Source organism: Ranitomeya imitator, chromosome 6 (genome assembly GCF_032444005.1).
Source record: "Ranitomeya imitator isolate aRanImi1 chromosome 6, aRanImi1.pri, whole genome shotgun sequence".
NCBI lineage: Eukaryota > Metazoa > Chordata > Amphibia > Anura > Dendrobatidae > Ranitomeya > Ranitomeya imitator.
Genome location: NC_091287.1, coordinates 501,727,145 through 501,871,323, shown reverse-complemented (window position 1 = coordinate 501,871,323; position 144,179 = coordinate 501,727,145). Strand labels below are relative to the sequence as shown.

The 144,179-nt window shown below is 42.7% G+C and overlaps 1 protein-coding gene across 2 annotated transcripts; it reads left to right on the top strand.

Annotated features, from left to right (window-relative positions):
- The first annotated feature begins 24,841 nt into the window (after positions 1 to 24,841).
- NCALD (neurocalcin delta) lies at positions 24,842 to 133,561 on the top strand. Of its 2 annotated transcripts, none has more exons than XM_069731716.1 (4): positions 24,842 to 25,508; positions 118,995 to 119,391; positions 126,743 to 126,848; positions 131,721 to 133,561. In XM_069731716.1, exons 2-4 carry the CDS (start codon positions 119,014 to 119,016, stop codon positions 131,816 to 131,818), a joined length of 582 nt encoding a protein of 193 aa, XP_069587817.1. In that variant the 5' UTR covers positions 24,842 to 25,508; positions 118,995 to 119,013; the 3' UTR covers positions 131,819 to 133,561. The 2 variants fall into 2 exon arrangements, with proteins under 2 accessions (XP_069587817.1, XP_069587818.1); XM_069731717.1 differs by lacking the exon at positions 24,842 to 25,508 and adding an exon at positions 38,582 to 38,691.
- Positions 133,562 to 144,179: the final 10,618 nt, after the last annotated feature.

Sequence of the window (144,179 nt, the reverse complement as noted above, 5' to 3'; positions counted from 1 at the left end):
ACGCACACAGGAGTCAGGAGTGGCACACAAGCCCAGAGGCCAATATTTATCTCCCACTGATTGATGTAGTGATTTTTTCAGGTAGATTTTGGAACCCAAATCAAGCTAAAAAAATAATAGGCTTTCTATGGCCCACAATTGGAGAGAGAGAGAGAGATGGCACACCCAGGAGTCAAGACTGGCACACAAGCAGAAAGGGCAATATTAATCTCCCACTGATTTGTTTTTTTTGTTTTTTTTTTCAGGGAGACTTTAGGAAAAAAAAATAGAATAAAATGATTTTTTCAGGAAGAATTTAGAAACCAAAGAAAATAAAATGATTTTTTCAGGGAGAATTTAGAAAACAAATAAAACAAAAAAAGGCTTTCTATGGCCCACTGAGTGAGAGATGATGCACACAGGAGTCAGGAGTGGCACACAAGCCCAGAGGCCAATATTTATCTCCCACTGATTGATGTAGTGATTTTTTCAGGTAGATTTTGGAACCCAAATCAAGCTAAAAAAATAATAGGCTTTCTATGGCCCACAATTGGAGAGAGAGAGATGGCACACCCAGGAGTCAAGACTGGCACACAAGCAGAAAGGGCAATATTAATCTCCCACTGATTTGTTTTTGTTTGTTTTTTTTCAGGGAGACTTTAGGAAAAAAAAAAAAATAGAATAAAATGATTTTTTCAGGAAGAATTTAGAAACCAAATAAAATAAAATGATTTTTTCAGGGAGAATTTAGAAAACAAATAAAACAAAAAAAGGCTTTCTATGGCCCACTGAGTGAGAGATGACGCACACAGGAGTCAGGAGTGGCACACAAGCCCAGAGGCCAATATTTATCTCCCACTGATTGATGTAGTGATTTTTTCAGGTAGATTTTGGAACCCAAATCAAGCTAAAAAAATAATAGGCTTTCTATGGCCCACAATTGGAGAGAGAGAGAGAGATGGCACACCCAGGAGTCAAGACTGGCACACAAGCAGAAAGGGCAATATTAATCTCCCACTGATTTGTTTTTTTTTTTTTTTTTTTCAGGGAGACTTTAGGAAAAAAAAAAAATAGAATAAAATGATTTTTTCAGGAAGAATTTAGAAACCAAAGAAAATAAAATGATTTTTTCAGGGAGAATTTAGAAAACAAATAAAACAAAAAAAGGCTTTCTATGGCCCACTGAGTGAGAGATGACGCACACAGGAGTCAGGAGTGGCACACAAGCCCAGAGGCCAATATTTATCTCCCACTGATTGATGTAGTGATTTTTTCAGGTAGATTTTGGAACCCAAATCAAGCTAAAAAAAATAATAGGCTTTCTATGGCCCACAATTGGAGAGAGAGAGAGAGATGGCACACCCAGGAGTCAAGACTGGCACACAAGCAGAAAGGGCAATATTAATCTCCCACTGATTTTTTTTTTTTTTTTCAGGGAGACTTTAGGAAAAAAAAAATAGAATAAAATGATTTTTTCAGGAAGAATTTAGAAACCAAATAAAATAAAATGATTTTTTCAGGGAGAATTTAGAAAACAAATAAAACAAAAAAAGGCTTTCTATGGCTCACTGAGTGAGAGATGACGCACACAGGAGTCAGGAGTGGCACACAAGCCCAGAGGCCAATATTTATCTCCCACTGATTGATGTAGTGATTTTTTCAGGTAGATTTTGGAACCCAAATCAAGCTAAAAAAATAATAGGCTTTCTATGGCCCACAATTGGAGAGAGAGAGAGATGGCACACCCAGGAGTCAAGACTGGCACACAAGCAGAAAGGGCAATATTAATCTCCCACTGATTTGTTTTTGTTTTGTTTTTTTCAGGGAGACTTTAGGAAAAAAAAAAAATAGAATAAAATGATTTTTTCAGGAAGAATTTAGAAACCAAATAAAATAAAATGATTTTTTCAGGGAGAATTTAGAAAACAAATAAAACAAAAAAAGGCTTTCTATGGCCCACTGAGTGAGAGATGACGCACACAGGAGTCAGGGGTGGCACACAAGCCCAGAGGCCAATATTTATCTCCCACTGATTGATGTAGTGATTTTTTCAGGTAGATTTTGGAACCCAAATCAAGCTAAAAAAATAATAGGCTTTCTATGGCCCACAATTGGAGAGAGAGAGAGAGATGGCACACCCAGGAGTCAAGACTGGCACACAAGCAGAAAGGGCAATATTAATCTCCCACTGATTTGTTTTTTTTTTTTTTTTTTCAGGGAGACTTTAGGAAAAAAAAAATAGAATAAAATGATTTTTTCAGGAAGAATTTAGAAACCAAAGAAAATAAAATGATTTTTTCAGGGAGAATTTAGAAAACAAATAAAACAAAAAAAGGCTTTCTATGGCCCACTGAGTGAGAGATGACGCACACAGGAGTCAGGAGTGGCACACAAGCCCAGAGGCCAATATTTATCTCCCACTGATTGATGTAGTGATTTTTTCAGGTAGATTTTGGAACCCAAATCAAGCTAAAAAAATAATAGGCTTTCTATGGCCCACAATTGGAGAGAGAGAGAGAGATGGCACACCCAGGAGTCAAGACTGGCACACAAGCAGAAAGGGCAATATTAATCTCCCACTGATTTGTTTTTTTTTTTTTTTTTTCAGGGAGACTTTAGGAAAAAAAAATAGAATAAAATGATTTTTTCAGGAAGAATTTAGAAACCAAAGAAAATAAAATGATTTTTTCAGGGAGAATTTAGAAAACAAATAAAACAAAAAAAGGCTTTCTATGGCCCACTGAGTGAGAGATGACGCACACAGGAGTCAGGAGTGGCACACAAGCCCAGAGGCCAATATTTATCTCCCACTGATTGATGTAGTGATTTTTTCAGGTAGATTTTGGAACCCAAATCAAGCTAAAAAAATAATAGGCTTTCTATGGCCCACAATTGGAGAGAGAGAGATGGCACACCCAGGAGTCAAGACTGGCACACAAGCAGAAAGGGCAATATTAATCTCCCACTGATTTGTTTTTGTTTGTTTTTTTTCAGGGAGACTTTAGGAAAAAAAAAAATAGAATAAAATGATTTTTTCAGGAAGAATTTAGAAACCAAATAAAATAAAATGATTTTTTCAGGGAGAATTTAGAAAACAAATAAAACAAAAAAAGGCTTTCTATGGCCCACTGAGTGAGAGATGACGCACACAGGAGTCAGGAGTGGCACACAAGCCCAGAGGCCAATATTTATCTCCCACTGATTGATGTAGTGATTTTTTCAGGTAGATTTTGGAACCCAAATCAAGCTAAAAAAATATTAGGCTTTCTATGGCCCACAATTGGAGAGAGAGAGAGAGAGATGGCACACCCAGGAGTCAAGACTGGCACACAAGCAGAAAGGGCAATATTAATCTCCCACTGATTTGTTTTTTTTTTGTTTTTTTTTCAGGGAGACTTTAGGAAAAAAAAAAAATAGAATAAAATGATTTTTTCAGGAAGAATTTAGAAACCAAAGAAAATAAAATGATTTTTTCAGGGAGAATTTAGAAAACAAATAAAACAAAAAAAGGCTTTCTATGGCCCACTGAGTGAGAGATGACGCACACAGGAGTCAGGAGTGGCACACAAGCCCAGAGGCCAATATTTATCTCCCACTGATTGATGTAGTGATTTTTTCAGGTAGATTTTGGAACCCAAATCAAGCTAAAAAAAATAATAGGCTTTCTATGGCCCACAATTGGAGAGAGAGAGAGAGATGGCATACCCAGGAGTCAAGACTGGCACACAAGCAGAAAGGGCAATATTAATCTCCCACTGATTTTTTTTTTTTTTTTTCAGGGAGACTTTAGGAAAAAAAAATAGAATAAAATGATTTTTTCAGGAAGAATTTAGAAACCAAATAAAATAAAATGATTTTTTCAGGGAGAATTTAGAAAACAAATAAAACAAAAAAAGGCTTTCTATGGCCCACTGAGTGAGAGATGACGCACACAGGAGTCAGGAGTGGCACACAAGCCCAGAGGCCAATATTTATCTCCCACTGATTGATGTAGTGATTTTTTCAGGTAGATTTTGGAACCCAAATCAAGCTAAAAAAATAATAGGCTTTCTATGGCCCACAATTGGAGAGAGAGAGAGAGATGGCACACCCAGGAGTCAAGACTGGCACACAAGCAGAAAGGGCAATATTAATCTCCCACTGATTTGTTTTTGTTTGTTTTTTTTTCAGGGAGACTTTAGGAAAAAAAAAATAGAATAAAATGATTTTTTCTGGAAGAATTTAGAAACCAAAGAAAATAAAATGATTTTTTCAGGGAGAATTTAGAAAACAAATAAAACAAAAAAAGGCTTTCTATGGCCCACTGAGTGAGAGATGACGCACACAGGAGTCAGGAGTGGCACACAAGCCCAGAGGCCAATATTTATCTCCCACTGATTGATGTAGTGATTTTTTCAGGTAGATTTTGGAACCCAAATCAAGCTAAAAAAAATAATAGGCTTTCTATGGCCCACAATTGGAGAGAGAGAGAGATGTAAACCAGGGATTCAAGCTTCAGGAGGCTAATTTGCATATTCCAGGTGCCTTCTGGGAGAAGCGAAGTCTCCCTAAGCTAGAAGATCGTTGGGTACAGCCGGGACCAGCTGCTTCGAAAGCATCACCAAACCAGGGATTCAAGCTTCAGGAGGCTAATTTGCATATTCCAGGTGCCTTCTGGGAGAAGCGAAGTCTCCCTAAGCTAGAAGATCGTTGGGTACAGCCGGGACCAGCTGCTTCGAAAGCATCACCAAACCGCGCGCCGTAATTTTTGCCTGTAGGACATTATTGCAAGAGAGCTTGGCTGAGTAGAATAGGAAAACACACAGCAAGTCAGCAGGATCTAGGAGCAACATGGCAGATGTGACAACCTACATGGTGAGCTGCAGCATGTGCTACATGTTCACAGATCGACCAGAAGAAGAATCCAATTTCACCTGTCAGAAGTGTAGACTAGTGGCCCTTTTAGAAGAAAAGGTGCGGGGTCTGGAAGAAAGAATAGCAACTTTGAAACTCATCAAAGAGAATGAAGACTTTCTAGACAGAACAGAAGCATCTCTACTGGTCACAGAAGGTGCAAAAAGTGTCAGAGAACCTCCAAAAGCAGATGAGTGGAAGCATGTGACCAAAAGAAGCAAGAAGACCATGGAGAAATCACCAACCACACAACTGAAGAACCGATATCAAATCTTTGTAGAGGATGAAGATGGCACACCTAAGAATGAAGCAATACCAGCAAGCAAAAAAGAAAAGGGCACACAGCAACAAGTGACACCAAAAAGTACAGCCAAGAAGCAACGAAGAGTGGTGGTGGTGGGAGACTCACTACTGAGAGGCACCGAAGCAGCCATCTGCAGACCGGACATAACTGCAAGAGAAGTATGCTGCCTTCCAGGTGCGATGATCAAGGATGTGACCGATAGGATACCAAAGCTCTTCAGCTCCAAGGACGTCCACCCATTTCTTCTGATACATGTTGGCACCAATGACACGGCAAGGAAGGACCTACCGACAATCTGCAAGGACTTTGAAGAGTTGGGGAAGAAAGTAAAGGAACTGGATGCACAGGTAGTTTTTTCTTCTATCCTTCCAGTAGACGGGCATGGCACCAGGAGATGGAACAGGATCCTTGATGCAAACAACTGGCTAAGACGATGGTGCAGACAACAAGGATTTGGATTCCTGGACCACGGTGTGAATTACTGGTATGATGGACTCCTCGCCAGAGACGGACTACACCTCAACAAACCTGGGAAACACACATTCGCCAGAAGACTCGCTACACTCATCAGGAGGGCGTTAAACTAGAAGAAGAGGGGACAGGAAGAAAAACATTAGACTCGAACAAAGACGACCCAGGAAAACATACTCAGAAGGGAGGTAAGAACATTTCTAAAACAATCCACAGTGAGGAGATTGGAACAAAACAAAATCCTCTAAACTGCATGCTCGCAAACGCCAGAAGCCTGACAAACAAGATGGAAGAAGTAGAAGCAGAAATATCTACAGGTAACTTTGACATAGTGGGAATAACCGAGACATGGTTAGATGAAAGCTATGACTGGGCAGTTAACTTACAGGGTTACAGTCTGTTTAGAAAGGATCGTAAAAATCGGAGAGGAGGAGGGGTTTGTCTCTATGTAAAGTCTTGTCTAAAGTCCACTTTAAGGGAGGATATTAGCGAAGGGAATGAGGATGTCGAGTCCATATGGGTTGAAATTCATGGAGGGAAAAATGGTAACAAAATTCTCATTGGGGTCTGTTACAAACCCCCAAATATAACAGAAAGCATGGAAAGTCTACTTCTAAAGCAGATAGATGAAGCTGCAACCCATAATGAGGTCCTGGTTATGGGGGACTTTAACTACCCGGATATTAACTGGGAAACAGAAACCTGTGAAACCCATAAAGGCAACAGGTTTCTGCTAATAACCAAGAAAAATTATCTTTCACAATTGGTGCAGAATCCAACCAGAGGAGCAGCACTTTTAGACCTAATACTATCTAATAGACCTGACAGAATAACAAATCTGCAGGTGGTTGGGCATTTAGGAAATAGCGACCACAATATTGTGCAGTTTCACCTGTCTTTCACTAGGGGGACTTGTCAGGGAGTCACAAAAACATTGAACTTTAGGAAGGCAAAGATTGAACAGCTTAGAGATGCCCTTAATCTGGTAGACTGGGACAATATCCTCAGAAATGAGAATACAGATAATAAATGGGAAATGTTTAAGAACATCCTAAATAGGCAGTGTAAGCGGTTTATACCTTGTGGGAATAAAAGGACTAGAAATAGGAAAAACCCAATGTGGCTAAACAAAGAAGTAAGACAGGCAATTAACAGTAAAAAGAAAGCATTTGCACTACTAAAGCAGGATGGCACCATTGAAGCTCTAAAAAACTATAGGGAGAAAAATACTTTATCTAAAAAACTAATTAAAGCTGCCAAAAAGGAAACAGAGAAGCACATTGCTAAGGAGAGTAAAACTAATCCCAAACTGTTCTTCAACTATATCAATAGTAAAAGAATAAAAACTGAAAATGTAGGCCCCTTAAAAAATAGTGAGGAAAGAATGGTTGTAGATGACGAGGAAAAAGCTAACATATTAAACACCTTCTTCTCCACGGTATTCACGGTGGAAAATGAAATGCTAGGTGAAATCCCAAGAAACAATGAAAACCCTATATTAAGGGTCACCAATCTAACCCAAGAAGAGGTGCGAAACCGGCTAAATAAGATTAAAATAGATAAATCTCCGGGTCCGGATGGCATACACCCACGAGTACTAAGAGAACTAAGTAATGTAATAGATAAACCATTATTTCTTATTTTTAGTGACTCTATAGCGACAGGGTCTGTTCCGCAGGACTGGCGCATAGCAAATGTGGTGCCAATATTCAAAAAGGGCTCTAAAAGTGAACCTGGAAATTATAGGCCAGTAAGTCTAACCTCTATTGTTGGTAAAATATTTGAAGGGTTTCTGAGGGATGTTATTCTGGATTATCTCAATGAGAATAACTGTTTAACTCCATATCAGCATGGGTTTATGAGAAATCGCTCCTGTCAAACCAATCTAATCAGTTTTTATGAAGAGGTAAGCTATAGGCTGGACCACGGTGAGTCATTGGACGTGGTATATCTCGATTTTTCCAAAGCGTTTGATACCGTGCCGCACAAGAGGTTGGTACACAAAATGAGAATGCTTGGTCTGGGGGAAAATGTGTGTAAATGGGTTAGTAACTGGCTTAGTGATAGAAAGCAGAGGGTGGTTATAAATGGTATAGTCTCTAACTGGGTCGCTGTGACCAGTGGGGTACCGCAGGGGTCAGTATTGGGACCTGTTCTCTTCAACATATTCATTAATGATCTGGTAGAAGGTTTACACAGTAAAATATCGATATTTGCAGATGATACAAAACTATGTAAAGCAGTTAATACATGAGAAGATAGTATTCTGCTACAGATGGATCTGGATAAGTTGGAAACTTGGGCTGAAAGGTGGCAGATGAGGTTTAACAATGATAAATGTAAGGTTATACACATGGGAAGAGGGAATCAATATCACCATTACACACTGAACGGGAAACCACTGGGTAAATCTGACAGGGAGAAGGACTTGGGGATCCTAGTTAATGATAAACTTACCTGGAGCAGCCAGTGCCAGGCAGCAGCTGCCAAGGCAAACAGGATCATGGGGTGCATTAAAAGAGGTCTGGATACACATGATGAGAGCATTATACTGCCTCTGTACAAATCCCTAGTTAGACCGCACATGGAGTACTGTGTCCAGTTTTGGGCACCGGTGCTCAGGAAGGATATAATGGAACTAGAGAGAGTACAAAGGAGGGCAACAAAATTAATAAAGGGGATGGGAGAACTACAATACCCAGATAGATTAGCGAAATTAGGATTATTTAGTCTAGAAAAAAGACGACTGAGGGGCGATCTAATAACCATGTATAAGTATATAAGGGGACAATACAAATATCTCGCTGAGGATCTGTTTATACCAAGGAAGGTGACGGGCACAAGGGGGCATTCTTTGCGTCTGGAGGAGAGAAGGTTTTTCCACCAACATAGAAGAGGATTCTTTACTGTTAGGGCAGTGAGAATCTGGAATTGCTTGCATGAGGAGGTGGTGATGGCGAACTCAGTCGAGGGGTTCAAGAGAGGCCTGGATGTCTTCCTGGAGCAGAACAATATTGTATCATACAATTATTAGGTTCTGTAGAAGGACGTAGATCTGGGTATTTATTATGATGGAATATAGGCTGAACTGGATGGACAAATGTCTTTTTTCGGCCTTACTAACTATGTTACTATGGCACACCCAGGAGTCAAGACTGGCACACAAGCAGAAAGGGCAATATTAATCTCCCACTGATTTGTTTTTTTTTGTTTTTTTTCAGGGAGACTTTAGGAAAAAAAAAATAGAATAAAATGATTTTTTCAGGAAGAATTTAGAAACCAAATAAAATAAAATGATTTTTTCAGGGAGAATTTAGAAAACAAATAAAACAAAAAAAGGCTTTCTATGGCCCACTGAGTGAGAGATGACGCACACAGGAGTCAGGAGTGGCACACAAGCCCAGAGGCCAATATTTATCTCCCACTGATTGATGTAGTGATTTTTTCAGGTAGATTTTGGAACCCAAATCAAGCTAAAAAAATAATAGGCTTTCTATGGCCCACAATTGGAGAGAGAGAGAGAGATGGCACACCCAGGAGTCAAGACTGGCACACAAGCAGAAAGGGCAATATTAATCTCCCACTGATTTGTTTTTGTTTTTGTTTTTTTCAGGGAGACTTTAGGAAAAAAAAAAATAGAATAAAATGATTTTTTCAGGAAGAATTTAGAAACCAAAGAAAATAAAATGATTTTTTCAGGGAGAATTTAGAAAACAAATAAAACAAAAAAAGGCTTTCTATGGCCCACTGAGTGAGAGATGACGCACACAGGAGTCAGGAGTGGCACACAAGCCCAGAGGCCAATATTTATCTCCCACTTTTTTTTTTTTGTTCCAGGGAAAATTTATAAACCCAATAAAAAAAATAATAAATAGGCTTTCTATGGCCCACTATCTGAGAGACAGAGAGAGATGGCACGCTTAGGACTGGCACACAAGCCCAAAGGCCAATATTAATCTCCCTTTTTTTTTTAAGGGAGAATTTATAAAACCAAAGAAAAATAAATAAATAGGCTTTCTATGGCCCACTATTTGTGAGAGAGATGGCACGCTCAGGACTGGCACACAAGCCCAGAGGCCAATATTAATCTCCCACTTTTTTTTTTTTTTCCAGGGAAAATTTATAAACCCAATAAAAAAAAAAATAAATAAATAGGCTTTCTATGGCCCACTATCTGAGAGAGAGAGATGGCACGCTTAGGACTGGCACACAAGCCCAAAGGCCAATATTAATCTCCCACTGATTGATTTATTGATTTTTTCAGGTAGAATTTAGAACCCAAATAAAGCAAAAAAAAAAAAAAAAAATGGGCTTTCTATGGCCCACTGAGTGAGAGATGATGCACACAGGAGTCAGGAGTGGCACACAAGCCCTGAGGCCAATATTTTTCTCCCACTGATTGATGTAGTGATTTTTTCAGGTAGATTTTAGAACCAAAATCAAGCAAAAAAATAGATAGGCTTTCTATGGCCCACTGAGTGAGAGATGACACAGACAGGGATGGCACTCTAGCAGAAATGTCAATCTTAATCTCCCACAAAAAAAACAAAAAAAACAGGGAGTGTCCTTCAATTACTATCTCCCTGCAGTAATCTCAGCCAGGTATGGCAGGCAGCAATAAGGAGTGGACTGATGCACAAATTAAATAAAAAGTGTGTACAAACCAAAAAGATAGCTGTGCAGAAAGGAAGGAACAAGAGGATTTGTGCTTTGAAAAAAGCAGTTGGTTTGCACAGCGGCGTACACACAGCAATGCAGCTATCAGGGAGCCTTCTAGGGCAGCCCAATGAGCTACAGCGCTGAGGGGGAAAAAAAAAAAATGTAGCTTCCACTGTCCCTGCACACCGAAGGTGGTGTTGGGCAGTGGAAATCGCTACAGCACAAGCGGTTTGGTGGTTAATGGACCCTGCCTAACGCTATCCCTGCTTCTGACGAAGCGGCAGCAACCTCTCCCTAAGCTCAGATCAGCAGCAGTAACATGGCGGTCGGCGGGAACTCCCCTTTATAGCCCCTGTGACGCCGCAGACAGCAAGCCAATCACTGCAATGCCCTTCTCTAAGATGGTGGGGACCAGGACCTATGTCATCACGCTGCCCACACTCTGCGTTTACCTTCATTGGCTGAGAAATGGCGCTTTTCGCGTCATTGAAACGCGACTTTGGCGCAAAAGTCGCGTACCGCATGGCCGACCCCGCACAGGGGTCGGATCGGGTTTCATGAAACCCGACTTTGCCAAAAGTCGGCGACTTTTGAAAATGAACGACCCGTTTCGCTCAACCCTAGTGAAGACTAATCCTCTCATTAGGGCTCGTGCACACGATGACTAAAATCGTCACTCGTACCAGTGTCGTTGTATGGGGCTCCGCACATGTCCAGTTTTTTCCTTGGGCCAAGTAGTCCAATGAACAAAATGGAGACATGTTCGATTTTGAATCTGAGTGTCGGATCATAAACAGCAATGCAAGTCTATGGGTCCGCGTGTCCGATTTTCGCGTACTGCCATAATGAAGAATGTTGAGAAACTTCTTTTTTTTCTCTCCACCTCTGAGAAAAACGAATCCCACTCTGACTGTTTTTCTCGAATGGAAAGTGGTCATGTGACCTAAGTATCCCTATGAGAGGAGATGGCAGTTGGTGCTTTTAAGAGTCTATGGAGGAGGAAGGAGAGAGGAGAAGCTAGAGACAGATACAGACATTCCTCTGCAAGTTCTCCTGATGTGATACTTACACTTCAAACATCTCTGGTAAAATAAAAACTGCTAAACTGCTACATGATTGGTCGCTATGGACAATAAGACCAACTTTTCCATTAGAAAAGGCAGTTTTAATATATCTTCTCCAAAACTTCTGATAGATACCTATTGTTTTTTTTGTTGGGTTTAATAATTGACTAATGTCTTACCTTGTTCTAACATTCCTTGTCCTTGGCTGTTAAGACACTTTCCCCTCCAGCATTTTTTTTACCTTTTATTTCCTAAGCTCTTTCATTCCTCTTCAACGGAAATAGTCCTTTCTTAAACGTCTAACCTCTTTTTTTTTTTTTCCAAAGCTAAAAGATCTTTGTCTCATTGTTCGACAGGATAATGTTCTTCAGAATAAGTGCGCGGGGCACAGATCTTTTCAATGCACGACGTCTCCAAAGGAATTTAGGAACAAACACAGGAAAACAAAGCGCTTGCAAAAATGTTCCTTCAGTTTAAATATGTTTTCAGGATTAATTAGAAGCTACCACTGCCATAACAGCAATCAACGGATAAATATCAATTGGGTCCAACTATGTAAGAGAAAGTGTATTCAGTCCATTTGTCAAATACTCTATCATGTATGCAAAGCATCACGCCGCTTTTTGGGCACGGTACATTAGTTCACTTTTTTTAGGGCATTGCACATTTATTAAAGAGGCGGTCCCCTAAAATATATAATTCACCCACTGATTTAAACCCATTAAATAAGTATTTTTGTAAATACCTTCTACTGCCTTATGTGCCTGTGAATGGCGCTATCGCTGCTCGCTCAGTCTGCATCACGTGACCCCCTGGGTTGGTAACTGGGCAGTGTTTCACCGCATATGACAGCCCAGTGTCCAGCGCGCATTTGCAGCCAATGAAAGCAAAGGAGAGTGGCAAAGCGTGTGTTGAATATTGGGCTGCGACGTGCAGTGAAACACTGCCCAGTCATTCAGGGTGGGGGGTGCATGTGACTGGGTCCCGCCTGGGTAAATGAAGGAAGTCCGGAAGTTGACGTGACATTAGCGTAGCTCAGCGGTGGCTGCAGTCGGGGGTCACATTATGCAAACTGAGCGAGCAGCGATAGTGCTGCTCGCAGGCACACTGTCACAGGGCTACCGCGACAGAGAGGTTCCAGAGAACCGCAGCGCTCTGGGCCTCGTTCACACACAGTGAACAGAAGCTCTTCACCAATATTCTGACCTGGCTGCTTTGTGCCACCAGTGCAGGAGTTAACCTTATTGCTGAGTTGCTGACAGCTGGGTCTCTCTCAGCTGAAGTGGATTTTGTAATCTGATCCTCTATATAGACCCAGCCCTGACTTCAGCTATTGTCAGTGATCAGTTTTACTGCCTGGCTTGGAGGTTGAAGGAGCGTAGTGTTGGTGGTGGAGGTTTATTTACAGAGATTGGTGTCTGCGGTTTTGGTTGCATGTTTAACCTGTTTTCCTTCCTAGTTTATTCCTTCTCTTCCCTTCTCTGTTTCCTCTGTGGTTGTGTGAGCATTTGGTGAGTTTGAGACTTTTAGTTACCTTGCCTGTATACCCTGTTATTTGTTGTATTATTACACTGGTGCAGTCCACCTCCTTTGGGGGGGAGAGGGGGCCACTGATAGGGCCTGCACAGGAGACAGGGATACGCTGGCGGATCGGGCCTCCTAACCATCATAGGTACCCCCGAGATAAGGGAAAGCCAGGGCCCCATTAAAGTGGTAGGGACAGGTGCGGGTCCCAGTACGCCGTCCTGCCCCTTTAACGCCGCTTACAGCGTGACACACACATGGCAAAAGAAGATATTTACAAAAATACGTATTTAAAGGGTTTAAATTGATAGGGGCATTATGCATTGTATAATTGTACGTTGGACCACCTCTTTATCTACTTTAAAATTATTTATTGTATTATTAAAGAAGTAACACTAATACTGAGAAATAGACCAATATATTGTACAGCATTGCATTGTTATGTAAAAGACTGGTAGCAAGATTTCAAATGGGTTGTTTCTATGCCCTTTGCAACCAGCAGTAAACATTTTCTTTGGTCTGGATCTTGAAAGCTGGTCCTAATTCACGTTAAAACTGCAACACCAAGCAAGAAAAGTCATAGAATTATAGAAATCACAGAATGGATAAGACATGTTAATGATCTGCAAATGATGAAAAACAAATTTTTCAAAACATCTTGATTTATTTAGTATTTAGTATGAGCACTATGTGCAGAAATCCTCACACGAACATGCCTTGGCTGCTATCAGTGAGGTTATTAATGGATGTCTGAGGATTGGTCTGCCGCCTTGAATGCACTTGGGCAAATCATCAAGATCCGCTGCTGGCGGTATCTACATTATAATTGGCAACCCATTACTTCCCAGATGTGCTCGATGTGAAAAAAGTTCAAAGATGCTACAGGTCATGGTAGCACATTTAGGCCATGCTGACTACTCATAGTAGCACGAACAATATGATGTCTGGCGTCATCATGCTGAAAAACACCTTGTGTGACACTTCAGAGAAATGGCCATACCACTGGTTCCCTGACCAAACATTGCTGAGCTACAGGGGTCCAAGTACTGTACATTATGTCACTCCACAGCATAGTCCCAGGAGTAGGAACAGTGTGATTCTGCCACTTAGTCTCTGCTCTGAGATGAGTTCTTTTACACAGACAAAAACAAGAGGTACCAGAGGGCAGCCTTGTCTAACCCCAGAGAGGACACGAAAGGAGTCAGTCAACAAGCCATTCACGGTACATCATTTAGACATAGGCGCAAAACATGTTACCTAGACTCAACTGGTGCAGTGCGTTGCCCATGAAGTTATAAAGTCATAGGAAACCCGGTTCAAAGGCTTTTTCCTGACCCTGAGACTGTGTAGGACTGTCCCGATCAGAGTTACCTTGTCGCGGTGGGATGGCTTTTATGCTAGTTTTGATCAAAAACAATATTTCTAAAAACTCTGTGTTATTTAGAAGCACTTTTTGCTTTTTACTTATTTACAGCAGGGTTTTTGCTCATTTTTTCTCTTGTAGGTTTTATATGATTTATGACCAGTGTTAACATGTGTTTATGTGTTGCATGTATACCAACTTAAGTCAAGATCAATTTTTGTGTTTTTTCTTTGAATTATTGAATTCTGTGCAAGCTGGGGTGCGACTTCCCTTTTCTGAGCTGGAGATTGTATATAAAGCTCCTCCAGACTGGTGTTCTACTGGTTGGGCCCAGTCCTGTTGTCTGCTCTTATTCACACTGAGGTCAACATTGACAAATGGTAAGGTTTTTAATATTAGACAATGTAGGACCTCCCGATCAGAGTCACTTTGTCTGGGTGGGATGGCTTGTATGCTATTTTTTTTTTTTTTATCAAAAACAGTATTACTAAAAACTCTGTGTTATTTAGATGCACTTTTTGCTTTTTACTTATTTACAGCAGGGTTTAATATTTAAAATTATTTTCTGTATTTTCAAAGAAGTAACGCTAATACTGAGAATTAGACCAATATATTGTAAAGTATTGCATTGCTATGTAAAAGACTGGTGGCAAGATTTCAAATGGGTTGTTTCTACTTTGCAACCAGCAGTAAACATCTTCTTTAGTCTGGATCTTGAAAGCTGGTCCATACTGTACATTATGTCACTCCACAGCATAGTCCCAGGCAGTGGCGGATTATAATGAGGTCAATCTGGGCGGTAGCCCAGGGCCCAGTGGTGTGTGGGGGGGGCCCCCTGGGCAATCGCTCAGATTGACCACCGCCATCAGGGCATTACTGCCCTGACTGGCGAATTGGCCCAGTGGGCAGAGGGGGCCTGCATCGGGCCCCTTCTCATCTGCTCACCAGGGCCCTACCGGCGCTGCGGCAGTTTAATGCGTGCGGGCATGCTGGGGCAATATGCTAGAGACACTGGGGCAGATTGCTGGAAACAATGGGGGCAATATGCTGGACACACTGGGGAAATATGCTGGACACACTGGGGGCAGAATGCTGGACAAACTGGGGGCAATATGCTGGACACACTGGGGCAATATGCTGGACACACTGTGGGCAAAATGCTGGACACACTGGGGGCAATATGCTGGACACACTGGGGCAATATGCTGGAGACACTGTGGGCAATATGCTGAAGACACTGCGGGCAATATGCTGGACACACTGGGGGCAGGATTCTAGACACACTGGGGCAATATGCTGGAGAAACAGTGGGCAATATGCTGGACACACTGGGGGCAGGATGTTGGACACACTGGGGCAATATACTGGAGGCACTGTGGGCAATATGCTGGAGACACTGTGGGCAATATGCTGGAGACACTGTGGGCAATATGCTGGACACACTGGGGCAGAATGCTGGACACACTGGGGGCAATATGCTGGACACACTGGGGCAGAGATGCTGGACACACTGGGGCAGAGATGCTGGACACTGGAGGCAGAGATGCTGGACACTGGGGGCCGAGATGCTGGACACTGAGGGCAGAGATGCTGGACACTGGGGGCAGAGATGCTGGACACTGGGGGCAGAGATGCTGGACACTGGAGGCAGAGATGCTGGACACTGGGGCAGAGATGGTGGACACTGGAGGCAGAGATGCTGGACTCTGGGGGCAGAGATGCTGGACACTGGAGGCAGAGATGCTGGACACTGGGGGCAGAGATGCTGGACACTGGGGGCAGAGATGCTGGACACACTGGGGGCAGGACTGGAAACATGGGCAGAATGTAGATACGGGGCATGATTGGAGACACGGGGCAGAATGAAAGACATGGGACAGGACTGGAGATAGATCGTGCAGGATCATGGGGCAGGATGGATATGATGGAGACTGAAGGGGCAGGATGGGGAGATCATATGGGGCAGGATGGATTCTCATGAGGGTAGGATGGGAGAACATATGGCTGGAGCCAGGAATGAGATACACGGGGCCAGGATGGGGGATATTATTATTACCATAGAGGCTAATTAAGTGATATTATTACTGCAGTGATGTATTTATTTTATTTTTTGAGGACACTGTTTTAAATGGGGGGGCGGTCCTGTTACTGTGTAGAGTGACACTATGTCGCCTCTTTTTCTTCATGTGGTGTAATGTAGAAGTTGGGAAAAATTAAGTAATGTGTTCTACAAGCGGAGCGCAAGATAACTGTGTTATTTCCTGCAGAGACGAGTCCTGGCTGAATCAAGTGATGGCGGTCTGTGCTGGATGAAAGATGAAGGACTTCACCTAGAGACGTCACTGGTGAGTCAGTGTGTTACCTATACACTGACACTATACACTGTATACTATATACTGAACTGAAGGGTAAATTGACTAGATCAATGGATGTTTGACAGGTTATAGTTTCACACAGCAACAATTTTTCTGGAATAATCTGGTTCAGGTATATGATGACTCCGTCGCATGACCCCGTCACATGACCCCGTCACATGACCGTGGGCCCACAGTGTCTGAACAACCCGGGGCTCTGGCTACCATTAATCCATCCCTGGTCCCAGAAGTAGGAACAGTGTGATTCTGCCAGTTAGTCCCTGAAAAGAGTTCTATAACATAGACAAAAACAAGAGGTGCAAGAGGGCAGCCTTTTTATAAACCTCAGAGAGGACACGAAAGGGATCACTCAACAAGCCATTCACTGTACTATGGATATTAAGGTACATCATTTAGACATGTAATACATGTTACCCAGACTCAACTTGTGCAGTATGTTGCCCATGAAGTCATAGGAAACTCGGTCAAAGGCTTTTTCCTGATCCAATCTGACCAGAACCGCGTGTGCATGATAGGCCTAGCTTCATGTTCCTGTTACTACAGTTACACATACTATTCAAAAATTTAAGGTCCATGGGACTGTAGCCAAACGCCGCTGTATGTGGCCACAAGAGGAAAATTTATGACAAAATGAATAAATGGATAATACAAATGATAAACGAAGAGCCCAGAACAACTTCAAAAGAGATTAGAGGTGAACTCCAAGGTCAAGGTACATTAGGTTCAGATCGCACCATATTGCACCATATGTCTTGACCAAAGTGGACTTCATGGAAGACTAACGAGGAGGTATGTATTATTGTTATTATTGTTATTATTATTAATAATAATTATAATAATGACGTTCAGCTCGATCTGGAGCCATGGCAACTTGATGGATGATCGCTCTATAGAAAGATCGAACTTGTGCAAGCCTAGATAGGTCCATCAGGGTCTTCGCCGTCGTTATTTTGATAGTATCAAGCCATCAGGTTACTGGTCTTTCTCTTCACCTTTTTTCTTCTCCCTTCGACCATAATGTCTCCAGTGATTGCTCTCTTCATATGATGTGTCCAAAGTCGGTAAGACATAGCTTGGTGTTCTTTGCTACCTGTGTGGCTTGATTTGCTCCAAAATTTCTTTGTTTGTTCTTCTCTTCTCCAGCACCACATTTCGAAGGCATCGATTCTTCTTATTCTTCTTTTTTCATACAGAGGAAACCACTGTTGAAAGCAAATAATAAAAAAGTGACACTGGAATTAGCCAAAATACATATTGACATGACAGAAAGCATTTGTGAGAATGTCCTCTGGACAAATGAGACACAACTGGTGCTTTTTGGCAAATCACAATAGATCTATGTTCACTGACACAAAAATTAAACATAGCCAGAAATTGCATTGGTTATGTTTTGGTGCTGCTTTCTTTCCTGTATCTGGCACAGGGTGTATTGAATCTGTGCAGGGTACAATGAATTCTCAAGACTTTCAAGGCATTTTGGATCAAAATGTGCTGCCCGGTGTCAGAAAGCTTGTTCTGAGCTGCAGATCATGGGTTCTCCAACAGCATAATGACCCAAAACACACAGCTAGAAACATAAAAAGAAGAGTAAAGCATTGGACTAACCTGAAGTGGCTTCTATCAGCCCTAATCTAAATTCTACTGAACCTCTGTGGCAGGAGCTGAAAAGAGGAGACGCCTTCCCACTTGAGACAGCTGGAGTAGTTTGCTCACGAGGAGAGGGCCAAAATACCTTTGGACAGGTGCAAAAGTCTCTAATTTAAAGTTACAGAAATTGTTTGTTTGCTGTGATTGCCTCAAAAAGTTGTGCAACAAAATATTGAGTTAATTTACATCATTTTTGTCCAGGTCAGTTTCATTAGGTTTTTTTTTTTTTTAATAATTTTTCTGTTGAACCAGAACTCAAAAGCATTGTCTAATCTTCATAAGATGATATTCAGTAAATTTAAATTGGAAATTACTTTTGTCTGTTTCAAGTCATTTCAGTGACCATTGTGGATTCTTCTTGCTTTAACAGAAAGGTATCAAAAACTTTTTCCACGTGTGTATAAACTGCATATACATATGCTTAATCACCAGCCCCTTATCCTTATTTCACACATTGACGCTATTTTTCTTACTTACCGTATTTGTTTTCCACTTTTTCTGAACATGTCCTCGTGAAGCTATTCTACTGATAAGCGAGTGTATAAGACTATATTATTAATCATCCAATGTAAATTCGTCTTTGACTGGATTGTTTCAGGCTGAACAATTTTACCAAAATGATCATACATGCTCAAGTGTTTGGTCTTCTCTTAGGGTACCGTCACACTATACGATTTACCTACGATCACGACCAGCGATATGACCTGGCCGTGATCGTAGGTAAATCGTAGTGTGGTCGCTGGGGAGCTGTCACACAGACAGCTCTCCAGCGACCAACGATGCCGAGGTCCCTGGGTAACCAGGGTAAACATCGGGTAACTAAGCGCAGGACCGCGCTTAGTAACCCGATGTTTACCCTGGTTACAAGCGTAAAACTAAAAAAAATAGTTTTTTTGAGAATCTGTAGGAAAACTGGAAAATTGCTGCACAGATGTCTCCTTCCAATCTCACTGAACAAGTGTGCAAGGAAGAATGGGCGAAGCTGTCACCTCTATATGTGCAAAGCTGGTAGAGACAGACCTGAAAAGACTTGAAGCAGTAATTGCAGCAAAATGAGATTCTACACAAAGTATTGACTCAGGGTAGTGAATACAAATGCACGTCATAATTCTCGGATTTATATTTTAAAACATTTTAAAAAACCATGTATCATTTCCTTTACACTTCACAAATACTTGCTACTTTGTGTAGGTATATCACATAAAATTCCAATAAAACACAAAAAAAGTTTGCGGATGTGACAGCAAAACATATGGAAAAGTTCACTGGGCAAGAATACTTTATCAAGGCACTGTAAATGTAATAAAGGATCACAATGTAACCAGTGCATTATAAAACATATCAACATTATGCGCGAAGAATAAAACAAACAAGATAGAAGAAAGTTTCTGCATGTTAACATTGTGACAAATCCTATTGCTTCTCTGTTATAGAAGAACCTAAAATTTGAGGACGGATTAACCCTTTCACGACATGCGCCGTATATATACGGCGTATGTCAGAAGCAGGTTTATGGAGGGGACTCACACAGAGTATCACAGCCAGGACCTGACGCTAACAATCGCGGGTGGAGCAGAGCTCCGCCCGCCATTGCTAACCTGTTAAATACCGCGTCAATCTCTGACAGCGGCATTTAACTTGCACTGACGAGCATGCGTGTCTTTACGTCGGCTCATCGGCGCACCCGTGACGTGATCGAGGGACGCCGAAAGGTTGTCATGACAGCTTGGGATCAGCTGATGACCCCCATGACTGTCATTGCAGAGCTCCTTTGAAACTTTGCCTGTGGCCAGGCATCAAAGGAGAGACTGTGATTTCTGCAATATGTAGCGATGCTGTGGCATCGTTGTATATAGCAGAAACAATCAGATGATCGCATCTTCAAGTCCCCTCAGGAGGCTAACAAAATCAGTGGAAAATAAAAAAAAGTTTTAAAAATATGAAGATGTACAATAACAAATTGTATTGTGGTACCGTGTTAGCCAGAAAAATCGATGTGAATATTTTTCTGCCCAATGATGGCAGAAATATTCTAGGAGTGATACCTTTATTGGCTAACCAGAAAATAATATGTTTGCAAGCTTTCAGAGCACAGTGGCTCCTTCTTCAGGCAAGATTACAAATCTTTTGTAATCTTGCCTGAAGAAGGAGCCACTGTGCTCTGAAAGCATGCAAACATATTATTTTCTGGTTAGCCAGTAAAGGTATCACTCTTCGAATACTTCTGTCATCATTGGGCAGAAAAATATTCACAAAAATATGAAAAAATACTGTAGATAAATAAATGGTTAAATCACCCCCTGCGAAAATAACGATATTAAAAAACACATATGTAGTATCGCCACGTTCAGAAAAGTCTGATCTATCAAAATATAATAACAATTAAACACCGTAAACTTAAAAATTTCAAGAACGCCAAAATTATGTTTTTTTTTTATTAGCCTCAATTCCCCAAAAAAGTGCTGTAAAAAGCAATCAAAAAGTTGCATCTATTCCAAAATAGTAGAATTAAAACCGCTGTCTCGCCCTGCAAAGAATAAGCTATCACACAGTTCCATCGGATGATGAAAACTAAAAATGTTACTGGTCTCTGGAAATGGAGACACCACTTCAACTTTTTTTGCAAACTTCAGATTTTTTTCACCACTAAAATAATTTTTATAAATGGACATGTTTGATATCGCCGTAGTTGTATTATTTTATTATTATTATTATACATTTTTATAGCGCCATTTATTCCATGGCGCTTTACATGTGAATACGGGGCAAATATAGACAAATACATTAAACATGAGCAAATAACAAGGCACACGGGTACATAAGGAGGGAGGACCCTGCCCGCGAGGACTCACAGTCTGCAGGGGATGGGTGAGGATACACTAGGAGAGGGTAGGGCAGATTGTGTGGCGGTTCAGTAAGTTCAGGATCACTGCAGGCTGTAGGCTTGTCGGAAGAGGTGAGTCTTCAGGTTCTTTTTGAAGGTTTCTATGGTAGGCGAGAGTGATGTGTTGGGGTAGAGAGTTCCAGAGTATGGGGGAAGAACGGGAGAAGTCATGGATGCGGTTGTGGGAAGAAGAGATGAGAGGGGACTAGAGAAGGAGATCTTGAGAGGATCGGAGGTTGCGTGTAGGTAGGTACCGGGAGACCATGTCACAGATGCATGGAGGAGACAGGTTGTGGATGGCTTTGTATGTCATTGTGAGGGTTTTGAACTGGAGTCTCTGGGCGATAGGAAGCCAGTGAAGGGCTTGACATAGGGGAGAGGCTGGGGAATAGCAGGGAGACAGGTAGATTAGTCGGGCAGCAGAGTGTAGGATGGATTGGAGTGGTGCCAGAGTGCTAGAGGGGAGGCCAGAGAGTAGGAGGTTGCAGTAGTCGAGGCGTGAGATGATAAGAGCATGCAATAGCGTTTTTGTGGTGACGCGGTCAAGGAAAACACGGATCTGGGAAATATTTTTGAGTTTGAGACGGCAGGAGGAGGCAAGGGCTTGGATATGTGGCTTGAAAGAGAGGGCAGAGTCGAGGATCACCCCAAGGCACCGGGCGTGTGGGACTGGGGAAAGTGAACAGCCATTGACATTGATGGATAGGTCTGGTGGAGGGGTAGAGTGAGATGGGGGAAAGATGACGAATTCTGTTTTGTCCATGTTCAGTTGTAGAAAGCAAGCAGAAAAGAAGGACGAGATAGCAGACAGACAGTGTGGGATTTTGGTAAGGAGGAGAGGTCAGGTCCGGAGAGGTAGATCTGTGTGTCATCAGCGTAGAGATGGTACTGCATACCGTGGGATTCTATGAGCTGTCCCAGGCCGAAAGTGTAGATGGAGAAGAGTAGGGGTCCTAGAACAGAGCCTTGAGGAACACCGACTGACAAGGGGCGAGGTGAGGAGGTGGTGTGGGGGAGGGGGACACTGAATGTTCGGTCTGTCAGATATGACGAGATCCAGGAAAGGGCCAAGACTGTGATGCCAAGAGATGAGAGGATTTGTAGCAGAAGGGAGTGGTCCACAGTGTCGAAGGCAGAAGACAGGTCCAGGAGAAGGAGGACAGAGTAGTGTCGCTTGCTCCTGGCAGTTAGTAGGTCATTGGTGACTTTAGTTAGGGCAGTTTCAGTTGAGTGATGGGAACGGAAGCCTGATTGTAACCGATCAAAGAGGGAGCAGGTAGAGAGGTGGGAGGACAGTTCAAGATGGACGTGTTGCTCCAGCAATTTGGAGGCATAAGGGAGAAGAGATATCGGGCGATAGCTAGACACAGAGGATGGGTCGAGGGAGGGTTTTTTGAGGATGGGTGAGATCTTGGCATGCTTGAAGGATGAGGGGAAGACACCTGTTGTGAGAGGTTGAAGAGGTGCGTTAGGGTTGGGATGAAGACTGTGGAAAGGTTAGGGATGAGGTGGGACGGGAGCGTGCAGGTGGAGAGGTGTGATCTTGACAGGAGGGTGGAGAGCTGATCTTCTGTCATGGTGGAGAAGCTGGTTTTTGAGGAGCAGGGTTGAGCAGCTAAGAGGGGCAGTGGGTGCTGTGGGCCAAAGCTTTTTCTGATCCTATCGATCTTCTGTTTAAAGAAAGAGGTGAAGTCATCAGCAGAAATGAGTGGGGAGGGGGAGGTGCTGGGGGACGGAGTAGAGAATTGAAAGTGTTGAAAAGCTGTTTAGGGTTGTGAGACAGGGAGGATATGAGAGATGAGAAGTAAGTTTGTTTTGCAGCAGTGAGCGCAGACTTGAAGCTGGCGAGGGACTGCTTGTATGTAGTAAAGTGGTCGGCACAGCGGGAACGCTTCCATCTCCGCTCAGCAATCCTGGAAGCCCGTCTCAATTCTTTGGTCAGGCTGGTCAGCCAGGGCTGCCCGTTGAGTGTACGAGTTTTGCTATGCATGAGCGGGGCGGCCGAATCGAGTGTTGCTGTTATTGTGGTGTTATAAAAAGTGGCAGCAGCATCTGTGTCATGAAGGGAAGCTATGTCTGTAAGAAGGAGAAGGGACTCGAGAGTGATTGTAAGTTGAGATGTTTGAGATTTCTGTGAGGGAGTTTGTGGAGTGGGGGTTGCACATTAGGAGAGGAGAATGTCAGTAGGTTGTGGTCAGACAGGGGGAGGGGTGTGTTAATGAGATTAGTAAGGGAGCAGAGGCGGGTGAAGATGAGGTCCAGCGTGTGGCCATCTTTGTGAGTGGCCTCAGAGGACCATTGAGTGAGGCCAAAGGAGGCAGTCAGTGATTAAAGTTTAGAGGCAGCTGAGGTGGAAGTGTCAATGAGGATATTGAAATCACCCATGATGATAGTGGGGATGTCAACAGAGAGGAATTGAAGTAGCCAGGTGGTGAAGTGGTCAAGAAAGGTGGAGATGGCTAGTCCTGGGGGGCGGTAGAAGACAGCCAGCTGGAGGTTGGAGGGGGAATAGATGCAGACAGAGTGCACCTCAAACGAAGGAAGAGGTGGTAGCGGGATTGTAGTGAAGGAGCAAGTGTCAGACAGGAGCAAGCCAACTCCTCCACCACGTTTGTTTCTGGGGTGAGGGGTGTGAGAGAGGTGGAATCCGCCATAGAAGAGCGCAGCTGGAGAGGCAGAGTCAGAGGGGGTGAGCCAGGATTCAGTGAGGCCGAGGAAGGAGAGTTTGTTGGTGATGAAGAGGTCATGGGTAAATGGCAGACGGAGCGCGCGTTCCATAGGGCTCCAGGTAAGTGGACCGGGGGAGTGGGGGCTGGATGAATGGGTATGAGGTTGTCATGGTTGGGAAAACGTGTTCAGGATCTTGGCAGGGGGTTAGAAATGAGTGTGGGGATGTGTTGGGGAGGGCCGGGATTTGGGGATATGTCGCCATCAATGAGGAGTAGCAGAGAGAGCGTTAGAAGGTGGGAGCAGGATAGGACATGATGTGGCCGTGTGTGTCTGGATAAAAAGGCTTGTATGTGGGGGAATAGTTCTGAGGGGAAGGTGAGATGGCTGGGGAGGATGGAGGGAGAAATGACTAGTTCCTTACTAGGTGGAGGGATTGCAGGAGATTGTAAGCAGGAAAGTAGTATGGGGGTGAAAGAGAAAAGAAACATTGTAGTGGTTGGTATTCTGTTACCTTCCAGTCAAGTCCAGTCCAATTCAGTCTAATTCAAATTCATAATTAAAAAAATGTAATAAAAGCTGGAAGTTAAAAGATGAATGTAGCAGACTGCGTCTGTAGCAGACTCCTGCATGTGAATATATCCCCAGTTAGGGGCAATCAGGGTATTAATGAGGATAATCGTACTGCAAGGTCATTTTTACCCCAAAATGTACACTGTAAAAATAATTCCCGAAAAACAATGTCAGAATTGTGTTTTTTTTTTCAGAATTTCACCATTTGTTTCCTAAATGAATGGCTTCATTCAAAAGTACAAAAAAAAAAGCCCTCACGTGTCTATGTGGACAGAAAAATAAGAGTTGTGACTATAGGAAGAAGAGATGGGAAAAAACGGAAATGAAAAAGGGCTGCGGCGAGAAGGAGTTAATAAAACTTATTTGTGTCTATCCTCCTCCTATCCATTCTATCCTCCTCCCATCCTACACGCTGCTAGCAGCCACATTCCTCCACTTCCCCCAGTTCTTACTTTAGATGCTTTTTTCCAGTGATGCTGGACCAGTTGCCTAGCAGAGACCCCATTGTCATCCCTCTGGCCACACTGCAGCCCCCTCCCTGCTGTCATATAACCTCTGCAGCAGCCCCCTGCTTCCTCCATTCCCACAGAACTGATAATAATAGGCGACATAGGAGAAGCTGTGCAGCAGCAGCGGCGGCCGGAATGTGCGCACCCTGTGAAGGAGGATGACCCCACTGAAGGCAGCGCAGAGCAGCCTGGCGTTGCTAAGACAACCAGCGCTCTCCTGGCTTCTATGACGTCACTGGAGGCAGAGCCCGAGCAGTGAGCAGTGAGCCCGCCGCCGCTGTACGGTGCAGGAGCTGTGTGCCGCTGTACGGTGCAGGAGCTGTGTGCCGCTGTACGGTGCAGGAGCTGTGTGCCGCTGTACGGTGCAGGAGCTGTGTGCCGCTGTACGGTGCAGGAGCTGTGTGCCGCTGTACGGTGCAGGAGCTGTGTGCCGCTGTACGGTGCAGGAGCTGTGTGCCGCTGTACGGTGCAGGAGCTGTGTGCCGCTGTACGGTGCAGGAGCTGTGTGCCGCCGGTGCAGGAGCTGTGTGCTGCCGCCGAGGTCTCACTGTCTGCGGGAGCATGGACTACTGACCCTCCGACCACCACCGCATCTGGTAAGGAGCCTGCCGCCCCTCTCACACCCCTCCTGGCACCACTGCCCGGAGCTCAGCACAACTTTCTGCACTTTCTGTACATTGTCACATTGCGACACCAGGCAGAAGGAAGTGACTCCAGTGCTGAGCTCGTGCACAGGGCTATGCACAGCCCATGCTGCAGGCTCAGCCCCAGGAAGGAGGCTTGTATGTGTGGCGAGTTACTTCTGCATTGTACTGATACAATCATCATGAAGGACTCTGGAGACTTGTGTTCCCTCCGCTCCTCTGCCCCCTGTGTGTCCTGCTGCCCGAGATCGGGGACTTCCATCTAGTTACAGGCTCTTCACTGGAGCAAAACCAGTGTATCCCACAGTCACACCATGCTGCATCTGCCCTGCACAGACCCCGCATGTATCTGCCCTGCACAGACCCCGCATGTATCTGCCCTGCACAGACCCCGCATGTATCTGCCCTGCACAGACCCCGCATGTATCTGCCCTGCACAGACCCCGCATGCATCTGCCCTGCACAGACCCCGCATGCATCTGCCCTGCACAGACCCCGCATGTATCTGCCCTGCACAGACCCCGCATGTATCTGCCCTGCACAGACCCCGCATGTATCTGCCCTGCACAGACCCCGCATGTATCTGCCCTGCACAGACCCCGCATGCATCTGCCCTGCACAGACCCCGCATGTATCTGCCCTGCACAGACCCCGCATGTATCTGCCCTGCACAGACCCCGCATGTATCTGCCCTGCACAGACCCCGCATGTATCTGCCCTGCACAGACCCCGCATGTATCTGCCCTGCACAGACCCCGCATGTATCTGCCCTGCACAGACCCCGCATGCATCTGCCCTGCACAGACCCCGCATGTATCTGCCCTGCACAGACCCCGCATGAATCTGCCCTGCACAGACCCCGCATGTATCTGCCCTGCACAGACCCCGCATGTATCTGCCCTGCACAGACCCCGCATGTATCTGCCCTGCACAGACCCCGCATGTATCTGCCCTGCACAGACCCCGCATGCATCTGCCCTGCACAGACCCCCACATGCATCTGCCCTGCACAGACCCCGCATGCATCTGCCCTGCACAGACCCCGCATGCATCTGCCCTGCACAGACCCCGCATGTATCTGCCCTGCACAGACCCCGCATGTATCTGCCCTGCACAGACCCCGCATGTATCTGCCCTGCACAGACCCCGCATGTATCTGCCCTGCACAGACCCCGCATGCATCTGCCCTGCACAGACCCCGCATGTATCTGCCCTGCACAGACCCCGCATGTATCTGCCCTGCACAGACCCCGCATGTATCTGCCCTGCACAGACCCCGCATGAATCTGCCCTGCACAGACCCCGCATGTATCTGCCCTGCACAGACCCCGCATGCATCTGCCCTGCACAGACCCCGCATGCATCTGCCCTGCACAGACCCCGCATGCATCTGCCCTGCACAGACCCCGCATGAATCTGCCCTGCACAGACCCCGCATGAATCTGCCCTGCACAGACCCCGCATGAATCTGCCCTGCACAGACCCCGCATGTATCTGCCCTGCACAGACCCCGCATGCATCTGCCCTGCACAGACCCCGCATGCATCTGCCCTGCACAGACCCCGCATGAATCTGCCCTGCACAGACCCCGCAAGTATCTGCCCTGCACAGACCCCGCATGCATCTGCCCTGCACAGACCCCGCATGCATCTGCCCTGCACAGACCCCGCATGCATCTGCCCTGCACAGACCCCGCATGTATCTGCCCTGCACAGACCTCGCATTTATCTGCCCTGCACAGACCCCGCATGCATCTGCCCTGCACAGACCCCACATGTATCTGCCCTGCACAGACCCGGCATGGTACCGTGCATCTCACTTACACTAGTTATATAGAACTACAATTCTTCCATAGAACACTTTTACTCTATATATTACAGTATTGCACCCATGTAGCATTTTATTCTATACATCATATATAGTTCTACTTTACAGCCATGTAGGGTCTGTACTCTATATATCATATATAGCTCTACATTGCAGCCATGTAGGGTCTGTACTCTATATATCATATATAGCTCTACATTACAGCCATGTAGGGTCTGTACTCTATATATCATATATAGCTCTACATTGCACCCATGTAGGGTCTGTACTCTATACATCATATATAGCTCTACATTGCAGCCATGTAGGGTCTGTACTCTATATATCATATATAGCTCTACATTGCAGCCATGTAGGGTCTGTACTCTATATATCATATATAGTTCTACATTGCACCCATGTAGGGTCTGTACTCTATATATCATATATAGCTCTACATTGCACCCATGTAGGGTCTGTACTCTATATATCATATATAGTTCTACATTGCAGCCATGTAGGGTCTGTACTCTATACATCATATATAGCTCTACATTGCAGCCATGTAGGGTCTGTACTCTATATATCATATATAGCTCTACATTGCACCCATGTAGGGTCTGTACTCTATGCATCATATATAGTTCTACATTGCAGCCATGTAGGGTCTGTACTCTATACATCATATATAGCTCTACATTGCAGCCATGTAGGGTCTGTACTCTATATATCATATATAGTTCTACATTGCACCCATGTAGGGTCTGTACTCTATATATCATATATAGCTCTACATTGCAGCCATGTAGGGTCTGTACTCTATATATCATATATAGTTCTACATTGCAGCCATGTAGGGTCTGTACTCTATATATCATATATAGTTCTACATTGCACCCATGTAGGGTCTGTACTCTATATATCATATATAGTTCTACATTGCACCCATGTAGGGTCTGTACTCTATATATCATATATAGTTCTACATTGCACCCATGTAGGGTCTGTACTCTATATATCATATATAGTTCTACATTGCACCCATGTAGGGTCTGTACTCTATATATCATATATAGTTCTACATTACAGCCATGTAGGGTCTGTACTCTATATATCATATATAGTTCTACATTGCACCCATGTAGGGTCTGTACTCTATATATCATATATAGCTCTACATTACAGCCATGTAGGGTCTGTACTCTATATATCATATATAGCTCTACATTGCAGCCATGTAGGGTCTGTACTCTATATATCATATATAGTTCTACATTGCAGCCATGTAGGGTCTGTACTCTATATATCATATATAGTTCTACATTGCAGCCATGTAGGGTCTGTACTCTATACATCATATATAGCTCTACATTGCAGCCATGTAGGGTCTGTACTCTATATATCATATATAGCTCTACATTGCAGCCATGTAGGGTCTGTACTCTATATATCATATATAGCTCTACATTGCAGCCATGTAGGGTCTGTACTCTATACATCATATATAGCTCTACATTGCAGCCATGTAGGGTCTGTACTCTATACATCATATATAGCTCTACATTGCAGCCATGTAGGGTCTGTACTCTATATATCATATATAGTTCTACATTGCACCCATGTAGGGTCTGTACTCTATATATCATATATAGCTCTACATTGCACCCATGTAGGGTCTGTACTCTATATATCATATATAGCTCTACATTGCACCCATGTAGGGTCTGTACTCTATATATCATATATAGCTCTACATTGCACCCATGTAGGGTCTGTACTCTATATATCATATATAGCTCTACATTGCAGCCATGTAGGGTCTGTATTCTATACATCATATATAGTTCTACATTGCACCCATGTAGGGTCTGTACTCTATACATCATATATAGTTCTACATTGCACCCATGTAGGGTCTGTACTCTATATATCATATATAGTTCTACATTGCAGCCATGTAGGGTCTGTACTCTATGCATCATATATAGTTCTACATTGCACCCATGTAGGGTCTGTACTCTATATATCATATATAGTTCTACATTACAGCCATGTAGGGTCTGTACTCTATACATTATATATAGTTCTACATTGCAGCCATGTAGGGTCTGTACTCTATATATCATATATAGTTCTACATTGCAGCCATGTAGGGTCTGTACTCTATACATCATATATAGCTCTACATTGCACCCATGTAGGGTCTGTACTCTATACATCATATATAGTTCTACATTGCACCCATGTAGGGTCTGTACTCTATATATCATATATAGTTCTACATTGCAGCCATGTAGGGTCTGTACTCTATACATCATATATAGTTCTACATTGCAGCCATGTAGGGTCTGTACTCTATACATCATATATAGCTCTACATTGCAGCCATGTAGGGTCTGTACTCTATATATCATATATAGCTCTACATTACAGCCATGTAGGGTCTGTACTCTATATATCATATATAGTTCTACATTGCAGCCATGTAGGGTCTGTACTCTATATATCATATATAGTTCTACATTACAGCCATGTAGGGTCTGTACTCTATACATTATATATAGTTCTACATTGCACCCATGTAGGGTCTGTACTCTATATATCATATATAGTTCTACATTGCAGCCATGTAGGGTCTGTACTCTATATATCATATATAGTTCTACATTGCAGCCATGTAGGGTCTGTACTCTATATATCATATATAGTTCTACATTGCAGCCATGTAGGGTCTGTACTCTATATATCATATATAGTTCTACATTGCAGCCATGTAGGGTCTGTACTCTATATATCATATATAGTTCTACATTGCAGCCATGTAGGGTCTGTACTCTATATATCATATATCGCTCTACATTGCAGCCATGTAGGGTCTGTACTCTATACATCATATATCGCTCTACATTGCAGCCATGTAGGGTCTGTACTCTATATATCATATATAGCTCTACATTGCACCCATGTAGGGTCTGTACTCTATATATCATATATAGCTCTACATTGCAGCCATGTAGGGTCTGTACTCTATATATCATATATAGTTCTACATTGCACCCATGTAGGGTCTGTACTCTATATATCATATATAGCTCTACATTGCAGCCATGTAGGGTCTGTACTCTATATATCATATATAGTTCTACATTGCACCCATGTAGGGTCTGTACTCTATATATCATATATAGCTCTGCATTGCACCCATGTAGGGTCTGTACTCTATATATCATATATAGTTCTACATTGCACCCATGTAGGGTCTGTACTCTATATATCATATATAGTTCTACATTGCACCCATGTAGGGTCTGTACTCTATATATCATATATAGCTCTACATTGCAGCCATGTAGGGTCTGTACTCTATATATCATATATAGCTCTACATTGCAGCCATGTAGGGTCTGTACTCTATATATCATATATAGCTCTACATTGCACCCATGTAGGGTCTGTACTCTATATATCATATATAGCTCTACATTGCACCCATGTAGGGTCTGTACTCTATATATCATATATAGTTCTACATTGCAGCCATGTAGGGTCTGTACTCTATATATCATATATAGCTCTACATTGCAGCCATGTAGGGTCTGTACTCTATATATCATATATAGCTCTACATTGCACCCATGTAGGGTCTGTACTCTATATATCATATATAGCTCTACATTGCACCCATGTAGGGTCTGTACTCTATATATCATATATAGCTCTACATTGCACCCATGTAGGGTCTGTACTCTATATATCATATATAGCTCTACATTGCACCCATGTAGGGTCTGTACTCTGTACATCATATATAGTTCTACATTGCACCCATGTAGGGTCTGTACTCTATATATCATATATAGTTCTACATTGCACCCATGTAGGGTCTGTACTCTATGCATCATATATAGCTCTACATTGCACCCATGTAGGGTCTGTACTCTATATATCATATATAGTTCTACATTGCACCCATGTAGGGTCTGTACTCTATGCATCATATATAGTTCTACATTGCAGCCATGTAGGGTCTGTACTCTATATATCATATATAGTTCTACATTGCAGCCATGTAGGGTCTGTACTCTATATATCATATATAGTTCTACATTGCACCCATGTAGGGTCTGTACTCTATGCATCATATATAGTTCTACATTGCAGCCATGTAGGGTCTGTACTCTATATATCATATATAGTTCTACATTGCACCCATGTAGGGTCTGTACTCTATATATCATATATAGCTCTACATTGCAGCCATGTAGGGTCTGTACTCTATATATCATATATAGCTCTACATTGCACCCATGTAGGGTCTGTACTCTGTACATCATATATAGTTCTACATTGCACCCATGTAGGGTCTGTACTCTATATATCATATATAGTTCTACATTGCACCCATGTAGGGTCTGTACTCTATGCATCATATATAGCTCTACATTGCACCCATGTAGGGTCTGTACTCTATATATCATATATAGTTCTACATTGCACCCATGTAGGGTCTGTACTCTATGCATCATATATAGTTCTACATTGCAGCCATGTAGGGTCTGTACTCTATATATCATATATAGCTCTACATTGCAGCCATGTAGGGTCTGTACTCTATATATCATATATAGTTCTACATTGCACCCATGTAGGGTCTGTACTCTATGCATCATATATAGTTCTACATTGCAGCCATGTAGGGTCTGTACTCTATATATCATATATAGTTCTACATTGCACCCATGTAGGGTCTGTACTCTATATATCATATATAGTTCTACATTGCACCCATGTAGGGTCTGTACTCTATATATCATATATAGCTCTACATTGCAGCCATGTAGGGTCTGTACTCTATATATCATATATAGCTCTACATTGCACCCATGTAGGGTCTGTACTCTATATATCATATATAGCTCTACATTGCACCCATGTAGGGTCTGTACTCTATATATCATATATAGCTCTACATTGCACCCATGTAGGGTCTGTACTCTATATATCATATATAGCTCTACATTGCACCCATGTAGGGTCTGTACTCTGTACATCATATATAGTTCTACATTGCACCCATGTAGGGTCTGTACTCTATATATCATATATAGTTCTACATTGCACCCATGTAGGGTCTGTACTCTATGCATCATATATAGCTCTACATTGCACCCATGTAGGGTCTGTACTCTATATATCATATATAGTTCTACATTGCACCCATGTAGGGTCTGTACTCTATGCATCATATATAGTTCTACATTGCAGCCATGTAGGGTCTGTACTCTATACATCATATATAGCTCTACATTGCAGCCATGTAGGGTCTGTACTCTATATATCATATATAGTTCTACATTGCAGCCATGTAGGGTCTGTACTCTATATATCATATATAGCTCTACATTGCACCCATGTAGGGTCTGTACTCTATACATCATATATAGTTCTACATTGCACCCATGTAGGGTCTGTACTCTATATATCATATATAGCTCTACATTGCAGCCATGTAGGGTCTGTACTCTATATATCATATATAGTTCTACATTGCAGCCGTGTAGCATTTTTACTCTATACTACTCTTGTCTCCACATATAGTCACCCATGACTCCAACATTCTACCATATTGAGCATCATCCATGTACCACTGTTTTTGTGCTGATACATTGATACATTACTAGTTTGCATCAAAATAAACCTAAATAAGATGAATATTGCACTTATAGAACATTGCACTAATATAAAGTAACACGTCTATTATGTCATCATATTTGCAGTTCTACGTTGCATCCTTTTAGCATTTCCCCTCTGTATGTTATATGCCTGTAGCACTGAGTGGCCCCTACTGTATTCATATAATACTATTTTTTACTGATATTTTGCACCAAAACGAACCCAAATAAAACGTTTATTGTCTTTACATAGCAGTGCCTTGCATGCACTAATATTCAGCGTATTGTCAGTAAATTGCATGCAGTTATATACATGGCGCCATACAGGAGTATATTGCACTCCTATGCTAATACACTCAGGCTATGTAATATTAGATGGCAGACACAAAATTAAAATAAAGTGTATTTGCCTCCTGTGATGTGGGTGGTATGTGATCGATGCAATGTTGGGGCAGGGGCTGTGCTGCTGCCTTGATTGCTTGGGCTTTTCTGTGGCCTTTCAGCTGTTGTTTGTCACGTAGAGCCAGAAAAATAAATGTTAACCACAGGAACTTTCCTTATGACTGTAGATAGCACTGTGCCAGCTGGCAAGGCTTGGCACCACAGCAGCCAGGACTGCCTTATGTACATTACAATCTAATATTTACTCAGGAGACGCAGTAACTCCCTTTTTCAGCATGGATGTGATTTGCGCCTGGGAGAATAGGATTTATCTTTGCTAAGTATCCTAATCCCGGCCTATGTCAGAGGTAGATAAATATAGATGGGTCATTTTCAGCATCATGATAGCACTCTGAGTGAAGATAATGAAGCGTCGCTGTAATCCGCAGTAATGCATGAGTGTATAGCAAACACCTCTGCCAGATCTGACAAACTGGTTTCCAAAAAATCACAGTGAGAATCCGAATGGCCCCTAGTAATGTCCCCACATGGATTGTGCCCCGGCGTCTCCCTCCGCCGGCGTCTCCCTCCGCCGGCGTCTCCCTCCGCCGGCGTCTCCCTCCGCCGGCGTCTCCCTCCGCCGGCGTCTCCTGTGAGTTCTGCTCTTTGTTGGCTCCATATGGAATTGATGTGTATGATAGATAGAAATAAGAGGAAATGAAGTGAAGGGTTTGGGCTGTGGATGAGCACAAATTAGTCATTAAGGAGAGTGGAAGTGGGAGATTTCTCCTGTGGGAGCATTAATGACATCTTTATTGGGTGTTACCTGATTTTTACAAAATGAAGAGTTCTTTGCTGTTGTTTTTTTTCCTTTTTTTCGGCTCTTTCATCTTATCTAGATTTTAAAGGGTATAGTATCATTCAGCCATGTTACCAGCACAGCATCAACGTGACCGAGTTACAATCCCTCATTATATGGCCTGAAAGATTGATCCACTCATCGATTTTCCTTTTTGTGATGTTCTGCATCGATGTGGACAGTATTGGTTATTTTACCTCAGGATTTGTGATCAAAACACACAGGGTTGTATCCACAGCTGGAATATCACAGATAGTAAATCAAAGCCCGCAAAATTACCTGGATTTATACTCTAACAATAAACCTATGTAAATATCTATCTATCTATCTATCTATCTATCTATCTATCTATCTATCTATCTATCTATCTATCTATCTATCTATCTATTATCTATCTATCTATCTATCTATTATCTACCTATCTATCTATTATCTATCTATATCTATCTATATATTATCTTTCTATCTATTATCTATATATCTATCTATTATCTATCTATATAGTATCTATTACCTATCTATCTATTATCTATCTATAATTATCTATTATCTATCTATCTATCTATCTATCTATCTATCTATCTATCCTTTATTATTATTTATATAGCACCATTGATTCCATGGTGCTGTACATGAGAAGGGGTTACATACAAATTACAGATATCACTTACAGTAAACAAACTAAAGGTACCGTCACACTGAACGATATCGCTAGCGATCCGTGACGTTGCAGCGTCCTGGATAGCGATATCGTTGAGTTTCACAGGCAGCAGCGATCAGGATCCTGCGGTGCCATCGTTGGTCGGAGCAGAAAGTCCAGAACTTTATTTCGTCGCTGGACTCCCGCAGACATCGCTGAATCGGTGTGTGTGACGCCGATCCAGCAATGTCTTCACTGGTAACCAGGGTAAACATCGGGTTACTAAGCGCAGGGCCGCGCTTAGTAACCCGATGTTTACCCTGGTTACCAGCGTAAACGTAAAAAAACCAAACACTACATACTTACATTCCGGTGTCTATCCCCCGGCGCTGTGCTTATCTGCACTGACTGTGAGCGCCGGCCGGCCGGAAAGCAGAGCACAGCGGTGACGTCACCGCTGTGCTTTCCGGCTGGCGCTCACAGTCAGTGCAGAGAAGCACAGCGCCGGGGGACAGACACCGGAATGTAAGTATGTAGTGTTTGTTTTTTTTACGTTTACGCTGGTAACCAGGGTAAACATCGGGTTACTAAGCGCGGCCCTGCGCTTAGTAACCCGATGTTTACCCTGGTTACCAGGGGACTTCGCATAGTTGGTCGCTGGTCTCCAGCGACCACACAGCGACGCTGCAGTGATCGGGATCGTTGTCTAGATCGCTGCAGCGTCGCTAAATGTGACGGTACCTTAACAATGACAGACTCGTACAGAGGGAAGAGGACCCTGCCCTTGCAGACTTACATTCTACAGGATGGTGGGAAAGGAGACAGTAGGTTGAGGGTTGTAGGAGCTCCGGTGTTGGTGAGGCGGTAGCTTCAGTAGTGGTGAGGAGGCAGCGGGGTCAGTGCAGGCTGTAGGCTTTCCTGAAGAGATGGGCTTTCAGATTCCGTCTGAAGGATCCGAATGTAGTTAATAGTCAGACGTGTTGGGGCAAAGAATTCCAGAGGATGGGGGATATTCGGGAGAAGTTTTGGAGGCAGTTAGTTGAGGAGCGAATAAGTGTGGAGGACAGAAGGCGGTCGTGGGAGGACCGGAGATTGTGTGAGGGAAGATTAGTTCAGAGATATATGGAGGAGACAGGTTATGGATGGCTTTGTAGGTCAGTATTATTAATTTGAACTGGATACGCTGAGGGAATGGGAGCAATTGAATAGATTTGCAGAGGGGGTAAGCGGAGGAGTAGAGAGGAGAGAGATGAATTAGTTTGGCAGCAAAGTTAAGGATGGACTGGAGAGGTGCAAGGGTGTTAGCAAGGAGGCCACAGAAAAGGATGTTGCAGTAGTCGAGGCGGGAGATGATGAGGGCATGCACAAGCATTTTAGTTGATTGACGGTTGAGGAAAGGACGGATTCTGGAGATATTTTTGAGCTGGAGGCGACAGGAGGTGGAAAGAGTTTGGATGTGTGGTTTGAAGGACAGGGCAGAGTCAAGGGTTACTCCGAGGCAGCGGACTTCTGGTACCGAGGAAAGCGTGATGTCGTTAATTGCGATAGATAGGTCAGGTAAGGAAGATCTATGAGATGGAGGAAAGATTATGAGTTCAGATTTCTCCACATTGAGTTTGAGGAAGCGAAAGGAGAAGAAGGAGGATATGGCTGATACACACTTCGGGATTCTGGACAGCAGAGAGGTGATGTCATGGCCAGAGAGGTAGATGTGAGTGTCATCAGCATAAAGGTGGTACTGGAATCTATGTGACTTTATGAGTTGTCCCAGACCAAGTGTATAGATTGAGAAGAGTAGGGGTCCTAGAACAGAGCCTTGGGGGACTCCAGCAGAGAGAGGGTGGGATGAGGAGGTAGTGTGGGAGTGGGAGACGCTGAATGTGCAGTTGGAAAGATAAGAGGAGATCAGGATAGGGCGAGGTCTTTGATGCCAAAGTAGGAGAGGATCTGTAGTAGGAGGCAGTGGTCAACTGTGTCAAAAGCAGAGGACAGGTCTAGGAGTAGGAGTATAGAGTATTGTCCGTTAGCTTTGGCTGTAAGTAGGTTGTTAGTAATTTTGGTCAGGGCTGTCTCAGTTGAGTGATGGGGGCGGACACCAGATTGTAGATTGTCAAAGAGAAAGTTCAGCGTGGACGTGCTGCTCCAGGAGTTTTGAAGTGAATGGAAGCAGCAATATTGGGCGTTAGCTGGACATAGCAGTTGGATCGAGAGTTGGCTTTTTAAGGATAGGCGTGATTGTGGCATGTTTGAAAGCAGAAGGGAAGGTGCCAGAAGTTAGTGATAGGTTGAAGAGGTGGGTTAGGGATGGGATAAGAGTGGTGGTGAGGTTGGGGAGGAGGTGGGATGGGATGGGGTCAAGCACACAGGTGGTGAGGTATGATTTGGAGAGGAGACAATGAATCCCCCCTTCAGTGATGTTGGATAGGGAGGTTATGGGGTTTGGGCATTGGTCTGGTACGCAAAGGGATTGTGGTGGTTGAACAATGAAGAAGACTTGCCTTGTTTGGTCGATCTTATTTTTAAAGTGTGTGGCAAAGTCCTCAGCAGAGATGAGGGAGGTTGGAGGGGGCAGTGGGGGGCGGAGGAGGGAGTTAAAAGTTTTTAATAACTGTTTGGGGTTGTAGGATAAGGAAGATACAAGGGTTGTGAACTAGGCCTGTTTAGCAGGCAGTGGCCGGGTCACTTGGAGGTTGGAGGGCGAGTAGATGCGGACAGAGTGGACTTCAAAGGAGGGGAGGATAAGGGAGGGTAGAGGTGAGGTTGGGTTAAAGAAAGGAGAAGACCCACTCCTCCACAATGTCTGTTGCCGGGGTGAGGGGTGTGGGTGAAATGGAGGCCGCCGTAACACAGCGCAGCAAGGGAAGCGGTGTCAGAGGTTGTTAGCCGTGTTTCTGTGAGGCTGAAGAAGGCAAGCTTGTGAGAGAGAAAAAGGTCATGAATCACATGAAGCTTATTGCAGATTGAGCGGGCATTCCAGAGTGCTCCAGAGAGAGGTAGCAGGGGGGTGAGCGTCAGGGGCACGGGTTTTATGTTGGAAAGATTGCAGTAGTTCATATTAGATAGGGAGTGGTAGGAGGGGGTAGGAATGGGAGGTATGAGCTGTGGGGTTCCAGGGTTGGGAGATATGTCGCCAGCAGTAAGGAGAAGCAGAGAAAGGGAGAGCAGGTGGGAGAAGAAGAGTGGGCGGCTTGTTTTATGTTTTATTAGGACAGATTTGAGGTTGAGGAGCAGCTCAGCAGAGGAGGTCAGGTGGGGAGGTAAGAGGGAAGGGGAGATGATTATTTGGTTAGAGGGTGCTGGGGTTTGTGGATAGCGAAGGAGAGTGAGAATTAGTGGAGCAAACACTGTAAGGGCATATGTAAACATGATGAAGGAGTAAGATGGGTTAATAGAAAAGCTAGATCCAAGTAAAAAGAAGTGCTTACTCAGCAGACATACCCAAAAGAGACAGACACATAGAGTGGGGTCCTGACTCATGCCGTGACTAACTGCCGTTGAAATAACTGCACTTCATGATACTTTTGCTGCCGGGAGACGCGTGCCTGACCCCGAACGCGTGCCCCCTAGAATGCTACTAAATTTATAGGGCTAAGTAGAGGATCAGGTGAAAGGGATTGTGGGAGCTGATGTTGGATAAATTTGCAATTGGCCAACACACTGGGGGAGGTTATTTGATCAAAGGCATTGGACTGGGCTACATCCTTATGCTGTAACACCTTGCACCAGATAACATCTCCTGTGGCCTCAGCATGGATACAAAGCCATGATCACAAAGCAGTGAGTACAATGCAACAAATGAATATCTATCTATCTATCTACTGTATCTATCTATCATTAGCTGCACTTTTACTAATGTTTCATTATATACTATTTTATATACTCTTTTAAAAATCTAATTTGATTTTCTAAGAGCAAGTCTCTTGGATGCCTTAGTTATTGGAATCTTTTCATGTATAAAATACTGGAGCAAATAAAAGAAAGGCTGAGCACCCTATGGGGCAGTATGTCTGGGCAGTATAGTGGGTTCAGCATATGGAAATGTGCTCTTTTTTTGCTTGGGTAGTGGAAACATATGTGCATATGATATGATTAATCTGGGTACAGCTACCTTGGTTTGGGTCCTTGTATTGGTCTTGGAATATTCAGGAAGTCACAAATTATAGGTTTGATGCAATTCCACTTCATCTGCTAGAATAGGATGACATCTATTAAAGTTTTGCACCGTTTGTCTAAGGCTATACGTCTCCCAGCACATACCTGGACACATCATCCTTGGCCAACATTTCAGAATAAAACATACGGTACATACGGAGACTGATTCATGCTGCCTGAAATATGCATAACATGAATCTGATGGCAGGTTTCCCTTTAACCTGTTCTCCGTATTTCTTGATTAGATCCTGAGCTCCTTGGACGTATGTTCACATGTTGCAGTTTTGCAGTGTTTTTTTTCTGCAGGCAAATCCTACACCCTTGGCTGTAAAGAAGCTGCTTACAAAAAGTGGGTTTTGCTGGGTTATTTTTCTGTTTTTTGGTGCATTTTTGCAGGGTTTTTTTGGTGCTTTTTTGCTGCGCTTTGCTTTTTTTTGCGCATTTTTGCTTTTTTTGGTGCTTTTTTTGCTGCACTCTGCTTTTTTTTTCTTAATAGTACATTTGAAATAAAGTTAGCTTTATTCTTTAAAAACGTTGCAAAAATGCAGCAAAAACGCACTTTCTCTTTGCTTTCCATAGGAGTAAAAAAAAACACTGCAAAAATGCTGAAAGAATTGACATGCTGCAGATTTAAAAAACGCTGCTGTCAGGAAAGAAAAAAAATGTACATCACATTTCTGAAATCTAGCTTTTCCAGATACTGTAAAAATCAGTTTTAAATTTGCATAAAATAGCTTTTTAAAAAAAAGACCTGCTGCAAAAATGCAGTGTGTGAACATAGCCTTAGTGGGTGTAATCTCATATATTTGGAAGTTCTTGTGATTGAATGGACACAACGTTACATGTGATCCTGTGCAGGAATCATAGCCAGCAATCAATGTTTAGCTTCTATCGCTGTAACTTTCGCTCATCCAATGAAAGTAAATATTTGTGGTTATTAAATATGTAATGTTACACCATATTCTATGAACCATCCTTTGTGTACAGCACGTTCCCCGCTGAAGTTCCCGAGGTGATGTGTCCTTATGAACGAATCCGTTCCGCATTTACACGATGTCGCGTCGCTCAACTTGACATTTGCTCTGTGGTTTTTTTTGCCGCTCGAGACGAAATATCTGTTTAGATTTTCTAGTTATAAAATGTCGCAATTGTTTAATTTTTCTTTTCAAACAATTAGAAGTTTCTGGTTTGTACATGTACTTAGTGTTTCGATTTGTCACTATTTCCAACATCCCTTCTTGCTGCCATTGAATGGGAGGATGCTGGTTTACATTTGTCTGCAACAATAGACATATAATGTAGGTGTAATAAACCAAAGATAAAGAGGGTGCTGCAATGTGAAGCCCTAATGGTGTTTTAACCTGGCGCACGTTTCGCCCAGCTTCATCAGGGGGTGGACACATTCTTTGCGTTTAGAATACAGGCTGCCACAAAACAGCAGTGAAACATCAACATTTTAATTCCTTCTTATATTCTAAAGGTGTATTTTTTAAATATCTTCTGTAGTACCTTACATAAGTGCTTCTCAAACTTCGAGGCTAGCTGCTCCGGTGAGGCACCCCCTTAGGTATTTTCGAGGGTCAGAGAGGGACTGTGTATTTACATAAGAGATTATAGGCCGCACAGTACATTCTCTGTCTGTAGAAATCTCTGGTTTAGTGACGTAGGTGACTCGTTTTGTACTTATTTTTATGTTCTATAGAGTTTAGGAAACAAAAATGGGGAAGTTATCCCCTAACTATGTGAATAAGGAATAACTTGTTTTTTTTTAATGCTGTTGTCCAGATTTAGCACAAAAGTCTGTAACCACAGAGTGTGCTGTCAGGATTCTCTGTCGCTGGCGGCGAGATTGGGCAGTCACATTCAGACTAGACCTGACTGGCCTCGCTCAGTTTACTTGAGGCTGGAGACGTCTAGTCGGAATGTGGCCGGAACGATGCAAATCTCATACTTGCGGTCACATGACCGCCCGCTCCCAGCGCTGGCATTGGAGAATCCTGACAGCGCGCCTCGTGACTAGTTGCATAGAGTGACTGCAGACTTTCGTGCCAAACCTTTAAGTTGTAATAGATTCCAAAAACAATACTACATCACTCTAATTTGTATGTGCTAGGTTTTTTTTTTCCTGTGGCTAGGTGGACCTGCTGGCATTTGTAGTGCATAAGGTCCCCCGTGGTGTTAGAGTGGTAGACTTGTGTTTGCTAATCTGCTGCTGGCTGTAATGTGCGGAATTTCATCCCCTCCAGGAATTTAGCCGCAAAACTTTTTCGTGCCAACAGGACTGTGGCTTCCATGACATGATCACGCTGCCCTCCTAGAGCCGTGTACATTTATAGCTCGCCATGTCCTTAGTGGCTGAGAACATTTGTTATTCTATGAGCCTACGGATGTCATGTAAACACTTCATTGACAGAACGGTCCGGAATCCCCTCCGCCTCTCCCTACACTTAAGTCTCGTGTCAGCATTAAACAGGTTTATTATTTTACTACTTTTGCTATTTTTATCCATTCCTTGTAACTGAGAACCCAGAAAATTAGGGGGACCCCGGCGATCGCACCCCACTAATGATTACTCTTAAAGAAAAATTCTACTATATACAACTGGATGAGGCTACAAGAGGGTTATTAGGTGCGGGTCAAATTGCATAGAACACATTGCACAGAGAAAATGTTTAAAGGGGTTGTTCGTGTGCCAGAAAGTGGTTAAATTTTGGAAAAAAATTGGCTTCTGGATAATACCTCTCTCCGTTGAGAGGACAAAATTTGACTCTGATTATACCTGTACATTAGGTTTAAAGAAAAGGCCATCAATGTTTATAGGGGTTGACGAGTTCCAAAAGGTTGTCACCTATCCACGAGTTAGGTGATGACTTATTGATTGTAGGGGTCCTACTCCTGCAATCCCCACCAATTTGAAGAACAACTCACTTTCATCTTGTTATGCTGCCACCCCATTCATTCTCTTTTGGATTTCTAAAAAAAAAAGCCAGCAGCCCCATGGGAAATGAATGAAGTAGTGGTCGAGCAAGTGCACTGTCACTCCATTCTATCGGGGTTGAAAGTGCCCTGTTTTGCTGATCAATGGGGATCCCCCTCCGATGAATATGATACTGACTTTTCTATGGACAGGCGCTAACATGTTTTCAGCAGACAACCCCTTTAACTGTTGTTGCCAACAATTTCCACCCAAAGCCATGCCTTTTTCATGCCCCGTCACTTCTAGTCTCCACTTGTACATTACTCCTCCACGCCTCATTCCCCACCTACATGAAACACATGGGGACATGATACCTTCTTGAATCACTGCATTCGGCCATTATCAGTGGAGCCCAGAAGATTTGCCGACCCTCTCTCTTTTTTTGCTTTTTATTTATGGGGTAAATTTGCACAGTTTGATAAAAGTGTGGCATATTGGCGCGATTACCATAAAATAAGATTTTGCCAAAAACTAGCAACAGAAATTTTGTAGGATTGCCAGCACTGTTTTCTAAGAATTTGGCTCGCGTGATGACCCACCAGTGGCCTTTCTCACTGAGGTCCAGCCAAAACAGGGTTAATGAGGTCTGATATCTGATATTGGCAGTAATGAGGGTCACTTGCTCTCGGGTTCCGCTCGCAGTTTTTTTAATTTGGAGGGGAGTTATTTTGCAGAGTCCACTCCTCGATCATTTTTGATGCCATAACTTCTTTTGGACTTGTAACAATGGCGGAACGTCAAAATTTCTAGCCGGAGTATCATGACATTACTCCAGCCGTAAAAAGTTTGTGGAGTCAATGCAAGTCACTATGGTTTCAGCCAAAAATCCGACTCATTATCCGTCCAGAGACCCTTCATTCCATGCGCGGCTTTGTGACTATTTCTTTAAAAATAGATTGAAAACTTCATCCAATTAGTCCCGGCTCTTGCCTGTGCCCTTTTTAAGCAGCATCCTCTGTGTAATGCAAGGAATTTTGTGTTTTTTTTGCAGTGTGTGTAATGAGGTCATCCATCAAGCTTACATTATCAGCTGATCTTCTCCGTTCTAATTTGTTATTTACCCCTCTAATTCCGGTCGCTTCTGGATTTCTGCTTTCTTTATGCGATAGATGGTAAAATGACAAAAATGTTTCCTAAGAATTCCTCCCATACGCTGCGTGTAAACGGGTTGTTATAAAAAGTTTGCAGAAAGTAAGATGTGTCAGTTTGGAGGAAAGCAATGCTTTTCTACCACCGTCTACGGGAAGATTTGCCATGGACTATTGCGGCTCGCACTTTGAGATTCTCTAGACTGACGTCAACAACAGCGATGCCAATCTTGAACACATTGAAAAATTTGATTTCGGACCGCAATGCACAGGATGGCGGAAGCTCTCATGACCCGTGCGTGACGGCTTCATCACAGACCCATGGCCAGTCTGTGCATCAGCCGGCCTTGCTTGGACCAGTATGCACGGATGTCTGCATGAGCCCTTAGGAGCATGGTGCACTCCTTTCAGTCTCTGTAGGGCGATCTACTCCCCGAAGAGAAAGGGAGCAATAGGCTATCACTTTTTTTTTTCATCCATGTATGTTCTAGGCCAGAGGTCCCCAACATTTCTGACCTTGAAAGCCACATTCAGCTTTGAGAGAGGGTCGCGAGCCACACTCAACTCCCGCCCCCTCACAATTTTGGCAATCAAAGCCCCCATTACAGGCATAATGGTAACTAAAGCTTTTCCACAAAAATCACCCCAAAGCAGTATACAAAGATCCAGGGTTTCCCACAATACCCCAATTCAGTATTCTCCTATAAAGCACCTCCAAGACACTGTCACATCCAGCTTCAAACACCTCCTCTGACAGGTGGTATCATCTTGTCTCCAGCGTAGCATACTTAAATTATCTCAAAACCCATAAGACCAGTATATGTGGATTCAGTTCTGCTCTTCTGTGCAGGGCTGCTCACAAACTTCACAATTTTCAGATGTGCTCTTCATACCTGTTTGCTAGATCTGGAGCTAATGCACCAAGCTGGAAGACAGCCGCGAGCCACGATTCATGGGCTCGCGAGCCACATGTGGCTCCCGAGCTACAGGTTGGGGACCGCTGTTCTAGGGTCATTCCCAGTCATCACCTATCCACAGTGCACTTGCTGATCTTCCTTTCCTTTTATTGGAACAGTGCCCGCTATTTCCGACAGTCCCATGATCAATGAATGGAGCGGAGGCTGAGCATGTGCACCTCCACTCTATTCAACATGGCGCCACAGTGCCAGATCTGAGTCTCAGAGCCCCGTTCTCAGGATCATTGCGGGTTCCAACAATCCAGATCCCCAGCGATCAGTAAGTTATCCCATATCTTATGGATAGAGCACGGCTTAATAATTTAGGAACAACTCTTTAATCGGTTTATATGTTCAGGTATGTTCATACTATGCCTTTGGAGTATATCTGGCGTATATGACAAGTAAGGCTAGGGTCACATGAGCGTATAAAAAAAATAGGTCCGTACATATTAAAGAGGTTGTCCACTACTTGAGCTAAACCTATAAAATAAAAAAGCCTATACTCCCCTCCCTTGCCGGCACGGTGCTAGTGGTGTCGGCACTCGCAGTCCCGGGATTCCCGTTCTGTTTTTGTGACACGTGAGTCCGTCGCCCAATCAGAGCTGGCATCACTGTCTGCGTCTTCGTACGGATTGAACAAGAAGTCCGGGCTGCAGTTGATCTCTGACTTTGTCTTCATGTTCAATCCATATGAAAGCGAGGACAGTGACGCGAGCACTGATTGAGCGCCGGGCACAACGAGTCACAACACCGCACCAGAGCTCCGGGGACCGTGAGTGCTGACATCGCCTGCACGGGAGGTGAGTATAGGGCTTTTTATTTTATTGGGGCCAAACATTTAGTCCAAGAAAGGGGCTGTCCTAGTAGTGGATAACCGCTTTAAATGTAGAATCCCAATTTTTGCTACTGTCGCCTGTAGATGCTCATTGTAAAAATACGTATTATTGTGTGAGTCTTTGGGTCATTAGAGCATGTGACATTATTAGAAAAGTCATAATAGGGCATGAGGCCTTTACTGTACTTTTATCTTCCCCAAATGCTGTATGTGCAGAACTTCTAGGGAAGAATAGCTCTAGACAAATAGTACCTAAGACACCTGACCTGTCCCGCTGTACAACCTCGGTGCCATGTGCAAGGAGCCTTTAGTCATTATCAGGCCCTTCTGGACTTAATTGGATTAAAGAGGACAGAAGAAGAAGAAGACGACACACAAACAAGTAATAGGAACATAAATGCCCACAGTCAGCAACTAAAGCATAGCCAGACAACCTTGTAACCGAGCCAAACAAATCTTGGCAATCCCCAATCACCCATAATGGGGTCCTGATGGGTTTATATCAGGATATCGGTAGTTTTTATGCCAAGAAAAATGATTCAGTATTTTTTATGCTCAGAAAAGTGTGTGTGTATATATATATATATATATATATATATATGTATATATATATATATATATATGTATATATATATATATATATATATATATATATATATATATATATATATATATATATATATATTATGTATATATATGTATATATATATATATGTATATGTATATATATGTATATATATATATATATACAGTCATGGCCAAAAGTATTGACACCCCTGCAATTCTGTCAGATAATACTCATTTTCTTCCTGAAAATGATTGCAAACACACATTATTTGGTATTATTATCTTCATTTAATTTGTCTTAAATGAAAAAAACACAAAAAGAATTGTCCTAAAGCCAAATTGGATATAATTCCACACCAAACATAAAAAAGGGGTGGACAAAAGTATTGGCACTGTTCGAAAAATCATGTGATGCTTCTCTAATTTGTGTAATTAGCAGCACCTGTAACTTACCTGTGGCACCTAAAAGGTGTTGGCAATAACTAAATCACACTTGCAGCCAGTTGACATGGATTAAAGTTGACTCAACCTCTGTCCTGTGTCCTTGTGTGTACCACATTGAGCATGGAGAAAAGAAAGAAGACCAAAGAACTGTCTGAGGACTTGAGAAACCAAATTGTGAGGAAGCATGAGCAATTTCAAGGCTACAAGTCCATCTCCAAAGACCTGAATGTTCGTGTGTCTACCGTGCGCAGTGTCATCAAGAAGTTTAAAGCCCATGGCACTGTGGCTAACCTCCCTAGATGTGGACGGAAAAGAAAAATTGACAAGAGATTTCAACGCAAGATTGTGCGGATGTTGGATAAAGAACCTCGACTAACATCCAAACAAGTTCAAGCTGCCCTGCAGTCCGAGGGTACAACAGTGTCAACCCGTACTATCCGTCGGCGTCTGAATGAAAAGGGACTGTATGGTAGGAGACCGAGGAAGACCCCACTTCTTACCCCGAGACATAAAAAAGCCAGGCTGGAGTTAGCCAAAACTTGCCTAAAAAGGCCTAAAACGTTTTGGAAGAATGTTCTCTGGTCAGATGAGACAAAAGTAGAGCTTTTTGGGCAAAGGCATCAGCATAGAGTTTACAGGAGAAAAAAAGAGGCATTCAAAGAAAAGAACATGGTCCCTACAGTCAAACATGGCGGAGGTTCCCTGATGTTTTGGGGTTGCTTTGCTGCCTCTGGCACTGGACTGCTTGACCGTGTGCATGGCATTATGAAGTCTGAAGACTACCAACAAATTTTGCAGCATAATGTAGGGCCCAGTGTGAGAAAGCTGGGTCTCCCTCAGAGGTCATGGGTCTTCCAGCAGGACAATGACCCAAAACACACTTCAAAAAGCACTAGAAAATGGTTTGAGAGAAAGCACTGGAGACTTCTAAGGTGGCCAGCAATGAGTCCAGACCTGAATCCCATAGAACACCTGTGGATAGATCTAAAAATGGCTGTTTGGAGAAGGCACCCTTCAAATATCAGGGACCTGGAGCAGTTTGCCAAAGAAGAATGGTCTAAAATTCCAGCAGAGCATTGTAAGAAACTCATTGATGGATACCGGAAGCGGTTGGTCGCAGTTATTTTGGCTAAAGGTTGTGCAACCAAGTATTAGGCTGAGGGTGCCAATACTTTTGTCTGGCCCATTTTTGGAGTTTTGTGTGAAATGATCAATGTTTTGCCTTTTGCTTCATTCTCTTTTGTGTTTTTTCATTTAAGACAAATTAAATGAAGATAATAATACCAAAGAATTTGTGTTTGCAATCATTTTCAGGAAGAAAATGAGTATTATCTGACAGAATTGCAGGGGTGTCAATACTTTTGACCATGACTGTATGTATATATATGTATATATATATATATGTATATATATGTGTATATATATGTATATGTATATATATGTGTATATATATATATATACGTATAACGATATCTCCGAGCATATATTATGTGCGAACAGGATGGAAACACTATGTATATAGTTTTTTCATCCTGTTGGCACACAATATATGTTCGGAGATATCGTTTTACTACGTATCTCAAGAGTCCATGGGAACGGGGAATGTGGGCATTGTAATAATAGATTAAATATAATTAATTCTGCTTCAAAGGCCGTGGCCGTGGCAACCCCCATTGTTCAGCGAGTTCTTTTTATACTATTGAAACCTACTGAAGTAGATAGAAAACTTCCGTCTGATCCTAATATCTCTATCGGGCTCGGGGGTTCATCTATGATGGGTAATTCCCTTAACAAGCACAATTGGTAGGAGCTCCAAAGTTTATGACTAATATAGTGAAATAGAATGGGGATTTTTTTTAATTTTTCATTTCGGCTTATGGAAATGTGATCTAAGAACAGAAGTCTTTCCAGGAGGAGAACATTAAAAAGTTGACTTTTTTATAGTAGGTCGAAAGAAAATGTGATAAAATCACAATTATAGGGCATAATTGTGTGAATTTGAATAATATATTTCATTTTCACCACTTGTAAAGATTCCTGAAGAGGAATACAGTAACGTCGACCAAGACTTGAAAGACTAGAAGGTCAAAGAAAATGACCTGGTCTTCCGTGGATACATCCTTATGTACATGGTCCTCAATCTCCTTCTATGGAAGTACTTTTGAGGCCCACGCTCAGTTGGGCAAAAAGACCAGATTTACATCCAAGGAAGAGAGGATCATATCTCTGGAATGGAGAGGGACAGGAACAAAAGAAAAATACTAGTTTCAGTAGAACGGCAGCATTTACACCAGGTAAAAAATTAGACAATCTAATATATAAAGCTGAATGTGTGTGTATGTGTGTGTGTATGTCCGGGATTGGCATCTGCACCGTCACAGCTACAGCCACAAAATTTTGTACAGTCACACGTCTGGACCCCGAGAGCGTCATAGGCTATGTTGTGAGGCGAAATTTTAACCCCGTGCGTTCCAATTCACCAAACAATTTTGCCCCTATCTACATAATGGGGAAAAAGTGAAAGGAAAAGTGTTGGAGGCAAATTGACAGCCAGGAGGAGATGGCATACAGGTATATACTATATACAGGAGAGATGATATACAGCTATATATTATATACAGGAGGAGATGACATACATGTATATACAGGGAAGATGACTTACAGGTAGTGTTGAGCGATACCGTCCGATATTTGAAAGTATCGGTATCGGATGGTATCGGCCGATATCCGAAAAATATCGGATATCGCCGATACCGATATCTGATACCAATACAAGTCAATGGGACACAAATATCGGAAGGTATCCTCTATGGTTCCCAGGGTCTGAAGGAGAGGGAACTCTCCTTCAGGCCCTGGGATCCATATTGATGTGTAAAATAAAGAATAATAATAATAATAATAATATACTTACCCTCAGACGCGCCCTGGTTGTCACCGCTGCAACCGCCATGATTCCCTTCCTAAGAATGAGCGCGTTAAGGACCTTCGATGACGTCGCGGCTTGTGATTGGTCGCGTGAGCGGTCAGCTGACGCTCACGCGACCAATCACAAGCCACGACGTCATCGAAGGTCGTTAACGCGCTCATTCTTAGTAACAGAAGCATTTTTATTCTTTATTTTACACATGAGTCTTAATCCCGATACCGATTCCCGATATCACAAAAATATCGGAACTCGGTATTGGAATTCCGATACCGCAAATATCGGCCGATACCCGATACTTGCGGTATCGGAATGCTCAACACTACTTACAGGTATATCTAATATATAAAGCTGAATGTGTGTGTGTGTGTGTGTGTGTGTGTAGGGGATTGGCATCTGCACCGTCGCAGCTACAGCCACAAAATTTTGCACAGTCACACGTCTGGACCCCGAGAGCGTCATAGGCTATGCTGTGAGGTGAATTTTTAACCCCACGCGTTCCAATTCACCAAACAATTTTGCCCCTATCTACATAATGGGGGAAAAAGTGAAAGGAAAAGTGTTGGAAGCAAATTGACGGCTGCCAGATGTGAACAAGGGGGACTTAAAGAGTGAGAGCGATGGCGCCAAAGAGTATATACCGTACAGCTGCTAAGGTGGGGCCCCGACATGGGATACTCACCACACACGGGGATATGAACACACACACAAAATGCGCCACACACTACCACGTGCTTGAACACATATACCACCCTCAGCACACATTTCACCACACATACACCAACCTCGCCACATAAAAGTCGAAACACAAAAGTCGCCGCTCAAAACTCGCCACGCCCAAAACACGCCACATGCAAAACTAGGCTCACGCAAAACTCGCCACACGTGCAAAACTCACCTCATGGAAAACTCGCCACACGTGGAAAAATTGCCACATGCACAAAAGTTGCAACACATGCAAAAGTTGCCTCACACAAAACTTGCACATACTCAAAACGCACCACACATAAAACTCGCCACGCGAAAAACTCGCCATGCGCAAAACTTGCTGCACACAACTTGCTACACTAGCCTGTCACATGCAACTCGACACACAAAAAGTTGCTACACACATGTCGCCACACAAAACTCATCTCACAAAAGTCGCTACATGCATGTCGCTACACGCAACTCAACACACACAACTTGACAAATGAAACTCGGCCTAAAACACACACAAGTCTGGTATTATCCTTCAAAAATAAAAATCTGATTAATAAGCAGACAAACTACAAGAGCAACAAATGTACCATATAGGAAATACGGCAGCTGTCAGTCACATGACCTGTCTATTATGTGTATGTGTGAGCTAATACATACTGCCAGGGGGAGGGCTTCCTGTTGGCTGGGGATTTATCAGGCTGCCAATTTAGCTTACAAATACTGAGGTAAAAATACTGACCAAATAATGTGTGAACAAGGTCTAATACAGGAAGAGATGACACACAGATATATACTATATACAGGAGGAGATGACACACAGGTATATACTATACACAGGGGAGATGACACACAGGTATATACTATATACAGGGGAGATGACACAGGTATATACTATATACAGGAGGACAAGACATAAAGGTATATACTATATACAGGAGGAGATGACACACATATATACTATATACAGGGGAGATGACACACAGGTATATACTATATACAGGAGGAGATGACACACTGGTATATACTATATACAAGGGAGATGACATACAGGTACATACTATATACAGGGGAGATGACACAGGTATATACTATATACAGGAGGAGATGACACACAGGTATATACTATATACAGGAGGAGATGACACACAGGTATATACTATATACAGGAGCAGATGACACACAGGTATATACTATATACAGGAGCAGATGACACACAGGTATATACTATATACAGGAGATGACTTACAGGTATATACTATATACAGGAGGAGATGACATACAGGTATATACTATATAAAAGAGGAGATGACTCAGGTATATAGAGGAGGAGATGACATACAGCAGGTATATACTATATACAGGGGATATGACATACAGGTGTATACTATATACAGGAGATGGCATACAGGTATATACTATATAGAGGAGATGACATACAGGTATATAGTATATACAGAAGAGATGACATACAGGTATATACTATATACAGGAGGAGATGACATACAGCAGGTATATACTATTTACAGGGGAGATGACATACAAGTATATACTATATACAGGAGATGACATACAGTACAGGTGTATACTATATATAAGTGAGATGACAAACATGTATATACTGAGGGGAAAATGAGAGGTGTGAGGTGAAAATGAAAAGGTCTGAGTGCAAAATGAGAGGAGTGAGGGAAAATAGTGGAGTGATCGGAAAATGACAGATGTGAGGTCAAAATGACAAGTGTTAGGGGGGAATGAGAGGAGTGAAGGGGAAAATGAGAGGTGTAAGGGAGAAAATAAGAGAAGTGAGGTGCTATAACTAACCACAGTTACTATGCCCAGGCAACGCCGGGGTCTTCAGCTAGTTAGAAGATAAGATTAATAACAATTTTCCATCTATAACAGGTTCTAACTTCTTTTATTGGCTTCATGCAGACCACAGCAAGAGTTGTGTTTGACTTTAGCGAGGTCACTGTCGTAAATCCCCCTTTCTATCCCATGTGAAGAAAGTAAAGAAGCCTCGTGACAAAACCTCCTGTCCATTCACATTGACATGCAACCAGAATAGAGCCGGCTCTACACTCAGCGAGTGCAGCATTGTGCAAGGTCAGCAGACTTTGGCCTGATAGTTAACGTTGTTTCCTCTGACATGTTGAAACAAAATGCTGTCATTACAATTTTTTTTCCATTTCTAGATTTTTTTTTCATGTTCATTCATTTTAAAATACTTTTTAAAAATATTCTCTTAGAGATGTCTGCTGCGTTCTACAAATTAGCAATCATCCAGATGTCTTTTTTTTTTCTCGTGCATGTAAAAAAAAGGACCAATTTTCATCAGTATGGTGACCAACTTTTAGCAATTAGAAATTTTCTTGATTGGTAAAAAAAAATTTATAAAGCATTTCCTTAAAAGTGACCATGGGTGGCATCCGTGTGCTGTCTGTAACTTTCCCGGACCCACAGACTTGCATGAGTGACATTTTTTTTTTGCAAATACCGGTATATGATCTGCAAAAAAAAAAAAACACAGACGTACGATCAGTTTTATAGATTATAATGTGTACGTATTCGGTTCATGAAAAATACAAGCTAAAACATGTACGTGAAGAACGGATCTCTTAATTAGTATTATTAATTATTATTATTATTATAGCGCCATTTATTTCATGGCGCTTTACATGTGAAAAGTGGTATATATAATTAAACAAAGAAGGAAAATAATTTTGAACAAAACAAGTCATCGACCGGTACAGGAGGAGAGAGGACCCTGCCCGTTTTCTTTTCAAACTACTATAGGGATCCAGAGATATGGGAATATATATTTAGTGGTAATGTTTACGGTCTTTATAAAGGGGTGTGGATCACAGGGTAATAATGCAGAGCAGCCTAAGGACACGCCCCAGAGGATCCTGTGAGGGACATACTTTTATAAAGACTAGGAAAATACGCACTAAATAAGAAGACCCATATCTCCAGCACCATTTGATGGATCTAAAAATAAAAAAATAAACAGAATACTTAGGGGACCAGAGGGAATAAAACATGAGCAAAACACTGGTAACTTTTGACTTGATGACAGGTCTTCTTTAAATCTCAAAATAGATGGCTACAGTAGATTCTCCGTCTCGTCTCCCAGTCTTACACTCCACATTTTTAATGGAGCCTGCTCCTTCCAGTACTGTATCACTAATAGGTTTTCTGTCTCTGCCAACATATACAGAAGATATGTCAGAGCTGAGAATGGGCTAGCATCAGAGACGCTTTAAGTGGATGCCAAGGATCTTGAATGCCGCTTCATTTTCAGTCTCAGCATCTACTGAAGGAGAAAATTGGAGGAATGGTGAGGATGTATGACAGAAATCCTGAGAACCGTCCTGCCTACTGGGGGGTGGTGTATCAAATATCTCATACCGTGCCACCGAAAATATTGCCATTTGCGAACTTGACCTGGGTGGAAGCCTGTTGGGACAGGTCTTCTTGTTGGAGGGGTTTTGTTGCACCCACGTAGCGTAATTTTATATGGGCTGCAATGTTACCACTAGTGATGAGGTCGGGTAAGGTGTAAAGCCCCTGTCACACAAAGCGAGATCGCTGCTGAGTCACAAGTTTTGTGACGCAACAGCGACCTCAGTAGCGATCTCGCTATGTGTGACACGTAGCAGCGACCAGGCCCCTGCTGTGAGATCGCTGGTCGTGTCGGAATGGCCTGGACCTTTTTTTGATCGTTGAGGTCCCGCTGGGTAGCACACATCGCTGTGTTTGACACCTTACCAACGACCTCGTTGACAGGAGTCCCTCATTGAGGTCTGTTAATCGTCATGAAATAGCTGCCATGTGACATCGTTGTACAGGTCGCTACAGGTCGCCGCATCGCTGCTGCGTCATTGGGGAGATCGCACTGTGTGACATCTCACCAGCGACCACATAGCGACGCAGCAACGATCCCTGACAGGTCGTATCGTTGTCGGGATCGCTTTAGCGTCGCTAAGTGTGACGGGGCCTTTATCCGAGCTTGCTAATGTGCTAAAAGAGTGTCTTCAGCGTGCTCGAATACTATGTTCGAGTCTCCGCGGCTGGATGTCTCGTGGCTAGCCGCAACACATGCATGGATAGCCTGTTTCTTAGGTAGTCCCTGCATGTGTTGCGGCTGTTGAACAGCCACGAGACATGCAGCCGCGGAGACTGGAACATAGTATTCGAGCACGCCGAAGACACTCACATGCAGCAGCGGAGACTCGAACATAGTATTCGAGGACGCCGAAGACACTCTTACCACCCGAGCATGGCGGGTAACATATTATCCATACACGTTCGATTCTCACTAGTCACCACCGTCTCGCCTCTTGCAGTCGGTACACTACATTTACACCAGTTTTCTCACGTTCATTGATTGACACGTGCTACACTGTGTGCTATGAAAAACGTCCAATAAATGCATATACTAAGTACACAGGAAATGATGCACCTTGCCATTTGGCCTTCTTTTTGCCTATTTTTGCCGGTTGTGTAGCATCCTAATATTTTCTCTATTAATTCTACAATGTGTGACAGTCATCTGAAAGCTCTGAACATCAAAGTTGATGTCATGAGACAGAATTAGCCGTTTTTTCCAACTCGCGTACATCTTACGTAACCGACCACACTGCCCACAATATGCCGTTTCCTGTTATATTTGTCTCACATGTGAAAGTATACTGCAAAGTTTAGACCAAGTTAGTAGCTGCAGCACAGGCGGCGAGGGTCTCTTATTCCAAAGTTATACACAGTAAATTATGACAGCAGATACTGCGCTAGAGATATTCTAAAAAAAAAAACAGGAGGAGAAAACTCTGGTGGCGATCAGTCATTATTTCCAATAGGAATCACACATCTAACATGCTGTACAGTGAGGCATGCAATAAAAGAACACAAGAGTCATCCCATAAAACAGGTGAAAACGTCTCCTGTCTCTCTGCAATCTGTTAACAGTTCTGTCTTCGTTTTATGTAATTTTTTTTCCCCCTCGGTGTTGATGAAATACACATCTCATTTTCTCATTGCCTGATTTATTTGGGTTAGGAGTAGTGCAGGGCTGTAATTTGGCACCCATCGAGTATATTAGTACCTCCATATGGATCGGTATAAAATCAACAGAAGCAAAAATTAGGACGCACTTCATTGAATGTTATGTTAAAGGGGTGGTCCGGAACTAAAATTTATGTAATCCAAAATGCCTGACTATTTAATGTCATAATCTAATGTATTTTCTAATATACTTTAATTAAAAAGTCCCCCTCGTTCCTTTACTACGCTAACTGCTTTTTTTTTTTTTACTACTTCCTTTTGAGAATTTCCAATGTATGCTGGGATACTCAAACGAGTAGTCATCAGAGGGCAGAGGCGGCTGTCACTGCCGCAACCTCTGACCGCACCCTGTAATGAAGTGTCATCAGTGATGTCTATTTTGGGGCTGGGTTACTCCCCACTGTACTGAGCATGCGTTGGCTGTCAATTAAATTCAGTGTACAATTTTCTTTTTAATGCACAGTGACAGTGCGCTCCCTCCCTGGCTCTGATGAGAATTGACAAGCTGGCACTGTCAGTGCACATTGTAAGGAGAAAGTAGAGTAAGCAGAGACAAATTGCGGGGGGTGTTCCTCTCTGCTCGCTCATTTTCTCCTTACAATGACAGTGTGCTCTCTTCAGTTTATTACTTCTTATCGAAGGCAGCAAAAGAGCGCACTGCAAGCATGATTTTAATCATTGCATTGTAATTAGTTTTTAAATCAGTTGAAAAACTTTGCTACATGTAACCACAGCTTACCTTTGCATAGTATTGTTTTTAATTAATTTGCTTCATAAATACAAAGTTAAGCTACTTTCTAACTAGTCTTCATTAAAAAAAAGCTACCATTTTGCTGCTTCAGAGTGTCTATAGCTTCTTCATCGAGTGATCCACAAAAATGTTAGAAATTTACCAGTGCTCCTTGTCTTGAGGACTCGCTTTGCTCTCCCACTCCCTTCTCTCAGTGTTGGGGGTAGCAGCAGGGTAAGGGCTTTTATTCTTATCTGCAGTGGGGAGAGGGGAAAATATCTAAAGTTTTATTGAGAGAAGAGGAAAAGATTCTGAAGATGTAAAGGAAAACACATGGAGAGGAAATAAGCACAGGATAGTAGTCCGTGGAAAACATTGGACCTCACTAGGATGACATCTGAGTGCGGTCTGATTTTCCCAGACAGACTGAATGGAGAAGATGGAGAAACATTTTTTTTCTTTTTAATTCTCCACATCTGAGAAATGCCTGATCAGAGCGTGATTAGCATAATCGGACCGATTTTCTGAGATGGAGAATATATGGCCATTTGCGCCAGCCCTTAGAAGAAGAAAGGTTATGGTTATTGATGATCTGCCAACATGTCATGTTCGGGGGCCCCACATCTTACAAGATGAGCAATGTTTCGGTCCTCCCGGGCCTCGATCACGGCCTGTAAGGATGTGCGGAGGAGAGGCTGAAAGCGCACTGTCACACTCAGCCTTGGCCTCTCAGTGCACTCTACTTTCTGCATATGTGACATTCACTGTACGACAAAGATTATCTGAATAATCCATGGTTATTTTGGCACGTCTCTATGTATTTAATTGGGATCATGTTAAACGATTATCATTGTAAATTTGTAATTAGTAAGATCAGAGAAAAGATTAGAAAAAGAGGATTTCATGTCTAATAACTAGTGCCGGCAAAAATCCAACATATTTCCAATCCAATCCAACCATATTTGAGTTTGCATTTTTTTCAAAGAAAATTACAAAAATGAAACACATGATCTGATTGGTTACTGAGTCTTTACATTGCCCAAACTATAGACATAGTGGTAAAGTGGTATTCCAACTGTAGACATTTAAAGAGGACCTGTCACTGGATTCTTTTTTAATTTAAACTGACTACCTACTCAGCTTGCCTGCTCCATTGATTCATTGATCCACTTTTCTTTTTCTTCTGTTCTGCTCCATTCCAAAGTTATGCCCTCTCGAAACAATGGTGCAAATATTCCCTTCAACCTCCTGGGCGTATACAAAAAAAAATCTCTTTGGGCATTTGCTTTTTTTCCTCTGACATTGGCCAATCAAAACACAGCCGCGCCCCCATAGAAGTTCTATGGTACACGCCCAGTTAATTAAATGGAAAATTTCCACCATTATTTCCAGGGGGCATAACTTTGGAACCGAAAGGCACAGAAGAAAAAGAAAAACTGTTCCCAAATCAGTGGAACAGCTGCAATTAGAGGAAGTACTCAGTTTAAAATAAAACATCCTGTGAAAGGTCCTCTTTAAGGCTAATTCATATTATCAGAGGCGTAAACTCCTGAACCCCAGTGCAAAAACTGAACTGGGCGGCACCTGGGCCAGTCTTTGACCAAAAGGTCACAATTGGAACTGCTACACCTGAGTAGGATGCAAAAAATCATAGTTTTTTAGACCCCTACCTATGAAAAGAAAGCGGTGCTTTGAACCCTAGGCTTAGTTGTTAAAAAGTCTTGAGGACCACACCCAGTTGGCTAAAAGACCAGATTTACAAACAAAGAAAAGAGAGCCATATCTCAGGAATGAAAAGGCGCTGGAACAAAAGATCAACCCTGGATTCAGGAGAACATCGACATTTATATAAGCTAAAAAATAGATATTTATGGCAAGTGACAGGCCTTCTTCAATGGGCTAATATTTAGGAGGGTAAGTTAAATTTACTAAAAATACTGGATGCCCTTATGTGCAGTCTAAGCATACCGGGTACAGTATAAGGATCTATAGATTTATATAATAAATATAAAGCTTATTAAACTGACAAATAGTAATAAATGGATTTTACAGAAGAATTACGAATATTTCTGACATCTACCCTCAAGTATCGTCGGTAGTGTCCTTGCATTCGGATATTCTGAGCTGCACAGTGATTGTAAACCCTGTGTATAGCTGGAATTGCTATGTATACCACACTCGCTCCCCGTGGGGGATTAGTCTATTGTAGTCCCGCTCTGCGCCTGCCCTTGTCGTAGTGTAGGGCACAGACGGACTTCGTGAAAGAATTGCTAGTGGGAAACTATGTCACATGAGGCCACATTTCCCCTCCGGACCTGCACCCGCCATTTATAGTTGTCTTTTGATGGGTGCAGTCAACAAACAATATTTAGTAACATTTCCAAATCCTGAGAATTTCCTAAAGTTTTACTGGATGGTTCATTAATGTGAATTAAAAAGTGTACAGGATGTTTGTAATATATCTACAGCAATTCTCCAGTCTCCAGAGCAAATATCAGGCTCTACAGCTGCGGAGGCGGCACTCGCTGGTATATTTCTCAGATAGGAAGCTAGATGCATGGATGGATGGATGGATGTGTACAACATCCTGGCATTTCACACACTGGTGTATAATATCTGGCTCCTATCCCCCGGTGTATAACATCTGGCCTCTCACCCCCAGTGTATAGCATCCAACCCCTCGCCCCCAGTGTATAACACCTGACCTCATTGCCCTAGGTGTATAACATCCAGCCCCATTACCCATGATTTATAACATCAGACACCTCGTCCCTCAGTGTCTAACATCTGCCCCCTTCCCCCCGGTGTCTAACATCCAGAGTATAACATCCGACCCTTCGCCCCAGTGCATAACATTCGACCCTGGATTATAGCATCCAGAGCCCCGCCCCTGATGTATAACATCCGGGCCCCTCACTCCCCAGTGTATAACATCCAGCTCCCTTCGCCCCTGTATATAATATCTGGCCCATTGCACATCCAACCCCTCACCCCCTCACCGCCACTGTTTAACACCTGACCCCATTGCCCCCTGGTGTATAACATCTGGGAATATTGCCCTCTGAGTATAACATCCAGCCCCTCACTCCCAGAGTATAGCAACAATCTCCTCGACCCCGAAGTATAACATTCATCCTCGGCCCCAGAGTATAGCGTTCGACCCTCCACTCTGGATTATGACATCCAACCCCTCACCCCTGGTGTATAACGTCCAACTCACCACCCCCCTGGTATATAACATTCATCCCCGGATTATAACATCCAGCCCCTCACTCCCAGGTGTATAACGTCCAACTCACCACCCCCCTGGTATATAACATTCATCCCCGGATTATAACATCCAGCCCCTCGCTATACCGTCTGCCTTTACTAACATATGACAGAACGGCTGGTAGTAAAGAGCTCACTGATAACAGTGCGGTCCTGTAATAGGAGCCACCGGTGTAACAATTCTGACTTCTTAAATCGTCCCCCATCACCTGTGAGTGATTTTATTGGAAAGTGGAGGGAACAACAGCAACTCGGCCACAGTGGAGACCCCGTAGAGTTATACCTGCTGGCACTCTACCAAAACCCCACAAAGAAGGGGGCAACTTGTCCATATGACATTGACAAAATGGAAGCAAAACCAAGACCACGTATTACTTTTAATGCAAGTATTTAGGCCACCCCTTTTACTTTATCTTGTACTACAAAAGGACATTGCGTGCTAAACCACTACACATCTCCAAGAGCACCAGGACGCCGACAGGCCAGCATACTGCCGCGGTGGGCATGTCATGCTATTTGTTCTTGGTGACAACATTGAGGGATTAATTAAAACTCAGCAAGGTCATTTCAGGTGACAGCTGTGACCTATCTATCAACAAGAAACACATATCAAAAACCTGTAAAGGAAAAACATATATTTGTGAGGTAAATCCGGCAACATTTGATGAGTTTATTAAAAAAAAAAGCAAGAAATTAGGGAGGGAGGGGGTGTTTCAGTCAACTCTGTCGGGTGGAAGCTGGCAGAGATCCAAAGAGAAGGCAAAGTACCACACCCAGGAAAACTTTATATTATTTCATCATTACCTGATGTCCCTGGCTGCTCGGACATCAAGCAAAGTCCAGGAATTTGACTTATTTAACTAATTGTTAGCTTAATTAAAGAAAAATAGCAGTCATGTACACTCAAGGTTATGCACTCTGTGGGTACTCGGGAGCGGGGTTGCTGAATATTAAGGTGCATGACCCCTGAAAAGCCTCCAATGCCTTGCTGACTCATTAACTGCAGAGCTCCCAACCTCCTCTGGTAGTAACATAAACACAAAAAACTGTGCGCCACGAGCTACGTGACATGGGTTTCAGCTGCATGGAGTCTTACATCACTAAGCACAATGCCAAGCACTGGATTCGATGATGTTAAACAGCTTCAACTGGACTCTAGTGGAAACATATTCTGTGGTTGAAGAATTGCTCTTTCTTTCTGACATCTGATAATAGAATCATAGAATGTAAAGGTACCTTCACACATAACGATATTGTTAACGATATCGTTGCTTTTTGTGACGTAGCAACGATATCGTTAAGGACATCGTTATGTGTGACAGCGACCAACGATCAGGCCCCTGCTGGGAGATCGTTGGTCGCTGAACAAAGTCCAGAACTTTATTTCGTCGCTGGATCTCCCGTGGACATCGCTGGATCAGCGTGTGTGACACCGATCCAGCGATGTCTTCACTGGTAACCAGGGTAAACATCGGGTAACTAAGCGCAGGGCCGCGCATAGTAACCCGATGTTTACCCTGGTTACCAGCGTAAAAGTAAAAAAAAACAAACACTACATACTTACCTACCGCTGTCTGTCCCCGGCGCTCTGCTTCTCTGGTCTGGCTGTGAGCGTCGGCCAGCCGGAAAGCAGAGCGGTGACGTCACCGCTCTGCTTTCCGGCCGCTGTGCTCACAGCCAGACCAGAGAAGCAGAGCGCCGAGGACAGACAGCGGTAGGTAAGTATGTAGTGTTTGCTTTTTTTACTTTTAGGATGGTAACCAGGGTAAACATCGGGTTACTAAGCGCGGCCCTGCGCTTAGTTACCCGATGTTTACCCTGGTTACCGGCATCGTTGGTCGCTGGAGAGCTGTCTGTGTGACAGCTCTCCAGCGACCAAACAGCGACGCTGCAGCGATCCGGATCGTTGTCGGTATCGCTGCAGCGTCGCTTAATGTGAAGGGGCTTTTAGAGTTGGAAGGGACCTCCTGGCTCATCGTGTCCAACCCCCTGCTCAATGTACTATTCACTAAACCATTTCAGACAGATATCTGTCCAGCCTCTGTTTGAAGACTTCCATTGAATGAGAACTCACCACCTCTCATGGCTGCCTGTTCCACTCATTGATCACTCTCACTGTCAAAACATTTTTCTAATATCTAATCTGTATCTTCTCCCTCTCCGTTTCATTCCATTGCTTCTCGTGTTTCCACATGCAATTGAGAATAATGATGAGCCCTCTACACTGTGACATGCCTTCAGATATTTGTAGACAGCTATTAAGTCTCCACTCAGCCTTCTTTTTTTTACAAGCTAAACAATCCCAGATCCTTTAACCGCTCCTCTTAGGACATACTTTGTAGTCTGCTCACCATCCTCGTAGCTTTTCTCTGAACTTGATCCAGTTTTTCAATGTCTTTTAAAATGTGGTGCCCAGAACTGGACACAGTTTTCCAGACGAGGCCTGACCAAGGAGGAGTTGAGGTGGATAATGACTTCATGTGATCTAAACTCTATGCTTCTCATAATACATCCTAGAACTGTGTTTGCCTTTTTTGCTGCTGCATCACACTGTTGACTGTTGTGCAGTCTGTGATCTATTAGCATACCCAAGTCTTTTTCACTCATGCTGTTGCTTAGTTCTATTCCTCCCATTCTGTTGATGTAATTTTCGTTTTTCTTGCCCAGATGTAGAATCTTGCATTTCTCCGTGTTAAATACCATTCTATTAGTCGCTGCCCATTGCTCAAGCTTATCTAGATCCTTCTAAATCCATTCTCTGTCTTCTTTAGTGTTAGCTATCCCTCCTAGCTCTGCGTCATCTGCAAATTTGATTAGTTTACCTTCAGTTCCCTTATCTAGATCATTTATAAAAATGTTGAACAACACTGAAGCCAGGACAGTGCTTTGTGATACCCCACGTGAAGCACTCTTACAATTGAATGTGTAACCATTTATCACAACTCTTTGAGTAAGTCACTGAGCCAGTTATTAATTACACCTAACTGTAGCCTTGTCAATACCATACCTGGTCATTTTTTAAATAAGGATAGTATGAGATTCTTTATCAAATGCTTTGCTGAAGTTGAGATATACTATATCTACCGCATTTCCATGATCCACCCAGTCAGTGATTCCATCATCGAAGGAAAGTAGATTAGTCTGGCATGACTTGTTTGCTACAAACTCATGCTGTCTCTGCTTAATTACTGTATTCTTATCCAAGTAATTACATGCATGCTGTTTAATAATTTGTTCAAATACCTTTCCTGGTATAGAAGTAAGGCTCACTGGCCTGTAATATCCTGGCTTTTCTTTTTTTTAAGATGAGGACAGCAGTTGCCCTTCTCCAATCTTCTGGGACTTCTCCTGTTTCCAGGATTTTTCAAAGATTCTGGCTAGTGGTTCTGCAGTTTGGTCTGCTAACTCTTTCAGTAACCTAGGATGTAATTCATCTTGACCAGGAGATACGAGATAGATAGATACATAGAGATTTTTGGACTTGTTCTGGTATTTTTAGTGTGTCTTGGAAATGTGACGATGGGTATTATACCTGGGGCAGTGTATGTGCCCTCCCTTCACTCACGTACGCTGTCTGCTGTTCATATCCTTGGACAATGGGACAGATAATTGGCGGAGGGCATTTTCTGTCTTCTGTCGAGCCAGCTTTGTGTTTCTTGAAGAGACAATGACAATTGATTTTTTTCTGCTAAGATCATGCAGTTCTGTAAGGATTAGGAATACAGAAGGAAGATAGCCTCAGTCTCTCATTTCATGGTGATTGGATGTTTCCATGGTGATTTTTGCAATGATTCTGACAATTGTATTTCTCCAAACCCATGTAGAAGTTAACTCCAAAGATCTCAAAGTCTCGCATCGACTCAATAGAAAGACAAGTTCTGGTAGGTCCAGTACAGGTCCTTCTCAAAAAATTAGCATATAGTGTTAAATTTCATTATTTACCATAATGTAATGATTACAATTAAACTTTCATATATTATAGATTCATTATCCACCAACTGAAATTTGTCAGGTCTTTTATTGTTTTAATACTGATGATTTTGGCATACAACTCCTGATAACCCAAAAAACCTGTCTCAATAAATTAGCATATTTCACCCATCCAATCAAATAAAAGTGTTTTTTAATAACAAACAAAAAAACCATCAAATAATAATGTTCAGTTATGCACTCAATACTTGGTCGGGAATCCTTTGGCAGAAATGACTGCTTCAATGCGGCGTGGCATGGAGGCAATCAGCCTGTGACACTGCTGAGATGTTATGGAGGCCCAGGATGCTTCAATAGCGGCCTTAAGCTCATCCAGAGTGTTGGGTCTTGCATCTCTCAACTTTCTCTTCACAATATCCCACAGATTCTCTATGGGGTTCAGGTCAGGAGAGTTGGCAGGCCAATTGAGCACAGTAATACCATGGTCAGTAAACCATTTACCAGTGGTTTTGGCACTGTGAGCAGGTGCCAGGTCGTGCTGAAAAATGAAATCTTCATCTTCATAAAGCATTTCAGCCGATGGAAGCATGAAGTGCTCCAAAATCTCCTGATAGCTAGCTGCATTGACCCTGCCCTTGATGAAACACAGTGGACCAACACCAGCAGCTGACATGGCACCCCACACCATCACTGACTGTGGGTACTTGACACTGGACTTCAGGCATTTTGGCATTTCCTTCTCCCCAGTCTTCCTCCAGACTCTGGCACCTTGATTTCCGAATGACATGCAAAATTTGCTTTCATCAGAAAAAAGTACTTGGGACCACTTAGCAACAGTCCAGTGCTGCTTCTCTGTAGCTCAAAAGTGGCTTTACCTGGGGAATGCGGCACCTGTAGCCCATTTCCTGCACACGCCTGTGCACGGTGGCTCTGGATGTTTCCACACCAGACTCAGTCCACTGCTTCCTCAGGTTCCCCAAGGTCTGGAATCGGTCCTTCTCCACAATCTTCCTCAGGGTCCGGTCTCCTCTTCTCGTTGTACAGCGTTTTCTGCCACATTGTTTCCTTCCAACAGACTTACCATTGAGGTGCCTTGATACAGCACTCTGGGAACAGCCTATTTGTTGAGAAATTTCTTTCTGGGTCTTACCCTCTTGCTTGAGGGTGTCAATGATGGCCTTCTTGACATCTGTCAGGTCGCTAGTCTTACCCATGATGGGGGTTTTGAGTAAAGGTACCGTCACACATAGCGACGCTGCAGCGATACCGACAACGATCCGGATCGCTGCAGCGTCGCTGTTTGGTCGCTGGAGAGCTGTGACAGACCGCTCTCCAGCGACCAACGATCCCGAGGTCCCCGGTAACCAGGGTAAACATCGGGTAACTAAGCGCAGGGCCGCGCTTAGTAACCCGATGTTTACCCTGGTTACCATCCTAAAAAGTAAAAAAAAACAAACGCTACATACTTACCTACCGCTGTCTGTCCTCGGCGCTCTGCTTCTCTGGTCTGGCTGTGAGCGCTGGGCAGCCAGAAAGCAGAGTGGTGACGTCACCGCTCTGCTTTCCGGCTGACCGACGCTCACAGCCAGAGCAGGAGGAGAGCAGAGCACAGCGCTGGAAGACAGACGGCTGTAGGTAAGTATGTAGTGTTTGTTTTTTTACTTTTAGGATGGTAACCAGGGTAAACATCGGGTTACTAAGCGCGGCCCTGCGCTTAGTTACCCGATGTTTACCCTGGTTACCAGCGAAGACATCGCTGAATCGGTGTCACACACGCCGATTCAGCGATGTCTACGGGGAGTCCAGCGACGAAATAAAGTTCTGGACTTTCTTCCCCGACCAGCGATCTCCCAGCAGGGGCCTGATCGCTGCTGCCTGTCACACTGGACGATATCGCTAGCGAGGACGCTGCAACGTCACGGATCGCTAGCGATATCGTCTAGTGTGACAGTACCTTAATGAACCAGGCAGGGAGTTTATAAAAGCCTCAGGTATCTTTTTTGCATGTGTTTAGAGTTAATTAGTTGATTCAGAAGATTAGGGTAATAGGTCGTTTAGAGAACCTTTTCTTGATATGCTAATTTATTGAGACAGGTTTTTTGGGTTATCAGGAGTTGTATGCCAAAATCATCAGTATTAAAACAATAAAAGACCTGACAAATTTCAGTTGGTGGATAATGAATCTATAATATATGAAAGTTTAATTGTAATCATTACATTATGGTAAATAATGAAATTTAACACTATATGCTAATTTTTTGAGAAGGACCTGTATCTATGAAATACATCCAATATATTGTTTTCCAGGTCAGAAAACTCCATTCAAACTGAAGATTACTCAAGTAGAGGGACAATCGGGATCACAATGTAACACAGCATCTATTACAAATAATTTGTTTTAGGCTGTGTTCACATGGCCACTCAGACATTCTGTATGTCCTATCCATTTCAGGAACAGATGAATAAGTTACAGTATCTATTGCAGTTAACAGAAGTAGATGGACCCTATTGATTATTATTGGGCTCCTTTCTTTGAAATGGAAGAAAAAATAGGACATACTGTTAAAAAAAATGGAACACTGACACCACTGTTCCGTGTGCAAAATTAATGTAATTCCGGACCAGACAAATGGTTGTCCAAGAGAAGACATTGATTAGTGATCCATCCCGGATAGCCATGAGCCACCGATATTGGTGTTTTAGGACCGTAGTTACTAACTTGCTGCCCGTAAATTTTTAGGCCCATAGTTATTATCTGCCTGCCTGTAAGTTTTTAGGCCTGTAGTTACCTGCCTGTTGTGCCTGATGCAGATCTCCGCCGACACAAAGCTGGCACAGCCTGCTCCTGCCGGCGATTCAGCAGCTTCCATTGATATCACGTCGACGGCTTGTCTTTCACTCTGCTCTGTTGACGGGGTGTGACTGTTGACGTTGTGCTGATTGACAGTCGACTCCCCAGTGCCTAACTGCGGGCAGCCAGCTGTCAATCAGCATAATATCAGCAGTCACACCCCGTCAACAGAGCAGAGTGAAAAAGAAGCCGTCGACATGTCAGTGGAAGCTGCTGAATTGCCGGCAGGAGACGTCTGTGCCAGCTCCATGCCAATGGAGAAGCCTGGAAGAGGAAAAGTCGCTCTGTTAGTGTGGAGCAGCTGAATCCCCAGCAGGAGCGGTCACCGGCAAACACTCTAAAACTTTCTGGGGTATTTGTGGTATGCAGAAATAGCAGTGTTGTGTATGTGCAAATGTTCTCTTGTCATGCAATGGCTATAAATTCTGGTGCCCTCGCTGGGTGACACGAAGGGATTGATCCAAGTTTTCATAGTTCATGAGTGGCGAGAAATCATTACTATGTGACAGCTGGGCTGACTCCTGGAGATACTGAGAAGGAGCACAGGGGCTTAATTCAGCGGAGGGCAGGTGTATACAATTTAATGACAAAACCGGATTCTTTTATCCATCAGTTGCTGAGTGCCAAAGATGAGTGTGATCATCTGTCTCAATCTGATCCATCAGTAATCTTGCCAGTTATTGATGATACTCATTAATGGCCGTACCCTTGAGCAACACGCTAATTTAGAAGAGTAAAATAACGTTTGAAATAATGACACCACCAATAAAAAAAGACGATGACTGTGATATCCAGGGGCGAACATTAAGGCAAATAAGCCTCGCCAAACTTTAGTTAAAATATTATTTTTAGTGCCAAATATTCGTTAGAAAATGTTGCTGTTTGTAATAAAGTTTATATTAGAAATCATTTATTCATCTCCTGTTTTACACAGGGGGTCAGCAGCAGGCCCGAAACAAATCCCCTACTAAGCCTCCTTCACACATTCTGGTGATTCCTCTACTGGAAAAAACATCCGTGGTCCATGTGGCATTCATGTTCACGTATGTGACATCTGTGTGTCCGTGTGCTGTCAGTGTGACACACATGGAATGAAATGCAGCATAGAAATTAAAGAGTTTTATGTATTAAAGATGCTCAAAGATAGAGACACTGATGAGAACTAGAATCTCAGTGCTCCCCAACTCCGGTTCTCAAGAGCCACCAATAGGTCATGTATTCAGGATATCCTTAGTATTACACAGGTGGTGGAAGTCTTGCCTTTCCAGGTAATTCAATGATCACCTGTGCAATACTAAGGAAATCCTGAAAACATGACCTGTTGGTGGCTCTTGAGGACCGTCGTTGGGGAACACTGAACTAGATATCTATCTATCTATCTATCTATCTATCTATCTATCTATCTATCTATCTATCTATCTATCTATCTATCAGTGTAATTTCTAACCAGTGCTTTGCATGCTGATTTTTCTGTACTTCTATTTTTTTTTAAATAAAGAAATAAATACATTTTAAAAATGACGTCAGACCCCTGTAATTTTCATAACCAGCTGAGGGAAAACCGAAAGCTGGGGGCTGAAGTTAATATTCTGGGAAGGGGCCAATAGCCATAAAGGTTCCAAGGCTATTAATATCAGTTCACAGCTGTTTGCTTATTCTTTACTGGTTATTATAGGGGAGACCACCCAAACAAATAATATAGTGTTCTCCTATAATTACTAATCAGCAAAGGCTAAACAAGACAGCAACAGGCTGATATTAATAGCCTAGGAAGGGGCCATGGATATTGGCCCCCTTTCAAACTAAGAACATCAGCCCTCAGCCACCCCATAAGATGTGCCAATTCTGGTAATTAGCTTTGCTCTTACCCTGTTGTTGTGGCAAGTGGGGTAATAGTTGTGGGGTTGATGTCAGCTAACCCTCTTTTATCCATTTATTCAACGAAAATAAAAAAACAAAGTTTTGCTCACCTTTCCGCCAATAATCCATTCGCAGCCATGTTCCACGACGATCTGGATGGTTTGGTGAACAGTCACATCAGCGATGCGACCACTCTCCATGCCAGTCTTCTCACACTGAGCAGAGCGTGAGAATGCGGCTGGTTGGACTGGCGGTGACGTTATTAAGGGTACTGCCGGTCACTACAGCCGCATTCTCATGCTCAGTGTGTTCGTGGGACACCATGCCATTTAAAAAAAAATGATTTATTTAGTATGCGCGATACAAAGACAGCCGCTTACTACAACTATCATCAGACTCGCCTGGTCTTGCTGATTGCAGGGAGACCAGGCAAGGATGATGAGAGTTGGGTTCAGCACCCTATATATACATTGACACATTTAGCCGAACCACAAGCCCCTGAGGAAGCCAATTTTTAGTCGCAACACGCGTCGGGCATTCTTGTGCCACAGTTCTTTGATCTCCATGTGAACTTTGGGCCGCATTATCACATATATTAACCTCTGTTTATTGGGCTGTTTATTATTAAGTGCCCATACCTATTTGTGAGCATTGGTCTAGATCACCCACATTACTTAACTTCCATGTGTCTTTGGTCCCTTTTGATTGAATTCTTGGCTATTGAGCTTGGTCTTTTGTGTGGCATTCATCCACACTATGTTATTGTGGCATCGGTGGTATTGTGCCTGCTTTGGGCTACTATCAGAATTACCAGGTCCTTGGAATTATAACATTGTACTTCATCTATACATTTTTTGTATATACCTATTTGATCAATAACCGTGGCTCTTACAAGTTCATTGCGGGTTGACGGATTCATGTCCTTTCGTGACTTTTCAAAAGTCCGTGTGAAAAACCTGACACGTGGGCACCACCATTGAACACAATATGCGTGCGTATGTCCGTGTACGCGGTCCTTAAAAAACGGATCATAGTCGGACACAAAAAATGGATGTGTGAAGGGGGCCGTACACTGTTTTGAATGAAACCTTAAAGGGTTTCTCCATCATTGGAGCCAATTATTTTTAAACTGAAATCCATGTATTTTGTCTTCTATAGTGTCAGTGTTCCACTGTCTATTGCTGGCTGCAGAATGAGTTAGCGGAGGATCAGTCAGCCTGTTATGATGGCGTGACATAACTCTAACCTGTGTTTTTCTGAGCTGATTTATTTCCACAGTCCGCCTCAAAGTTGAATGTGCTGAGATACAAAGGGCCTGTAAGAGCAAAACGGTGCAACATTTTTAATGAAACCCAACGGCAAATATTATTTTTAGCTTCAAACATGCATTTAAATAAAAAGAAATACCCTTAAGGAGGACGCCTATTATGCACTAAATACACATATAAGGTTCTGTGTGCAACTCCAATATCACCCCCATCTCTAAGGAAGGGGCTCTATTCATTAGGTGCCAACACCCATTAGGATTAGACAACTATCTAACGTGTGATGTTGGCAAGGGAAGAATTGTAAATGCTGGATTTCAAGATTAGTGATCCTTTGTTTTTAGAAGGAACCTGTCACCAGGTTTTTGCTACTCATCTGAGTGCAGCATAATGTAGGGGCAAAGGCCCGGTTTCCAGCGATGTATCACTTACATTACTGGATTCTGGAGTTCTAGCACTTCTCTGAATGTTGATCTGTGTATAACCCTCCCCCAGCACTGATAGGCAGCTTTCTGTGTGCACTGTGCAATCCTGGTAGGGGGCGGAGCTGAAAGACCCCAATAGTCCCCTAGTGATAATCTCTTGCTGATAAAACAGGGATTTAAAAAAAAAAAAAAAACTACACTAAGCAGCCAAGTATGTGATACATAGCTGGAATCAGGGTTTCTGCCCCTACCTCATGCTGCTCTCATATGAGGTAGATTAAACCTAGTTACAGATTCCCTTTAAGGCATATAAGCTGCTGTCAGAGGAGTGGGCAAGTGGCTTTTTCCACTCTTTCGATGAAGGATGCACGCACGCACGCACGCACAACCGATCCTAGCATGTATGTATATATTCAGGGTGAGGGATTAGAAGGAATCGCTCTACAGTTCTGCGCTGTACCTTTGCTCTTCCTGGACACTAATAATAAAATGTGACGTTCCCCTTTAAAACTGACACCCATTCATTTCAGCTGTCATGAAACGATATCCTGCCGCAATGCTCAAGATGACTCTCGAGGGATGGCCGCCACCGGGGAAGCTTTGAAAATCAGGAATTGGCGACAATATTTAAAAAAAAATAATTAATTACCGGTACTTCTCGTTTATAGGCGTAATACTGCAAATCCAATTAATAAAAGTAATTACATGTAAAAGACTAAAACTTTAGGAACATTGCAGAGAGTTTCCATTATGTACCTTGATATGCTACATATACAACAGTCATTATCTAAATATATCCAGGACCCTCCGTTCACGGCAAAATCTTATGACCAGTTTGGGTGGGTGGGAGGCAATACGTATTTTGCTGTTCGGTAACATATGATCCTGTGCTTTGGCAGCTGAAATCTTTTACAAGTTCACACTGTGTAAAGAGAGGGATTTGCTGACATTCTGGGGTTACGGCTCTGCCTCCTGACTCCTGTGCAGGGATTACGGGTCAGATATTAGCACCGTGTACGAGCTGCAGCGGTGACTGTAAATCCACTGCGAGGCAACGATCATGTTATAGGGACGTTCCAGCTTAAACTATCTCGCCTGATTTAGAAAATATACACCATATGGACAATTCTTTGGTTACGGCTCTGCCGCCTGACTCCTGTGCAGCGATTACGGGCCAGATATTAGCACCGTGTGTATATGAGCTGCAGCGGTGACTGTAAATCCACTGCGAGGCAACGATCATGTTATAGGGACGTTACAGCTTAAACTACCAGTCCTGATTTAGAAAACATATACCATATGGACAAAAGTATTAGGACACCTTTTTATTACATCTACAGGATCTTTGATGGCATCTGACTCCAAATCATTGGGCATTATTATGAAGTTGGTCCCTATGACAGCTTCTACTCTTCCGGGAAGACTTTCGGAGGTATCAATGGGAACTTTTCCCCATTCATCCACAAGAGCATTTGTGATGTCAGACACTGGTGTTAGAGGAAAGGGTCGAGCTCACAATTTCCGTTCTAGTTCATCCCAAAGATGGGGTTGAGGTCAGGCCTCTGGGCAACCCATCAGATTTCCCTCACTAAACTTCCCCAATGGTGTCTTTATGGATCTTGCTTTGTGCACTGGGCACAGTCATGAGGAACAGAATATAGGCTTCCCCAAAATGTCCTAACAAAAGTTGGAAGCTAAAATTGTCCAAAATGTATGGTAAAGCATTAAGATCTTTGACCTTAGGGGGCCAAGGACAAACCCTGACAAGCGTAGCTCTGCTCCTCCAAACCTTCCAGTTGGCCCAAAGCTGTCAAGACGGTAATCTTAAATATACATTGCTTTTATTTTCTATGGGACCCTCAATTGACTAAGCAGGGGTTGTCTAGCAGTGCATAACCCCTTTAATCTTAAAGGGGATTTATATTTTCAATAAAATTCAGTTCAGGTATCAGAGTACTAATGATATGTATTGTGCTACAATTGTGTCCTTTACACCTTATTGTAATGATGGACAGAAAGGGGTATATCCATGTGGACTCGGAAAGCCATGAAGATAAAAGAACCGATGAAATAAAAGCCGGGTGTATCAGCCAGGAGAAGCTCTACACGTGTGCTCTATTTATATCACAGCACGGTTAAATCTTTTCATTAATCAACCTGTCAACACGCTAAGTCTCCATGATAAATCATACAACTTCTTGTCTATTTATTTCTAAAAATATTTAGAATTGAGAGTCCTCAGTGGTTGATACCTTTTAACCACTGAGGACTCTCAATTCTAAATATTTTTCTATCTACTGGCTAACACGGTACCAAGATATATATCTTTCCTGTATTTATTTCTATTCATTTACTAAATCCATGGAAAAATTCTGGAAGTATTTAGTAGAACTTTGAAATAAATAAGACTTTTAAAGCGGTTGTCCAAGATGGGTCAAAACTGTCCAACAGGTACAATAGGTAATGCGTAAAAATAACAGTGAAAAAGCTTACAGTGCGTGTCAGTCTACAATCTTACTTCATTTAGTTGGCAGCCTGATCAAAGTTTCAGATTTTTCTCTTGTGTGAGTGTCTCTCCAAAACTAGCTAGAACACCTGACATAAAATAAAACATAACCTTTAATAATAAATGTCTAAAAGACGTATGGATAATGCACAACAATAAAGTGATAAAGTGCAATAAGTGCTCATGTAACCAGTGCTCAATAATAAAAAAAATGGTTTTATCTCACCAAATATGTAGTTTCCTTCACGGGAGCATCCAAATATGTTAGGGGGGAGGGGGAAAGAGTTTATATACTACCCCAGTCATGCCCCTGTAGTGCTCCCGCCCTGACAAGGGCAGTCCCCAAGTCAGGCTAGTAAGTTGTACCCACCATTGCCATGTAAACTTCCCTACGCGTTTCCTCTCCCGTATGGGAGATTTCATCAGGGGAAAATGTAAGGATTGTGGGAATTTTTTAAAAAAGAAGGGAGCCCCTACATCGGGAGGTACCTCCTGCGTCCAATGCACCTAGTCATAGGTCCAGACTATGGTAGGGTGAGATAAACGATGGTCACCTGCCACTTAAATAGTTTCCTGTTTTTTACAGATTACTCAGCGTCCTACCTCATTTCCGTCATGTCACGTGTTCTAGATAACCGCTGTTTTTGTCAGCGGTAATGGCGCTATGTCCCTGTTCTCCCTCCATGTGTTTGCACATTCTGTGGGCCTCACTCTACTGCGTATACGGCGCCTAGTATGATACACAAGTCATGACCCGCAGTGTCACGCCGATTACGGTGATAAGGGCAGGACGGCGTACTGGGACCCGCACCTGTCCCTGCCACTATAAGGGGGCCCTGGCTTTCCCTTATCTCAGGGGTACCTGTGATGGTTAGGAGGCCTGCGCCGCCAGCATATCCCTGTCTCCTGTGCAGGCCCTATCAGTGGCCCCCTCTCCTCCCCAGTGAGGAGGACTGCACCAGTGTATAAATACAATAAACAGGGTATACAGACAAGGTAACAAAAAGTCTCAAACTCACCAAATGCTCACACAGCCACAGAGGAAACACAGAGAAGGGAAGAGAAGGAAAAAACTAGGAAGAAAAACAGGTTTAACATGCAACCAAAACAGCAGACACCAATCTCTGTAAATAAACCTCCAAGCTCCTATCATGCTCCTTCAACCTCCAAGCCAGGCAGCAGAACTGATCACTGACAATAGCTGTAGTCAAGGCTGGGTCTATATAGAGGAGGAGATTACAAAATCCACTTCAGCTGAGAGACCCAGCTCACAGCAACTCAGCAACAAGGTTAACTCCTGCACTGCTGGCACAAAGCAGCCAGGTCAGAATACAGTCGAAGAGCTTCTGTTCACTGTGTGTGAACGAGGCCCAGAGCGCTGCGGTTCTCTGGAACCTCTCTGTCGCGGTAGCCCCGTGACACGCAGGTTGTGTTTACACTTCCGGTTCGCGGCCAGTATGATGACACGTTGGTAACCGGATATGATGTTGTGGATGTTTCCAAGGCGACGTATACATACGTACTCCCGGAGGTGCTGGCTCTGGTGCACAGCATATTAGAATATGCTAACATCGCATGTTAACGATGCTGTGATATGTGTGCTCTATGTATTAGTATGGCTGCAAGATCATACACTGTGCTAGACCCGGTAATGTTTCATAATTAAACTGGGCCATTACGTTATGGCACTCTATTGTATGCAAATCTACTTCATAGAACATAAATATATGCACGGGAGTACAAGGATCACATTAATGCCCTTTCTGAGCATCATATTAATATTAAGAGGAGGGGAACATAAAAAAGTGGAAAAGGAGTGGCCGTCTGGTTGTAATTATCCATATGGAAAATATGCCACAATAAATTCTCTATTACAAACCATATAAAGTTAGGTCAGAGAAAAAGATTTCACAAATATAGCAGTGGCTATTATTTGCCCAATAAATCATGATAGATTGTCGACAAACTGTTTTGTTGACTGAATATAAACAGAAGGCAGGGCCCACAGACGTGACCCATTAATTCAACATGTGGGTAAACAGCAGTAGTACATCATAGGTAGGGAGGAGAAAAATAGGAGGAAATAATACATTATTGTCTTTTGATCTTTAAATTTACAAAAAGCAGTTGTAATTCAGTTGTTCGTTCAGACCATGGGGATGACAGGCAAAATATCCATCTTGATTCCCTCCGGAGCAATACCCTGTCAGAGTCTCCCCCTCTTTTTGGTGGTTTGACTTTCTCAATCCCCATGAACTGTATGGCCTTAAGATCCCCATTGTGTGACCCATTTATGTGTCTGGCCACTGGTGTATCCCTCTTATTTCGAATGTCACCTACATGTTCTCCTATTCTTCTCCTGAATTCTCTAATGGTTTTTCCTATATAGGATTTGCCACACATACAGGTGATTTGGTAAATGACACCCTTTGTCTGGCAATTTATGAAGTCCCTGATCTCAAAAGACTCATCTGTACTGTCAAACCTTTTACCTACCAAAATGTATTCACAGGTCACACAGTCCCCACATCGATAGCATCCCTTCGTTCTCACTGGTAACCATGTTCTATTCGCCACTGGGGTAACAAAGTGGCTATGTACCAGACGATTTCCTATCGTCCTGCTTTTTCTGTAGGTGATGTGTGGTCTTTCTCCCACAAAGTCTTTTATGTCCTCATCCATCTGGAGTATTCCCCAATATTTTTGGATTGCCTCCCTAACCATTCGGGCCCCATTATCAAATGTGCAGATGAGTCGTGCTTTCCCGTCCAGATCCTTAGTCCTCTTCTTTGGTACCATTAGTTCCCCCCTGTTCTATTGGTTCGCATATCTAAATGCTTCCCTCAATATTCGATCAGGGTAACCCTTGGTAAGGAATCTTTGGCACAAGTCATCCGCCTTACTCTCTCTCTTAAAGACCTCATTCAGAAGACAGTGATTTTTCTCGTACTCAAAAAAACAGTTGGGTCATAAATTTTTCTCGGATGAAAAACTGATGAAGTTTTCTCAACCATTTCCTATCAAACAGCCACACAGATATAATCTGGGGGCTGTCCAAGATTTGCACTGACCCGTAGACCTGCATTGACGAATTTGATCTGAGAATCGGTTCCAGATTGGACATGCTTCCGTGATTTTGTGCAGGCCACTGGAGATGTAAAAATATACAGACATGGAATAATCCCGTTGACTATAATAGGTATGAGTTCTATCCATGAAAAACGTGTACGCAAAACCCTGATGTCTGAATAAGGCTCAAAACTGAGGGAAGGGAAGGGCAGAGAGCCACCAGACCCAGGAGATTGGACGGATTAGACTAATGTCGGCTGAACCCGCTGCTGTCGACGGATTTGGGCGATGTTCTAATGTGTATGGGGCAGTCGGTGACTGATCATTGGGAGAGTTGTCGGTCGCACATGTCCGGTATTGAACCGCTGATCGCATTGTTCTCCCGCAGATAAGCCTTAGACCTTTACGGTAGAGATGAACGGATGGTTTGAAATGTAAAATTGCCAGATTCGCAGAATTTTTTCCTCAAAATTCGATTTGCGTCAAATAAATTTTCTATTTGTATGTGGACGAAGAGGGAAGATGAGAGAGAGAGAAAGAGACTCTGACAGACCATGTGATGTCAGAGCATCGTTGTGAAGACAGTGCGGAAGCAGAAAACATTATAAGCTCTGGAGGCAGATTCTCAGCGAGATCTATGTCCCGCCCATAGATCTCAACAGCTCATTTACATATTAAGAAAAGCATTGATTTCTCTGGAATTAAACATCGTATCGCAGATATCAAGGTATCATTTTATTCAACTTTCTATAGCCTATATGCCCATATAGACTGCTTAGGAGGGTGGATCCTGCTGACAGACTCCCTTTAATTTATTCAACTAAATTTATTCTTTGCAAATAATTTTCTGGAATCTGTAATTATCTGCCAAATTTCTAGGTCTATGGTATCCAAAAAACATTTCTGCTGGCAACGCAGCAAATTACAATCCTATCAAGCAGGATGTGGATGGAAATTTGATATTTGCAATTGAATCTGAAGCAGAACTTCAGAAATGTATGAATAAAATTCACAACTGGGTGTTACTATTTTTATTGTTAAAGGGGTGTGTTCTGACAATGCGATACTGTTAGCACGGTTCAGACAGTGTCAAGAACCACCCCTCTATAACATCCATGTGTTGTATCAGGGCATATAGGATGAAGCTATTCTATGAAAATGACTGGAAACTCCAGATTACGCCTCACTATCTTCACAGTGGTGTTGTTGTTACATTACAGTATATCACTTGTGTACGGCATGCCAATAACCAGAACATACTTGTCCAATCTTGCATTATACCCTGTTAGCCAATCGCACACATTGAGATAGCGTTCTGTTTTTTCCTATATTCTGCTTTCTGCCTCCTTCAGGCTTTGTGCTCAGTTGCTCCGCGACAGCATCAAACACTTAAGGGATTGAATATAGGCCAATTACTCATTTATGGAGATATTTAACAGGTGAAATTACTTTACAGATCAAGTACAGAGAGGAATCTTATTACCACTGTGACTGTAAGACAATTACTTTATGCACAAAGTGAAATTAATTTCCTTTCACTTTTCAATCTAGGAATTAAAAAGTAGAGCAGTAGACTACAGAAAATCTTTCATTTCTGTAACCTATCCAGTGATATAGAAAGCCTGTGAGTCCTGCTCCCTCCACCCTCTCATAGAGAAAGCCTGTGAGTCCTGCCCCCTCCACCATCTCATAGAGAAAGCCTGTGAGTCCTGCCCCCTCCACCATCTCATAGAGAAAGCCTGTGAGTCCTGCCCCCTCCACCATCTCATAGAGAAAGCCTGTGAGTCCTGCCCCCTCCACCATCTCATAGAGAAAGCCTGTGAGTCCTGCTCCCTCCACCATCTCAGGGAAAGCCTGCAAGTCCTGCTCTCTCCACAATCTCACAGAAAAAGAATGTGAGTCCTGCTCTCTCCACCCTCTCAGGGAAAGTCTGTCAGTCCTGCTCTCGCCACCTTCTCATAAAGAAAGCCTGTGAGTCCTGCTCTCTCCACCCTCTCAGGGAAAGTCTGTCAGTCCTGCTCTCTCCACCCTCTCAGGGAATGCCTGTCAGTCCTGCTCTCTCCACCCTCTCATAGAGAAAGCCTGTGAGTCCTGCTCCCTCCACCATCTCAGGGAAAGCCTGCAAGTCCTGCTCTCTCCACAATCTCACAGAAAAAGAATGTGAGTCCTGCTCTCTCCACCCTCTCAGGGAAAGTCTGTCAGTCCTGCTCTCGCCACCTTCTCATAAAGAAAGCCTGTGAGTCCTGCTCTCTCCACCCTCTCAGGGAAAGTCTGTCAGTCCTGCTCTCTCCACCCTCTCAGGGAATGCCTGTCAGTCCTGCTCTCTCCACCCTCTCATAGAGAAAGCCTGTGAGTCCTGCTCCCTCCACCATCTCATAGAGAAAGCCTGTGAGTCCTGCTCCCTCCACCATCTCAGGGAAAGCCTGCGAGTCCTGCTCTCTCCACAATCTCACAGAAAAAGAATATGAGTCCTGCTCTCTCCACCCTCTCAGGGAAAGCCTGTCAGTCCTGCTCTCTCCACCCTCTCAGGGAAAGCCTGTCAGTCCTGCTCTCTCCACCCTCTCAGGGAAAGTCTGTCAATTCTGCTCTCTCCACCCTCTCAGGGAAAGCCTGTCAGTCCTGCTCTCTCCACCCTCTCATAGAGAAAGCCTGTGAGTCCTGCTCCCTCCACCATCTCATAGAGAAAGCCTGTGAGTCCTGCTCCCTCCACCATCTCATAGAGAAAGCCTGTGAGTCCTGCTCCCTCCACCATCTCATAGAGAAAGCCTGTGAGCCCTGCTCCCTCCACCATCTCATAGAGAAAGCCTGTGAGTCCTGCTCCCTCCACCCTCTCAGGGAAAGCCTGCGAGTCCTGCTCTCTCCATAATCTCACAGAACAAGAATATGAGTCCTGCTCTCTCCACCCTCTCAGGGAAAGCCTGTGAGTCCTGCTCTCTCCACCCTCTCAGGGAAAGCCTGTGAGTCCTGCTCTCTCCACCCTCTCAGGGAAAGTCTGTCAGTCCTGCTCTCTCCACCCTCTCATAGAGAAAGCCTGTGAGTCCTGCTCTCTCCACCCTCTCAGGGAAAGCCTGTGAGTCCTGCTCTCTCCACCCTCTCAGGGAAAGCCTGTGAGTCCTGCTCTCTCCACCCTCTCTGGGAAAGCCTGTGAGTCCTGCTCTCTCCACCCTCTCAGGGAAAGCCTGCGAGTCCTGCTCTCTCCACAATCTCACAGAAAAAGAATGTGAGTCCTGCTCTCTCCACCCTCTCTGGGAAAGCCTGGGACTTTCGTGCGGGTCTTATGACACGTGAGTCCTGCGCCCAATCAGTGCTGGCATCACTGTCCATGTCTTTAGACAAATCGAACATGAAGAGGAAGTCCAAGAGGGGCCAAGAGTGGGGTATGACAAGGAGTTGACCAAGTAGTGGACAACTTAAAGGGAACCTGTCACCCCGTTTTTTCAGATTGAGATATAAATACTGGTAAATAGGGCCTGCGCTGTGCGTTACAATAGTGTATGTAGTGTACCCTGATTCCCCACCTATGCTGCGAAATAATTTACCAAAGTCGCTGTTTTCGCCTGTCAATCAGGCTGGTCAGGTCGGGTGGGCGTGGTCACATCGCTGTTTCTTCCTCAGCTTTACGTTGGTGGCGTAGTGGTGTGCGCATGTCGCAGTGACGATTCCACTGCGCGCACGTGAAGAAGCAGCGCGCGATCTGCGCTATTACCCTTGTCATCGGTGGGGGCGGCCATCTTCCTGGGGCCGCGCATGCGCAGATGGAGTGCTCTGCTGCACGGGGCTTCAGGAAAATGGCCGCGGGATGCCGCGCGTGCGCAGAAGAGATCGCGGTGGCCATTTTCCCAAAGCCGAGATGCAAACTCGGCTTTGGGAAAATGGCCGCCGCGATCTCTTCTGCGCTGCTTCTTCACGTGTGCGCAGTGGAATCGTCACTACGCCACCAACGTAAAGCTGAGGAAGAAACAACGCTGTGCCCACGCCACCCGACCTGACCAGCCTGATTGACAGGCGAAAACGGCGACTTTGGTAATGTATTTCGCAGCATAGGTGGGGAATCAGGGTACACTACATACACTATTGTAACGCACAGCGCAGGCCCTATTTAACAGTATTTATAGCTCAATCTGAAAAAACGGGGTGACAGGTTCCCTTTAAACTTTGCCTTGTACCTTTTCTGATTCCAAATATACATCCTTCGGAAATGCTCTTTAGCAGTAAAGTTTGTGAGTGTTATTAGATGAGCATATCTGTGTGACATTACGTGGTGTTAGGAAAACATGGGCTTGGACTTTTTCTTATGTGTGTGATCATGTCACTGTTGTCTCTGGCACTAGGAGCCCGGAGAACAGCCTGCTGTATTGTCTTAGGATAAGATTGGGATTAGGACATACTGTAGCTGTGGATGGGTCTTTGAGGTTATTCTTAGCCTCACGTGTTCTTGCCAAGCCTTCCTCAGTTGTTGTCTCACCACATCTTTGAATTGCCTTTAATGAAATGTTTACAGAAGATTACGAAAAACTCAGATAAGTTACAAAAGACGTCTTAAAGATACCTGTGCTGACATCTAGAACAAGTATACGCTAATACGCTGCGAGAAGGATGATGAAGATCAGACAAGGCACATATAACAAACTGACCCATAAGAGGGGTTGTCCATAGCTGCTATTTTCCAAAAACAGCGCCACTTATGTCCACAGGTCATGTGTGATATTGCACTTTCAGCTTTTTTTTGTCATCACCTTGAAATTAAAAGTGTTGTAATGAGATTAGAAACAGGAACCTGCTCTTTTTTTTTTTTTTTAATAGCAGCCGATCGTACTGGACGTCATCCATTAACATCTGTCATGCTTTCTATTTCAAACAGTTTGAATGGGTTATCAAGAATTGTGTTTTTTTTTGTTACTATGACTTAAAAAACTAACATGCAGGTAATTGCCTGTTCTATCCGACATTAGCTCAGAGCGATCACTGACTGCTCCTGCCAGCAATTCAGCTGCTCCATGTTAACAGAGCAGTGTTTCCTCTTCTAGGCTGGTCTGTCGACAGGATGTGACTGCTGACGTCATGCTGATTGACAGATGACTCCCTGCAGTTAGGCAGTGGGGAGCCGGCTGTCAATCAGCATGACATCAGCAGTCCTGTCCCGTCAACCGAGCAGTCAGTGACCATTCTGTGCCGGCAGAGATCGGCGCCGGACACAACAGACAACTATTTAGCAACTACCTGCCTGTTACTTCTTAGGCACATAGTAAAAAATTATTATATTCATGGATAACCACTTTAACATGTAAGATGTATAATACAAGGCAGTTTATATAGCAACACAAAAGCTTCTATTTTTCATGGTTCTCATGTTGCATTGTTGATACAGTAGATCGAAGTGGAAACCATGATGGATCCTAAGAGATTTTTAGGTTAAATGTAAGATTGCCACCTATTTAGCCAGTAAAAGCAAAGTGAGGTCAGGGATATACCTGCTAGTAAAATGGCCATGTAGAAGGCATTTTCTGACACCCTTTATGAGCCACAACAAAGAGCTTCCCTATGAATGATGGACTTGAGTCTTCCATGTATTACATAGCTGGTCGGTCATCTGAAAGGCTGCCATGTATTACTACATTTGTGTGGTCACACAATGCTTCCAGCATAACTTCTTATTATGGGGGTATCAGACTTAGACCTATCTTCTATATTAAAAAATGTTTCTTTAATGCATACTTGTCCTTTATAAAAAAAAAAAAAAAATTGTAGATAACCATAGTCTTGCTGCCTTATCCTTTTGGTGCATATACGAGTCTACTATATATTGATTTGTCACATTCTATTTGAGTGGGCAATTCCTCTTCATCCTTCATTCTACCAGCACTGTATGTTCTGGAACTACCTTCTCACTTTCCAACATACATTCCTCCTGGCATTGTTTAGTGGCTTGCCAGCTCTGAACTAAAGTCTGCCTCTCTGCAATGTCTACATGCCAAATGACAGACAGGACTAGAGAGACAAAACTTCGCCCCCATTTCCTGTAATCCATCTGTGTCATTGCTTCTAGAGATGGATTACACATGACAACAGGTAGTATGAAGTACATTAGACAGAAGAGAGACATCTAAAGGCAGGATAGTAGGGGTTTTAATCAGTGTCGGTCTGGGCTGGCAAAGGCCCCCCAATAATATTGACTCTCGGGGCCCACTGTTCAGCTGCCTGCAAAAATAACATGACCCTAGTATTATTATTATTATTATTATTTATTGTTATAGCGCCATTTATTCCATGGCGCTTTACATGTGAGGAGGGGTATACATAATGAAAACAAGTACAATAATCTTAAACAATACAAGTCATAACTGGTACAGGAGGAATGAGGACCCTGCCCGCGAGGGCTCACAATCTACAAGTATGAAAATTTACTTATTCTTCTATGTTATGCTACTGTAATTTGGCTAGATTGTCTACTAAATCATTAGATGAAAGTGAATCAAGTGTAATAACACTGCTCATAAGCACTCCTTCACAGGAAGGAGCGGCCTACCGGAGGATTCTTCTGTGCTCCTGTGGGCCAGTCCGAGCCTGGGTGCAAGAAGAACAAATGAGAACATATTTTATTGGATAAAAGTGATCTGCACTTTGCCTATTTATCACATTATCAAATCAAACTTTCTGACAATACAATTACCATTTAGAAGGGGTTTTTCCTACATATTAAATTTGTCATTTATCTTCATCATGAGTATTGGCTGGAAGCTAAGGAGGGCCGTGGTTCTGTATTTTTGGGGGTAATTGCCGGGAACCTTACTGCAATGGGATTGAATGGAGTGACAAGTTCATGCATGATCGCAGCCCCAAAAACATTGAAATACCACCGATAAATATACGCGGGGGGGACATATCATTGATGCAACCTAGGAGCCCAAGCGGTAGGGGCACCCATTGCTTCCTCCTAAGCAGCTAGATAAGAAATGATCAATAAGCTGAAGGATTCTGATAATGCCACCGGAGAGACGCTTGTCATGTTGCATTGCATCTTATATTGCACACAGTTGCATTGACAAGATGTGAATCCCTCGGTTGCTCTGGATGACTGGTTTACCTCTGCACAATGGCCATCAACATCGACAGACCCACTACAATGACAGAATGAGTTCACATTCAGATGCATAGTTAATGCACTGCTGGATCCTGCCGCCGAATCTACCAGCAGATTCATTGACCTCAATTTTTGGGGGAATTGAACTCGAAAGTTTCATTTCATAGATTTTGGGTTTTTTTCTGTAAAATTAGTTTTTTGGTTACCTTATATTGAAGATCAGACAACCTCAATATTGGATAAAATACAAGGTTTGGAGTCATTACTGGAGAATGTATGGCATTTCAGACCGAAAAGAATTAAGTGGGCTTTAAATGGGTATTCCTATCAAAGATATCTATGACATAAAAAGGAAAAAAGTATATACCAGGCGTAGAGTGAACGGGAACTGGTCTGCTGTACCCGGCAGCCGCAAGAATTAGTGTTGGGAGCCGTGCTGTTCTCACTCTGTACATTGTTTGCATCCTCTACCGCCAGCTGATTATGAGGGTGTTCGGTGCTGGACCCCAACAGATTCACTGACCGGTCATCAATATGTTTGTCCTAGACAAGCCTTTTAACCCTACCTTAGGCTAGTTTCACACTAGTGTTTACCTGATCTGCGGAGGGCTGTGGACTTCCTCCGTGAAGCCCCGCGCTCGGCCACACCTCCGCCGCTAGCTCCACCTACTTCTGCATGCGGCCTGCGTACCTATCTTTATCATTAGGTAAGCAGGTTGTGCCGCTATATGCGGATGCTTCCGCATACGTCGTTTTGACGATGCGGCGACCAGCGTAGGACGCAGCCTGTATCAATTTTTTTTTTCTCCGCATCGTCAAAACGACGCATGCAGAAGCATCCGCATACAGCCGCACGACCTGCGTACCCAATGTTAAAGATAGGTACGCAGGCCGCATGCAGAAGTAGGCGGAGCTAGCGGCGGAGGTGCGGCCGAGGGCGGGGCTTCACGGAGGAAGTCCACAGCCCTCGGCAGATCAGGTAAACGCTAGTGTGAAACTAGCCTTAGACTATATGGTAAAAATTAGTTTATTTATATTCTGAGAAATATATATATATATATATATATATATATATATATATATATATATATATGTGTGTGTGTAGGTGTTTTTTTTTATTTTTTTCCCAATAAATGTAGCTGTTAGAGTATTTTTTTAAAAGTATTTTTAGTGACCCAAATTTGAATAGGCTATCTATCATTTTTTGATTACCGTTGATTATTTTGTTGGACTGAAAGAACATCTGTTCAGATATTGTTTTGTGGACTTTTTTTATTGCATTCACCCTGCAGTATAAATAACATAACCTAGGATAAAAACAAAATAAGCAATCACCCTGTATTAAATAGGTAAATAGTAATAGTACATGTAAATAACATAAGGTACCTAGTTGACACTATTTTGATCAAAAAAGCGTAAAAGCCATCCTACCACCACAAGGTGTACCCAGTCAGGATGGTCCTATCTCTAGTATTTCACCTCGCTATGTGTCAGCAAACCTTAAAATAGATGGCGGCAGAGAAGGACCCAGACCTGACTGTTTTGCACGTGCTCGTGGAAAGTTACATAGACAAGATACACAGCCCAAAAAGGGGGAGCCACCCCAACGTACAAAAAACTAAAGCAAAACTAAAGAAATGAGCCGGAGAACATGTTGGTATAAGTGCAAAGTGTAGATGCTCATTCACAACTGTGGCCATTAATAAACATAACCTAGAAAAAAAACAACAAAATAAACAAATATCCTGCAGTAAGTAAATAAGTAAATAGTAATAGTACATGTAAATTACATAGCGTACTTAGTTTAGTTGACACTATGGTGATCAAAAAAGCTTAAAAGCCATCCCACCACGACAAGGCATACCCTATCAGGATGGTCCTACTCTAGTATTAACCCTCTCTATGTGCCTGATTGGGCACACGGACCCAGGCCTGATTTCATTATACCTGCCCATGGAAAGCACTAAATTTAGTATATTTGCTTATTTTTTTTAATCTTAGGTTATGTTTAATAGCCACGGTGTGAATGTGCGCCTACACATTGCACGCATACCAACATGGGCTCCAGCTCATTTCTTTGATTTTGCTTTAGTATAAATAACATGTTCATCTTATTCGCTGAGTTATTATTGTATCGATATTAAACTGATATAGCTTTTCTTTATTATTTTACTACTTTCGCATAGTTTTTGCAAGAATTTTATGAGTAAAAAGCCTTTTTACCTCTTTTAAAAAATAAACTAAACTTAATTTACTTTTTTTAGTCCGACTTGAGAAAGCGAACTTCTGCTTCTGTAATCACTTGTAAACCACATCCCAATTGTATATTTTAGGCTTTGCCTTAAAGACGTCCTTTCCCTGGATTTTTCTGGCTACCCCTCCAATTGCTGTTGCTCCAGTGGATCTGGAACAGTTTTTCTTTTTCTTCTGTGCCCCTCTATTCCAAAGTTATGCCCCCAAGTAATAAAGATGCTTATTTTTCCTCCAACCGAGTGTAAACCACAGCCCTCCTCTATGGGCGTGGCCTTGTTTTCATTGGCCAGCGTCAAAGGAGAAAAACCAATCCCGCGCAGAGAAGTTCTATGGTTTACGCTCAGTTAGTTGAAAGCGCAAAATATGCATCATTATTACCTGGGGGTATAACTTTGGAATGGAGGGGTATAGAAGAAAAAGAAAAACTGTTCCAGAATCAGCTGAACGGCGGTAATTGAAAGGGGGACTCAGTTTAAATTTTTTTTTTTTAAATCAAGTTTAAGTTCTTTTTTTTATCTGCAAATTTTTTAAAGAAAATTCCATTAGCATGGAGAATTTAGAATTAAAAATAAAAACCCTCAACTGCTAAGTCTGTCGCTATCACTGCGGTGGTCCCCACTTTACAGCATGGGACCGCAGAAGCCAGTGATTGTAGAAGTCTTTCTTCTGACTACCAAGACATCAGAGATGACAGCATTTATGTATAGCTGTATGTGATCGTGAAATGAGGTTGCAGGGTTTTCTGGAATATTCATTGACTTTATCTTTACAGAATGAAACAGGATGCTGCAAAGTAAATATCAATAACCAATAGAGGCGAATAGAAACGTGTAAGAAGATATTATGGAGTCATTTTACCATTCATAGGGTATGCAATAAAAGCTAATGCAAACACCAGGCTATAGCTTGAGATGAATGATACCAAGGAGTTGAAAGGACAGATCACGGGCTCCGGAAAATGAGACAAGAAGATGTCTCTCCGGAGAGTCTTCGTGCAGCATGCTATCTTGTGATAGAATATCAGGACACACATAGCAGTCAGTCCGCACATAGTGTCAAATGCCAGCAAATTAAGAGGGTGCTGTAAGAAACTCATACCAGGCAACCGGAGAGCGCTGTCATATTGCAAAGTCCTTTGGTATTTAGCACATAAAAATGATTATATTTAAAGTCTAAAGGCATCAATATCCGTATCATTATTGCAAAATTACAAACTACAAATCCATCTGGTGGTCAGTTCATTAAGCATGAGAATGATGAAAGATGGACGGATCGTGATAGATTATCCCCTCCAAATGTCGCTGTCCCTTAAGCAAGGGTTTCTAACTTTACGGCACGGATTTCGTGATTTTTGGGACACAATAATTCAGGTAGGCCTCATTCAGACGTCAGTGATTTTTCTGATTCCCCAAAAAACGGTCAAGTTTCATCAGTTTTGGATCCGATGTTGGGCATGTAACACTTTTTACCCTCAGTTTTTCTTGTATGAAAAAAGAAAATAGAGTTTTTTTAAAGCTTCTGCTATCAAATAAAAGGCCAACGGCACACGAATGTCCCATTTTTTTTTTTTAACAAACTCACATTCGAGAGTTTGGTCCATAACTCGCCTCAAAATTAGACTTGTTTTCCTGATTCTGTGTGGACCACTCAATCCGCAAAAATACACGGACGCGTGAGTAGGCCAGTAGACCAGAATAGATGTGTTCTATAAGTGAAAAATACAGATAGTACTCATACGTGAAAAACTGACTTATGAATGAGCCCCATCACTACCTAAGATAGCTGTGACGTTCCATTTAGTGCCGAGATGCAGAGGTATCTCCTCTCGGAGCAATCATGCCATAAAGCCGCACACGGATGATGTAGTGTATCAAATGGCATATTCAGATCTTCCAGTCTGAAAGCAAAGTCAGATTTGTATGAATTAAGCAAGACCTTTCCTACCAAACCATAGTGATATCCAGGCCTGTGGTGTGGATCAGGTACTGTAGTACATTTCTTAGGCCAAATTTTTTTTCAAGTATTTGTCAAAGATAAAAAAGAAGAAATGAATGGCACCAGGAGTTAAATTGTACTTGAAGATGTAAGGGATTCGATCCTTATGGACTTAGAAAACACGGTTGCGCATTGCCACTGGGAAATGGTGCTCCGCATATAATAGCCAAAAGATTGTCCATAGATAATAAAAAGAGATGTGGCACTCACCCAGTTTGCAGTGAAGTTGATGTCTTTAATTTCCCATATCAGGGTTACAGATATTCACTTGGAGGCAGCAGGTAAAAAGTGAGGGTGCGGGAGTGAGGAAAGGACGACGCCCGTTTCGCGCAAACAGCGCTTCTACGGGTCCAGTAGACCCGTATGAGAAAAACTGGCACGTAAAGAAGCCCATAGTCAAAATCAGACAGCAAACAGTTGGCATAGGTTTGGCACTTGAACGGGTATGTTTGATCTTCAACATAGATCAAAATTGGGTACACTTCCATTTTGTTTTTTTGGTGGCTGACTGATGATGGTCCGCAAAAAATGGACTTGTATGTGAAATGGCAAGTGAACTATAATGTTCACATGATCTGTCCATAATACAATTGATAGCACATGTACTTGGAAATTAGGTGAGTGAATGGGGCTTTAGGTCCCAAAGTGCCCCATTAACATTGTCAAAAGCAATGCTAGCCAGAATAACTCCAGTACTAGCCAGACTTCTCTTAGTAAGCCATAGTGTACCTAGCAAAGGCCACTGGGCTTCCATTTAGCACCACATTCAAGGCCATCATACACCCTAGTTTTATGTCGGCCAAATGCGCCTATATTGTTGGACTCGCTGAGGGCATGTTGAATTTCATTTTTGTCTCCAGAGAAGGCTTACTCCATTTTTCTCTTTGAAAATATTCATACACATAAATGACAATAAAGCATGGTATAGTGGAAATTACTCATAATTTATAACCATGCTCTTGATAGGATTATTACAGCCTATCATCAACTACTACATAGGACTCCAAAAAACGATGATCAGAAGACAATAATACTTGTACAAAAACATAATTTTATTAGACCGATACATTTAAAAGACCATACTACCAACATTAGGGGAATGGAACACCCGACAATTCTCACACCATCACTTAGTGTTGACGCACCGACACGGTGTCACACAGCACCCAGATTGCTCCCACATTGGGTATTAGTACAGAGGGCTATTGATTATAATAAATAAATAAAACCAAATGCGGATACATATACATATTATTTCACCCTCTATACCACCACTATAAATCAGTCAGAACCAACTTTCCGTAGTGTAATACCCCATCCAGACCTTATTAGGCCAATAGAATAACGGGCGGTATAATTACCTTAAGTCAGTGGGGAACAAGCTGTCGCTGTCACCAGGCTAAGTGCGTCTGCCCCAACGCGCGTTTCGAACTCCTTTCTCAAGGGGCCCCTTGAGAAAGGAGTTTAAAACGCGCGTCGGGGCAGACGCACTTAGCCTGGTGACAGCGACAGCTTGTTCCCCACTGACTTAAGGTAATTATACCGCCCGTTATTCTATTGGCCTAATAAGGTCTGGATGGGGTATTGCACTACGGAAAGTTGGTTCTGACTGATTTATAGTGGTGGTATAGAGGGTGAAATAATATGTATATGTATCCGCATTTGGTTTTATTTATTTATTATAATCAATAGCCCTCTGTACTAATACCCAATGTGGGAGCAATCAGGGTGCTGTGTGACACCGTGTCGGTGCGTCAACACTAAGTGATGGTGTGAGAATTGTCGGGTGTTCCATTCCCCTAATGTTGGTAGTATGGTCTTTTAAATGTATCTGTCTAATAAAACTATGTTTTTGTACAAGTATTATTGCCTTCTGATCATCGTTTTTTGGAGTCCTCTTTGAAAATATGTGCATTCTTGCCCCATCTGAGCATACATGTATATTGGAGGCAGGTGGAGCTGTAAACTTCTATCTAAGATGTATGAGGAACTTTACCTTCCCATACACCTACACTTGTCTTGCCAAAATAAGTCGACCCCACACACTTGTGTCCTTCTGAATCCGCAGACAAAATGGGGTATCTAATTATTGAGGCTCACCTGACAGTTTGAGAAACACTGGACATGTCTAGATAATTGAGAGGTTCTAAATAAGGTAGGATTTTAGGTACGTGGAAAGGTTATTTCTAGCCATGTTATTATAGGGATACAGGTCAACCAGATCAACATTTTAGATAACATTGAAATGATTATTATAAATCAGGTAGCAATAAAAAAAAAATACAGAGAAATTTACATGAAATTTTCCAGGCCACAAATATTCTCTAGGAACAAAAGATGGTGGATCTATTAGCTAACGTCTGCTACTTTGAGTAGAAACATTGATGTCAGAGGTTACTGTGGGTTTGCTTGGAAAAACACTTTCCAGGAAATTATTGGCTGTGACCCACCAAGAATAACCTCCATGGATCGCTGACAGCTAAATATAGCTTCTTACATACAGTATGTCCAATATCACATGTGGAATATATGCACAGTATGTTTAGTACCCAATCTGATCGGATTGCATGAGATCACTATGAGGAGAAAAAAACCCCCGCACCATCCGTGATTTGAAGGTTCCGCAGTCACTATACAAATATAGTGTGCTTTAGATTTTCCTATTGACTTAAGCTGGCCATACACATTAGATGGCTGTCCGATGAGTGTTGCTTCAGCCGAACGTTCATCCAATAGCCATCTCAGCCGATTCTCCCACACACAGGAGCATTTGTTCGACCGAGCACTCCTGTGTTCTATATGAGAAAGCCACCGAATGACACGCAGCTGGCGACTTACACTACGGTTCCAAAGTCTACGGTCACCCAGACAATTTTGTGTTGTCCATGATAACTCATACTTTTATTAATCAAGTGAGTTGCCAAGTGAATTGAAAATCTAGTCCAGACATTGACAAGGTTTGAAAAAAAGATTTTTATTTTAAATAATAATTTTCTCCTTCAAACTTTGCTTTCGTCAAAGAATGTTCTCTTTGCAGCAATTACAGCATTGCAGACCTTTGGCGTTCTAGCAGTTAATTTGCTGAGGCAATCTGGAGAAATTTCACACCATGCTTCCAGACGCCCCTCCCACAAGTTGGTTTGGCTTGATGGGCACTTGTTGCGTACCATACGATCAAGCTGCTCCCACAACAGCTCAGTGAGGTTGAGATCTGGTGACTGCGCTGGCCGCTCCATTACAGATAGAATACCAGCTGCCTGCTTCTTCCCTAAATAGTTCTTGCATAATTTGGAGGTGTGCTTTGGCTCATTGTCCTGTTGTAGGATGAAATTGGCTCCAATCAAGCGCTGTCCACAGGGTATGGTATGGCGTTGCAAAATGGAGTGATAGCCTTCCTTATTCAAAAGCCCTTTTACCTTGTACAAATCTCCCACTTTACCAGCACCCAAGCAACCCCAGACCATCACATTACCTCCACCATGCTTGACAGATGGCGTCAGGCACTCTTCCAGCATCTTTTCTTTCAGTTGTTCTGCGTCTCACAAATGTTCTTCTGTGTGATCCAAACATGGATTCGTCTGTCCATAACACTTTTTTCCAATCTTCCTCTGTCCAATGTCTGTGTTCTTTTGCCCATATTAATATTTTCCTTTTATTAGCCAGTCTCAGAAAAGGCTATTTCTTTGCCACTCTGTCCTGAAGGCCAGCATCCCGGAGTCGCCTCTTCACTGTAGACGTTGACACTGGCGTTTTGCGTGTACTATTTAATGAAGCTGCAAGTTGAGGACCTGTGAGGCGTTGATTTCTCAAACTACAGACTCTAATGTACTTGTCTTGTTGCTCAGTTGTGCAGCGGGGCCTCCCACTTCTCTTTCTACTCTGGTTATGTGCTCTCCTCTGAAGGGAGTAGTACACACCATTGTAAGAAATCTTCAATTTCTTGGCAATTTCTCACATGGAATAGCCTTCATTTCTAAGAACAAGAATAGACTGTCAAGTTTCACACGAAAGTTCTTTTTTTCTGGCCATTTTGAAAGTTTAATGGAACCTACAAATGTAATGCTCCTGATTCTCAACTAGCTCAAAGGAAGGTCAGGTTTATAGGTTCTATAATCAGCCAAACTGTTTTCAGCTGTGCTAACATACTTGCACAAAGGTTTTCAGGGGTATTCTAACCATCCATTAGCCTTCTTACACAGTTAGCAAACACAAAGTACCAAAAGAACACTGGAGTGATGGTTGTTGGAAATGGGCCTCTATACACCTATGAAGATATTGCATTGCAAACCAGACGTTTGCTGCTAGAATAGTCATTTACCACATTAACAATGTATAGAGTGTATATCTGAATCATTTAATGTTAGCTTCATTGGAAAAACTGTGCTTTTCTTTCAAAAATAAGGACATTTCTAAGTGACCCTAAACTTTGGAACAGTAGTGTATCTCTAGAAGGACAATGCAATCGGCAGTCCGAAATCGAACATGTCCGATCGACATCTCTCCCGGGGATCAGTTGGCCGGCTCCACCATACACATTATACCAATGGCCGAACCCGTCAATATTGACTAGTTCAGCCTACATTAGTCTGTGTATGGGGATATTTACAAAGAACATTTGAACATAGCAGACCACTCTAAATCCTGCCACACACATTTGATGACTGTCGGCTGAACAATGGTTCCGTTTGGCAACTATTTTGGCCAGGTGTCAATAATCCGGAGTGCACGCTCAGTGAACATTCCAGTGTTGTCTTTGACATGCCAGATCTTTAACTCCAGCGTCAATCAGTTGTCCAGGGGCCGCATACAAATTAGACTGTCAGAAGAACCAGTTGATATCAGCTGGTTCAGCCAACATTGGTCAATTATGAATGGGGAGCCTTAGGGTATGTTTCCACTGAGTTTTTTCAGTGTCTTCGGAGAAGAAACTCTACAGTCAAACCTATTGGGGATTTTTTTTTAACTCTTCATGGTTACTGTGGAGGTTTTGCGCCAAAAGATAGCTGTTAGCAAAACAATGCTTCAGCCGATAGATGTCACAGCCAACACTACCATACACAGGAGCACTCATTCGTCCGAGCATTCTTGTGTTCTGTTTGAGAAAGCCACCAACTGACATTGGCCATCGGCTTATCTCCACGAGAGCAAAATGATTGCCAGTCCGAAATCAGACTTGTGCAATTGACATCTTTGCAGACTATTAGGCCGGCGTCCCCCATGCACATTAGACTGTCGGTCAAACCTGTTGATATCAGCTGGTCCGGCCAATGTGTATTGGGGCTTCAGTCAATCATTTATTTATGAAGGAGTTAAAGAGATGACCATAATCGGAGACAAGCCACAAGTTTAGGCTCCAATTTACCGTGTGCTGGAAAAAGAACGCCAGTCAGTCAGTGATACGTTCACTGATTGCAATCTAAGCGCTGGCTGTCACTGTGACTGTTCAGAAAAACACATTGTAAATCATCCTAAAGGAAGCTGTCTCGGTTTCCATAGCTCCTTGGTTTAGTGCAAAGTTCCTGAGGTTCTCGTTATTTATACAGAATATATCATCCACAGGAACCTTTTTTTTACATTCTCCTTATGTACAGTACAGTACTCAGTTTATAGCACTTTGAACTTTAAAAAGTGAGATAGAAACACAAGAAAAAAAAAAAGAATTTTTAGAAAATTGTGACATTTTTCTTTTCTAGTAGTGTTCCATCTTAGAAATTTGTCTTGTTGGTCGCAGAATTGTAGGATCAAACAAGTTAAATAACATTGGACATTTTGTGGGACGCTCATATCAGACGGCAGATTAGTCCATTGACTGTTTTTACTAATTTACACAAGGTAGGACCAGGTTTGCCATAATATTGGGTGACACAGATCCTTTAGAGAAATAGAGAACAAGACCAGCACACCCAAGCTAGTGTGAACAGGCGCCAACAAAAAAACATAACTTGAAAAACGATAAAGGTTGCTCCATTATTTACCAAGAATGATTACTCTAGAATATTGAAAATGCATTACTGCCATAGAAAATAGGAAAAAAAGTGCTATATAATGTACACATGAAATATTTATCTGCAAAAATTGCTAAGGAGAAAGGAAGGTACTTCGCTCATAAATTGACCAATGTATGCGAGCCCAATTGCCACGTCAAGGCATCCTTTGTAATTGGGTCCTTGTCCTGTTTTGTCACCTCCTTTAGAGGACGGGTCCATTTTGAGCCAATCACTTATCACAAGGTTCAATCACTCATGGGATGATTCGCTAATATCTATGAGACCTGATTGATGATATGTTCTATATGTACAATATCTGTAAATGCAGACAATAATGTGGACCTCGGGATCATGTCTTGTGGGGAATTCATATGTTATGAATTGATATTTTTCTACGGTCTCGTCCGTATCCATATATGGCACCATTTTCTTTTCATTAGTTTTGACATTGTTGTATCACCCTTTCTATCCCAATATGTAGCAAGGGTAATAATAATAATATTAGTAAATATTTCCATTTAGAAATGTAGTATAGTTTTTTCTGATTCGCTGTGTCTTTCTTCATGTGCAGGCATTGCAGGACCTTAGGTATCCATGGTTACGACTAGGGTTGAGCGAAACGGGTCGAACATTTTCAAAAGTCGCCGACTTTTGACAAAGTCGGGTTTCATGAAACCCGATCCGACCCCTGTGCGGGGTCGGCCATGCGGTACGCGACTTTCGCGCCAAAGTCGCGTTTCAATGACGCGAAAAGCGCCATTTCTCAGCCAATGAAGGTAAACGCAGAGTGTGGGCAGCGTGATGACATAGGTCCTGGTCCCCACCATCTTAGAGAAGGGCATTGCAGTGATTGGCTTGCTGTCCGCGGCGTCACAGGGGCTATAAAGGGGCGTTCCCGCCGACCGCCATGTTACTGCTGCTGATCTGAGCCTAGGGAGAGGTTGCTGCCGCTTCGTCAGAAGCAGGGATAGTGTTAGGCAGGGTCCATTAACCAGCAAACCGCTTGTGCTGTAGCGATTTCCACTGCCCAACACCACCTTCGGTGTGCAGGGACAGTGGAAGCTACATTTTTTTTTTTTTTTCCCCTCAGCGCTGTAGCTCATTGGGCTGCCCTAGAAGGCTCCCTGATAGCTGCATTGCTGTGTGTACGCCGCTGTGCAAACCAACTGCTTTTTTCAAAGCACAAATCCTCTTGTTCCTTCCTTTCTGCACAGCTATCTTGTTTGTTTGTCCACACTTTTTATTTAATTTGTGCATCAGTCCACTCCTTATTGCTGCCTGCCATACCTGGCTGAGATTACTGCAGGGAGATAGTAACTGAAGGACAGTTCCTTATTTTTTTTGTTTTTGTTTGTGGGAGATTAAGATTGGCATTTCTGCTAGAGTGCCATCCCTGTCTGTGCCATCTCTCACTCAGTGGGCCATAGAAAGCCTATTTATTTTTTTGCTTGATTTGGGTTCTAAAATCTACCTGAAAAAATCACTACATCAATCAGTGGGAGAAAAATATTGGCCTCAGGGCTTGTGTGCCACTCCTTACTCCTGTGTGTGCCATCTCTCAGTGGGCCATAGAAAGCCTATTTATTTTTTTGCTTGATTTGGGTTCCAAAATCTACCTGAAAAAATCAATAAATCAATCAGTGGGAGATTAATATTGGCCTTTGGGCTTGTGTGCCAGTCCTAAGCGTGCCATCTCTCTCTCTCAGATAGTGGGCCATAGAAAGCCTATTTATTATTTTTTTTATTGGGTTTATAAATTTTCCCTGGAAAAAAAAAAAAAAAGTGGGAGATTAATATTGGCCTCTGGGCTTGTGTGCCAGTCCTGAGCGTGCCATCTCTCTCACAAATAGTGGGCCATAGAAAGCCTATTTATTTTTTTGGTTGATTTGGGTTCTAAATTCTACCTGAAAAAATCAATAAATCAATCAGTGGGAGATTAATATTGGCCTTTGGGCTTGTGTGCCAGTCCTAAGCGTGCCATCTCTCTCTCTCTCTCAGATAGTGTGCCATAGAAAGCCTATTTATTATTTTTTTATTGGGTTTATAAATTTTCCCTGGAACAAAAAAACCAAAAAAAGTGGGAGATAAATATTGGCCTCTGGGCTTGTGTGCCACTCCTGACTCCTGTGTGCGTCATCTCTCACTCAGTGGGCCATAGAAAGCCTTTTTATTATTCATTTTATTGGGTTTATAAATTTTCCCTGAAAAAAAAAAAAGTGGGAGATTAATATTGGCCTCTGGGCTTGTGTGCCAGTCCTGAGCGTGCCATCTCTCTCACAAATAGTGGGCCATAGAAAGCCTATTTATTTTTTTGGTTGATTTGGGTTCTAAATTCTACCTGAAAAAATCAATAAATCAATCAGTGGGAGATAAATATTGGCCTCTGGGCTTGTGTGCCACTCCTGACTCCTGTGTGCGTCCTCTCTCACTCAGTGGGCCCTAGAAAGCCTATTTTTTGTTTTATTTGTTTTCTAAATTCTCCCTGAAAAAATCATTTTATTTTATTTGGTTTCTAAATTATTCCTGAAAAAATCATTTTTTTTTTTTTTCTAAAGTCTCCCTGAAAAAAAAAAACAAATCAAATCAGTGGGAGATTAATATTGCCCTTTCTGCTTGTGTGCCAGTCTTGACTCCTGGGTGTGCCATCTCTCTCTCTCCAATTGTGGGCCATAGAAAGCCTATTAATTTTTTTGCTTGATTTGGGTTCCAAAATCTACCTGAAAAAATCACTAAATCAATCAGTGGGAGATAAATATTGGCCTCTGGGCTTGTGTGCCACTCCTGACTCCTGTGTGCGTCCTCTCTCACTCACTGGGCCCTAGAAAGCCTATTTTATGTTCTATTTGTTTTCTAAATTCTCCCTGAAAAAATCATTTCATTTTATTTGGTTTATAAATCCTTCCTTAAAAAATCATTTTTTTTTTTTTTTTCTAAAGTCTCCTTTTTTAAAAAAAAAACACAAATCAGTGGGAGATTAATATTTACATTTGCGCTTCAGTGACAGTCCTGCGTGTGTGGCATCTCTCTCATTTGTTGCCACCAACAACAGAGTGTGTAACATTGTGCCTGATTTTCGTTGTGGTCTCACCCACCTGTAAAGGGGTAGCTAAATCATACTGAAGTTATAGCTCACCGTGTAAGTTGTGTGACAGCAACAAATACCGTTAGTTTGGTAACGTTTTTAAAACAATGAGGAAGTCTGGTGGAAGAGGTCGTGGCCAGGGGCGTTCATTGTCAGCTGGTAATGAGGGTAGTGGTAGTGGTGGAGCATCAGGTGGTCGTGGGAAAAAAAATATTGCACCTAAGTCTGGAGCTGTGGAGCCAGGTTCGTCGTCTGGCTACACAAGGCCTCGAACGCTCCCTTTTCTGGGAGTAGGAAAACCGCTTTTAAAGCCGGAGCAGCAAGAGCAAGTTTTGGCTTATCTTGCTGACTCAGCCTCTAGCTCTTTTGCCTCCTCTCGTGAAACTGGTAAAAGTAAAAGCAGTGCGTCGTTAGTGGATGTTCACGGTCAGGGACAAGTCGCTTCCTTGTCCTCTTCAGCAAAAACAACAACAGAGAAGAATGCAGCAGGCGACACAACGGGTTACTCCATGGAGCTCTTTACACATACCGTCCCTGGCTTAGAAAGTGAAGCAGTTAACAGTCCATGCCCATTACAAGTTGAATCTGACATGGAGTGCACTGATGCACAGCCACAGCCAGACTACTATGCTGGTCCTTTGACTCAGACCACAACATTGCCCTCGCAGGGTGCTGATCAAGAATCAGACCCTGATGAGACTATGTTGCCCCATCACGAACGCTATACCACCGACCGACAAGGTGACACAGACGAAGTTGCACACGAGCTACAAGAAGAGGTAATAGATGACCCAGTTCTTGACCCCGATTGGCAGCCATTGGGGGAACAGGGTGCAGGCGGCAGCAGTTCTGAAGCGGAGGAGGAGGGGCCGCAGCAGGCATCAACATCGCAACAGGTTCCATCTGCCGGGCCCGTATCTTGCCCAAAACGCGTGGCAAAGTCAAAACCTGTTGGAGGACAGCGTGGCCATCCGGTTAAAGCTCAGTCTGCAATGCCTGAAAAGGTATCCGATGCTAGAAAGAGTGCAGTCTGGCATTTTTTTAAACAACATCCAATTGATCAGCGCAAAGTCATCTGTCAAAAATGTTCAACTACCTTAAACAGAGGGCAGAATCTGAAAAGTCTCAATACAAGTTGCATGCATAGACATTTAACCACCATGCATTTGCAAGCTTGGACTAACTACCAAACGTCCCTTAAGGTTGTAGCACCCTCGGCCAATGAAGCTAGTCATCAACGCAACATCCCTTCCGGCAGTGTAGGGCCACCATTCATTTTCTGCACCACCTGCAGTATCTGTGCAGGTTTCTTTGCCAGGCCAAAGAAGTCAGGGTCAGGGAATCACCAGTTTCGTAGTAGGAAACACTGCATCTAGGGCACCGGCGGCAACAATACCATCTCCCACCGTCTCTCAGTCTGCCATGTCCACCGGCACCCCCGCTAGTTCCACGATCTCCAGCTCTCCAGTCCAGCTCACCCTACATGAGACTATGGTTAGAAAAAGGAAGTACTTAGCCTCGCATCCGCGTACACAGGGTTTGAACGCCCACATAGCTAGACTAATCTCGTTAGAGATGATGCCCTACCGGTTAGTTGAAAGCGAAGCTTTCAAAGCCCTGATGGACTACGCTGTATCACGCTACGAGCTACCCAGTCGACACTTTTTTTCCAGAAAAGCCATCCCAGCCCTCCACCAGCATGTTAAAGAGCGCATCGTCCATGCAGTCAGGCAATCTGTGAGCACAAAGGTGCACCTGACAACAGATGCATGGACCAGTAGGCATGGCCAGGGACGTTACGTGTCCATCACGGCACACTGGGTAAATGTGGTGGATGCAGGGTCCACAGGGGACAGCAAGTTTGGGACAGTTCTGCCTAGCCCACGGTCTAGGAAACAGTTGGCTGTAGCCATTCGCACCCCCTCCTCCTCCTCCTCGTCCTCCTGCAGAAGCGAGACCTCGTCCACAGACCGCAGTCGCACAACCACTCCATCCGCAGCTGCCACTGTTGCACACCAGGTCTCCCATTATGGGGCAGCTACTGGCAAACGTCAGCAGGCTGTATTGGCTATGAAGTGTTTGGGCGACAACAGACACACCGCTGAAGTTCTGTCCGAGTTCTTGCAGAAAGAAACGCAGTCGTGGCTGGGCACTGTAGATCTTGAGGCAGGCAAGGTAGTGAGTGATAACGGAAGGAATTTCATGGCTGCCATCTCCATTTCCCAACTGAAACACATTCCTTGCCTGGCTCACACCTTAAACCTGGTGGTGCAGTGCTTCCTGAAAAGTTATCCGGGGTTATCCGACCTGCTCCTCAAAGTGCGTGGACTTTGCTCACATATCCACCGTTCGCCCGTACACTCCAGCCGTATGCAGACCTATCAGCGTTCTTTGAACCTTCCCCAGCATCGCCTAATCATAGACGTTGCAACAAGGTGGAACTCAACACTGCACATGTGACCAGAGGCGGGCTGTTATGTTTTTGTGGGAGGATACACATACATGGGCAGGCAGTAGGATGGCAGACATGGAGTTGTCAGGTGTGCAGTGGTCGAAGATTCAAGACATGTGTCAAGTCCTTCAGTGTTTTGAGGAATGCACACGGCTGGTTAGTGCAGACAACGCCATAATAAGCATGAGCATCCCCCTAATGCGTCTGCTGATGCAAAGTTTGACGCACAGGCGTCTGCTGCTGAGGAAGAGGAAAGCCTTGATGACAGTCAGCCATTGTCTGGCCAGGGCAGTGTACAGGACGAGGTAGCAGGCGAAGAGGAGGAGGAGGATGATGGGGATGATTATATTTTTAATGAGGAAGCTTTTCCGGGGCCAGTGGAAATTGTTGGCGCGGCAAGGCCGGGTTCTGGTTTTTGGAGGGACACAAGTGACGTGGATTTGCCTGAAACTGCCCCTCAACCAAGCACAACCACAGATTTGAGAACTGGAACTTTGGCCCACATGGCGGATTATGCCTTACGTATCCTCAAAAGGGACACACGCATAACAAAAATGATGAACGATGACGATTACTGGTTGGCCTGCCTCCTTGATCCTCTCTATAAAGGCAAATTGCAAAATATAATGCCACATGAGAACTTGGAACTAATATTAGCAACCAAACAATCAACTCTTGTTGACCGTTTGCTTCTGGCATTCCCTGCACACAGCGCCCGTGATCGTTCTAACACGAGCTGCAGGGGCCAGCAGACCAGAGGTGTTAGAGGGGCAGAAATCAGAAGTGTCGTTGGCCAGAGGGGTTTTCTGACCAGGTTGTGGAGTGATTTTGCTATGACCGCAGACAGGACAGGTACTGCAGCATCAATTCAAAGTGACAGGAGACAACATTTGTCCAGTATGGTTACTAACTATTTTTCATCCCTTATCGACGTTCTCCCTCAACCGTCATTCCCATTTGATTACTGGGCATCAAAATTAGACACCTGGCCAGAATTGGCAGAATATGCATTGCAGGAGCTTGCTTGCCCGGCAGCTAGTGTCCTATCAGAAAGAGTATTCAGTGCTGCAGGTTCAATACTAACAGAAAAAAGGACTCGTCTGGCTACCCAAAATGTAGATGATCTAACCTTCATTAAAATGAACCACAACTGGATTTCGAAATCTTTTGCCCCACCTTGCCCGGCTGACACCTAGCTTTCCTATGTAAAGGTCTTGCCTGTGGACTATTCTGAACGACTTTTCCAATCTCGTAATTTGCAGCACCTGATTGTCCAGCATCCGACATGTTAACACCTCCCTAAATGGCCAAAGTCCCCACACGGGGCCGTGGTATCGCCACTTGGCGCCAGCACCCGTGAGAGTACTGTTTGTCTGAAGAGGTGGGTGTGCCCGCTTTTGGTCGACGGCACTGCCACTAGGTCCCTCATAGTACAATAAAGTGTCTGGCGGTGGTGGTGCGACAGTCCCCCCCCCCCCAGGTCAAACAGTGCTCTACCACTTGCAAAATTTTCTCTCACAGCTCCACCAATGTTTAGTCTATGCGCTGACATCCTTCAATGCCTGGCACTGTCAATACCATTGTATTGACATTTTTCTTATGTTAGGCCTTCGAAGCCTGTCTGCGGTCACTCCTTCCACTAGGCCTCCACTGACCTGTCTACTGCTGCCCGTGTTCCCCTGGAACCAATTTTAAATTGCCTACAGCCAGCCCAATTTATTATGTTAGGGCTTCGAAGCCTGTCTGCGGTCCCTCCTTCCACTAGGCCTCCACTGACCTGTCTACTGCTGCCCGGGTTCCCCTGGAACCAATTTTAAATTGCCTACAGCCAGCCCAATTTATTATGTTAGGGCTTCGAAGCCTGTCTGCGGTCCCTCCTTCCACTAGGCCTCCACTGACCTGTCTACTGCTGCCCGTGTTCCCCTGGAACCAATTTTAAATTGCCTACAGCCAGCCCAATTTATTATGTTAGGGCTTCGAAGCCTGTCTGCGGTCCCTCCTTCCACTAGGCCTCCACTGACCTGTCTACTGCTGCCCGGGTTCCCCTGGAACCAATTTTACATTGCCTACAGCCAGCCCAATTTATTATGTTAGGGCTTCGAAGCCTGTCTGCGGTCCCTCCTTCCACTAGGCCTCCACTGACCTGTCTACTGCCGCCCGTGTTCCCCTGGAACCAATTGTAAATTGCCTACAGCCAGGCCAATTTATTATGTTAGGGCTTCGAAGCCTGTCTGCGGTCCCTCCTTCCACTAGGCCTCCACTGACCTGTCTACTGCCGCCCGGGTTCCCCTGGAACCAATTGTAAATTGCCTACAGCCAGGCCAATTTATTATGTTAGGGCTTCGAAGCCTGTCTGCGGTCCCTCCTTCCACTAGGCCTCCACTGACCTGTCTACTGCTGCCCGGGTTCCCCTGGAACCAATTTTAAATTGCCTACAGCCAGCCCAATTTATTATGTTAGGGCTTCGAAGCCTGTCTGCGGTCCCTCCTTCCACTAGGCCTCCACTGACCTGTCTACTGCTGCCCGGGTTCCCCTGGAACCAATTTTAAATTGCCTACAGCCAGCCCAATTTATTATGTTAGGGCTTCGAAGCCTGTCTGCGGTCCCTCCTTCCACTAGGCCTCCACTGACCTGTCTACTGCTGCCCGGGTTCCCCTGGAACCAATTTTAAATTGCCTACAGCCAGCCCAATTTATTATGTTAGGGCTTCGAAGCCTGTCTGCGGTCCCTCCTTCCACTAGGCCTCCACTGACCTGTCTACTGCTGCCCGTGTTCCCCTGGAACCAATTTTAAATTGCCCACAGCCAGCCCAATTTATTATGTTAGGGCTTCGAAGCCTGTCTGCGGTCCCTCCTTCCACTAGGCCTCCACTGACCTGTCTACTGCTGCCCGTGTTCCCCTGGAACCAATTTTAAATTGCCTACAGCCAGCCCAATTTATTATGTTAGGGCTTCGAAGCCTGTCTGCGGTCCCTCCTTCCACTAGGCCTCCACTGACCTGTCTACTGCTGCCCGGGTTCCCCTGGAACCAATTTTAAATTGCCTACAGCCAGCCCAATTTATTATGTTAGGGCTTCGAAGCCTGTCTGCGGTCCCTCCTTCCACTAGGCCTCCACTGACCTGTCTACTGCTGCCCGGGTTCCCCTGGAAGCAATTTTACATTGCCTACAGCCAGCCCAATTTATTATGTTAGGGCTTCGAAGCCTGTCTGCGGTCCCTCCTTCCACTAGGCCTCCACTGACCTGTCTACTGCCGCCCGTGTTCCCCTGGAACCAATTGTAAATTGCCTACAGCCAGGCCAATTTATTATGTTAGGGCTTCGAAGCCTGTCTGCGGTCCCTCCTTCCACTAGGCCTCCACTGACCTGTCTACTGCCGCCCGGGTTCCCCTGGAACCAATTGTAAATTGCCTACAGCCAGGCCAATTTATTATGTTAGGGCTTCGAAGCCTGTCTGCGGTCCCTCCTTCCACTAGGCCTCCACTGACCTGTCTACTGCTGCCCGGGTTCCCCTGGAACCAATTTTAAATTGCCTACAGCCAGCCCAATTTATTATGTTAGGGCTTCGAAGCCTGTCTGCGGTCCCTCCTTCCACTAGGCCTCCACTGACCTGTCTACTGCCGCCCGGGTTCCCCTGGAACCAATTGTAAATTGCCTACAGCCAGGCCAATTTATTATGTTAGGGCTTCGAAGCCTGTCTGCGGTCCCTCCTTCCACTAGGCCTCCACTGACCTGTCTACTGCTGCCCGTGTTCCCCTGGAACCAATTTTAAATTGCCTACAGCCAGCCCAATTTATTATGTTAGGGCTTCGAAGCCTGTCTGCGGTCCCTCCTTCCACTAGGCCTCCACTGACCTGTCTACTGCTGCCCGGGTTCCCCTGGAACCAATTTTAAATTGCCTACAGCAAGCCCAATTTATTATGTTAGGGCTTCGAAGCCTGTCTGCGGTCCCTCCTTCCACTAGGCCTCCACTGACCTGTCTACTGCTGCCCGTGTACCCCTTGAACCAACATCAGAAAATATAAAAATAAGTATTTTGCTTATAAAAAAGAAAATACTGGAGAGATATCAAATGCAGACATTTTAACATTAAAAACAAACACATACAACAAAAATCTGGTACAGTACTAAAAATGGCCACCAGCTACAATAACTTTCTCCTGCAAGTAGTTAACTGAAAGTTTTTTTCAATTTAAAACACAGATATGGCATCCACCGAGTGTTGTCCTGTCGCGTCTTCTTTATATTATTGCCAAGAAGATGCAAAACAATGAAAATAATAAAATCATTATTTACCAAAAAAATAGAGTAAGTCAAAACCACATTGCAAATAAACATTCATTACAAATAAAGAAGCAGGGCGCGTCCGAGGGTGAGTATATACCTAATATGAATATAATCACCCTCGGACGCGCCCTGCTTCTTTCCGACAGCCTTCCTTCCTAAGAATCAGCCCTTCCGTGGTGTAGAGAGAGGGTGTGTTACACTCCAAGGTGTTCCCCAGGTTGCCTTTCCTGAGCTTCGATCTTCATGCTCTCGTTTAGTAGTTGTCGGAAAGTAGGCTGCATTAGGCCTACAAAATGGGTATGGGGTGGAGAGAGATGGTGTGTTACACTCCAAGGTGTTACCCAGGTTGCCTTGCCATTGCTTCGGTCTTCCGACTCTCTTTTAGTAGTTGTAGAAAACTACACTGCATTAGGCCTACAAAATGGGTATGGGGTGGAGAGAGATGGTGTGTTCCACTCCAAGGTGTTCCCCAGGTTGCCTTGCCATTGCTTCGGTCTTCCGACTCTCGTTTAGTAGTTGTAGAAAACTACACTGCATTAGGCCTACAAAATGGGTATGGGGTGGAGAGAGATGGTGTGTTCCACTCCAAGGTGTTCTCCAGGTTGCCTTTCCTGAGCTTCGATCTTCATGCTCTCGTTTAGTAGTTGTCGGAAAGTAGGCTGCATTAGGCCTACAAAATGGGTATGGGGTGGAGAGAGATGGTGTGTTACACTCCAAGGTGTTCCCCAGGTTGCCTTGCCATTGCTTCGGTCTTCCGACTCTCGTTTAGTAGTTGTAGAAAACTACACTGCATTAGGCCTACAAAATGGGTATCGGGTGGAGAGAGATGGTGTGTTACACTCCAAGATGTTCCCCAGGTTGCCTTGCCATTGCTTCGGTCTTCTGACTCTCGTTTAGTAGTTGTAGAAAACTACACAGCATTAGGCCTACAAAATGGGTATGGGGTGGAGAGAGATGGTGTGTTCCACTCCAAGGTGTTCTCCAGGTTGCCTTTCCTGAGCTTCGATCTTCATGCTCTTGTTTAGTAGTTGTCGGAAAGTAGGCTGCATTAGGCGTACAAAATGGGTATGGGGTGGAGAGAGATGGTGTGTTACACTCCAAGGTGTTCCCCAGGTTGCCTTGCCATTGCTTCGGTCTTCCGACTCTCGTTTAGTAGTTGTAGAAAACTTAGAAAACTACACTGCATTAGGCCTACAAAATGGGTATTGGGTGGAGAGAGATGGTGTGTTACACTCCAAGGTGTTCCCCAGGTTGCCTTGCCATTGCTTCGGTCTTCCGACTCTCGTTTAGTAGTTGTAGAAACCTACACAGCATTAGGCCTACAAAATGGGTATGGGGTGGAGAGAGATGGTGTGTTACACTCCAAGGTGTTCCCCAGGTTGCCTTGCCATTGCTTCGGTCTTCCGACTCTCGTTTAGTAGTTGTAGAAAACTACACAGCATTAGGCCTACAAAATGGGTATGGGGTGGAGAGAGATGGTGTGTTCCACTCCAAGGTGTTCTCCAGGTTGCCTTTCCTGAGCTTCTATCTTCAGGCTCTCGTTAAATTGTGGTTAAATGGAACAACTGCATTTGGCGTACTAGTTGGTTTGGGGCCTACTAACAGTGTCTGCCGCTCCTTGCTGTTCTCCTGGTTTCCTGTCCTGAAATTCCGTTTTCAGGCGCTCGTTAAGTAGTTGTTAATGTTAGACTGCATTTGGCCTACTAGTTGGGTTGGGGCCTACTATCGGTGTCTGCCACTCCTTGCTGTTCTCCTCCACTGAACAAAGCTGTGCCGCCTGTTTACTACGGTTGCCAATTTTGAACTGCATTTCGACTACTTACTGATTTGGGCCTACTCTCTGTGTCAGCCTCTCATTCCAGTTGTCCTCCACTGCAATGCCCCCTGGTTATTCCTGTGTTACCAATTTTGAACTGCATTTAGCCCACTTTATTCTTTGGGCCTATATCTGTGTTTCCTCCTCATCCTGCCCATTGCCCAGCCAGTGATAGATGAGTCTGCTGGTACATTGACCCATAACGCAACATTCCCCGTGCATGCTACACAACAACATTGTGACCCTGCTGAAAGTCAGGTTGCTCTTCCCGCATACCATACCACCTTACACGGGGACAAAGAGGAAGGTGCAGATGAAAGTGCAGGTTCCTTCATCAGGTGGGGGGAGGAATACTAGTTGGCGACGTCACTGGCACAGGGCCTCTCATAGTACGCAAAAGTGTTGCTGCCGGTGGGAGGCGCCCCCGCCGTGCAAACACACCGCTGTACTTTGAGGGGCCCTGTGCCAGTGCCAATGCCAACGAGTGGGCCCCCCCTGCTTGCTCAGGTTCACAGCACTTGCAAAGTTGAAATACTTACCTCTCCCTGCTCCACTGCCGTGACGTGGTCCAGATTTCCTGGGCCCACTAATTACTTGAACCAGCCCTACCCACCACAACTTTAGCCAAATGACCCCCAATTTCAAATGCCTTCCAATTATTATAAGGTAAATTACGCTTGACAAGCTTCATTAAGAAGAATGGATGGTTTTGACATTAAAATGGGCACTCTAGGTGTTTTCCTGGCCCCCACTCACTGCCGACTATGCTGCCCCATTGACTTGCATTGGGTTTCGTGTTTCGGTCGATCCCGACTTTACGTCATAATCGGCCGATTTCACTCGACCCGACTTTTGAGATAGTCGGGTTTCGCGAAACCCGGCTCGACTCTAAAAAGGTCAAGGTCGCTCAAATCTAGTTACGACCACTAGCATCTAGCTGTCACTATATCAGCGGTCACAACCATGGATACCTAAGGTCCTGTAATGCCTGCACATGAGGAAAGCGACATAGCAAATCAGAACAACTATACTACATTACTAATTGGAAGTATTTGATAATATTATTATTAATACACCTACTAAATATTGGGATATGATCTTGGAAATGGGTATACCCCTTTAAGGCCATTTCCTTTAAAGATATAGATGCCCAAATAATGAAATATTGACTGTCAGTAGTGGCAAATGTGTTATGGTAGGATAACAACATGACAAAGCTTAACCCTTATGCGTCCCAATCCCTTTTGACTACTGCTTATATTGACTTTTTGCGGCTTAGAACAGATCCCATGGATGTGGCCATCATGACCATTTAAACGTAGTTATTAGAAGCCATTTTACACAGTCTGATAATCAGCCATACTAGTATTTTTAAGAAAAAAATCATTGGCCTTTGTATACATAACGCTGGATCAGCTCGCTCAATTGTTGGCTGATCACATCCCAAAAAAGTGTTCGTAGAGGATCTGCTACTGACAACACAGAAATGGTGTTGAGATCAAACAATTATATTAAAAGGTATTATCCACCTCTGGAATTTTTTTTTCACTTAAATTCATATGATTGTGGCTAAAAATAATTTTTGCCATTCAGTTTCAACAAAAATGTCACACCGCTTGGCTTTTACTGGCTTTGTTTCCATGCACATTCAACAGTGATGTCATAAAGCCGCCAAGAGGAGCTAAAAAAAAAATAAGCGACAAAGCCTCCCATTAAATCGTCAATGAGTTTACTGACTAATCCCCAGTTAGCTCATTCCGTAGCTTGCAATAGACAGTGCGACGCAGAGGCTATAGAAAGCAAACGGTACATAATTTTCAATGTGACCCTATTTCAAAAAAATGATTTTTTTTTACCATAAAGACATGCATGTAGGTAAGAAAAAAAATATTGTCCCCAAAGATGGACAACCCCTAGCAATGCAATTATTATCGGCTCATGTAAAATTGTATTTAGACGTCCACCAATCGACTTGTTATGTATCTGTAAGCTACTTGTGTGGATGTTGTGCCTTAAGGCTATAAGTAGACACTTGGATAATGAGTGTAATCACTTTGTGCTAATCCGGCCTGAGGCCATTGGGTACCTGAATGTGATATGAATGGAACCATAGTGGGGTGCCATGCACTTGTCGAGTGTTGCCATATGGCGTTGCGTTTCGACGAGGCAATGCTTCTAGGGGAGACTGTCCGTAATACAGAATTGATTGATTTAGGAGGTATGATATAGAAAATGGCCCCATAGGAATGATATTGAACCCTACACCCGTACATGAGCCCTTATAATTTACTGCTCTTCCAGGTACTTGCAGCAAATGTAAACCAATTTTACAACAGATTAAAACTAATGTTAGGAAAAAAGTACGAGAAACCCATTAGCGTAATGAAAAATTATTTTTTTTTCAAAGCTTAAATTGAAAGATTGCCTCTCGTGCCCTTCACTGCTAATAAATGCACAATTACAGTGAAACCACGATCATTTCAATTAGCCGAGTCACCTGCCTAATGCATTTCACAGACACCCAAGAGTTAATGCACTTTCCAGCCACAGTGGCTTACGGGTCAATGCTATCGAATATTGAGCTGGTAGTATTGCGTTAACATGTTACCGAGCTTCCAGGAAGGAGCAAATTAGATTATTTGTGCTGTTGTGAACATATTACTGTATAGTTGTCACCGTCTCGACAGTAAAGACTTAAGTGCCCTGTCATGGCCAGCTTTTCTCTAGGAAGATGGAGATGAACTGATATGCAAAGGGCGCAGCTTATTTACTCAGACACGACAAAGGTTTATGATCTATGGAATATCAAATTAGTGGGTCACCCTAGGGCGGAGAACACAATTCCTCGCTATAGTCGGGTTTCTAGTTATTTGCCCTAGGGTGGAAGTCACTTATTTACTGCACTATGACAGTGATGCAAATGACTTTATTATGTTATTTATTATGTTTTTACCTACATCCTTTACTAGATAAGTCTAAAGCACCACTCTCAGCTTTTTTTTTTTAATTCAGCGCTGGAGTGGTGCTACTCATCAAAATTCCCTGACCCTAATCCTAAACTTACCAGCAGCCGTCTTCAACTCTTCCCGCCGCTACTCCAGTACCCCTCTGCTATCTTGTGACCATAACTTCTGACCTTGCCATTGCAAGGGCTGGTTCACATGTCCAATTTTCGTGTACAAGTAGTATACCTGGTTTTCACAGATAGCACTCATACCTATGATAGTCTCTAGGGCTGTGCACATATCCCAGATATGTTTCTTCAGACTAGGTGGTCGATGGAAAATATCGAAGACCTGTACGATTTTCATTCAAAGGTCGTGTCAAACATGGCGAAACAAGTTAATGGTTCCGTGAAAAAATCAGAACGCACTCGGATGACATCTGATGTCAAATAAGAAAAGGAAATAAGAGGCAGGTTTACCTCCACATGTGAGGTATTGGTGTACTCAGGAGAAATTGCCCAACACATTTTAGGATCCATTTTATCCTGTTGCCCATGTGAAAATGAAAAAATTGAGGCTAAAAGAATTTTTTTGTGAAAAAAAAGTACTTTTTCATTTTTACGGATCAATTTGTGAAGCACCTGGGGGTTCAAAGTGCTCACTATGCATCTAGATAAGTTCCTTGAGGCGTCTAGTTTCCAAAATGGGGTCACTTGTGGGGGAGCTCCAATTTTTAGGCACACGGGGGCTCTCCAAACGTGACATGGTGTCCGCTAAAGAGTGGAGCCAATTTTTGATTCAAAAAGTCAAATGGCGCTCTTTCCCTTCCAAGCCCTGCCGTGCGCCCAAACAGTGGTTTACCCCCACATATGAGGTATCAGCGTACTCAGGACAAATTGGACAACAACTTTCGTGGTTCAGTTTCTCCTTTTACCATTGGGAAAATAAAAAAATTGTTGCTAAAAGATAATTTTTGTGACTAAAAAGTTAAATGTTCATTTTTTCCTTCCATGTTGCTTCTGCTGCTGTGAAGCACCTGAAGGGTTAATAAACTTCTTGAATGTGGTTTTGAGTACCGTGAGGGGTGCAGTTTTTAGAATGGTGTCACTTTTGGGTATTTTCAGCCATATAGACCCCTCAAACTGACTTCAAATGTGAGGTGGTCCCTAAAAAAAATGGTTTTGTAAATTTCGTTGTAAAAATGACAAATCGCTGGTCGAATTTTAACCCTTATAACTTCCTAACAAAAAAAAATTTTGTTTCCAAAATTGTGCTGATGTAAAGTAAACATGTGGGAAATGTTATTTATTAACTATTTTGTGTCACATATCTCTCTGGTTTAACAGAATAAAAATTCAAAATGTGAAAATTGTGAAATTTTCAAAATTTTCGCCAAATTTCCGTGTTTATCACAAATAAACGCAGAATTTATTGACCTAAATTTACCACTAACATGAAGCCCAATATGTCACGAAAAAACAATCTCAGAACCGCTAGGATCCGTTGAAGCGTTCCTGAGTTATTACCTCATAAAGGGACACTGGTCAGAATTGCAAAAAACGGCAAGGTCTTTAAGGTCAAAATAGGCTGGGTCTTGAAGGGGTTAAAAAAAAAGAATTTAAGATAAAAAATAATGTTATACTCACCTCTGAAGTCTCAGCGCTGCACGCGGCCGTCCGGTCTCAGGTTTGCTATGCGACCAGGACCTTCCGTGACGTCGCGGTCACATGACCGTGACGTCACCGAAGGTCCTGGTCGCACAGCATCTTTGGAACCGGACCGCCGCCTGCAGCGCCGAGGAGATCGGGACATCAGAGGGTGAGTATATCATCATGATTTTATTATTTTTAACACTACTATTGATGCTGCACATTGCTGCATATGCAGCATCAATAGTAGGGGTAAATCCCGCAGCGGAACCCGCAGGACATACCGCGATAAATCTGCAGGGATAACAGCAGCGGGTTTGCCCTGCAGATTTATCAAATCCGCTGCAGGAGAACCCGCAGGATAAAAAAGGAACGTGTGAATGTGGCCTAAGCCCTGTACCGGGAAGGACAGGATGAGCGCTAGTCCATCCCCTCTACCACTAAAGACAGATGGGATACACAAACAAGGTGGAACACTTAGCTTGAGTAGACTCAGAGAAACATGGTCGTCCTACAAATATCATAGAGGACGATAGCCGACTGCTATAGCTCGAAGTCGCAACAGGGACCTGAAAATAGAAATATCAACCTCCCCTTCCAGCAGCAAGCTGGGAGTTATATACACCTCAGTCCAGTTGTGTCAACTAGAGCTGGGGTAAGGTTGCCACTGGGTCCTAAAGTCAGAAGGCCCAGGAAGAAGTCTGCAAAGCAAACTGCTGAGACCTTCTGCAGTCAGATACAGAGCGACGGTCTACAGTCTCTGACACATCCTTGACAGTCGTTTAGCGCCTGTCGGAGCTCCTTATGGACAATTTAACCCTAGGATGAGACTTCACAGAGCATTTTTTTTAGTTGATTTCCATGAGGATCCATAGATTTAAACAGAAACTGTACATACAGTCAGAAAAGGTAGAACATTTATTTGTGTCAACGCATTGGGAAGTCATGCACTCGTAAAATGTAGCGGTTATTTTAAAGGCTTCAACGAAGCATCTTCTTGATCCTCCATTTAATTAGTCGCGGGTTCTGACTGCTGTCCCCTTATTGCGATATTAATAGAAGGTGTTATGGTGACAATGATGACACACCGATCTATAATGACTGTGAGAATATATTACTAGATGCAAACTGTCAGACTGTGACTTTTTCCTTTTCTTCGCTCTGCTCTTATAATGGTTCATTGAAGCGCCAGGGAGTACAACAAAACAAAATACAGCTTGCTGGCTCGCTGGCTGCCTGCTGGCTGGAAATTCCCTTTAGAGATAGTCTTTGATGTCAGTATTCTCTCCCCCAGACAACAGCTGCTTTGGACTTTAATGAACAATCCCTTCTATGTCCTCGGAAGCATTTCCAGCAAGTTTATGTTCCAGAAAATTCTACACAGGCAAAATAACTTTTAGAACTTCTGTGTGTAAAGTTTGGAGAAACGTAGCTGATGCCAGACGTTTTATTCTAATTCTTTTGTGTATTCGTTGAGTCATAAAGTAGAAAAAAATATGAGTATCTCATCGTGTTCCCAGCTTAACTAAATAAGATGGTAATTTATCATGCCCGTTTTACGTGCCAGGTATTCAGAGTGTTTGTGCCATTTTCCTTTGCATGATCAGACAGTTACATCAGCATTGTAGTAGTATCAAAATAAATACTGCCTTTACCTACGCAGAATAAAATCCTTGCGCTGCAGCCTTGAGAAAAGCAAGTTCCAGTAAATGGACTTTGTAAAAATTAATTGCATCCAACTTGATTATGGTCGGAACATATTTTGGTACAAGAGCAACGTGTAGGTGCACATTCACATTGGCCATTTAACAGACAAAACCAAGGAAAAAAATAAAGGAGCAAATACCCTATAGTGAGTAATAAATAGTGATAGTACATGTAAATAACTTAGGGTACTTAGTTGACACTATCTTGATCAAAAGAGCGTAAAAGCCATCCCACCACGACACGGTGTATGCAATCCGGATGGTCCTACCTCTTCTTGTAGGTCACATCGCTATGTGTCAGCAGACCTCAAAACAGATGTGGGCACAGCTGAACCCAGACCTGGCTGTTTTGCACCTGCCTGTGGAAAGTTATATAGACAAGATGCCCAGCCCAAAAAGGGGGACCTACAGCCCTGTATGTACAAAGTGCAAAAAAAAAAAGTAAAACCAAAGAAATGAGCCGGAGCACATGTTTGTATAAGTGCAATGTGTAGGTGGTGCACATTCTCACAGCCGTGACCATTTAACATATAAAACCTAGGAAATAAACAAAATGGGCAAATACCTACAGAAAATAATTAAATAGTAGTAATTCATGGTAATAACATAGGGGACTTAGTTGAAACTACTGTGATCAAAATAGCGTAAAAGCCATCCCACCGCAACAAGGTGTACCCAATTAGGATGGACTCTAACTATAATAGGGTCCATCCTGATTGGATACACCTTGCTGCGATGGGATGGCTTTTACAAATTTTTTTTATCACAATGGTGTCAACTAAGACAGGGATGTGAATCAGGGATTATATTAACACACTTACACTACACCAATATTTACACCCATTTACAATCTGATTAAGCTACTGTGCTGGATGACTTTGTTTTAAATGCATAACTTAGATTTCCTCTCTTCTATTTCCATTTTCCTTTTTTTAATGTATCATTGTAGTAGATAGTGGTTATGTTTATGTTTTTGTTTGATAATTTAAAAAAAAATCTAAAAAAAAAAAAATAATAATAACATAACTTCTTTAAGTAAAAAGGGCAGCCCCACACTGGTGATAGGTGCTCTCTAAGTCCACCCTCTTTATGAGTCACAAAGAGGCCATCATGTAATCCCACATTTCCTCTCTCTCCTCGTGCTGACCACTTGGCCTAGATAAAAAAGAGGTTTCATTCATGTGTCAAATCCTTTTAGAAACAACAGTACTTTCTGCCTTTGGAAAAAAAGCGTCTCTGACTTGCGGTGGATACCGCGTCTCTTATCCTCGAACCCTCTGCAGGCGTGATTGGCTAGTTCAGCCCTCTAGTAACGAGACTTCCCTCTGTTACCTCCAGTTCTTGACCGGCTAGTGTCAGCCCTCTATCCTTAAACAGCCTACCCTGTTTAACTCCAATACCTGATGCAAATTTCGCATTAAATGGGTGAATAATATACACCCTTTGGCTCAAACAACCTTGTTCCCCCCTTTTTTGTCCATGCTGGCCCCGTCTCCAACATTTGGATCTTTGGCATCAGGGTATATCTATCTTTGGACTTTGGCATCCTTCATCTTTGCCGTCTCTATTTGCCTTCTAATTGCTTACTCTGCACTGCAGTTTTTCTGCTAATACGTTATTAGGTATTTCCCTGAATCCTTATGGTACTGTGACATTGGTTTAGTCATATGTATTTTTCATCTATATATGTTGTTTGAACAGATGTATATTAGGACTGATGATTGACTATTACCTAGGAGCCAGTTTCGGCATATTTTGCACTTTTTGCATTTTTTTGTACATTATTTGCATTTATTCTCTCGGGCGGATCTTTGGTGTGAGCTGTCATTGCCCCCATATTAGGGCATGATCTCTGTATTGGTATCTGTTTGCATTTTAGTGTTTTTAAAAAAAATTTGTGCTGTGTATTTCTACCAGTAAAGCTTTTTTGACTTTTATACAATTTGAGGTGTTCCCAATATATGGGCATGATCTTTTTTCTTTGTTGTCTCTTTTCCCAGCACTTAGCCTCTCTCTTCCCACTGCCCTGTAGCGGTGGCATATGGGGTAATAAGGGGTTAATGTCACCTTGCTATTGTAAGGTGACATTAAGCCTGGTTAATAATGGAGAGGTGTCAATAACACACCTTTCCATTATTAATCCATTACTTGCCAAATTAGAAATTTTCATTTTACGGATTTTTTTTTCAGAAAAGGGCGTCCCAATATTCAATTAAAAATGACAATGACATGATTTCCTATTTTGAAAACATTCATTTTACAAACACAAAAAACAAAAAATTGGACCTAATTATAAAAAAAAATAAAATCTCAGTTCTAGAAGCAAAAGATTAGGCGTCCCAAAAAAAGGACATTGGTAGATAATGGGTTAATCCAATAGTTGGAAAGAGTTAAAAATACACACACACATTAAGAATAAAGTATTTTTTTGAAAGAAAGAAACACACAGGTTTTTAATATGTTTATTGTACGCTCAATCCAACTGAAGACCCTCGTTCTCCTGTAAAAAAAAAAATAAAAAAACAACAATATCCCATACCTGTCCACCATACAGTCAAGTACCACACTGTAAATCCATCTCAAGGGGTTAAATACATTTACAACCTGGAGCACTGCTAATGCAGCCCGCTCCCGGCTGTAAAAGACTGGAGAATGAATGAAATGCAGGGGGCGGAGCTTTGGTGACTAGCGGTGATGTCACCGAAGCTCCGCCCCCTGGCGGCATGAACTCATATGAACTGTAGCGTGGGAAAGTTTCTGAATATTTTCCGTGTCCGTGTGTAATCCGTATTTTTCTCGCCCCCATAGACTTGCATTGGTGTATTTTTTGCGCAGTACGCTGACAATCGCAGCATGCTGCAATTTTCTCAGCCCATTAAATACGGCCGGGAAATATACGGCAGATAGGAGCTGCCCCATAGAGAATCATTGGTCCGTGTGCAATGCGTTGTTTTTGCGCCTCTCATACGTCCGTATTTCTCTGTAGTGTGACCCCGGCCGTAGATTGATGTAGGACTCAGATATGGCCTCGGGACGGACCTCAGCACACATTCAGGGGCTGATTGTGGACGATTTTGGACATTGGTTACTGGACGACATCAGTTAATCAAGTAACGTCAGTGCCATTGATTGGCGATAGAACGCGGCTTATTATACCGCAGCTGACTGTATTGTTTGTGCGGAATGTTAGCATAATATATCTCTGCTGGATTTCATCAGGAAGAATCTGTATTGCAGCCGGTGACTCATCCTCCATGAATATTTATGTAGAGGAACATGTAACACGGCGCATCCTCCTCGCCTATGTTGTAGATCACTTCAAACACCACGCGTCTTGGTATATGCCGAAAAAATACCTTCTTACAGATTTGTATTTTTTTTTTTTACCTTGTACCGATGCTTAAGGTTATCACATCTCGTAGCCTGTACTACACAGAAAAAATTCAGTGGGTGAAATTTATGTACTAGGATAATGTTTTTTTGTATGTTTAGCCGTAATATATTCTCTAGCTCTCCAGGTGACGATGCAGATAGTATAGGGTTCTTGGGAAAAAACAACTTCTATAAAAGAAATAATGACTGTAAAAACAGTTTGACTCATAGCGGCAGGAATGGGTAGCATCCCTGGTGGCCTAAGGCACTGAAGGGGTTTATTGTAACATCTCTGGTTGACTAATGTACTGAAATGTGTACGGTACTAGTGGTGTAGGGTACTGAAAGGGCGGTCGATAACACCCCTGGTGGCGTAGGGTACATAAGGAATTATTGATAACATCCCTTGTGGTCTACTGTAATGAAGAGATTGTTGATAACAATCCTGGTGATCTATTGTATTGAACTGATTACTGACAACATCCCTGGTGGCCTAGGGTACTAAAAGGTTATTGATAACATCCCTGTTGATCAAGGACAGTGAAGGGGAAATTACAACATCCCTGGTGGTCTAGGGTACTAAAAGGTTATTGATAACATCCCTGTTGATCAAGGACAGTGAAGGGGAAATTACAACATCCCTGGTGGTCTAGGGTGCTAAAAGGTTATTGACAATGAAGGGGAAATGATAACGTGCCTGGTAGAACAGTCTGGTGGGGTAGTACAGTCTGAGAGTTAATAGTAACAACCCTAATGATAAAGGGTGAAGTTGTTAATGAGGATGTCCCTGGTGGCCTAATTTTCCTTCATTTTGGATCCACTCCTGGCTTTATCGAAAAAGAAAACTATATTAAAAATACAGAATAGGAGATAACCTACTGATCGCTGGGGTTCAGACCACTGGACCCATTGTGATGCCATTAATAGGGTTCTGGTACCCAGGAGTCAATTCATTGTCTATGGAGCTGCTGGAGAAAGCCAAGAACAGATACTCTGCTATTTCCAACCATCCCATATACAATGAATGGTTGAGCATGCATACCTAGGCTGCATTCAAGATGGAGCTCTGCTAAGTCTGGCTCTTGGGTTTCTGAGCGCTGTTCTTGAGATCCTTTGGATGATGATGATGAGGGGCGATGTCTACAGGAGATTTGCTAATTCCAGCACTGTCATTTTTTAAGTAATGGGCATTTAATGTATCCATGCACACATTTGCTATCTTCATGGCCGCTGGAGTGTGAAATATAAAAATGGTGTCAGGGCTGATTAGGTCTGGAGTGGCGTAAGGGGTCAGCCGTGATGTTAGCCGAGTGCTGAAAAGATTTTCACAAATGACTAGAAAGCCCATCCTACAGTCCACCATCTATTCTATCCCATCAATCCCACTGATTGATAAATTGATTAATGCAGTATTTAAGCTTGATATGCACAAAGATGGCTGAAAAATTTAATTTTGAGGTGTTCGGGTGTTGCGTATAGATGATTGATTTCATTCTGAGCAACCCTTGGAGTGAGGGAGACAAGAAAATAAGCAATACTCATTGCTAAATTTCCCCAATATCTACCATCATTGACCCGAGAGAACCAAGGTATTTAAAGGGGTTGTTCAGGCTTGGTGCTCAAGTCTGAGGTCACTCTTTGTGCAGTGTGCTCTCTGTAAGGATTGCCTTATGTCGAGAGCAGGTGTACTTGAGACTGTAAAGCCATGTTCACACCATCCTTTTTTTCATGTGGAATCGCCGCGATTTTCCCGCTGCGGGTCCGCAGCTGTTTTCCATGCAGGGTACATTACAATGTACCCTATGGAAAACAGGAACTGCTGTGCCCACATTGCGGAAAATCGCGAAAAAAGCCGCACTGAATAGCCGCGGTAAAAAAGAAGTACCATGTCACTTCTTTTTGCGGAACTGCAGCGGTTCTGCACCCATAGACCTCCATTGTGAGGTCAAACCTGCAGATGAAAAAAATATCTGCGGGTTTTCTGCGGTTTGTGGTGCAGAACCGCTGCAGTGTGGCTGCCCCCCCGTGCCCCAATCCCACCCCCCGTGCTCTGATGCCACCCCCCGTGCTCCGACGCCCCCCCCGTGCCCTCATCTCCCCCCCTTATACTTACCCGGCCTCCCGGTGTCCGTCCGTCCGGCCGTCTTCTCCCTGGGCGCCGCCATCTTGCAAAATGGCAGGCGCATGCGCAGTGCGCCTGCCAAATCTGCCAGCCGGCAGATTTGTTACAAAGTGCATTTTGATCACTGAGATATAACCTATCTCAGTGATCAAAAAAAAAAAATAGTAAATGACCCCCCCCCCCCCCTTTGTCACCCCCATAGGTAGGGACAATAAAAAAATTAAGAATTTTTTTTTTTCCACTAAGGTTAGAATAGGGTTAGGGGTAGGGTTAGGGGTAGGGGTAGGGTTAGGGTATTTTCAGCCATTTTAACCCTAAAAAACTTCCTAGAAAAACACAGACTCTGCATAGAAAACTGCATAAAAAAACACATCAAAAAACGCACCAAAAAAGCACCAAAAAAAGGACCTGCGTTTTCTGCCAAGAGCTGCGGTTTTAAGTCCTGAAAAAAAAGGAGGGAAATCAGGAACGTGTGAACATAGCCTTAGTATGCGATTTGCATGCATGTTGTCACATGCCAACTAGATGTGTGCTGGCTTGCTCAATACAAGTGAATTGAGCAAGGTTGGAATTTGGCATGACTGCCCGCTCCCGACACCTCAACCTCGGAGAATACTGACAGCACACATTGTGCACACTCTGAAGATACACAGCAGTGACTTCAGAGTTGAGCCCCATGCCTGGACCACCCCTTTAATCTACAGTATCTAATGTACGACCTACTAAAGAAACTATCTATGAAGGTTTGTTAAGATTGCTGTAGGATTTACAATTAAGGAGGAAAAGCTCTATAGATATACTCTTATTTTGTATCCGACAATTGCTCTTTTGGGTGACGTATGTTGGGAGATGTTCTTTCTTAAAAGCAATACTGTTAGAAAATATTTTTTTCCGTAATGCGGAATGAACATTTTTTCTTTTGTTGGATTTGTATGGATGTAAAAGTGGTGGAATTATGTAAATCACAGGATGGATAGACAAATTACTGATCTGTACAAACCTACAGCAGCATAGACAGACTGATCAAATTTAGAAAAAATATAAAGTTTATTAAATATATTTAAAAAAATAATCCAGAGCTTCTATCACCACCCTCAAATGAATTGTCATCAGGCGGGCGGCGCTAATGTCACTCACGCTGCTTATATTACTACCCCCTGATGATGATTTGTTTTAGGGTGGTGATTGCAGCTTTTAGGTTGCTTTGCCATCACTCACACTGCTTCCATCACCACCCCCTGTTTTTGTCTCATTTCCAGGAAAGAGACTTCGATGATAGAAGCAGGAACTGTGGCAACGGCAACCAAGGATGCAGGCACAGAAAAAGTGTGGTGGTGGCTGTCGCGTCTTCATCACCACCTGAAAAAGGACATCATCAGGGGATGGCAGTGACAAAGCTGTGACAAGTGACCTCAGTGCTGCCCCCTGATGACATCCTGTTTCGGGGGTGGGTGATAGAAGCAGCCGGGAAGTGACTGCAAGGCCATCCTCCTGTGATGTTTTTTTTGAGACTTGCCTCAAACAAACCACAGGAAGAAAAAAAATGACAGCTATAGGGATTAGCTGTATAGAGAGAAGAGTAGGGAATTTTATAATAAAGCAAAGACAACCCCTTTCATGGTTGTTGTATGTCCCAAGTGAAACAGGTCATTCTCTCACAATGCCTGAGTGTTTATTGATTCTGCTGAAAGCTGAAATCTGCAGCAGGATCTATTTTTTCAGATTGTAATAAATTAATGAACTAGTAATAATTACCGTAATGGTAAATGTTTTGCAAAATATGTCAGAAAAATGAGATATTAAGCTACAATTTTTTTAATATGCCTAATGACACTTTTGTGCTGAGAAACATATTGCCTTGTTTGTGACCTTAAAACCAAAGTTTATTGTCCCCAAGTATAAAAATAATTTGCTCGTACGTCATTCAAGTGTCATTGACATTAAAATTATAGGCTATTTTCTCCGTAATGATCATCTGGAAAAGATAATGGCCCTGTCATACAGTATTTATGGTCTGAGACTAAAAAAATTAGAATGGTTCCATTCTTTTTTCATTTTATTTCATCCACTGTACTTGGATAGATGATGAAAAGTATATTTATACAATCAATTACAAAAGTTGATTCATATGTTAATAAAAAGGAAAGTCACCAGTTGGAGCTGGATACATAAAAACTATGATTTTAGATTTCATTTCACTACACATTAAATAATATAGCTACCTCTACCACAGCAGGAAGTCACAGCACTATCTGAAGCATAAATCAACTTACAATTAGTATTTGCTGATTCTACTACTTTTAGGGCAACTTTACTGATGTAACTAGAGTATACAAGTAAAATTGCCATAAATTCTGTATAAATATAACTAATAATAGGGTAATGAGGATTTTTTCCTTTTATACATAGACTAGTCACTAGACTATGCTATATATATTTCTGATACCAGAGATTTGGACATAGACCACAACTCAGACTCCGTACTATAATCCGCACCCCTGTTCTTGGGACACAGTACTATAGTTGTCATGTGTTTACAGCGTCAGGAGCCAAAAGACCGCAGTGTCTGATTTCTCCTACTCCTGCGCTGACTAGAAGCACTTCACCTTCTTATTAAATGGTGCAAGTTTCTTTCAGCAGTGCAGGGGTTAATCTGCTCAGTTGAGAGCTCCTGTAAGCTTTCCTGCATTAAGGCTCTCAGCTGTGCACTGTTAGCCACTCCCAAATCCTATATATCCTGGGCCCTGGCTAGCACTCATTGTCAGAGGTAGCTTATGCTGCATGGCTGTTGGTTGTTGATGGTTGTTATGGGAGAAGGCGTTTGGTGGATTTATCTGTGACTGTTGCTAGGTTTTGAGTATGTGATAATTCCCTTTCTTCTTCTACTTTGGTTTAACCCCATCCTCTACTCCCCTCTGCATTCCTCTGTTGTCTGAGTGAGTATATTTGTATGTTTGGTTAGTCTGGTTGGTGTATTATAGTACACTACTACTTCCCTCTTCCCGGCATGTGGCCCGGGCATCTTCACCATCAGAAGTAATCTGGTGAGCAGGGCGAGCTAGGACGCCCCTAGCATTAGGGACAAGAAAAGAGCCCCTGGTCCCAGGACATCTGACAACAGATTTGTGACAATAGTATTTTACTCTTCAAATAATAGGTATAGTCTGTTCTGAGTATGAAACGGGACGTTGTGACAGCAGAGTTTCCACCTATTAATTCTTTATATAATCCCTTATTTGCAACCTTCGATAGTTGGTTAGTGTTTTCGCAGTTTATGAGTTCGCATTCTTGGTTGTATCTACCAGGTTTATGTGGTTATTCATTGACCCCTATAAGAGATTTGCATGTTCAGCAGAAAAAGGAGGAATAAACAGCGTACAGTTATTGAGCTTTGCTCATATGATCTCCATTCATTAGACGTTATTTAGTTTGACATTATGTCGTCATTATGCAAAAAATAAAAGAGCAAAAAAGGTCTGACGGCAGCCTAATCTTCTCCCCATTAAAATAGACATTCATGCTTTGGCCAACTGCAATTTCCCCAGACTTATGCATGATCATTTCACTGGAGGAGAGGGCTGAAAACTATTTTAAAAGAGGTCTGTCTAATATAAAAGAAAAAGCAAATAGAATGATACACAACCTCGCCAATCAACAAAAGATAATAATAATAATGCGTTTCATTTTATAAACTATTTACCACTGTTGTGTTTTTCTGTTTCTAGTTGAAAACTACACGCCGTCATGGGGAAACAGAACAGCAAGCTGCGTCCTGAGGTCATGCAGGACTTACTAGAAAGCACAGACTTTACAGAGCATGAAATCCAGGAGTGGTACAAAGGCTTCTTGAGAGACTGTCCAAGCGGACATTTAACAATGGAGGAGTTTAAGAAAATATATGGGAATTTCTTCCCTTATGGGGACGCTTCCAAATTTGCAGAACATGTATTCCGTACTTTTGATGCGAACGGCGATGGGACAATTGATTTTAGAGAATTTATCATAGCGTTGAGTGTGACGTCCAGAGGAAAACTGGAACAGAAGCTGAAGTGGGCGTTTAGTATGTACGACCTCGATGGAAATGGCTATATCAGCAAATCCGAAATGTTGGAAATCGTACAGGTACTTTATCCTGGTTCCATTATATCTGCTGAATAACTGTTAGGAAGATATTTCCATTTAACTCACTGAAAATGAAAAACTTCTAGTGATTGAATAAAAGTTTGTATACTTAGTGTAAACCCATCTGAAATGTCAGTATTAAAAGGGGTTTTAATGCATAATATACAAAGGTCTGGGTTCAATATTTGGATATGATCCCAGTTATCTATTGATCTGCTGCATCTCATAGACTTCTCTGAGCTTTATTGATTTCATTGGAGTTCATAAAAGTCAATGAATGTTACCGAGCAGGCACAGTAACTGCTTATTAATGCTCATGCTCAGCTTCCCATAGACTTCTGTGGGCTTTATTGACTTCACTGGTGTATAAAAGTCAATTAATGCTACCTTGTATGTAAAGTAACTGTTCTGTACTGCTTATCTTCAACTTCTCATAGACTTCTATGGTTTTTATTGACTTCAATGGATCTTACGGAAGTCAGAAATGCTACTGAACATACACAGTAACTGATCATTGCTGCACATGAAATATGCCATGGGCGTTGGAAGTATCCTGCGCTACCGAGAAATGACAAGCCTCTATGGAATATGGAATGTTGGTTTATTGTCAATGCGTTTCAGAGTCACTCCGACTCCTTCTTCAGGACACCCACAAATAATAAACCAACATTCTTCTTCATCAACATGTTTCAGCGTCACCCCGACTCTTCTTCAGGATGATCACAAATGAAAAACAAATGTTGATTTAATGTCAACGTGTTTCAGAGTCACTTCGACTCATTCTTCTGGACATTCACAAATTAAAAATGTTTTTCATTTGTGGTTATCTTGTAGAAGGAGTCGGACTGACTCTGAAACGTGTTGCCAATAAACCAACATTCCATATTCCATCACGGCTTGTCATTTCTCCAGCAGCATAGGTTATTTCCATTGCCCATGGCATATTTCATATACACTGCTCAAAAAAATAAAAGGAACACTAAAATCCCACTTCCTAGATATCACTGAATGAAATATTTCAGTTGTAAATCTTTATTCATTGCATAGTGGAATGTGTTGAGAACAATAAAACCTAAAAATGATCAACGTAAATCACAACTAATATCCCACAGAGGTCTGGAGTTGGAATGATGCTCAAAATCAAAGTGGAAAATGAAGTTACAGGCTGATCCAACTTCAGTGGAAATGCCTCAAGACAAGGAAATTATGCTCAGTAGTGTGTGTGGCCTCCACGTGCCTGTATGATCTCCCTGCAACGCCTGGGCATGCTCCTGATGAGGCGGCGGATGGTCTCCTGAGGGATCTACTCCCAGAACTGGACTAAAGCATCCGTCAACTCCTGGACAGTCTGTGGTGCAACGTGACGTTGGTGGATGGTGCGAGACATGATGTCCCAGATGTGTTCAATCGCATTCAGGTCTGGGAAATGGTCGGGCCAGTCCATAGCTTCAATACCTTCATCTTGCAGGAACTGCTGACACACTCCAGCCCCATGAGGTCTGGCATTGTCCTGCATTAGCAGGAACCCAGGGCTAACCACACCAGCATATGGTCTCACAAAGAGTCTGAGGATCTCATCTCGGTACCTAATGGCAGTCAGACTACCTCTGGCGAGCACATGGAGGGCTGTGAAGCCCTCCAAAGAAATGCCATCCCACACCATTACTGACCCACTGCCAAATCGGTCATGCTGAAGGATGTTGCAGGCAGCAGATCGCTTTCCACGGCGTCTCCAGACTCTGTCACGTCTGTCACATGTTCTCAGTGTAAACTTGCTATCATCTGTGAAGAGCACAGTGCGCCAGTGGCGAATTTACCAATCCTGGTGTTCTGTGGCAAATGCCAAGCATCCTGCACGGTGTTGGGCTGTAAGCACAACCCCCATCTGTGGACGCCGGGCACTCAGACCATCCTCATGGAGTCGGGTTCTAACCGTTTGTGCAAACACATGCACATTTGTGGCCTGCTGCAGGTCATTTTGCAGGGCTCTGGCAGTGCTCCTCCTGTTCCTCCTTGCACAATGGATGAGGTAGCAGTCCTGCTGCTGGGTTGTTGCCCTCCTATGACCCCTCCACATCTCATGGTCTACTGGCCTGTCTCCTGGTAGCACCTCCAGCCTCTGGACACTACACTGACAGACACAGCAAACCTTCTTGCCACAGCTCGCATTGATGTGCCATCCTGGATGAGCTGCACTACTTGAGCCACTTGTGTGGGTTGTAGAGTCCGTCTCATGCTACCACGATTGTGAAAGCACAACCAACAATCAAAAGAGACCAAAACATCAGCCAGAAAGCATTGGTACTGGGATGTGGTCTGTGGTCCCCACCTGCAGAACCACTCATTTATTGAGTGTGTCTTCATAATTGCCAATAATTTCCATCTGTTGTCTATTCCATTTGCACAACAGCATGTGAAATTGATTGTCAATCAGTGTTGCTTCCTAAGTGGACAGTTTGATTTCACAGAAGTTTGATTTACTAGGAGTTATATTCTGTTGTTTAAGTGTTCCCTTTATTATTTTTTTAGCAGTGTACAACTCTCTGGAAGCTGCAGCAGCTGCAATTTATGCAATTTTTGTGGTTGTGTCTTACATAACCCTATAAGGTGAACATAATTGTCAACTGATTGATCCATCTTCATAAGACCCTATTGCGCTTTTGCATTTTTTATCATTGTTGCACATGGTTAGCTTGTCATAGACTTCTGTGGTCTCCATTAAAGTGGGTCAATAGAAGTCTATATGAAGCGGATCATGAGAAGTAACAAGCATGATTGGCAGCATCTGAAAACGCCGATTGGCTCCATTTACTTCCTGAATTTTCAAACAGGATTATACATTTTTCTTTATATCAGAAATGATGCAATATATACTGTATACAGTATATATTTTTAGTTTAGGTCACTTACAAGCCATCATTTTTAAAAAGGAACTATATTAAGTAATTCAGTAACGTAGATTCCAGCTCACCACTGATGTTCACCCCATCCACTCGGAGCTCGGACAACGGCTCTGCCACAGCCGAAATAAGTGATAAATGAAGATTTAGTCCAGCTTCCCGAGTAGATTCGTCATGATTTAGATAAAATTCATACGCAGGACATAGAAGTTACTATGACAGGTGATCTAATGTTGATGTAATGCTTGCATCTACACATTTCAGGTGAACACTCAACCTTAATCATGAACTCAATCATGAACATGAACTTGATCATTATTTAAGGGGTTGTTGTCCACTACTAGGACAACACCTTCTTGAACTAATTGTTTGGCCCCGATAAAATTAAAAAGCCCAATACTCGCCTCCTGTGTTGGTGCCGTCCCAGTGGTGTCAGCACTTGCGGTCCCGAGGCTCTTGTGCGGTGTTGTGACACGTGATGCCTGGTGCCTAATCAGCGATGGCATCACTGTCTCCGCCTTTGTACAGATTGAACATGAAGAAGAAGTCCAGGATGTAGCTGATCTCTGACTTCCTCTTCATGTTCAATTCGTATGAAGGCGGGACAGTGACGCCAGTGTAGGTTTTTTCATTTTATCAGGGCCAAACATGATTTACAGCTACTACACAGCTTGATTACATGTGGGGATTCCCTAGAAACCAGGCAACCCCCACATGTACTCAGGCTGGCTAGTGGCTGTAAATCATTCAGCTGTGTCAACAAAAACTAAATCTCCAAGCACTAACAAATACTCGGAGACCACCCGAGCGTGCTCGGGAAAACCCGCGCAACGAGTATACTCGCTCATCACTAGTGGTAATCTCTTCTCATATGTAAGGGAGTATTCAGACTATAATGTAGAGAGCTGCACACATGTATTAGAACCAGGTTGTTAAACTTAAACCAAAATGAAAAATATAGACAAAATTGCAGGCCAACCAGAATCATTGAAAATATTAGAGTTGGAAGGGCCTTCTAGAGTCATCGTGTCCAACCCCCTGCTCAATGTAGGATTCACTAAACCATCTCAGACAGATGTCTGCCCAGCCTCTGTTTGAAGACTTCCATTGAAGGAGAACTCACCACCTTTCGTGGCAGCCTGTTCCACTCATTGATCACCCTCATTGTCACAAAGTTTTTTGTAATATCTAATCTATATCTTATCCCTTTCAGTTTCATTCCATTGCTTTTCAGTAGACAGTATAATGTCCTCCATACAGAATAATGAGCCCCACATAGTCCTCCAAACAGTATTATGGGCACCACATTGTCCTTCATTCAGAATAATGGGCCTCCATAATGGTGGTGGTTCTGGTGTCGTGGGCCAAATCAAACCACTCTGCTGGCAAGATTTGGCATGGTGACAGGTCCACTTTAACATGCAAATTGCCTCTTCAGAGGTCCACTTTAAGCAGTTGTTTTTTACATGTTCATTGCCTATTAATCTGTTGACTGTTTCCAGGTAGGAACAGGATTTGTTTTCATGTAATAGACAATGTATACATAAACTGAAAAATAGGGAAAGCAAGAAATGAATAATAGAAAAATATTACAATGTTAGATTTTTACGTTTGCTCACTATATTCCCAATGTTAATTTGCAGCTTTCCTTATGAACCAATGTTAATATGCAGTATGTAAGTAGTACTTGTATAAGGCTGGGGTCACACTTACGTGTGCAATGTGAGAAACTCGCGCCTCAATACCCGGCACTGCCGCCGGCACTCGGGACCGGAGTGTGCAGCTGCATGTATTTCTATGCAGCATTGCACACGCAAGTGTTACCATGGCCTAAATATCAAACTCAGCAATTTGAGTCTGACTATTATACAGAGACAGTGCCACATAGGCTATCGCTTACTACAGTAAAGGTCTGCTGCTGGTGGCTTTTATAGAGCGTTCCTTATTCCCTAAATTTTCAATGATTAGCACAATATAATAGGTCAGGTCACCTATCTAAGAATAACATATGATACAGGTGGAGATGTTGAGTTAGTGGATATATAGTTCTCAATTATTTACTTCAGTATTTTAGTATAAAAAACTTTGTAAAGTTTGGCAGGACTCGTGAAGAATTGACAGCTTTTTTATCCTTAAGTGATCTTGTCAAGAAAAATGTTAATCAATGTTAATCAACAGTGTGTGGGTGGAATAAGGCAGCAGTACTTTCAGGTTTTCTGTACTAGTGATAAGTATTTATTTATTTTTACTTATTTTCAGTTGATTATATAGCACCATTAATTCCACAGCACTTTACAGACATCATCATCATCATCATTATCATCACTGTGCCCATACTCACTCTTTCTTCAGGAGTGGGTGGACTCTTGGGCTTACTCTATGTCTGGGTGGAGAAAGTAGGTCTCACATCCTAACCTTACAAGTGGTGAAAGTAGATCTCACACATACTTTGAGTTGGTAGAGAAAGTAAGACTCATAGGCATCCTTTTCAAGTTAGTAGAAAAAGTAGGTCTCACGTGCTTACTTTATGTGTGTATGTAGTAAGAAGGACTTACAGGCTTGCTCTATCAGTGGGTGGAGAAAGTAGGACTTTACGCTTACTTTACAAGTAAGTGGAATAAGTAGGTTGTAAAGGCTTACTTTATGAGTAGGTGTAGGACTCACAAGCTTACTTTATGACTGAGCAGCGAAAGTAGGACTCACTGGCTTACTTTAAGACTGGGTGGACAATGTATGTCTTACAGGTTTACTTTATTAGTGGGTGGAGAAAGTAGGACTCAGAGGCTTACTTCCTGACTGGTGGGATAAAGTAGGACTCACAGGCTTACTTTACAAGTAGGTGGACAAGTAGGACTCACAGGTTTAGTATACAGGAAAGTAGGATTTACTGGCTTACTTTACAAGTAAGTGGAGAAGTAAGACTCACAGGCTTACTTTATGAGTGTGTGGAAAAAGTAGGACTCACAGGCTTACTCTATGATGAGGTGGAGAAAGTTAGACTCAGGATTTCTGGTGAGAGCTCTGTCATCATTTTAACTGTCTTGTACATGAAAATGATTAATGGTTTAGCTAAACTGACTTACATATTTTACTAGCAACTTTTTGGATGCTAAAAAATAGATTCTTATATTCCAATTATGTATTATCAATTTAAAATTAAGAACTTTAAAGAGTGAAACATTTCGGCCAAAAGTAGGAAATAACTCTTATTTAAAAAAAAAAAAAAAAAAATAGGGACATGTTAGATATATGATAAATTTGGAGAAAAATGTAAATGGTGTGGCTACTTGTGATGGGCGAACGCGTTCGCATAACATCTTATCCGAGCATGCTCGCATGTTATCTGAGTTTTTATTATTATACATTTTTTATAGCGCCATTTATTCCATGGCGCTTTACATGTGAAAAGGGGGCAAATATAGACAAATACAATAAACATGAGCAAAAACAAGGCGCAGGTACAGAAGGAGAGAGGACCCTGCCCGCGAGGGCTCACACTCTACGTATCTTGGACGTGCTCATATATTATGTTAGCGTTTCTGCGACTGCATGATTTGTGGCTGTTAGACAGCCTGAACACATCTGGGGATTGCCTAACAGTCGCAAAACATACAGCCACGGGGACGCAAACATAATATATGAGCACGCCCAAAATACTCGGACAACACCTGAGCATGCTTGGATAAGACGTTATCTGAGCACGTTCGCCCATCAATAGTGGCTACCCATCTGAAGCTCTGCCCACCCATTGTAATCTAAATCATGTGACTACCAGAGTATCAGCTGCACAATCAGTGGTCTCACCTTAAGGCTTTGTGCACACAATGCGTTTTTGATGCGTTTTTTTTAACACACGTAAATGGTCCAAAAACGCAATGAAATACTTATTCAAGGTAATGCAATGACAATGATCGCCGTGGGACACTCGGTATTAAATGGACTACGTCGGACAGGATAGTATTATATGTTGGATTATTATTTTTTGATTGTTTGCAGCAGACGAGGCTGTCGGGGATTAGGCATTCAGTAAGTATGGTAAATTTAGATTCAATAAAGGAGTCTGTATGATTATTTCAAATAAAGGACTTTTTTCTGGGTGTCTGTTGTATGCAATATCACTAAGGGGTTAGTAATGGATAGGTGTCTTATAGATGTCACCCGACAATACAAAGGTGACATCAACCCCACAAATATGAACCCCATTTGCCACCGCTACAGAGCAAGTGGGAAGAGCGAGGCTAAGTGCCAGAATAAGATGCGCCTAGATGGTCTAGAACTAAGTAGTAGTGTCTGATAATGAATATTTCCCCCGAGTTTCAAACAAACTAGTAGATGATATAATTGATGAGATACACCAATCCTCCATGTGGTGGGTCATGTCCCTATCACAAAAGGATCGCATACAACCGTATGACTACCTGGCATTGTGATGAATACAATTTATTTTACAGGCAATCTACAAGATGGTTTCGTCAGTGATGAAAATGCCAGAGGACGAGTCTACGCCTGAGAAAAGGACGGATAAAATCTTTCGACAAATGGACACCAACCGAGATGGTATGTCACTCACGATTCAGGCAGTATTGATTTTTGTTTAAAAAAAAAACAAGAAATGATAAATGAAGATCACAATATCGACTTTTTTGATTTTTTTTTATTGAAACTGATTTTTAATGAAGTTTTACATCAGAAAAACCTAAAAGAAATAAATTGTGGTATATTAAGACGCATGGAACCATTGTATTTTCCAATGTGTACAGAAAGATAAATTACAAGTCCAGTTTCAAAGTACTAGAGATGGTGTGAATCAATTAGCAGGACCAGGTCCAGCAACCGTGGCATTAATCAGTGGCTACCAGACAGGAGCCCAGTGAACCTCCTCTTACCTAACAGCATCCTTGGCTACTCTTTTGATTAGCTGGCCTGGTACAACGCCATTGTTGTGGCATGAATGTGGATACTGGCTAGTAGGAGGATCACAGGACTTTCTTCAAGAGATTTTTGGCCAATATTAAACCAATAGTTTGGTTACTGATGGGCGAATCGTCTGGCATTCGAATTCGTCGGCCTCACCGAATTTTTACAAAAGATTTGATTTTTTCCCCACCCTAGAGCATAATGAATACAAAATGTAAAACCAAAAGAAATGAATACTCAGCTCACGTGTCCGGCCGCCCCGCTGTTCGCTACCAGCCGTCCGGTCTTCTTCTTTCTGGTATTGTGCGTTACTTCTCTGTCCTCTTCACTATGGGCCATGACTTTCAGCCCGATCACTGTGCATTGTAAGGTTGTAGTGAATAGCTGAATGTCCTGGCCTATAGTGAAGAGACCGGTTATGCCTTTTGCAATGGCGTAAAAAAGAGTACCGGCAACGACCTTTCAGGTGAGCGGTGAGGTGCACATTAGTTTTCTTTTTTTACACCATTTGCTGACCTTAAATGTTTCATCAAAATTGCAGCCAGGTAATTTTTTTTCGTTAGTCGAATTGCAAACTGTTTCAATTCGCATGGAAATGCAAATTTCAAGAAGTTATGCCCAAACTCAATCCTCTCGATCCACTCATCTGTAGTTCTGGTATTGACATAAGCAAAGAATATCTGAAATAAAATTATGATTTGATATATTATCATTATTTATTTTTAGAGCACCATTGATTCCATGGTGCTGTCGATGAGAAAAAGGATTTACATATAGAAAATAAATATAAATTACAATGAACAAAATAACAATGGCAGACGAGTACAGAGGGGGAAAGGACTTACAATACAGAGGATAATGAGGAAGGACACAGTAGGTTGGGGGGATGCAGTAGCTCTGGTGATGGTGAGGTAGCAGCAGGGTCAGTGCAGGCTGTATGCTTTTTTGAAGAGATGGGTTTTCAAGGTCCATCTGAACATTTGGGCAGCACGGTGGCTCAGTTGTTAGCATTGCAGCACTGGGGTTCTGGGTTCAAATCCCACCAAGGACAATATTGGCAAGGAGTCTGTATGTTCTCCCCGTGTTTGCGTGGGTTTCCTCCGGGTTCTCCGGTTTCCTCCCACATTCCAAAAGACATACTGATAGGGAATTTAGATCGTGAGCCCCATCAGGGACAGCGATGATAATGTGTGCAAACTGTAAAGTGCTGCGGAATATGTTAGCGCTATATATATATATATAAAAATAAAGATTATTATTTTGAATGTGATGGATAATTGGATGTGTTGGGGCACAGAATTCCAGAGGATGGGGAATACTCAGGAGAAGTCTTGGAGGCAATTGGGTGAGCAACATATGTGTGTTCAGGAGAGAAGGATGTCATAGTAGTACCGGAGAATACATATTGGAAGATATTGGGAGATTAGTTCGGAGTTATATGAAGGTCACAGAATATGGACGGCTTCCTAGGTCAATATTGGTAATTTGAACTGGATACGTTGGGGAAATGGAGGCTAGTGAGGAGATTTGCAAAGAGGAGAAGCCGAGGAGTAGGGAGGAGAGAAGTGGATTAGTCTGCAGCAGAGTTGAAGATGGACTGGAGAGATGCGAGAGTGTTAGCAGGGAGGTCACAGAGGAAGATAGCGCATGCCCTCGTCATTTACCGATTTGACTACTGCAATAACATTTTAATAAATTAAGAGCTGAGGAAAGGACTCTAGAAATGTTTTTGCAATTGAAGGCGGCATGAGGTGGTAAGAGCTTGCATGTGTGGTTTGAAGGATAGGGCTGAGTCGAGTGTTACTCCGAGGCAGCGGACTTCCGGTGCAGTGGAAAGTGTGATGTCATTTATTATGATAAATAGATTGGATAGGAAAGCTAGGTGAGATGGAGGAAAGGTAATTAGTTCAATTTTGTCCACATTGAGCTTTAGGAAGCGAGAGGAGAAGGAGGATATGGCTGATAGACACTTCGAGATTCTGGACAGCAGAGAGGTGATGTTTGGGCCAGAGAAGTAGATCTGAGTGTCCTCACCGTATAGGTGGTAATGGAAACCATGGGACTTTATGTGTTGCTTCAAGCCAAAGGTATAAATGAAGAAGAGTAGGGGTCCCAAGACAGAGGCTTAAGGGACACTGACAGAGAGAGGACAAGATGAGGAGATATATAGTGATGCCATTTTTTAAGGGTTTAACGTTTCAAAAGTAACCACGATCACGGGGTATGGTATTAAGATAAGTGCTCTGAGCCTCTTTATTATACAAAGAGTGTGCGGGTTCCTTATATCTGAATTATGTGGTTGATCAACTATTAATGAGAGACATTTAGTGTGAATATAGTAAGACGGGAATCAGTGGTAGAGGACACTCATTGTAGTAACTGTACCATTATAATAAAACTACTAAATTACCTCTAAATTCATTATCTGTACTTGAGCTCTAGTACAAAAATGTTTCTTGGTGAGTTTAGGGTGGTCCATTTTTCAATGTTCTTTTTCTTTAGGGTTGTTGCGGGCAGTTCAGTTGAACGTGTATTACCTTTGTGCTCTTAACCTTAATTATATAAAACGGTGTAATCCTTACTCAGAAAAGCCGGTGTCCCAGTTACCTTGGCTGATGCGTGCAATATCTGTTTCTAAGTAGCGATTTCAGCAGAGGCTCGATAAACCCACAGGTTTCACCATGTTCTGAATTATTCAGAGCTTGTCAGCATTCGGAGGGCTGAGGATCGTGGGCGCTTTGTATTGGGTCACGCAAGGTTGACAGTCCTTAGTTCCGATTTGCAAAAATTCCCAAAGTAATCCTGTTTGGCTTTTATAGGCTTTTCGTTTCTCTGCACATTCAACTTTGATTTGGTCTGTGGTCATAAATTAGCAGAGGAGCTCAGAAAAAAAACAGGTTGAGTCAGACTGTCAGAACGAGCTTAAGCGATGGATGCTCAGTCAACGCATGCTGCAAAAAAAAGTGCAGCAAACAAGCGATAAAAAGAAAGGAGTCCAAAAATTTTTATGAAGCCCAATTGTAAAAATGATTTTAAGCCACAAATACATGCAATAAAGTTAAATAAAAATAGTCCCCAAAGGTGAACAATCCCCCCCCCCCCAAATACGAGCATTTGCAAGATACCTTAAGGGGTTAAATACAGGATCCCCCATTCACAGCTGACTCTGCTCCCCTTCTCTCCACAGTGACCTTCGCACATGCTAGTTAGATGCTTCAGTACAAAAGATAGGGAGTGAGTCTATTGCTGCAAATGTAAATGGCAATTTCCTGAAAGAACAGGAAGAATTACAGATCAGATATGGGAAAAAAACATTACCGAAATAAAAAGAGCATTTAACACAAAAACCAGATTTAAACAATAGGTCATTTTCTGATAACATATTCCCATTTGGCAGAAGCTTTTTTTTTTTTAAGTATGTCTTTTTTTCGTAATTTTGGACAGTCCTTTTAAATTAGAATTAGAAGAAGGGAGGAACTAAAAGCAGACATAGACTTTCTTGCAGTAAACTGTCTTGGAATTGTCTAATTTTCTAAAGGGTTGATGGCGTTAAAAGGGTTCTCCAAGGATGTAATAAAATGGCCTCGTCACATAGTTCAAACAGTAGTCTTTTCTAGTCACGTGTCAGAATGGGTTGAAGTCTGAAGAAACACAGCTCCTGAGATCTTGTCTCAACTTACAGAGGAGTTGTATCGTAAGTACACATAACTTATGTGCTTTTAATGAAAATGGAATAAAAGGTATTTTTTATGGATATCACCCACGCTAGACTTCTGCTTCACCTCTACACATAACGATGCTGCCGGAGTGTGTTCCAGCAGAAGAAATACATTTTCTCCCGACTAGAGGCGTATCGTAAGTACACATAACGATGCTGCCAGAGAAATGTGTGCCAGCCGAAGAAATACATTTTCTCTTCAGCTGAGTAAGCACAGAGGACCGAGGCTGAAGAAAAAAATCCATGTTGCTCAGTTAGCCGAGAAGATTTATTTCTTCTCTTGTCACAACCCTTCTCCTGCAGCTCACCATATCTCCGGTGTGTTTACCATACACCTCTTCTGTCAGTTTAGACACAGGTCTGTATTTTTCAGACTGCATCCCATCCTAATACGTAACTAGTAGGGGCTGCAGTTTGATTTACGTGACAGAGGCCATTTTATTACATTTTTAATAGACCCCTTTAAAACTAACAACTCTTTAGACATTTCCAAAACTGTTTATCATATTTTAAAGTGTAACTGGTGTATCAGGAGAATTTTCAGTAGAATGTCTGTATCTACCTCCTCCCCTCTCCATAAAATGTTATGAGCACCAACTGCCATCTCCTGTTTCAGTAATGGGAAAAATCTGTCTTCACTGAACACAGATTCTACCCATAAAGATTAATCCAGGCTGAGAAAAAACAGATTTCTCTGATAAGATATGCACTATTGATTTATGAAACAAAAAAAAATAAAACAATGGTAATTGTTTAGGTAAAAAGTACTAATGAGTTCTTATGCTTATTTACAGGGAAACTGTCACTGGAGGAGTTTATCAGAGGGGCAAAAAGCGATCCATCAATCGTCCGCCTACTTCAGTGCGACCCAAGCAGTGCCGGACAGTTCTGAACACTTTTTTTTTTTTGGATAAAACCCCGTCAATTTTTACTTTTTGTTTTATTTTTGCCAAAATTAAATTTGTTGTGGTGTTGACACATTAAGGCCAAACATATCTACTTCCCTGTATGATATCTTTTCATTTGGATGACAAAGAATGGTGAATGTTATCACTGTTGGGACACTTTCTGTACGTTTGCGCCGGGTATTCTTGCCATTTTACTATGTAAATGGATAACGGGAGATTTCCGCCACAACCTATGAACTTTTTTTTTTGGAGCTCACAAACAAATATTAGAAGACTGTTTTTAAGATTTGGCCTCCCTAAATCAGTCACTTCTTAATTGTTCAGCCAACGATTGCGGATGGAAGAACAGTATGCGATATTTTCCATCAGTAGTCTCCAATCTGTGGCTTTCTGAAGGCTTGTGCTCATTCTAGGATCTGTAGTCTTACAACAGCTGGACAACCATAGGTTGGAGATCAGTGATTTATGTGGATTACGAAAGTACCTACATAGGCGAGTGCCACCAGCATCATTGAGTTTCTTCAGCCTAAGCACAAAACGACCCATTCCCAGTAGAAGCAATCATAGTTAATCAATACTTTTTCACTAGGGATTTCCGACATCATAGAGGCAAGAATAGTCATTACCTTGTGCCTAAGGGTCCATAGATCCTAGCTCATATATAAGGTCTAATCTCATAAGTATTGTTTTTTTCACATGGTTGCAAAGAACCCGAGTAGATGAAAGGTTAATATCAGATCAGTACGTTATGCAATAACTGCAATAAAAATGTGGAGGCTGCAAACTTTGCACAGTTCCGCACAAACTGGTGGCACAAGGACGCTACGACTTTGGGATGTGACGCATTAGTACATTGACTATTTTAATAGCACTCAGCTGCATTACTGATGTACTTCAATGGCAAGACTGGATGTGTGTTTTTGCCCATTGTTGGAGTATTGCATGATGTTTCTTGTCATTTCATAATACAAATTGAATGATTCATCAACCACCAATTTGTTCATTTCTAGAAATGGCCCTTCCACGAGAACGGACGACTTGATGAGACCCAACTGAAAAAAAGCTGTTTTGATCCCTTTCTCTAGGAAGGTACCTGTTGATCGGAAGAAAACATCAGCCAAATATGGCTGAGCCCTAGTACGTGACTATGTGAAGAGAGAAAACTAATGAGTAGTAATGAGTAGCAATGAGTAGCTCACGTCATGGTCTCCTTTTTTGTTCCTATCCTTACAAGACTGGTGCAGAAAAAACAACCCATGTAGATTGCCAGGCTAGAGACTTGATGGATTTAAGACAGACTGACAATATTTTGGAACAAGAAATATGCTCATGGTAGTTGTCACCCCCTTCCTTCATTTCCCCTGGTTGGTTCTAAACAATACATTTCTTAAAATGAATGTGTCATCAAGTGTCACCTATATATAGATAACAAAAGATCACATTTGTCACACTAAATAATGGTCACAGTTCACTTCTTCCCCCTCTCTGTCAAATGACCTCTGCACAGATCACAGAGCATGGCCATAGCACTTTCTCATAGAAGTCAATGAACACATCCAGTTTATTGTTTCCGATTGATCATGTGGCTGCCCTACAGCATTTATTGGAATGCTGTTAACATCAGCTAAGGCGTGAAATTGAATTTACCATAACTATTGATTTTAATACTGTTTCTGGAGTTTCTTTTAAAGGGACTTTCTATGATTCGAATAAAATTACAGCTCAGGCTCAATTGTGAAACCCTGGACAAATCCTTTAAAGAGTTATTCCCAACGTGCAAGTTGTCACTGATCTAAAGGATTGGGCTCATTGGGGGTCAGACCAATGGAAGTGGGCCTGAGAACAGGGCTCTGGAATGCATCGTTGGAATGAAGCAGATACTGTGCATGTGTGCTTTTGGCCCATTCATTGTCAATGGGACAGCTATAGACTCAAATACACTGCTTTGTTTTCTCCGGCAGCCCTATAGAAAAAAAATAGAATGGAGGTACTCATGCTTGGCCTCTGCTGCGTTCCCTCAGATTTTTAGAACAACGTTCTTGGCAGTTGGGCCATCACCGTTCCTGAGAATGGAGCTTTGAATTAAGGTAACTTGGAACTTTTGGGAATAACACTCCGTTAGCAATGTGGTCCACACAGATGGCAATTGTTCATTTTACAAAATCAGTTGCTTGCTTGATATAAATTGATCAGGTTCTATGCGTTCTGCATATTGGATGTATGCATATTTGCCAATTTCTGGGCCTGCTCTTCAGGTAGGACACTAGATACGTCACTTGATTTTTTTTCTTGCCTCCGCCACATTGCTTTCGTAGGGTATATTCCCCTCTAAACCTTTCCAAATTTACAGCGCAGAAGTTAACTTTCCAGATGTAATGCTTGCCGGGAGAATTTGGGAGGCTTCAGAGTTGCCGAGGAGCTTGGCCAGTTCTTCCAAGAGTCCAGGGAGGCTTCCCTTTTCTTTTGGATCCTCCTAGGCGTTTCATGAGAGTTGAACTTTTCAATATACTCTATATTAAAGTTTGACCATAAAGCCACCATGAGGATAAGAGGATGGGTGTTTGTTTAAACGTGTCAACAAAAGGCATCCATATAAATTACTATATGCACATATGATACAGGAAAGATATATATCTTGGTACCGTGTTAGCCAGTAGATAGAAAAATATTTAGAATTGAGAGTCCTCAATGTTTTAGTCTTTGCCTGATGAAGAGACCTGAGTAGTCTCGAAAGCTTGCAATTTGTTACCGTCTTTTCAGTTAGCCATTAAAAGGTATCAACCACTGAGGACTCTCAATTCTAAATATTTTTATATGCCCATATATAAGTTCAGAAATACCCTGTCTGCCTGCAGCTATGAAGAAGAGAGGATCTTGGAGACCAATGGCGTACACACTTCTCCCCCAATACATTGCACTATATTTATCAACACATTATTTGGACAGAAAACATAAGGCAAAAAAAATGGAGAATAAAATTTTTATACTTTGGAGTCCTGAAAACTTTTGTGGTGCACAGGCTTTATGAATATTTTTCATTTTTTCCCCAAAAATGTGTGACTATAATGATAAATCTCTCCAATGTATATTGCACATGAGCATATTTAGTGCTCGGTCATATCAAGTAGATAAAAGTATCAACCCTCAGTATTCTTTTCTACAAAATGGTAGCCGATTGGCCACTATGAGCTACCACACCGCCCCGAATGAGGTGCTTCACTAAGAGAGTGCGGAAAGCCATGTTGCAATCCATAGACGAACACGTGATTCTTTGCTTTGCACGCCTCCTTCCATCACTTGTATCGTTCCATGAATTTACAATTAATCGGACGGTTGCCTCATATCGTTGTGCTCCATCCCGTGTAGTACGGACCTGTAGTTCTTTCTAGTTGACCCTATCCGAGTAGTGTTCCCCCACTTTGTACCCCCTGTAACTTTTATCGTATTTGAAAATTTTGTAAACGTCTTGTGAATTTGGATCGAATATTTACTTAAAGCAACCCAATGATGGTTTTATGCTTTACCATATGGGATTCTATCGAGTGTATAATTCATGTGCGCATGACTTATTGCGAAATCTTTTTTTTTTCCTACTATCAAGTATAACAAGCTTTAAAAGGAAAAAAAAAAGATGATTATATAAAAGGACATGAAATCTACCTAATTCTTCCAGAGAAAAATGTAACTTCATCATTACCTTACCCGGACCTGAACGAAGACCTTCCCCTTCCTTTCCCTCACTTGTTACTTTTCTCGCTTATCATCGCAAGGATTCTCTAATGTCAAACGATTCCGCTGCAGTTTCTAATGCATGACATATCATTTTCCAAACTGTGAATATTTTCTGGTATGCAAAAATAATGTGGTTTTGAAGTTTACATGAATGACATTACTTAGCTGTTTTTTTTCTTAAGTAAAAAAAAAAATTAAATATTTGCAAAAATAAAGGAAACAAAGTTTTTTTTATTTTAATGAGATATATTTGAAACAAATGAGGAATAAACAGCTACTTATCAGTCTGCAATTATTTTCGCAAGGTCTCATGCTTATGGACATATAACAAGTTGTACACGGTCATTATATGGCACCAGATTTTTCCAAATTGTCAGCAGGTGCGCCCTACTGCTCGGCAAACAGGAAGTTGGAAGACCGTGGAGCAGTGCGCTCTGAAATATAGAAAATGTGACAACCCCTTTAATTCGACCCACCCCAGGAGTACTCTGGAACTTATTCAAAATAGTATAGAACATTTCCTAAGCAGCCTACTTTTGGCCGTAGGATTGTTGAACCTCGACACTTTTTAATATGGTTGGTGTGACGTCATCTGCAAAATTGGGGCTTTCCAACGATGGTGACATTTTGTGCCCTAGAGACTCCATGTCTCTCATAAAGACTCCATATACAATGTTGTATATATGTATCCTTGGTTCCAGAAAAAAATTCAGTACAGATATCAGAGATCTATCCACCCAGTTCTTTACCTTCTTTTCCAAACTTACTGAATTCAAATCAGCTCTTTGTAACTTTGCAGCCATAATTATTGTTCCAACACATCTGAAATAAGAAATGAAGCAACTTTGGAAAATGTCTTAATTAAAAAGCTATTATTTATGAAACTGAAATAAACACCTACAGTGGGGAAAATAAGAATTTGATCCCTTTCTGATTTTGTAAGTTTTCCCACTGAGAAAGACATGAACAGTCTATAATTTAAAGGGTAGGATAATTTTAACATTGAGAGATAGAATATCAAAAATAAAATCCAGAAAATCACATTGTATATATAATATAAATTTATTTGCAATGTTTCAGTGAGAAATAAGTATTTGATCCCTCTGGCAAACAAGACTAAAGGTACCTTCACACATAACGATTTCGTTAACGATATCGTTGCAACGTCACGCTTTTTGTGACGTAGCAACGATCCCGCTAACTATCTCGTTATGTGTGACAGCGACCAACGATCAGGCCCCTGCTGGGAGATCGTTGGTCGCTGGGAATGATCAGGACCTTTTTTGGTCGCTGATCACCCCGCTGTCATCGCTAGATCAGTGTGTGTGACGCCGATCTAGCGATGTGTTCACCTTTAACCAGGGTAAACATCGGGTTACTAAGTGCAGGGCCGCGCTTAGTAACCCGATATTTACCCTGGTTACCATTGTAAAAGTAAAAAAAAAAAAACACTACATACTCACATTCCGATGTCTGTCACGTCCCTTGCCGTCAGCTTCCCTGCACTGTGTCAGCGCCGGCCGGCCGTAAAGCAGAGCACAGCGGTGACGTCACCGCTCTGCTTTACGGCCGGCGCTTACACAGTGACAAAATCCTTGTTGGCAATCACAGCAGTCAGACGTTTTTTGTAGTAGGTTTGCCCACATGTCAGGAGGAATTTTAGTATGCTCCTCTTTGCAGATTATCTCTAAATCGTTAAGATTTTGAGTCTGTCGCTTTGCAACTCGGAGCTTCAATTCCCTTCATAAGTTTTCTATGGGATTAAGGTCTGGAGACTGGCTAGGCCACTCCATTACCTTAATGTTCTTCTTTTTGAGCCACTCCTTTGTTGCCTTGGCTGTATGTTTTGGGTCATTGTATTGCTGGAAGTCCCAGCCACGACCCATTTTTAATGTCCTGGCAGAGGGAAGGAGGTTGTCACTCATAATTTTACGGTACATAGCTCCATCTATTCTCCCATTGATGCAGTGAAGTAGTCCTGTGCCTTTTTCAGACAAACACCCCCAAAACATAACGATTCTACTTCCATGTTTGACAGTGAGGATGGTGTTCTTTGGATCATAGGCAGCATTTCTCTTCCTCCAAACATGGCGAGTTGAGTTAATGCCAAAGACCTCAATTTTTGGCTCATCTGATCACAGTACCTTCTCCCAATCACTCACAGAATCATCCAGGTGCTCATTGGCAAACTTCAGACTGGCCTGCACATGTGCTTTCTTGAGTAGGGAGACCTTGCAGGCACTGCAGGATTTTAAACCTTTACGGTGTAATGTTTTACTAATGGTTTTCTTGGCGACTGTGGTCCCAGCTGCCTTGAGATCATTAACAAGTTCCCCCGTGTAGTTTTAGGCTGATGTCTCACCTTCCTCATGATCAAGGATACCCCACGAGGTGAGATTTTGCATGGTGCCCCAGATCGATGTAGATTGACAGTCATTTTGTATTTCTTCCATTTTCTAACTATTGCACCAACAGTTGTCGCCTTCTCACCCAGCATCTTACTTATGGTTTTGTAGCCCATTCCAGCTTTGTGCAGGTCTATGATCTTGTCCCTGGCATCCTTATAAAGCTCTTTGGTCTTGCCCATGTTGTAGAGGTTAGAGTCTGACTGATTAATTGAGTCTGTGGACAGGAGTCTTTTATAAAGGTGACTATGTAAGATAGCATCTTTAATAGTGATGAGCGAATATACTCGAGATTTCCCGAGCACGCTCGGGTGTCCTCCGAGTATCTTTTAGTGCTCAGAAATTTAGTTTTTATTGCCGCAGCTGAATGATTTACATCTGTTAGCCAGCATAAGTACATGTGGGGATTCCCTAGCAACCAGGCAACCCCCACATGTACTTATGCTGGCTAACAGATGTAAATCATTCAGCTGCGGCAATAAAAACTAAATTTCCGAACACAAAAAATACTCGGAGGACAACCGAGCGTGCTTGGGAAATCTCGATTAACGAGTATATTCGCTCATCACTAATCTTTAACGCGGGAAACGAGTTGATTAGGAGCGTCTATCTGGTCTGTAGGAGACAGACTCGTAATAGGTGATAGGGAATCAAATACTTATTTCTCAATGCAAAATGCAAATAAATTTATATAATATATACAATGTGATTTTCTGGATTTTATTTTTGATATTCTATCAATATTAAAATTAAGCTACGTTTAAAACTATAGACTGTTCACGTCTTTGTCAGTGAGCAAACTTACTAAATCAGCAAGGGATCAAATACTTATTTCCCCCACTACGTGTTTCCATGGAAACAGACTGCAAACGAACACTCCGTTGTCTGATCCTGCAATAATATTACCTGTCATCTGTCCCCTTCTGCTTATCAATATACAGTTGAAACTAGAATTTTACATACACTACATAAAATGACACATCTGCATGTTTTTCTCAATATCTGACATGAAATCAGAATAAACTTTTCCTGTTTTAGGTCACTTAGGATTACCACAATTATTAATATTTGCCAAATGCCAGAATAATGGGAGAGAGAATGCTTTAAGGCATTTTTTTACTTACTGCAAAGTCAAAAGTTTATATACACTAAGATTACTATGCCCCTCCTGCAGCAAAACAACCCCACAACATGATGCTGCCGCAGTTGGGGTGGTGTTCTTAGGCTTCCAAGCTTCTCCCTTTTTCCTCCAAACATAACGATCGTCATTATGCCCAAAAAGTAAAATTTTAGTTCCATCAGACCACAGGACGTCTCCAAAAATTAAGGCCTTTGTTCCTGTGTGTATTTGCAAACATTAACCCCTTAACATCCAATGACAGAGTCCCTCATTGGACTCCTCCCCGTTTGGTGCGGGCTCCGGCGATGAGCCCACACCTTTTTCGACACATGACAGCTGACCTGATCAGCTGACATGTGCCCAGAACAGCCGCAGGTGGAATCATGATTCACCCGCGGCTGTTAACATGTTAAATCTGCTGTCAAAAACTAACAGCGGCATTTAACATGCACACGCAGGGAGCGCGTCATTACCACCTCCCATCGGCGCCCATGTCACACGACCGTGGGTGGCCAATGGGTTGGCATGACAACCGGGAGTTAGCAGGAGGCCCCTGTGGTTGTCATTGCTGGATCGTTATGAGCGCCACCTAGTGGTCAACACTCAAAGCAGGTGAGCTTATCTGCTACATAGAGCAGGGCTGCACCCCTGCTTTATGTAGTAGAGGCGATCGGACAACTGCAGCTTCTAGTCTCCCATGGAGACTATTGAAGCAAGTAAAAAGTTAAAAAAATGTTTTTAAAACACTACAAAAATATAAAAGTTCAAATCGCCCCCCTTTTGCCCCATTCAAAATAAAACAAAAAAATCAAATATACGCATATTTGATATCGCCGCGTTCATAATCGCCCGATTTATCAATATATGAAAAATAATCCAATTGGTAAATGGCGTAGAAAGAAAAAAAATCGAAACTCCAGAATTACATTTTTTGCAATAAAATGCAATAATGGGGACCAAAAGATCTTTATTTGCTACAAAATGGTATCAATAAAACATCAAATCGGCATGCAAAAATAAGCCCTCACCCGGCCCCAGATCCCGAAAAATGGAGATGCTACGGGTCTCGGAAAATGGCACCTTTTTTTTTTTTTACAAACTGTGGAATTTTTTTTCACCACTTAGATAAAAAAAACAATCTACACATATCTGGTGTCTATGAACTCGTAATGACCTGGAGAATCATAATGGCAGGTCAGTTTTAGCATTTAGTGACCCTAGTAAAAAAGCCAAACAAAAAACAAGTGTGGGATTGCACTTTGTTTGCAATTTCACCACACTTTGAATGTGTTTCTGTATTTTTTTTTACACTACATGTTAAAGCCAGTGGTGTCGTTCAAAAGTACAACTTGTCCTACATAAAATTGTTGATACAGTGCTCGTTTCACTGTGGATATTGACACTATCTTACCTGCTTCTGCCATCATCTGCACACGGTCTTTTGCTTTTGTCCTTGAGTTGATATGCACATGTCAGACCAAAGCACATTCATCTCTGGGACACAGAACCCGTCTCCTTCCTGAGCGGTATAATGGCTGGACACTCCCATCTTGAATGTACTTGTGTATAACTGTTTATACAGGTGAACAGGGCACCTTCAGGTATCTTGAAATTGTACCCAATGATGAGCCAGACTTGTGCAAGTCCACAATTCTATTCCTGATATTTTGGCTGATTTCTTTAGACTTTACCATGATGCTACATAAATTAGAAGTGTGTTTCAGGTGTGCATTAAAATACATCCACAGGTGTGTCTCTAATTACCTCAGATGTTGCCAAAAAACAAAAGCTTCCAAACACATGACATCATCATATGGGCAGTCCAGAATTGTGTAAAGGCATAGTAATCTTAGTGTATGTAAACTTTTGACTTTGCAGTAAGTAATAAAAATGCCTTAAAACATTCTCTCTCATTATTTGGCAAATAGTAATAATTATGATAATCCTAATTGACCTAAAACGAGAAAGACTTATTCTAATTTCATCTCGGATATTGAGAAAAACAAGCCTATGTGTCTTTCTATATAGTGTATGTAAACTACTGTATATATTGTAGATAACCAGAAGGGAGCAAATTGGAAAGCATTATGAGTATGACATAGGTTTGCATTGGAGCTATAAACACAAAACTACAATTTGAGCGCAACATTGAGTCCCGATTCATCCACCTGTTTCTGATAATTTTCCGATTTATAAGTGTTGTAAATGCCTCAAAAATGTTTGCACCACACAAAATTGCACACCAATGTTGAGAATTTTGGCATATTTACGCCAGTCTCGGCCAGGTCCAACATCTTTTTGCAAAGGTAGCAGAGCTTAGCCAAGAGGGAGCATGGCCAAGAACATTCCAAAAATGATTCATAATTTATGCCAAAAAATGGGCCGCAAATTAAGACCGAAATGTATTTATTACTAGAGCATATTTCTTACTATGGAAAGAAACGCCTAATGCATAAACAGGTGCAGGCCTTTTAACGAATTTGACGTTCCTTCCTCCAGTGCACCATTCATCAAGACTGGCCTATAAAAAGGCCAATCTTGATGCATCAGGGCCATAAAGCATTAACAACTCTCGACAGAATTTAGTAAAAATCCTTTTCTTTAAAGCTGCAGCACTCATGTAGGGATATGTGAAGCCAAGAAGTTAGATAAGGGAGCACTGGGCTGTATATCAGATTTTTAATTAAGACTGTTTGCAAACTTCTATTGCCATGGAATAATTACAAAGTGGTTGAGAAAACAGACGTTCTCTTTAAAGAATGTGAGTCAAAATAGTTGCTTCCTGGCACACATTTACGGTTGTTGTTTTTTTATTTTCCACCCTTTAGATCATGCTTTGTAGAATTATTTATTTTTTTAATTTAGCTAGGCTGTTTGATCCTGACATTCGGCTTACATTATTGAACATAACGCCTCAAATATCAAATATACAGTACTTTGCAAAAGTATTAGGTTGGGGTGTAAAAAATATTGCAAAGTAAGAATGCTATGAAAAATAGAAGTGCTCATACTTTATTTTTTATCAATCAACAAAATTCAAAGTGAAAGGGCAAAAGAGAAAACTAAAATCAGTATTTCCTGTGACTGCCTGTTGCCTTCATTAATTCCTCTAAGAACGCTTGTACTTATACATACTGTAGTTTGTGAAGGAACTCAACAGGGAGATTGTTCCAAACATCTTGGAGAACTAACTACAGATCTTCTGAGGATGTTGCTTGTGCAAATCCTGTCTCTACATGTAATCTCAGACAGTCTCGATAATGTTGAGATAAGGTCTTTGTGGAGCTATATCATCACTTCTAAAGGCCCCTTCACATTAAGCGAAGCTGCAGCGATACCGACAATGATCCGGATCGCTGCAGCGTCGCTGTTTGGTCGCTGGAGAGCTGTCACACAGACAGCTCTCCAGCGACCAACGATCCCGAAGTCCCCGGGTGACCAGGGTAAACATCGGGTAACTAAGCGCAGGGCCGCGCTTAGTAACCCGATGTTTACCCTGGTTACCAGCGTAAAAGTAAAAAAAAACAAACACTACATACTTACCTACCGCTGTCTGTCCCCGGCGCTCTGCTTCTCTGCACTCCTCCTGTACTGGCTGTGAGCACAGCGGCTGGAAAGCAGAGCGGTGACGTCACCGCTCTGCTTTCCGGCTGACCGACGCTCACAGCCAGTACAGGAGGAGTGCAGAGCACAGCGCCGGGGACAGACAGCGGTAGGTAAGTATGTAGTGTTTGTTTTTTTTTACTTTTACGCTGGTAACCAGTGTAAACATCGGGTTACTAAGCGCGGCCCTGCGCTTAGTTACCCGATGTTTACCCTGGTTACCAGTGAAGACATCGCTGGATCGGTGTCACACACGCCGATCCAGCGATGTCCACGGGAGATCCAGCGACGAAATAAAGTTCTGGACTTTGTTCAGCGACCAACGATCTCCCAGCAGGGGCCTGATCGTTGGTCGCTGTCACACATAACGATTTCCTTAACGATATCGTTGCTACGTCACAAAAAGCAACGATATCGTTATGTGTGAAGGTACCTTTAGGATCCTTGTTCGTCTTTATGCTGAAGACAGGTCTGAATGACATTGGCTTTATGTTTAGAGTTATTTTCTGCTGTAGAATAAACGTGGATCCAATCATAAACCTTATGGCATTGCATGATAAATAAGTATTTGTGTGCAGTTCTTAGCATTGAGGACACCAATAAATAGGCAACTTTGAGGAATGTAGAATCGGTGGCCGGCCAAGAAAATAATGCAGCAGATGGAAGACACATCAAGTTACTTGATGTATATGGTAATTTCCTGATGAAGAAGTCATTTGGACTTTGAAACGCATAGATTAAACCACTATTTTCCATTTTTTAACACGTCTAGACCTGCATTTTTTCAGCAGCGTGGAATATATCCACAGAACTCCTTTTAATTTACCTTCAAACTTGGAAGATGTCCAGCAGTGCCATCAGCTCAGAGCTGGCAGTAACCAATGGGGCCCAGCTATACCTATCTACTGTCTGGGCATAAGTGGTCTTCATGGAAGAATTACAGCTAAAAACCATCCTGTCAACATGGAAGCAAGGCCAAGTAAGTCAACAGTGTATCAAATCATAGGAACTGGGGTACAGAAAAATTTCAGCTGGACTAATGAGTCAAAATGTGAAATATTTGGCTGCAACATATGGCAGTTTCTTCGAGATATGCCTGAGAACGGTACAATGTTGAGTTTCAGCAATCAACAGTGAAGCACAGTGGATGATATTTGTAAGTTTGGGGTTGCATTTAAGTAGCTGGTATTGGGAATTTGGTTGGGATTAACACTAGGACTACTGGACTCGTGACCCCGACTAGAACTACTGAAGTGCAAGTAGTCAAAATGACTATACCAGTAGTACTAGTGTTAATGTTGTGCTCAATGCTCAGAAATATAGGCAGATACTTATCGAACATGTACTACCATCAGGGAGGCGGTCTGACTCCAAGTTTATGCTGAAGGACAACATCCCCAAACATGCTGTCAGTGTCATTCACAACTATCTTCAAGGTAAAGAAAAACATGGAGTCCTGCAAGTGATGATCCAGCCCCACCTAGC

What these genes read in the sequence shown, in the direction of transcription:
- NCALD (XM_069731716.1), top strand. Translation starts at nt 119,014, where the DNA reads ATGGGGAAACAGAACAGCAAGCTGCGTCCTGAGGTCATGCAGGACTTA. An exon ending in AAATGTTGGAAATCGTACAG is followed by an intron (nt 119,392 to 126,742) that starts GTACTTTATCCT and finishes TTTATTTTACAG; the next exon opens with GCAATCTACAAGATGGTTTC. An exon ending in AATGGACACCAACCGAGATG is followed by an intron (nt 126,849 to 131,720) that starts GTATGTCACTCA and finishes GCTTATTTACAG; the next exon opens with GGAAACTGTCACTGGAGGAG.